The sequence below is a fragment of the Scomber scombrus genome, chromosome 2 (assembly GCF_963691925.1).
Source record: "Scomber scombrus chromosome 2, fScoSco1.1, whole genome shotgun sequence".
Classification (NCBI taxonomy): Eukaryota; Metazoa; Chordata; class Actinopteri; order Scombriformes; family Scombridae; genus Scomber; species Scomber scombrus.
Window position 1 is genome coordinate 27,716,248 of NC_084971.1, and position 122,363 is coordinate 27,838,610.

Genomic DNA, 122,363 nt, shown 5'->3' on the forward strand with positions numbered 1-122,363 from the left:
TGACTTTCAAGTATTCCCTTTCGCTTTCGCTTCACTTAAATGACAGAACAGTCCAACTGGTTGTGCACCATATTTCTTATGTCACACTAAATCACTGTTGATCCTCTGACATTTAATCTGATACAATATGCAAGACTGTTTGTCCACCTGAGTGATTGTGCAATGTAGATCATATTTATATTTTCCTCTAATCCACCTGTAGGTTTTATTGCCTCCTGATACAAGAAAAAAAAAGAGAAAACAATTTTTAGTAGTTGCACACACTTGAAGCACATGTTTGTTTCCATGACTATCATCTCTGAGATATTATTGAAAACTCTCAATCTTAAGTAAAAAGTAAACTTTACCCATTCACCTTTTTAAAGGCTGTTAATAGCATAGTTATTACTGTTGCACTGCCCCTACTAACTGGGCGGAAGTAGACACCATCCAATAGAGTAGAACAAGCGACATCAGCCCTGAGGTACAAAGATATCGTGGTGCAAGTCCAGCAGGGAAGACGAGGTTTTGGACTGATGGCACATAAACCAACTTTGCGAAAGGCCATAAATTCAGAGCACGATGATCGAAAAGGTGCGGAGACAGGAGGAGGTCCCAAGAAGTGCAAAGGCTATCTCTCTTACTAAGCAGAGGCAATGGATGCAGTGGGAAGGTTTGGAGAGAAGAAAGATCAGCTGGAGGTTGCTATGGGAAATGGAAGCAAACAGGATCCGGTTTATCATCAGAGCAACATACAACATGCTTCCACTATTAAATAATCTCCATCAGTGGTACGGTGAAGCTCCAAACCTGTGCCCTCTGCCCAAAAACTCACGACAATCACGACAGACTGCAAAACCAGCCTTGTGCAAGGAAGATACACCAGGCGGCACTTAGACATGGCCCGCGACTGGAGAATGCTAGTGGACATCTCATTCTTTCTGTCACTACCCAAAGCTCGTGACCGTGGGTGAGGGTTGGAATGAAGACTGACTGAAAAATTGAGAGCTTTGCCTTCAGGCTCAGTTCTTTCTTCATCAGAATGGTCCAGTGCAACACCCACATCACTGCTGATGCTGCACTGATCCGCCTGTCCATCTCATGCTCCATCTTACTCTCACTCGTGAATAAGACCCTGAGATACTTAACTCCTTTGCTTGGGTCAGCAACTCCCTCCCAACCCTGAGGGGGCAAACCACTTTTTTCCAGCAGAGCACTGGCCTCACACTAGGAGCTGGACACTCTCCTCCCCCTGGCTGAATCTTGAGATTCTGTCCATGAATATCAGAAACAGAATCGTGGTGGAGCCCAACACTAACTGAGAACAGGTCCAATTTACTGCTGAGAATGCGAACACAGCTCTCACAGTCGTTGTATAGGGACTGCCCAATACTACTGCAACACTGCCCACAAGGCCCCCTGATGGACATGGTGGTAAGCCTTCTCTAAGTCCACAAAGCACATGTAAACTCCTATGACCCGCAAGGTTGAGTAGTGGGATCCCCTGATAGTTGGACACCCTCTGCTCCCCTTTTTAAAAAAAAATGGGGACCACCATCCTGCCAGTCCACGATCACTATCCCTGACCTCCATGCAAAATTGAAGAGGCACGTCAGCAATGACAACCCAACAATGTCCAGAGCCTTCAGCATCTCAGGGTGAATCTTATCCACACCTGTCACCTTGCCACTGAAGCGCTGTCTGACTAACTCAGAGACCTCTGCCTGGGATATGGGTGAAGATTTCCCAAATCATCCAGCTCCTCCATAAAGAACATGTTGGTCAGATTTAGGAGTTCCTCAAAGTGTTCTTCCACGGTCTTACAATATTCCCTGTTGAGGTCAGCAGTTCTCCACCTCTGCTGAGAACAGCCTGGGCTAAGCTCTGCTTCCCTTTCCTGAGTCACCTGATGGTTTGCCAGAACTTCCTTGAGTCTGACCAAAAGTCCCTGGCCTCCCAAAACTCCTTCCACACCTGGGTTTTTGGTTTAGTGACTGCCCAAGCCACTGCCTTTTTGGCCTGCTGGTAACCATCTGTTGCTTCAGGAGACCCCTGAGCCAGTCAGACCCCGTAGGCCTCCTTCTTCAGCTTGACGGCCTCTCTCGGATTCCATGTCCTCAACGTCCCTAATGATGCAAGAAAAATTCCTCTGGAGGTGAGATTTGAAAATCGCGTGGATGATTGCCTCCCCTAGACTTTCCCAGTTCACCATCACTACTCTCTTAGGTTTCCCAGGTCTGCCCAGCAGCTTGTCCCGCCACCTGATCCACCAGGTGGTGATCAGTTGACAGCTCTGCTCCTCTCCTCGCCTGAGTGTCCAAGACATACGGCCGCAGGTCTGATGACACGACTACAAAGACGATCATCGACCTTTGACCTAAGGTGTTCTGGTACCCAGTACACTTATGAACATCCTTATGCTCAAACATGGTGTTTGTTATTGACAATTCATGGCTAGCACAGATGTCCAATAACAATACACTACTCAGGTTCAGATCGGGCAGGCCATTACTCCCAATCACCTGACTCCAGGTATCCCCATCATTGCCCTCGTGGGTGATGAAGTCCCTCAGCAGAACTATGGACTCACTGGGCCGCACCGCAGAGAGTCCAAGAAGGCCGGGTACTCTGAGCTGCTGTTCGGTGCATGTGCACAGAAAATAATCAGTCTTCCTCCCAGCAACACAAAGTTTCAAGGAAGCAACCCTCTCGTTCTGCAGGGAGAACTCCAACACTGCCCCAGTCCCCCTCTTCCAGGCAAGGTTCTAATCTCCCTTACTTGTGGCTTCATTGGGATTGCTTGCGTTTGTTTGTTTATTAGTTTATTATTATTAGTCTGGTCCCTCACTTGGGACCAATTTGCCATGGGAGACCCTACCAGCAGTTGGTTGGTGGGATTTCCAGATCTAGACTGAATTAAACTTGTAATAACTGATTTTATGGCCCCAAGCAGAGAGAAGAAACAAGATGTAAACATATTATTATTATTAAAAAGAACATACATTATGCAAAATCTTATCTTTCAAAACAGGCAAAATCATAACATCCTCAGTGCAAATATATACATGTAATGAATGAAACCCCACCCCCAGCAATGTTGCTCAACAACCATGTTAAAACAGACTAGCAGCTGTAAACCTTCAGTGAAAACAAACCAGGCTCGCACTGAGGTGGCATGCACCCTGTGTGCTTTGTATTTATCTGTAATAAATACCACGTCTTTTTCAACTGGCTGTAGGTATTCACATTACAATTACAATGATGTATTTTTAATCGATAGCATATTTTATTGTTGGTGCAGTTTGACTGATGTTGTTTATATTCTGTATTATTTCCTCTTTTAATACCACACATGGATACTAGATCAGCTGCGCTCATTAAACAAAGAGTAATTGGCATGGCTCTGATCCAAAACGCCCTTTTCCATAACTGGTTGCCAGCAAATCTGGTGGCATATGATCTGATGTATAACATAATATTAACAACCATACATTACTGTATGGGAATTAACTAATCATATTAACTCGTACCAACTTGTTCATTAATTAATGGTGAGCAACTTGAATTCATGTCACACCCTGCTTTGTTTCATGCGTTAAGTCATTGTTGCCTGCAATACTGTAGGATGTGTTTTTTAACCCTCATTATGAAGCTTCTGCAGTGTTGATTAATGGAGTTTTAAAGAAACAATTTACATGGTTTGTAAGCCTTTATTAGCACAAGAAAGTCACACAAAAATGTACTGATTTTGTGGCCCCAAGAAGACAGAGGATACAAGATGTAAACACATTGTCAGTGCCAAAAAGAATTAATTAAATAGGACTTGGTGTTACAATCCCTGAATATTCAGCAGTATACATCCCAGCGTAGAGTTGATCTTGGATATGACCACCAGATGGAGCCACAATTCAGTGGCATATTTTGGAAAATCTAATCTTTCAAAACGGGCAAAATCACAAACTCCTTGGTGCCATTTTGACAGCTACTGTATATGACAAACGAAAAGTCTTATTTAAATGTGACACCAACACCAAAGTTGAAACTGGTAATACAAAGGAATACTATCCATCCCAAACTTATATGGTTTCATACATTCAATTTAAAAAACATACAATGCTGATTATCCATTTATTAATCAAACATTTTTACCTCTAATGTATAAAAGGAGACTGAATAGAGTGACAGTCATTTTACTTATCTGTGTATTATAGTACCACACACCTGTCTAATTTATTGAATTTAAATAAAGGAAATATCTGATATCACACTTGATTAAAGAAAAGCCAGCAATATTTGCATAGAATACCCAGAATGCATATCTCACTATGGAGTTGGTTTGTATTTGTCACACCTGTTCCCGGTCAGGTGACGGTCGCAGGTCAGAGTGTATACAATCTCAACGCCACCTCTCTTGGCTGGGCAGGTGAATCTGTGTGTCCCCTGGCTCAGGTACCTCACACATGATCCCAGACGGTCGTCCCTGCCCCAGTCTTCATCCCACACCTCGATCCTCAGACCAGGGTGAGTGTCCACCTTTATTAAAAAAGATAGTGGAAGTTAAACCAAATTAATATTCAAAAATGATCCATCACTCAGTCAGTTTAGTCAAATTTATATGCGTTTTTCAAAATGCTTGTTAATGGTTGCCTTTTTAAATGATGACAAAATGAGTGCTATGTGTCTGATGTTCAACAACTATTAGGGTTAGGGTTATTTCTTTAGTTACACTCGTCCACTTGGTTGGTTGGTGTTCACAGCTAATCATATAAAACCACAGCAGACAACTAAAGTATCATAAGCAGCAATATAAAAAGTAGTTTATGACAACATGTATGGCTTCCACAAAGAGAAGCACCTCCAATAACCATTAGAAAGGGTTTTTGATAGTTTTTGTTTTGCCTAAAGTTTTTTTTAATTTTTTTCCCCACATACAGTACCAGTCAAAAGTTTGGACACACCTTCCCATTCACATCAATGAGAAAGTGTGTCTAAACTTTTGACTGGTACTGTACATCACAAAGGTAATATTACTTATTACATACTTTAAGTAGTTTATTTCTGAAAATAACCCCAATGATAATGTAATTCAACACTTCAACAGGAGCACATAATTTATAGTTAGCATTCTTGTAAATCTCATTTTAACCTGTTTTGACTACATAATGACTCATAACAGTAGAAAAGGTATCAACGTTGACTGGTTAAAAAAATTGTTTTTCGTTTTGGAAAATGTCTTTTTTGCAGCGTTAGATTAAATATTTATACTGTTCTCATGTCTGTACAACGAATTATCCCTACCTGCACCTCTAAAACTCACTAAGGACAAAGTCAGGTGAGCTGTTTGTTGTACAGACATGAGAGTGGTATCAATATCCTCATCTAACTCTTGACAAGAGCACAAATTATCATATTTACCATTATGTCAAATTATTCCTTTAAAAATTCCTTCAGACCTCAGCTGTTTTTGGGATTGAAGTGATATGCTTTGCTCTCTGATGTAGACTCTTAAATTAATCTGTAAAGAGAAGATTAGTATCGACCTTGCCCAGATAGTAGCGAGCGTTCCAGCGAGGGTAGTTTGACCTGATCACACGGGTCTTGCGGTAGATAGAACCGTACCACATCTTGACATACCTACAAGTTGGGAAAAACACAGAAAAGCAAACAACTGTGTCAATGTTTGTGATTGATGCATCATGTTTATTGTGCCTTCTCTCTGGATCTTCTCTTGTTGTCTACGCACCCCTCAGTCTTGCCCCAAAAATCTCCTTTCAGACGCCAGGCTCGGACAATGGTCACCACCAGTGTTCCTCTCCAGGCCTGTTTAGGGCAGCATTGGTTATCCAGGTTGGGGATACTGTAGCCACAGTATGGTTGTCTGGTTGAGCTCCTGATGCTGTTGTCTTTTAAGTACTGCTCTGTGGCAGCCTTCAGTCCGATCCTTTTTGACCAGTATGGCACCAGCTCATACATTGGTCTTAGAGAATACCGGACAACATCAGGGTGGTCTTTGAGGGTTTTCAGCCAATTACGATAGCCCAGGGAGTCATCACGGAGGAGAGAAAACTCACCCACCCAGCCGGTGCCTCCTACCACCTCTGTATAATGTTGGTGGAGACCAGAGCTGTATAAGCTGGAGACACCCTGGTTCTGTAGGATCTTGGTGCAGAACTTTTTGCTAGCAGGCAGTTTGAATTTCCCCAGGCCTACATTTACACCCAGTGATAAGCAGTCATGTGCCTATATGACAGGAGGGGATATAAGATGTTATTTTTGGTACAGAGTGTATATTTGCTTACTGCCTTCAATAGATGTGTGCTGCAAATACCTGCTGTGAGGACAGACCATTCAACCTGGACAAACAGGTACGTGTAGCTGTGACTCGCCTGTATCGCCCCCCAAGATACACCTGAAATGACACACAAAATATGTCATTTTATACATCGTTGTAAAACGTTGTATAATTTATTCCTGTGAAATAAGTAAATAAAAGTGATGCATGTGTTTAAACCTGGCGGATATAATGTGTTCCGTAGGTCTCTATGATCCGTCTGTACTGGGCCCTTGTTGAATAGCTGTAGTAAGCAGGCAGTCTCTCCAAATCACTGCCGAACTCAGAGCTGAGGGGCGGTTTGGTTGACACACGGTAACTAAACACAAAAAAGACAGCAGAGTAAATGACCTGTGTATGCAAACTTACCTGTTCTATGGGGATGCAGGGGTCTTCATACTGTACATTACCTGTAATGGCTACATGTGGCTCTGTGTGTGCTGAAGGTGTAGCGGTCCTCTCTGCTTCTGGCTGTGGCAAAGTTATACGCAGTGGAACGTGTTCCCCCCACCTCCAGGCCGACATACTTCTTAAAATCTAGTCCAACCTGATAGTAAAGGGAATCATGAGCTGCTTGATGCCCCAATGTAATAACCAAAGAGTTTACAAAAAGGCTTATATTTCCAAATATAATCTCCTGGTCCTTTTTAAAAAACCAAACCAAAGTCTATGCAAAGAAAATTAAAACTCCATGGCTACAGATCATTCTCTTTGAGAGAAAAAAGTACTTTCAAGTGAATTTGTGTGAATTGGCCTTTGAAATACAACAGAAAACATTTATGGGACAGATAATTGAAAAGTAATAATCTTGCATTAATATACTTGTTTTCACATAAAATGTTGGAGGCATTATGCAAGTCCTGGATCCAGGCTAAGCATTAAGGAGTTTAATTCACCAGAAGTGCAAAAATATAAATATCACTATAAGTCAGGCTAAAAAATGTATGCATTCTCTATATAATTAATAATAGTACAGTGCATTTATCTCAACAGTAGCCATTTCTACCTTCCAGTCACTGCTGTCCTGGTAGGTGTATGTTCCAACCAGTGAGCTGTGGACAGATAAAATACCGAACATGAAAACTATTTAATTTCCAAAAAACATTTCACAATTTTTCCAACAGACAATATAAAAAGAAATTAGTGGAGAATTCACATCAATCAATTAAAGACAATTAAAGATAAGAAAGAGACTGACTGTGTAAATATGTGTTACAAGATACTACATTGAATTATCAATGCTTGTTTAAGGGGAATGTGTTTGTACATTTCAAACAATTATGATTATGATGAATACCTGATAGAGGTGTGTCTGCTGCTGTGCAAATGAACATTGCAGCGGCTGAATGGGCGCCAGTCCACTGCTGAGACTGGAAGCTGAAAATGAGAGTGAGGAAAATCTCTGGTAACATACTATTAATACACGGTCGCCCATAAAGTTGGAATAATTTCGTTTTCAGACACATTTCTCTTTTTATTTTCTATTTATACACATCAGTAATCACCTTTGACCAGGTATAATGAGATTGATCAATACAATTTTGAGAATATATACACTTTATCTATCAAGAATACATCACATTGTCACAATCATTTCATGGAAAGAGGTAAAAAATATTTTATTCCAACTTTATTGGCGACCGTGTATGTTTGTGCAGACCTGTTAAAGTTGCTGCAGAATGTGTAATGCTATATTTGTGCCTTTCTGATTTAAATTACTTTTTGCAGCTTGTTGCCTTGAAGGGGGTTGGAGCAGAGAGTACAGGTTCCCTTTGGAGTGAGGTAGGTCCGAACATCAACCATGTAGGCTCCTTTTCTCCGTGAGGTGACCACATCAAAGCCCTCTCCCACCAGGTTGTAGCCTGGTACAAAAGGAGCAGACTGACACTGGCTGCTGGTGCCAATCTGACAGGAGAGGACAAGGGAGTGGTACGAGAGGAAGAGGAGGAGGCTCAGCCAAACATGTGGTAGGGTTGAAAATGAGGGCATGGCTGGAGGCAAAGAGACACTGACAGATAGAGAGAGAAAAAGAAAATCAGTGTGTGTAATTTCAATTTATGTAACTGTGAATGAAGTTCTTGTCCTGTCTCTGGATTTTAAGTTTCCTTTTGGCATTGTAGCACCTCCTAGTGGTGATTTCAGTTTAACAGGAAGTAGTTTTACATGTGGTCTGAAAGCAGACATCAAGCAGACCAAGGAGCAGACGCATGTCTCATCTGCCACCATCCTATCGTTTGAGCTTGTGAAAGCATCATCTTTTCACTCTGGTTTCATAAATGCAACTACAACGGCATCTTATTAAAAGGCACAACTAAGATGATTCCTGACTTTTGTACATTTATTGGACGGAGTTTGGCTCGCTGTTAAATTGTGTTGCCACACAATGAGAACAGTACAGTTCTTGTTCAGTTAAAAACTGCAAACAGGCTTCGTGATTATATCCATGTGAACTTTCACCATCCTGTATGGGAATGAAACTGCCAGTTCCCCGTTTAATTGAATCTGTTGTGTATTTAGTTTGCTTGGATATCTTACAAGATTTCTCAGTCAAACCCAAAATACAAATGATAAGCTGAAGTGTTTGATAGCTAAAAAGGGTCATAGAAGCAACGTTTAATTACTAATTTTCCTCACCTTTTCCATTCACTGTTATACTCTGGAAGTCTTTAAATTGTCTATCCCTCTCTATTTAACTGCATATTTTTTTAAAAGGCTGTTTTTTCTTCGATTCATCATCAGTATTTATCATCATGGTCTGTTCAGCAAATGTAAAAAGTAAATAATTGAATAATGTGACTGTAAGGCAGCAAAAATGTCACAAGGATATCTCAAAACATTGATAAATAAACCTTTTTTCCTGTTTATTCAGTTCATATGTATATCTCTCCTTCGTTCTTGCTTTCTTTGTTTTCTCTTACTGTAAGAATGCTAGAAGTATGAATATTATAAGCAAATGTACATCTACTTTGTGCATTCTTGTAATAAAATCTAAAACAAAACACAGCAATAAAACAAGAACAAACAAACAAACAAACAAACAACCCCTCTCCCAAAAAAACAAAATCATACAACACCTTTTTATCATTCATTAAATAAGATAACCTGTTCAGGCCTCTGCAGGGTTTCTCAGTGAATCCTTCAAGTAGTTTGGAGATGAGGAGTGTCTCCGTTAAGGCTGCAGAGACACTGTCAAGTCTGCAGGTTGTTCTTTTTCAAAAGTGTTTTAAAGCACCAACCCATCAACAGAACAGCCTTCAAAAATACACATATCCTAAACATCTTACGTATTAACCAGCTTTGTTTCTGCTTGTGTTGACAGATGGCTCAGGTTTGACTTTCAGGAATTCTATTTCACTTTCGCTTTACTTGAAAGGACAGAAGAATAAAACATGTTGTGCACCAACAGTGTCATTTCAACTGTTAAGTAACTGTGAATGAAGTTCTTGTTCAGTTAAAAACTGCAAGCAGGCTTTGTGATTATTTCCATTTGAACTTTCACCATCCTGTATGGGAATGAAACTGCCAGTTCCCCGTTTAATTGAATCTGTTGTGTATTTAGTTTGCTTGGATAGCTTACAAGATTTCTCAGTCAAACCAAAAATACAAATGATAAGCTGAAGTGTTTGGTATCTAAAAAGTGTCATAGTAGCAGCATTTAACAATTACTAACTCTCCTCGTCTTTTCCATTCACTGTTATACTCTGGAAGTCTGTAAATTGTCTATCCCTCTCTATTTATCTGCTTCTTTTTTTAAGGATGTTTTTCTGGATGTTTTTCAGTTAATCTGGCGTATTAATCTATAATATGGTCTGATATGGTATGATATTTCGGCTGAAATTGAGGGTTAAAATGCTTGAGGTTAAGTCAAAACAAGAAGTGCACATTTAGCGGTGTTAAGGAATGATGATGATGGAGCCACAGCTATTCATCATCAATATTTATCATTGTTGTCTCTTCACCTGATTTAAAAAGTAAATAATTGAATAATGTAACTGTAAGGCAGTAAAATGTCACAAGGATGTTTCCAAACCACGATAAATAAAAAAATGTTGTTTTGTTGTTCCTGTTTATGCACTTTATACGTGTGTATCTCTCCTACAATTATTTGTCTCTTTCTTTGTTTTCTTTTACTGTAAGAATGCTAAAAGTATGAATATTCTAAACAAATGTACATTTACTTTGTGCATTATTGCAATAAAGTCTAAAACAAGTAAAAACAAATAACAAAAAAAAGCATACAAACCCAAAAACAAAAAAAACGTAAAACACCTTTTTTGTATAATACAGGTGAAAAGGTCCATTAAATTTTAATTATCTATATTATTCATTAATAATTCATTACCTGTTCAGGCCTCAGCAGGGTTTCTCACTGAATCCTTCAAGTAGGATGGAGATGTTTGTGTCAGCTGAGGATGCAGAGACACTATCAAGTCTGCAGGTAACTGTGTTTTTATACAATTCATGTTAAATAGGAAGTAGTTCTTGAGATGGCATGAGTACAGAAAAAGTTATTAGACAACAGGACAAACCACATATTACAGTTCAGGGAAATTGGCTGCAAAAATCCTTCCTTCCGATTAACCTCTGAAAGTGTGTGTGGGTGTGTGTGTGTCCCGGCGGTTGTTTCTTTAATACTATAATGTATCCTCTGACCAACATTGACATGCATTTGGCTTGTGCTACAGCTTCTTGGAGCTTTAAGCAGCAGCCTCATACTGTCATTATAAACCACTGTGAGTCTCTGCATGCTGCTTTTTCTAGTCTTCACAGTCACTGTTTGTCCACCTGAGTGAGTGTCCAATGTAGATAATATTTATATTTTCCTCTGATCCACCTGTAGGTTTTATTGCCTGGCGATGCAAGAAAAAAAAGAGAAAACATTTTTCAAGTACTTGCACCAACTTGAAGCACCATGACTATCATCTCTTAGATATTATTGAGAACTGGTTGCTACATTTCACAACTCTCAATTGTATGTAACAAGTAAACTTTATCCATTCATCTTTTTTTTTTTTTTTTTTCGAAGACTCCCTTGTCCTCTCATTCACTACGCTCCATATAACTGACACTCAATAGTTATTAAGTTACTCGTTAATATAGCCTAAATAATAGATGTAGCCACTGTGACGTGACCCATTGCTGTGAAGCCTCAAGTTTGGCATTTTGACGTCGCCATCTTTGATTTTTTGAGCCAGTAGTAATGAGAAATGACCATAAATAGTTGAGAGGGAGGATAGCTGGTGTCTTGGGTAACGTGATTAGCATTTTGCATTAACAGTCTATGGTTAACTGTGATCATGCTAATGCTAATGGGCTAATGGGGTTCATTACCTGTCAATCACAATGTAGCCTAATCCTAAAACATACCATTATCATCTATAATTTACAAAATGAACATCATGCTGTTTTGAAGAAGGCTTAAAACAAGCAACGGAGGCAATAAACTCTTTAGGAAAGTGTTTATTGAGCTAATACATCAGGTGAGAAGGAAGTTAATTTTCTCATAGACACATCACATTTACCTTTCAGGGAAATGGGTTGCGAAAATCCTTCCTTCGCGTAAACCTTTGAATGTGAGTTGACAAGCTTGAGGAGTGACATTTTTCATCACTGCAATTAATGCAGCTTGACTAGCTCTATGTGCTTTGCTCAAAAGCATGTGCTGGTCAACAAAATGATCTCAATGATGAAACATCCCTCATAATTGCCAGATCTCTGTTGACAGCTTGTTTTGTTTAACCTTCAAAGCTTACGTGCACATTACTTATTTCCTTGCTGTGAAACACCAGGGCAGATAATAAAGATGTTCATGTACGTCCTGGATATAATGTTCTCTACCATTTCACATATAGTTTATGCCTACCTGATTTGAAGTCCAACATAATTATTTTTTATTTGCTGCTTATATTGTCAAGTATTGCAACAATAAATGTTCTTGGTTAATTTTTGCTTCGGTGCGTTCCACTTACCAACAGTGTATCTTAGAAATTGTGTTTATATACCACTTAATTGTTTTCGCAATTAGTTGCCAGGATTACATTGACATAGGACTCCAGCACCAGAGACCAGGGTTCACATCCTGAGTCCTGTGCAGTTATGTTTAGATAACAACACACTTTGGTAAATGTTTATTAAAGATTGTGGTTTTGGATAAATGTTGATAAACTGCTGAACTTTTTTAGTATCAGTAGTATTGACATTTTTGCAACTTGTTGAAAATATTTTCTAATTGTGTAATTCTGCCAGAATTACATTTCCTTCCTTATTTGTTGTTGCAAATTAGCAGTACATGTAGTGAACATAATTTCTAGGAGACAAAGTTTCTACATACAGACATCTGCAGGTGAGTGCAGAACACTTATATCTAGATGAATCGTGTTTCCTGTAATTTTAAGAGTTTATTGGTAAAATGGAAAAAAAGGGATTTGACACTGAAAGTCACCAGCTGTACAATCTGCAATCCAAACATAAACCAACCAACACTAACTCAGTACCATATAGGATCACACAAATGCAGTGTTGACTGACAGCACTGACTATTAATGTTTTTGTTTTTTTTAGTGTTTACAATAATATTTTACCTATAGGAGTAAAACAGATCTACATTATATTTTCAGTAATAATGACCTTAACACAAAACATTTTAAAGTAAAGATAAGTCAGTATCTGAATTTATCCGTAATTTATATGGATTGATTGAACTCTAAAAAGACATAAAAAGAAAAAACATCATATTGCCTTTAAATGGTAGGGAAATAAATTTATAGTCCCTCAGTCATCAATTACGTGTTGAATAATCAATTTATAAAATATCGCACTTGATTAAAGTAAAGCGAGTGGCAAGTTGTAGCATGGCCCCAAAATGCATTTCTCACTGTGGAGATGGTTTGTAACGATTACACTTGTCTCCAGTCAGGTGAGAGTCGCAGGTCAGTGTGTACTGGACCTCGAAGCCAGCATTCTTGGCACCACCTCCCGGGGCAGGACAGGTGAAGCTGTGTGACCCCTGGCTCAGGTATCTCACACATGATCCTAGACGGTCGTCTGCCTGCGGCGGAGGGCCGTCCGCATCCCAGACCTCAACCTTCAAACCCAAGTGGGTATCCACCTTTAAGAAATAAATTAAAAAATAAAATGAAATTACAAATGCTGAGTTGAAGATCATTTTGAGTAATGAGAACAATCAGATTAATTCACAATGTTTGTACACATAGATGTGATAGGACCACTCCCCAGCAACCCCTGGGTCTAAAAAATGAAGCCAACACTTGAATGACCACTTTAGGTTGGCTCCAAAAACGAGTCAATCCCTAGAGACCCCCATGTTAAAATGTCCAACTTTATAGCAGAAATAAAAATGTTTACCACTTGGTTCAAAAAACAGTTTTGGCCTTTCATGACAACTGAATTTTGGTATAATTCACTTGTTTAAATTTTATTAAGGCTTAACGTTATACGTAATTAAGAGTGTAGACGCCTTGAGTGACAGATGGGTCCTGTCACAGGCAAGTTGCTACCACAAGGAGAACGTTGGTTAAGTAATGTAGCCATTGTGTAACAAATCCACTGAATATAGGCATAGTATAGGCATTGTGGGATCCCACAAGGTTCAGTGCTGGGCCCAAAGCTGTTCATACTGTATATTAATGATATCTACAATGTGTCCAGGTTACTAAAATGTGTCTTGTTTGCAGATGACTGCAGATGAATTTATTCTGTTCTGGTAAGGATCTTGGGCAGCTTCTGGATACAATGTAGACAGAATTAATAACTTTAAAATGATGGTTTGATATAAACAGGTTGTCTTTAAATATTGACAAAAAACAAATTTATCATATTTGGAAATTGAAAAATCAATTATCAAGTACAACTCAAGATAAATAATATTGAAATAGAAAGGATTTATGAAAACAAATGTTTGGGAGTTGTCATAGACCATCCACTCAGCTGGAAACCTGAGTAAATTATGTAAAGACTAAAATATCAAAGACCATAGCAATACTTCATAAAACAAAAGATTAATGTACATACATTGTATCATTCATTAATAGTTCCATACATCACTTACTGTGTGGAGGTTTAGGGAAATGTATATAAAACAACTACAAATACAATTTTTTCACTACAAAAAAGATCAATAAGAATTGTTAACAGAGCTGATTATTATGAACCATCCAACATTTTATTTCTAAATTCACATGCTCTCAAATTCAGAGATCTGGTGGACTTCAAAATTGCACAGTTAATGTATAAGGTGAAAAATAAGTTGCTTCCAGACTGTATCCAGAGGCTGTTCCTAATCCAAATGAATCATTATGAATTAAGAGGAATCAGCATGTTTACAAAACCAAAGATTAGAAAAAATTCAAAGCAAAGACGTTTATCAGTGGAGGGAGTTAATTTGTGGAACATGCTTGAAAATGAAGTGCAACACACTTTATAGATTTAAAAAAAATATTTTAACAAATATAAAATTGAAGCATAAATGTTATTGTACATGAACTTTGAGATGGATTGCTTTGTTTGGGGTAGGCCGGGTGCTTTTGGGGATATGTAGCCATGCAAATGTGTGTGTGTGTTGTGTGATTGTGTATTTTCACTGTATTGTTGTGTATAAATAAAGGAAAAAAAGAAAAAAATAGCCATAGCTGACATTGACTTAAGTGACATAATGAGGCAATTTATCAGACTGTGTAGCTTTTTTACACATGATGCTGTAGTACTCCCCAACACCTGTTGACAGAGGTAAGGAGAAGATTTACTGACCTTGCCCAGATTGTAACGAGCGTTCCACCTAGGGGAGTTTGACCTGATCCAATTAGTCCTATGGTAGATGGAACCGTACCACATCCTGGCATACCTGAGAATTAGAGAAAAGGAAAAATAAATAATTAAATGAGACTTCATCTCAGACAAAAAGTCACAGTGTTAATGGGCCCAAACGCACCCCTCAGTCTTGCCAACTGGATCTCCTTTCAGATTCCAGGCTCGGACGAGGGTCACCACCAGTGTTCCTCTCGAGGCCTGTCGAGGACAGCAGTTGGGTGCCAGGTTGGGAGTGTGACCCCAACAATATGGTTCTCTTTGTAACTTGCTCACAGCGTTGTCTGCTAAGTATTGCTCAATGGCCGCCTTCATCCCAGCCTTCTTTGACTCATTTGGCACCAGCTCGTACATTGGTCTGAGGGAGTACCCAACAACATCTGGGTGGTCCTTGAGGGATTTCAGCCAGTTCACGTAGCCCAGGGAGTCATTACGAGTGAGTGAAAACTCCCCTGACCAAAAACTGCCTCCTACCACCTCTGTGTAATGTTGATGGAGACCAGAGCTGAACGAGGTGGAGGTGTCCCTGTTCTGTAGGACATTGGTGCAAGACCTTTGGCTACTGGATAAGCTTACCTTCCCCAGGCCTACAGAGAGACCAAGTGATAAGCAGGAGTGCACCTGTAGGATAGGAGGAGAAATAATGTTACTTATGGCTAATGGTCAACAGTGCCTGTGTTTTATCATCAAAACACCAAATGAAGGAATATCTTTTGGAAGAACCGTGCTCATCCCCCAGCAGAGTGACACTCACTTGGAGATATCAGGGGTTCAATATATTGTATGTTACATATTATAACTGATTTATATCATTGTTTCTTCGAATGTGCTCAACTCAAAAATATTTTCTTTCTTTTAAGACATTGCACAAAAATGTGTTACACTGTCATATCTAAAACCGCTCGTAGTTCCCTGTTACCTCACTACAACACTGCACTGCCACTATGCAGGTTTAACAGTGTTTCCTAAAATCTCAAAAAGTAGATTAGGAAAAAGAGCCTCAGGCAGTATCATGGTCTTGGACAGCCTGGTTATGGAGTGTGAGCTTCTGTGGGACATGGTTGTGGACCCTGTGCCTGTGATGCCAATGCCTTCTATTATTATTAATATTATTGTTATCATTATTATTATTATTATTATTTTATATAAGATAATTTCAAGGCACTTTTACTTTACTTTAATATAATTTAAAGAGAAAAACTCCCCTTTAACGGGAAGAAACCTCAGGCAGAACCGGGCTCTGGGTGGGAAGTAGCTAGTTATTGTAATGAGTGTTATTGCTATGCTTGTCTGTGCTGCTGTAACCAAGTGCCTGCTCATGAGGAAATGTTGGGTCCCTGTAAATGTAAAAGTACGGTCTGGACCTGCTCTATGTGAGATAACTTCTGTTGTAATTTGGTGCTATACAAAATAAAATGAATGTTACAAACATTGGATGTTAGTGCATGTGGAGTGTGTACAAACATGCAGTTTGGTTACTTTGTACTAACCGCACTTGAGGAGAGCCCGTTCAGTGTGGACAAACAGGTACGTACAGCTGTGACTCGCCTGAGTCTGCCCCCAAGATTAACCTGAAACAAAGTACGATGTTGTTGAGACAAAAAATTAATGATTAATGTTATTTATTTGTGAAATAAGGAAATAAATATGGTGGGTGTGTCTTTTAACCTGACGGATGTAGTGTGTGCCGTAGGTATTTATGACTTCACTGTACTGAGCCCTGGTGGAGGAGTTGTAGACAATTGGCAGTCTCCCCAAATCTTTCCTGAACTCAGAGCTGAGAGGTGGTGTGCTTGACACACGGTAACTACAGAAGATTCAAAGAGACACACTAGTAAATTATCTGCGTTTACAAACTCAACTGAAAAATCAATAATGCTGTGGTGATGCAGGTTTTTTTTTACACCTTACCTGTAATGACTACAGGTGACCCAGTGTGTGCTGAAGGAGTAGCGATCCTCTTGTCTCCTTTCTGTAGCAAACTTATACGCAGACGAACGAGTTCCACCAACATCCAGGTTGGCTGAAATAAACTTATCTAAATCCAGCCCAAACTGGAAAATAACATAATCAATTTGATGTATCAACAATAATCACCATGATATACTATATTAAATATAATCATTTACTTGTAAAAACATTATTTATTTTCAAAATACTTTAAATTTAATAAAGTGTTCCGTAAGCATTAAACTTGGGCAGCAAATTGAAAAAAACATTACGTGAACTTTATTTAGCAACATGGTAAATCTAATATCAGCTCTTTTGAGAGAAACTGTAGTCTACTAAGATATTTTTTTACTGCACAGTGGCTGCTTCTTCAAATTAGGTTCAGGAAAAACACTCTAGTGGTGATTGTATGTCAACAACAGTAAACTTAATAAAATAGTTCCTACCTTCCAGTCATTACTGTCCTGGGAGGTATAAGTGTCAATCAGTGAGCTGTGGACAAAAATTAGAGACTCGTCATTAAAACTCCTTCATTACATAAGTTGTTTTCTTTAAAATGTATATTCCCAAATTGAAATAAAATTGAAATTGAATTGTTATCTGATACATGTCAAAAATGTAGGACAGGTATACAGTGGCTGCATGAGTCTGTGTAGTTAGACATTAAACACAAATGCTTATTAAAGGGGAATGACTTCCTGACACAACTTCATATTTATTGACCTGCTTGAAGGCACTGGAATGACATAATTAAAAATTTGAAAATAATAAAATTATAAACCTGTCTGTGATTATGATGCTGTGTAATACAATACCTAACAGAGGTGTGTGCACTACTGTAGAGGTCAGCATTGCAGCGGGTGAATGCACGCCAATCTACAGCAGAGACTGGCAGCTGAAAATTATGTTAAGAACAGCATGGTTAGTGTCTACATATGAAGTATGTGCAACTCTTTAAGCTGCTGCAGAATATATAAGTCTGTGTTTGTGCCTTTTGATTTAAATTACTTTCTGCAGCATGTTGTCTTGAAGGGGGTTGGAGCAGAGAGTACAGGTGCCGCTTTGAGTGAGGTAGGTCTTAATGTCAACCATGTAGGCTCCTTTTCGACGCAGGGTGACCACATCAAAGCCCTCTCCCACCAGGTTGTGGCCTGGTACAAAAGGGACAGACTCACACTGGCTGCTGTTCCCAATCTGACAGCAGAGAACAAGGGAGTGGTACGAGAGGAAGAGGAGGATGCTCAGGTAGAGAGGGGGTGAAGATGAAATTGAGAACATGGTTGGATGTTAAGAGACCCTGAAATATTTTAGAGAAAGACAAAGAGCAGAAAAAAGGAAATCAGTAAATGTGATTTCAGCTACACATAATTATTAATGAAGAGAACAAGAACTACAAATGTGTGTCTCCTAATCAGCATGTTGCAGGATAAAAATGTGATTTTTCCTCTTTATATTTAAATTTGCTATGATATCTTCTACCAACTGACAACATTTTCGGTCGTGAACATGATTTAGGCACAGCAGCCTTCAAATGACATTAACATTAAGATATATGTAGAATAAACAGTATTATAAAAGACTGCAGTTTTGTACGGTAAGCAGTCATTAGTTGCTAGTATTATCTGCATGTTGAAGCAGTGGCCTAGAAAATTTCTTATCAATGTTTTACATTCTTTCATCTTGCCGTGAGATAAGACTGTTTTTAGGCTATGTAGTGTTCCTAGATGATTTTATGACCAGTTTTTGATTTTATGACCAGTTTGTTTTGTATAGATTGTGCAAGCAGTGAGGGTTTATTATCACTAGTGACGTTTTCCTTTGTTGTGTTTTAATTGCTAAGGAAATAACCTTGGAGTAAATTACTGCAGTTATAAAACAATAGAAAAAAAAACAGGCTTGAATCATTATTCTCATCTTCCAGTTTACTGAACTATTTTTCCTATTTCTTCTCCAAATTCCACAGAAAACTGAAACCTCAGAGAAATGTCACTCTTGACTCTTCAGATGTCATATTTGATGTGTAAAGCACAAGTGAAAATCCATCCACCTCCACCTGATCGGGTGCAGGGTAGGGAAGACACATACAAATGCATTATTGTTGTCTTTTGTAGGGATGTATTAACATGAAAAAATGTATGGAATAAGTATAAGTATCCTAAAAGACCTCAGTTTAGTACAGTATTTATCATCATTATTAGTTGCTAATATTGTCTGCATGAGGAAGTAGTTGCTTACAAAATTTCTTGTCAGTGTTTTACATTCTTTAATTCATGATACAAGACTTTTTTCAATATGTTGTCCTCCTAGACCAGTTTCTTTTGTATAGATTGTGCAAGCAGTGATGGTTTATTACCACTGGTGCACTTTTCCTCTGTTGTGTTTTGATTGTGATTCCTGCACACTTTTCTAATTTATAACAATGGAAATTATTGCCGAAAGAAAAATCTACTCCTTCACACATAATTAGATAGCTACGTCTCAACCAATCAACCTTCATCAGCCTGCATAGAAATACATACAAACATGCATTAACAGTAAAATTAGCCAGCTCCTTTGTAACTACATAACGCAAAATTATGTGTAGATTGGTATCATATAGTCACTGTCTCAAACCACGACTGACTTTGATTCAGTAGTTCAGATCCAGGCGGCTTCAGAACAAAATAATAATTTACAGTCACACATTTTTCCCCTGATGTGAGTTTGAGATTAGTCAATCTAATGTAAGACATAATCGTTCTTTGTAAACATATGATTATCGGCATGGTTATCTAGACTCTATCTAGACTGTTTCTCTCCAGTCGACCTTATAGAACTAACCTCAATGATCACTTCCTCCAAACCATCAACCTGTCTCTTAGACCCGATTCCAACTAGGCTGCTTAAGGAAGTCTTTCCCTCTGTTAGCACTTCCTTATTAGATATGATCAATCTGTCTTTAGTGACAGGATATGTACCACAGTCTTTTAAAGTAGCTGTCATTAAACCACTTCTTAAGAAGCCAACTCTTGATTCAGAGGTTTTAGCCAACTATAGGCCCATATCTAACCTCCCCTTTCTCTCTAAGATCCTCGAGAAAGCAGTTGCTAATCAGCTGTGTAACTTTCTAAATAATAACAGCTTATTTGAGGATTTTCAGTCTGGATTTAGAGCTCATCATAGTACAGAAACTGCACTGGTAAAAGTTACAAATGACCTCTTAACTTCATCAGATAATGGACTTCTCTCTGTCCTCGTCCTGTTAGATCTTAGTGCTGCCTTTGACACTATTGATCATCAAATCCTGTTAAAGAGACTTGAACATTTAATTGGTATTAAAGGAACAGCATTAAATTGGTTTAAATCCTATCTGTCAGATAGATTTCAGTTTGTAAATGTCAATGATAAATCCTCCATGCAAACAAAAGTTAAACACGGTATTCCTCAGGGTTCAGTGCTTGGACCAATACTATTCTCCTTATATATGCTTCCTTTAGGAAACATTTATTCGGAAACACTCAATAAATTTTCATTGTTATGCAGATGACACTCAATTATATCTATCAATAAAGCCTAATGAAATCAACCAGTTAACTAAACTACAAACATGTATCAAGGACATAAAGGCCTGGATGACCTGTAACTTCCTGCTGTTAAACTCAGAAAAAAACTGAAGTTATTGTGCTTGGCCCTAAACACCTCAGAAACACATTATCCAATGATATAACTACTCTGGATGGCATTACTTTGGCCTCCAGTACTACTGTAAGGAACCTAGGAGTTATATTTGACCAGGATCTGTCCTTCAATTCCCACATAAAACAAATTTCAAGGTCTGCCTATTTTCATCTGCGTAACATTTCAAAAATCAGACATATTCTGTCTCAAAATGATGCTGAAAAACTAATCCATGCATTTGTTACTTCAAGGCTGGATTATTGTAATTCATTATTATCAGGCTGTCCTAATAACTCTCTAAAGACTCTCCAGCTGGTCCAGAATGCAGCTGCACGAGTTCTGACAAAAACTAGAAAGAGAGATCACATTACTCCTATTTTAGCTTCACTGCATTGGCTTCCTGTAAAATCAAGAATAGAATTTAAAATCCTTCTCCTCACTTTTAAAGCTCTTAATGGTCAGGCTCCATCATACCTTAAAGAGCTTATAGTACCTTATGTACCTACCAGAACACTGCGCTCCCAGAACGCAGGCCTATTTGTGGTACCTAGTATCTCTAAAAGTAGAATGGGAGGCAGAGCCTTCAGTTATCAGGCTCCTCTCCTGTGGAACCATCTCCCAGATTCGGTCCGGAGGGCAGACACCCTCTCTACTTTTAAGAGTAGGCTTAAAACTTTCCTTTTTGATAGAGCTTATAGTTAGCCAGCTCCTAGTTTATGCTGCTATAGGCTTAGACTGCCGGGGGACTCCTACCTCCATGATGCACTGAGCTCCTCTCTCCTCCTCTCTCTCTCTATCCATCCATCTATATCCAATAACATTCATGTACTATTAATGCATTCAGTAACCTACACTTCTTCCCCGGAGTTGTCTGTGCTTTCTCATCTCACAGGCAATCTGGGCCTGTAGACGTCCGGATGACAGATTCCTGTCCCGGACCTTCTAGCTTCAATGTTGATTTTCAATGTGCTTCTCTCTCTCTCCTATTCTTGCTCTCTCTCCTCTCTACCCCAACCGGTCGAGGCAGATGGCCGCCCACTTTGAGCCTGGTTCTGCCTGAGGTTTCTTCCTGTTAAAAGGGAGTTTTTTTCTTGCCATTGTCGCTAAGTGCTTGCTCATGTGGGAATGTTGGGTCTCTTTAAAATTAAAACCTGAAGAGTTCGGTTTAGAACCTGCTCTATGTGTAAAGTGCCTTGAGATAACTTTGTTGTGATTTGGCGCTATACAAATAAAGATTGATTGATTGATTGATTGATGGTTTTCCCCTTAAATACACAGTAAGGAGAGAGGCATACATTGTACAATTCACACGTCACATGCAAACTACGATTTCAGCTCCAAGCTCAACACCTCCACAGATTGACCTGCATCTGTGCATTGTGCTACTGGGAACAGAAGCAGGTCAAAATAAAGAGTTCTCGAAAGGTTTTTAAATACTTTTCTAAACTTCTGATTTCAGTAAATACACCAAATCCCATGAACTAAATTCACTTGATTTGTCTTATTTTATTGATAAAGTTTCCTGCATCCAAGCTTAAATCATGCTATCTTTTAACTATGGCATCTTCCTTCAAAAAGTTAAAAAGAGGTTTCTATACCTTTTCCAAATGCCCAAATTGTTGTTGACGTTGCTGCTCCACTTCCAGTCATCAAAAACAGAACCAGCAGGAGAAAGAGCTCTAGTTCTTTGACCAGAGACAATTGAGGACGTAAGGAAAAAAAGGTGTAGAGCAAATCAAAGGAGATAAGCACAAAGGGTGTATTTTGTGAGGAAATGACCTTGGAGTCAATTACTGCAGTTATAAATCAATATTAATAAAACATGCTTGAAGGAATGAGTCCAAAGAACAATGGAAATCATTGGATTAAAGGTGCTTTATGTAAGAATTGTGAATAATAATTTTTTGATTACCAATAGGTTGTAACTCAAAAAATTGAGACCTTCCTTGACTTTCTCGATTTCTTCTAACAGCCTGTGGACTGATTTCTATGTGAAGGACTACAGCCCTGATTTTCACAAAAATCTAAAGGATGTGATGTTTTTGTGTAGTCCCAACATCAACACGTCAACTGGTACCCATCACAACAAAAACTGTGCTGACTTACCTGATTAGAAACACCTATTAGTTGTCCAGCTCTGTTACCCACCAGTGTTAGCAGGTGGCTAACCACCTAACCATCACCTTTTCTGGCTACAGTACCTTTGTTTCTCAAGGGGTTGAGCCTTTGAGTGAAAATGCCTCCTTATCATTTTCATCTTCTGGCCAATAACAAAAAAAATGCTTAAAATCTGCTGCGTGGTGTGATACAGTACCAACAGAGTGAAGAACCTAGAACTACGTTTTTATAAACTATCAAACTGACAAACAAAGTGGATAGTTAATGAGATGTGAGACATTAGCAGGAAGAGTGGGGAAACTGTGAGATCCTGACTCTGAGTATGCCTACGTATGTAGCTGTAGTTGAGTTATAAGAATATGTAGGTTTTTAATGCTCTTGAGGAAAGAAAGAGAAGAGACTGATGATAGGAAAGCTGTGTAACAGTCCAAGATTTATTACAATATCCAGACTAGAATGTGAAATATAAACTGCTTTAACCCCATCTGCTGCAAGATGTTATTTATATTTTCCTCTGATTCACCTGCAGGTTTTATTGTCTAGTGATGCAAGAAAAAAGATTATATAGGAAAGGTGTGATTGTGATTTTGAGACACCACTCACACTCTCTTTTGAAAGACATCACAAAAAAATGGCAGTTTTGCCAAAGAATTTAATTGTAGCCAACAACCTTAATTGTCAATTGTTCCCAACAACCTTTACAGCACAATCTGTGATCCAAATGTAAAACCACACCAACAAAACATCTCAGCTGTTGTTTGCATAAACAAAACAGAAAGAAAGAAGATTTAGCTTCTTCTATCTTTTTCAGTTACATACTTTTTCACTTACATACTTACTGTCATTAATATGTTCAAAAAAGTGATATATTACAACTTCAACAGTTTATAATACCGAAATCTGAAGAGTGTAACAGTTGTTTGGATTACACAGCCCTATACTCTTTATGTGATTACATGTTTGATTGAACCCTAAACAGATTTAAAAGAGAAAACTGAATATTGTGTTTCAATGACAGGAAAATAGATGTATAAATGCACAGTCTTTATTACCTGTTAAATGATTGATTAATCAGATATTGCAATAAACATTCGATTAAAGTAAAGCCATTGGCATTTGAGAATTGTTTTGCCACAAAATTTCTCACTGTCGAGAGGGTTTGTAATAATTACACTTATGTCCAGTCAGGTAAGGGTCGCAGGTCAGCGTGAACTCGGCCTGGAATTTACTTAGTGACGACCAACAGGTGTATATCCATGACCCCGATTCCGGAGTGGTGTCACATGATAACAAAAGGTCGTCATCCTTTTTCCACGTTGAGTCATCATCCCAGACCTTAAACTCGAAAGTGTTCCTTGTATCCACCTTAAAAATGAAAAAATACAATGTTGAGTTTAAGATCATCATGCGAGCACTCCACTGATTTAACATATTAACTACTAAAGCATTGCCACACTCACGATGCACACTTTTTCCTCACTTTTATTAAATCAATAATTTACACTGACTTTTTATTGCAACAAAATGGTCAAAATCAGTGTGCTTTCATGAGCCAATTATAAACCAGAATAATAAAACATAAAATGAAATAAACCAGCAGTAACATATTATATTACATCAAGAAGGGACAAGGTATAGAAAAGAAAAAAGGACAATAAATGCATAAATGTATTCTGTGAGTGGTAGAGCAAAGGTCCATGACATCATGGGGGACAATAGTACCCATGTCCTTCACCCTCAGTTACAGATACTCCCTCTTAGGCGCTGCCTACGTACTACTGTAAGAGACACACTGGTTAAGCATGATTTGTCTCCATAGAAAACCAAACAAGAGTGTATTGGAATCTTAAAATACTATTTTGAGATTGCCAATGCATCGGTAACAACAAAAATCTCACTTCATCATAACAAAAAGAGGGACTTTGGCACTAAAATGACTGTAACATTGATAGATATCTCTTTGACGTTATTAAATACTTTTTATACTTGTTTTACCCCCATTAAGACAATGTGTCCACTTACAGACAAGGCACAGAAGCCCAACTTAATTTTCTCCATACACAGACAGATATCCAGGAATTCTCCTTCACTTCTTTCCTTGACCTCATGACGTTTTGCATCGAGGTCAAGGAAAAGTGGTTAGGAAAAAATGATAGGATGAACTATTCCACCTCAGTCCTATAGCTTGCCATTGTGTCTAGTCACCTGTTCCCCACTACCCTTATTAGTTCAGGTAGTTTAAGTCTCGGTTTGCAGTTCAGTCTTTGTTGGATCCTTTGTTCTTGTTCTGTGAATTCAGTCTTGTTCTGCATTCTGTTTTGTTCCAGTTCTTCAATAAAAATCACTTTAGTTTTGCTTGGTCTGCTGTCTTGCATTTGGGTCCATTTCCTGCTAATCTACATGACATTGCCTAAATCTTGCCCTCATTCAACTGCAGAGATTTGGGTGTTTTATGCTAGTAGCCGTCAATGTATTCTGGAGCTGTTAGCCTGAAGCAGAGATGAGGAAGCTAAAGAGGTCAGGACTCTCTAACTCTACATCTCCAAACTTATTGTTATCAGCTCTGAACAATGCTGACTCAAGTGACATTTGAGGCAGTTTATCAAACCAAGCAGCTCCCTCTAAAGCCACAACTGGCTTCATACAACGTTTATCTCATTACATATCTATATATTGTAGTATCCCCCAAAACCTGTAAATAGAGACACTGAGAGTATTTACTGACCGTGCCCAGATCATAATGAGCGTTCCATGTTGGGTAGTTTGACTCGATCATTTCAGTCCTGCGGTAGATGGAACCATACCTCATTGTAACATACCTGAGAATAAAAGAAAATGAGGAAAAATAAGTAATTAATTGTTTGTGTTTGATATATGGGTCAATGACGTGATGCTACTTTTTCTGTTTCCATGTAGTTAAGTCAAGTAGCATTCCTACAAATTTATGGCGACGCCTGAAAAATTCTTCATAAAAACTGATCAACTAGAAATCATATACATTCAATGAGCTAAGAGTATGAAAATAAAATGCATATTTCTGGCTAAAAATGTCATCAAAATGCATTTTAATGCTGAAACTATCTCAAACTATAGCATTTTAGACTCGGTAGCCATTTTATTTGTTTTCACAGAAAATGTTGTGTATTTTTTAATGTTGACAGAATCGAGCGCACGTTTTATTAACTCGCTCGCACGATTTCATAAAACGTGAGCACATTTAATTAACTCGTGTGCACGTTTTATTAACTCGTGTGCACGTTTTATTAAATTGTGGCCACAATATAGCTATAACATGCGCACAAAATACTAATTTGTGGCCACGAAATAGGTATAACGTGCACACGAAATACAAATTAATAATATTAATATCATTCCTGGACAGCTGGGTAAGCAAATCGAGCGCCCCCATCTCTAGAACCTGCAATAGCCTACGTCCGGACCACATTCTGTTAACATGTTTCAGCTTGAAATGATCTTAAAAAGTGCCTTTCCCCCTGATCATCTCCTTTGAAAGTAGCATCATGTGTGTCAGACTCTCAGCTGAGGGAATACATAGGTTATATGAACCGCAGTGTTTAATGATGCCACCGGACCGGTATCACGATGCCAAGGGAACCTATAGCCTATCAGTGATCATAATCTAATTTGTATTGATTTGCAGGTTGTTGTTGCTCTGACTGAACTACTGAATGTGTCTTTAGTGTTCTCTGGACATTTGTCCTTCAATAAAATCACAGAAGATTAAAAGTTCACTATATTATTGATCAGTCGGACGAAATGTGCTATAATTCCTTTAAACCATTATGTTAACACTTTGATGATGTTTTATGATTGGTCCTGATTTGCTGCGCAATCCCTTATTACCACAGATAATATCAGATCAATATAAATCATTCCACTTTGATTTGCCAAAGACTAAAGTGATGTCATAGGAAAGTGTCAGAGCTTGAGCATAATGTTTAAATCAGCTGCATCAAGTTTAAAGTTTCAGAGCTCTACAATGTGCAGCTGTCACCAGAAATACGGGAGGCATTGAGAGTGCACCGAGCACCCAGGAATGATATTAATATTAATATTATTAATTAGTATTTTGTGAGCACGAAATAAGTAGGCTATAACGTGCGCACAAATTAGTATCTTGTGGCTACGAATTAGTACCTCGTGTGCACGTTATAGCTATATTGTGGCCACAATTACATTTTTTTCTTTTTTACCATGATCCTTTACGGGCTCCGTAGTTGTGGACCAACCTAGCTATAATACATTTTGATGTGAGACTGGGTTGGTAGATGTGGGTTAAAGTAGCAGTCACTATGTGAGAATTTTGTGCTAAATTTTGGAAACATTGTTACAGGTTGCATTTGGTCACCAACTTGGTCCAAATTGGCCAAATTTCTTATTTTTTCTTTTCTTTTATTTCTTTATTATTTCTTCTCTTTAATGGTCCTTTATCCTACGCACCCCTCTGTGAGGCCGAATAGATCTCCTTTCAGACGCCAGGCTCTGACGATGGTCACCTCCAGTGTTCCTTTCCAGGCCTCTTGAGGACAGCAGTTGGGTGCCAGGTTGGGAATGCCCCACCCACAATCTCGTTCTCGGTGTGAGTTTCTCACAGCATGTTTTGCCAAGTACGTCAAGGTGACAGACTTCATTATGGCCTTTTGTATTTCATTTGGCATCAGTTCATACATTGGTCTGAGGGAGTACCCAACAACATTTGGGTAGTCCTTGAGGGATTTTAACCAGTTTTCATAACCCCAGGAGTCCTTATGAGAGAGTGAAAACTCCCCAGACCAAATAGTGCCTCCTACCACCTCTGTCTGATGTAGGTGGAGACCAGAGCGAGACGAGGTGGAGAAGTCCTTGTTCTGTAGGACTCTGCTGCACCTTTGGTAACTGGATGATGCCAGGTTTCCCAGGCCTACTTTCAGACCAAGTGATAAGCAGGATTGCACCTAGAGGATAGGAGGAGAAATAACACATTGATAACATGCCAATGGTCCACAGCACTCTCCATCACCATCATCAGAGTACCAAATGAGGGACTATCTTTTGGAAGAATAGTGTTCATCCCCCCAGCACAGTGACACACTTGGAGATATCATTGGGATTTGTTGTAGTCACATATAATCAATTTACCTCAATGTTTGTTCAAATGTGCTCAACTTTCTTTAAAGATAGTGTAACAACCTGTGTGACAGTGTGCATAGTGTATGTGTACAAATATGCAGTTTGGTTACTGTACAGACATGTGTACTACTAACCTCATCTGTGGAGAGCCCATTGAGTGTTGACAAACAGGTACGTGCAGCTGTAAGCCGCCTGAGTCTGCCTCCAAGATAAACCTGAAACAAACGATGTTGTTGATACAAAAATGTAATGATTTGTGTTATTTATGTGTGAAATAAGGAAATACTGTAAATATGGTGTATGTGTTTTAACCTGGCGAATGTAGTGTGTGCCGTAGATACGTATGAGTCTGAGGTACTTAGCCTTGGTGTCGTGGAAATTGTATTGACTTGGCAGTGTCGCCAAATCTTTACTGAACTGAGAGCTGAGGGGTGGTGGGCTTGACACACGGTAACTACAGTAGATTCAAAGAGACACACTCGTAAATGATCTGGGTATACAGACACAATCAAAAAAATCAATAATTCTGTAGTGATTCAGGGGTCTTCACACCTTACCTGTAATGGCGACAGCTGATCGTGTGTAAGTTGAAGAAGTAGCGATCCTGTTTGTTCTTTTGTCTAGCAAACTTATATGCCTTCGAGAGTGTTCCCCCAACCTTAAAGCTCGCTGGAAAATATTGATCTAAATCCAGTCCAATCTGATAAAAACAAGAGGCTCATGAGATGTTTGATGTTCAACCATAATCACCATTATAGTGTAATAAATATAGTTATTGTTATTATTTCTGCTAACAGGTTTTATTAACTGCAATATGGTAGTTTCTTCAGACCCGTTTTTTGGAAAAACACAGTGATAAAAAATTCAAAAAAAGCAAAAGTACCACCTCATGTTTTGATTGATTGACAACAATAGCTGTAAAATGTTTCTTACCTTCCAGTCATAACTTTCTTGGGACATGTAAGTATCCATCATTGAGCTGTGAACACAATCATCATTAAAACTCTTACTCTTACTCATTATGGAGGTATTCTTTTTGAACTGTATTTTTACAATATGTAAACAATAAAAGGAATTGTTTATCATGTGATAAATGTGGGAAATTTAGGGCTAGCCAGTGACTTTTAGTTTAATAGTAATCTTGAACCCTAAAATGCTTATTAAACGGGAATACACCCATTTTTAGATTTTTGGATCTGTGATGCAAAATCAAAGGCTGCTCTGTAGATAATAAGTGTAGAGCTGAATTTGTGGAGCCATAAGATACTGAGCTAAGAAACAAGAAATAACAAAAGCTCAATTCTCTTGCTTTTAGTTTGAATAAAGACTGATACAAATTAACAAGTATTTGCTGGACATTAAGTGAAAAAAACAACAAAAAAGGATTTGGTCTGTCCGTTGCTGCCATTCAGGACTGTGCTTTCTGAAATGTTGTGTTTTCCAAAACACTGTTCTGTTGTGGAAATGTTGTCTGTGATTATGATGATGTATAATACGTGACCTACAATACCAGTACCTGACAGAGGAGTGTGAACTGCTGTAGACATCAAGATCGCAGTGGCTGAATGCACGCCAGTCCACTACAGAGACTGGTATCTGAAAATTAAGATGAGAACAGCATAGTTAGCATCTACATATCAAGTATGTGCAATTCTTAAGGTTGCTGCAGAATATACAATAATATGTGTTTGTGCCTTTTGATTTAAATTACTTTCTGCAGGATGTTGCCTTGAAGGGGGTTGGAATAGAGAGTACAGGTTCCATTTGGAAACAGGAAGGTCCTCACGTCAATCACGTAGGCTCCTTTTCGACGCGAGGTGACCACATCAAAGCCCTCTCCCGCCAGGTTGTATCCCGGTGCAAAAGGAGCAGACTTGCACTGTTTACGGGTCCCAATCTGACCACATAGAACAAGGGAGTGGTACGAGAGGAAGAGGAGGAGGCTCAGGCAGAGAGGGGGTGAGGATGAAATGGAGAGCATGGCTGGAGGCAAAGAGACACTGAAATATTTCAGCGAAAGACAGAGGGCAGAAGAGGAAATCAGTGAGTGTCATTTCAGTTACATATAATTATTAATGAAGGCAACAAGAACTACAGATATTTGTCTCCCCGTCAGCGTTTTGCAGGATGAAAATGTAATTTTCCCTCTTTATATTTCAGTTTGCTATTATATCTTCTATCAACTGAGCAAACTGTTGGGATTTTTTTTTTGCTTCTCCAATCTGTACATGCAGCATCTCTGTGTTGTTGTTTCCTCTACATTTGACAATATAGGTCTGTCAGTCAGTGCCCCTTCTCTTTAGTCAACACTGAAGTATCTCAGCCATAGGACAGATTTTTGTGTGGCTTGAAACATGATAATGGATGCAGCTGCATCTAGTTCTAAATAAACACAGCAGTTAAAATAACAAGTGTTTCAATCAGTTTTATCATATCATGAAATTAATTTAAAATGTTCTACTAAAGGAGAGTCTGAAGGAAGACAGTCAGAGGAATCAGCACATTGTGCAAACACAGGCAGATGATAAAGGAATAACTACTTCACTACTTATCCAGCCAACAGGTGACCACAGCCAAACTATCACTACACACCAACTTCACTGAAACAATCCAGATATCACACACAGGACCATTCCCAGTGCACCCAATGTCTGCCACCAGGAAACCCTCCAGAAAGACAGAAGGACCAGCGTTAATCTTTAATATATTAAAATCCTGCAATACGCGCGCGCGCACACACACACACACACACACACACACACACACACACACACACACACACACACACACACACACACACTTGACTCGATTTAAAAAGACAAAAACAATTTAAAATAGGAGCAAAATAATTCACATCCTCTTTGGCTTATACACCTTTGTCAATAAATAACAGAAATTTAAATGTTCTATATGAACTTAACACATCGCGCTTGAAAATCATAGCAGGTCTCTTACCCCAGGTCTCGGTATGTGACCCAAATATGAGGTGCATGAAAAACGGGACTACCACACCCTCAGACTTGACTTTTTCTGATCCAAGCACATCCCACTGACACGTCTGCTACCATTTCTGCACCTATCAACAAACCAGAACAACTGGAAAATCCCACTACTAAATTTGGTAAAGAATCAAATCAAATAATAAAAACACCCCAATTCCCGTATTTTATCGTTTCTTACTTCTCTATCCTCACCTCACCCCAAAATCGATACGCCCCCTCACTGGAAATCAGCTGTACATGATCAGACTGATGTGTAAAAACATCACTGCAGAGTGGAAAAATAACTAGTTCAACTCAGTCTCTCACATGTTTTATATTTTGTTTTCTGATTCACCATAGTTAAAATAGCGCATCTGTGTGTTTTTTTCTCCTGTCATCATCTGTTATTTCCCACATTCACTTTAATTATGGATGAAATCAAAGTGGGAGTAGAGTCTGTCAGACATTGTCATTTATTTGCATTTAGTCACATGTGAGGCTGTGAATCGCCAAGTGGCAATAAACTATAGTTAGATTTTCACAGTTTCCTTCACTCTCTCTTTTTTTTTTGATAGGCTATATTTGACCTAATAAATAAAATCCCATATTTATCAGACAAAACATAACCTAGATTATTAAATAACGAATTTACAATCAGAATATAAAGAAATGCAGATGTTTATTGTATTAGGGTGGTTATATGTGCTCCATTAAAGACTCAAACTCCATTAAAAGTCACTGACAGCTGATCCAGCTGTGACCATCTGTCAGCTCACGTGACGCTTTAGAGGAAAAATATATTTCTGTGTTTCCTCCCCTCCTCTCTCCTCGCATCTTTGTTGCGTCTCTCCCTGCATCTTCAGCGAGAGGGATTAAATTAAAATGAATTAACAGTCATTAATCAACAGGTTTACACTGTAAATCCTAATAATTTGGTGATTTTTCTTCTGATGCCACCCTCTCCAAAGTTTCAATGAAATGTTTCCAAAATTTTGGATGGTTTACGATAATACGACAATACTTTTTTGGTTTAATACACCTGTACATCTAATGTCCCATCAGCTTTAGTTGTGCTGTGTGTGCAAATGCTAAAATTAAAATAAGATGGTTAACAATGTACCTGCTGTGTTCAGTGCAGCCTTACAGAGCCGTTAGCATGGCTGTAAAAACACTCAGACTTTGATGAAGAGTCAGAAAAATATTAAAAATATATATATAATTTTGTGTAGCAGAACATATGATTTGATATTCAAATTGGGAACTAATGGAGCATGGCTTTAATTCCAGTAAAGCACTGCTTGTTTCATCTGATTTTGATCAAAAAGGAGGAACTAAGCAAAACAGGGAACTTACAAAAAAAGATTTTTATTGATGGAAATAGAGCCCCAGTGATACAACAGTATAACAATTCATCTGAACCGTGATGCTTTTAAAAGCAGTGATTGTTAAATCCTGGAAGTTTTCAACTGTGCCATCTTTGCATATCCTAGCGGCTAAATATACACTTTTACGTGGATTATTTAAAACCCATGATTCTTTGTGTCTGAATATTTGCAAGGGACACACCATTTAAATCAATAAATGTAGAGAGCTTGTTATTATTACTGGACCAAAAATGGTGAATAGCTCAGATTGTACATCCATGTCATGCAGCCCACTGAATATGTACAGTAGTGTTTCCCCTGCTGGCCCCACTCACAGATGGTGACGTCACAGATTTGTAAATCGCTTTCCTCAGCTGGAGTAAAGTTTTACAAATAGAAAACCTCCATGGAACAAACATTCACAAAAAAAAAGGTTATTACTGACCTTAAAAGTTCTTGGTCTAAATTAATGGTGCCCTGCTCAAATGCTCTGACAGCCACTTGTACATCTTCTGCAGGTTCTCATTCCTACCCAGAGGGTGAACACTAGACCATATGTGTGTTTTCATCCAGTCGTAAAGAATTTCTTTCTAAGCACAAATATGATTTTTTTTGTTAACAGGGAAACTGTGATTCATAATCAACAGTTTGTTCATGTAAGGACAAAAGTTAATTCATACCACCATTATATAAAGAAAATAGCCCTTGGCTGCACTACAAATGTCGCCATTAATCAGAAAGGCTCTTAACCAGTTTACATGGAAATCAGTTGCATGCAATAGATTTTCACCCCAATCTCCTCAACATTCAACAGGTTTGTTCCTCTACTGCCATCTAGTGGACACTTAGGTAAACACACTTGAATATGTCAACTATGATATTAAACCATATACTGTATATAAAACATACGCTAAATTCTCTCAATACAAATCCAGCTTCTCTTTTTAGGCCAAAATAATAATTTGTCCATCACTTTACAGTCTTAAAGAGCTTCTAGCATGACTGTACTGACTCTCAGTCTTTTTGATGACGAGTCAGAAAAGACATAAACATTATTTTGTGAAACAGAAATTATAATTTGAGGCTCAAATGGGGAACTAATGGAGCAAAGCTTTAATTTAGGCAGAACACTTAAATCCTGCTTGTTTCAGCTGTTCTCAATATGTTCACAATCACTAAGTCTTTGACAGCTGTGTGACAAGTAACATCCAATCACATTCATGCAAGTGACTGGAAATTTTAACCTGTCACAGCTCACTCTGATGATTCACAGGTAGCCTTTTGTGTTGTGTCACCTGACTTGCCAAGAAAACAGTGCATGTTGATGTGCTCAAAATGACCACATTAATAGTTGATGTTAAGCAGTTATTATTTACCACACTCACATTTTAAACATCACCTCACTTGACCAAACATATACTTTGACATGATGACCGCAGATTTGGAGTCATTCTAAAAAGAAAAGCTTCTTAAATGGGAGTATTTTCTGGTTTCTTTTTTTTTTCTATGACAGCAAACTGAATATCTTTGGGTTGTGGACTGTTGGTGGGGATGGAAGACATTTGAGTCATCTTGTGATGTAGGAAACAGTGATTGACATTTTTTACACCTAACTAATTGATTAATCAATAATGAAAATAATCCTAATCTTAGCCAAACTAATGAATCTACTGGTGGCACTGGAGGAAAAGAATCACGTCTCATAATATCCTCAGCAAACAGTGAATGTCTGCACAAAATTTCATGCCAAACCATTAAATATGGACCAAAGTGATGTACCAATCAACCCATATCACTAAGAAATGTCCTAATATTGAACCAACCAGATTACTTCATCTTTGTATTGTAACTATGAGTTTCTTGCAGGTCATTTTGCTTTGTGATGCAGGGATAAGTCTATTTAATTCAGTCAATGCATAAGATGCTGTTTCTCCGCATAATGCATAAACAACCTCCAGCTGCCGGTAAGTTTCCATGGCAATCACCTCTCTGGCACAACAAACATGCCCATTACTTTATTTCCTCCTGATCAAAAAAAGAGGAACTACGCAACACAAGGAACTTACAAAAAAAGAGATTTTTATTGATGGAAGAAGAGCCCCAATGATACAACAGTATAACAGTTCATCTGGACCTTGATGCTTTTAAAAGCTGCGCAGTGATTGTTACATCCTGGAAGTTTTCAATTGTGCCATATTTGCATATCCTAAGGGGTAAACATGCACTTTTTTTAAAGGTGGATTATTAAAAACAAATTACTCTTTGTTTCTGAATATCTGCAAGGGACAAACTATTTGAATCAATATTAAATGCGGAAAACTCAGAATAACAGTGCTTTCTCCAACTGCTGAGGTCTGCAACGGCTAGAAGGTATCTTAAACATCTAATGAATTTATGTCCCAAAACAATAATACAGACACAGGAACTGCTTTGGCACACATACAGCAGAGATGGAAAAAGGAAAACATACAGTAAATGGTCCATTTGCAGACATGCATACATACAAAAACACAAGCTTTTACAGACGCATTCTTGTACTTCACTCATCATGTGAAACTGTTTCCTCTGGGGCAATCACTTCAACAGAGTCACAGGCACTCATGCTGTTATATAATGGCATTGCCATGGTTAATAAAAGCTTGAGCTTCTAACAGGAATAATCTGCAATAATTGTTTATGTTCAGTGTCATTAAGTTAGTCATACATGTTTGATGGTGCACGGAGCAAAATTATCCCTCTTTAAATAATGTGCTTCAGCCCGTAAGCTTTGTTTATTGAGTGGCGTGTATCATTAAAATAAATCACAGGTCTGGTTGGGTTGGACTGTGTGTGTGTGTGTATTTGTGAAGACATGTCAAAAAAGAAAAAGTACAGGATATTGCCTCTTCCTTTCAACCAGTACGTAGGATGATGTGGACACCAGAGTCAGTAAAAACAGGACCACTCATGTCTCCAACTTTGAGAGCAAAGGAGGCGTCTTCAAAAGGTTTCTGCATTTGACCTAAAACATAAAACATAGATACGACATGTTAAAGTAACAAAATTATTAACACATATAAAAGGTGCTGTACATTAGGGCTGTTGGAGTGAAATGCGAAAGTTGAATATAAATCAAATATTAAAAATATTAACTGAAGGCTGAAATTATTATTTGAATGTGTACTTTTTTCTATTTTCATCATGCCTCTGGACAATGGGACACCCTTAGTTTCGAGCACTGTTAAGTATACAGACTATTACATATATATATATATATATATATTTAAATTTCTTAGTTACAGGTTGCATTTTAAGTTTAAGTTTAATATAAACATATGTTGCGGTTTTTTTGTTTGTTCTGCATGTTTGTTTGTTTTTTAATTCATAGCTAATTATAATTATTAAATTCCCATATAAGTTTACTGTTTTAGTGCACTGATGTCATTTTATACAATAAGATTGTTAAACTGTAAAATACCTTCATTACATTCAAAGGATCATTGTAAAAAAAAAGTGTGTTCATCTATATATTCTGTACATATATTATTGGCCAATATATAGATATTGGAATATTTTTACTCCCCAATATCGCTATTGGCCCCACAAATTCAGTATTGGTCGGGCTTTAATTAGGACTGCACTTGGTTGTGTGAATACTGGTGTGTGTTGGTCTCTGTGTGTGTATGTGTGATCGTTGAGTGTGTAAGTGTGCACCTCTGCCGAACAGTCCCAGGTCTCCACCATTCTTAGCCGAGCTGCAGTCGCTGAACTGAGAGGCCAGAGACTCAAACTTCTCCTGTCCAGACTTGATCTGTTCTATGTACTCTACACAGAACACACACAAAAAGGAACACATTAAATATGTTGATCAGACCTCTTCCATCAATTCAGCCCCTCCTCTCCCTCCATCATGCCTTACTCTGAATGAGATCCAGGGCCTCGTCTTTAGATCGTGTGATATTTTGTTCCCGCCAGGAGGATGGACGACGTGACTGATTATGCTTCACCAGGAGATGAGAGCAGCGTACCTGAGTGAGTCAAAAAACAAAACAAATCTGTGTCAATCAAAACACTCCACAAACTATAATTAAGATTGGAAACTGGTCTATTGAGTTAAACTAATTAACAGTATTACTAACACAGCATCACTTTCTTATGATAATTTACTAAAAAAAAAAACATTAAGTTAATGGGACCAATGGATTTCTACATTTTTAATGTTCATTTATTCCCATCGTCCCGAAGAATAACATTTTATTATTTATATTATTATAATGAAAATAGTACATTCCCAACACCCCAGAATATCAAATGACATATCACTGGAAAGCCCACAATCTCTTCTTTACAAGACATCAGAGTTTGTACAACTGGATCATATTTCTGAAACAAATGCTAGCTTTGTAAATGATAAACAGCGATACACTTTTTCTTTGATTAATTATGCATTGTTTTGCATAAGAGCAGATGGTCAAATTTGACTGAATCCCTCACGCACGTTCAATCTCTCGCGCGTACCTTCAACTTCTCACGCGCACGTTCAATCTCGCGCGTACTTTTAATCTCTCTCGCGCATACATACATTCCCTTGCATTTTTCGCCCGGCTTTTCAATTTGTCCAATTCGGCGCCTCATAACAAACACATAAACAATGGAGGACATGGAGGCGATGGTGTACTTGCTGCTGTATGTGGCCTTTTGTCACACATAAAGCAAGACAGGTGGGGTACAGTCGTCTTACAGGCTTTAACACATTACGCTGCTACTTTCGTACAGTCGTCTTACAGGCTTTAACACATTACGCTGCTACTTTCGTACAAAATGTCAGTAAACTCATCAATATACATTAATATAAATTGTTCAACATGTAAAGAATGTGTAACACTTACGGCCATTGCTTTCTGAGGGATAGACACAAAGGATTACTTTGAACCAGCCAAGAGATGCTACACAGTGTCTTCTCACTGTTTAAACTGTTACTTCCTACTTCCTGTTTCTAGGTGGATTTCAAAATAAAAGCTCCACACTATCTGTGCAACAATACAAACGTTTCAACAGTCAACTTAAGTGTCTTTTTAACATATAAAACATATTCAGGGCAGAACAACAATAATGAAATTAACTGGGTCAGTTGTTAATGAAATGGACATTTTTATTTTCTAGAAATACAGATGATTAAAAAGTCAACCTGAAAGAATAATCACACATGGCCAGTTAAATGTTCTTATGAATGTGTTTTTTTAATAGTTGGTTAAATTAATCATTTATAAAGCCTCTGGTTACAATTATATATAGAGTATATCTCGTTACAAAGTGGTGCTGCCTCGTCTAATGTGAGGCAGGCAGTTTTCATATAAATCTGATTAAAAACTGAACCAAGAGTCGTGCACACCCAACCCTCTGCGTTCTTTCCTGACTCATCTTCTAGGAAAGCAGATGACGCTTGTTGCCATGGATACCATTATATGTTATGTCTTTACTTTAGCTATATGATGAAAATCCCTAGTGTCCCCCTACACGCTGCTGTTAAACTCTAGCAAGACATATGTTCCTTTTATTGGCCCTTAACATATTTCTTAGTAGCTCCCACCGATATTTATCTTGTACCTTTAAACCCAAAGTAAAAATCTGTTTGTTGTGTGTGATCTCAGCTTAATCTGAAATTCGGCATTGGTGAGTATTACAGAGACACTGAAGCTCTGGTTTGTTGTCTCAAATGTTGGTTTTTCTACAGTTTTGCTACCAAACTATGAGCTATGTGATGCTTTAATATCCTGTCTTGATGCATTTTATGTTTAATGTAAAGCACTTTAAATTGCCTTGTTGTTGAAATGTCCAATACAAATAAATGTGCCTCTCCTTTTGTTGTAAAGCACTTTGTAGTGTTTTGCAAAGTGCTCGATTCATTATCATTATGAGATATTTTTATTACAAATTACACATAATAACCTTATCTGGCTCTCCACGTCCATCCCCCACCGGACGCTCCCACTGGCTGGCATTGGTGATGTGGTTGAAGTAATACACCTTGCCTGGAGGGGCAAACAGAGAGAGTTATTGAGGCTGCATTCATTGATGTTTGGAGGAAACGGAGCAAGCTGAAAAAACAACAGACATCAGCTTGTTTCAGCTGTTATGGAAACCGTGTCTGAGGATGCACTAATCCAATACCCTGGATCAGTATCTGCTAGGGGGGTATAATGGTGCGTGCATTTGTCCCAAACTGTCACAGTATAGACGGTACAGTTTGGTGCATGCAGTTGTGTTTTGTGTGAGATTCATATTCAGAAACTTTATTTGTCTGTCGTGACAGAAAACCATCTTAGACGTGGTTCACCATTCAAAACTCAGAAATACATTCTCCTAAAATCAGAATAAAAATACAGACAATAAATAACTTAGACCAGTGGTCATCAACCCTCCTGGAGATCTACTGCCCTGCATGATTAGGTATCGCTCCCACTCTAACACACCTGATTCTAATTATTAACTCGTTATCAAGCAGCCGAAGCTCATCAACGGGCTTGATAACGAGTTCATTATTAGAATCAGGTGTGTTATAGAGGGGAGCTACCTAAAACATGCAGGGCAGTAGATCTCCAGCAGGGTTGGTGACCACTGACTGGCAGAGTATTCTATCATACTACAACACTACTTCTGGTAAGAATGTCACAATTGTCTTCTGAGAGTGTTGTTTTTTCTATGTGTGTTATATAAGCTACTGGATGCCTTAATTTCCTTTGAGATGAATAAAGTATCTACCTACCTACCTATCTATCTAATACAGTTCCACACAGAACGTTTTGGCACTGCACAACTGATCTATAGCAAGCTCATGGGTGTATGCTAGCCAGCTTAGCCAAGGTAGCATGGTTACCTTGGTTACCCTGTAGTGTTGCTACCGTCATAATGACACACAAGAGACCCATTACACTGCCTGAGTGCAAAATTATTATTAAAATATGCCGTGTTATCTCCATAGTGAAACAACACGTCTCCCCGCTTCCCTTCCTTCTCTGTGACAGTCGGCTTTGAGTGAAGCCGCTCAGAACAACAATAAAATCCATTTGATTTTTGGGGGACATGTTGTAAGAACCAGCTCTGAGAGAGAAACATTTAGTTAAAATATTACAGTAAAAGTACTTATTTCATCCCTCTGACTGATTTATTATAATATGACATCATTCAATTATTAATACTGAAGCATCAGTGTTAGAGCAGCATTTTACTGTTGTAGCTGCTGGAGGTGGAGCTAGTTTACAGTACTTTATACAGTTAGATCATAAATCTGCATAAAACAGCTGTCAGCAACTGTCCTGAATCCATGCATGAACCAGAGAGGTTATTTTCCTTTTCCACTGCAGCATAACTAAACCGTGAATTTTGGTAATTTCAGTTACCCAATGATCCACTGTGGTAATCAGATAGTCACTAACATGTGACCATGTCTTGTCAAAACTAAACGTGTTGAAGCAGCGTTCAGTTTTTATTTACCACATATCTGGTGCAAACTGCAGGTCTGCTGCAACTATTCTTTTAGACATTTCTGTTTGCTGTTGTCTTTTATTAATTCAAATAATTAGTCATTTTTTACACAACGCTGTTACTTTTATTCTTGTATTGTATGTCTTATTCTTCTTTGCACTGTTCCTTGACGCTTTTAATGTTTTATGTAAAGCACCTTGAATTGCCTTGTTGTTGCAATGTGCTGTATAAATAGATTTGCCTTTCTTATTTATTTACTTTTGTGTATAGTCTGACCGTTATGCATCACAACACCAAGGCAATCTCATTTCTTATTCTGATAGTCATTTGATTCACAGTTCATTTAAAATAAATGTTGATTAGTGTAGCTTTCGGGTAGTGAAAAAGCCTCTTTAGACAGAGACGTCACAATGTGATGGAAGAAAAAAAATCAATCAGTAAATGGTTTGAATGTAAATTGAGTTAGACTGTCCAAAGCTTGACTTCCCCATGTGAGGCTCGGACACAGTTTATATCCACCACAATCTGCTTCACTGCAACAAAAAAGTAAATCAATTACATTTCTTTATAACAAATATTTGATAACCACAATTGAGAAAGATATGTAATGAAGGCATGACATTTTAGTTTGACAATAAACTTTATTGTATAAAATGACAAGTGCACTGAAACAGTAAATTAATAAAATATACATAAAATGCTGCCTATATAACTTAACCGTTACATACTGTTCGGGGTCAAATCGGACCCATTTTGACATTTGAAAGAAATACAAACACCCCGAATATCTTTAAGCCTGAATTTTCCTAAAGTAAAAAAAACTGGACTTTAGGAAATTGGAATTTTCCTAAGGTCATGTTGTGGACATAAACTATCTGAACATGTTAAAGTTTATCATGATGAAGCGTATCATTCAAATGTTAACAGAAATAATTATGTCTATCATCATAGTATAGTGTGATTGAGAATGTACTTTTTACACCATAAATGAATAGTGTCAACCAAAAGAAAACATGAATGCAAAATACATTAATTACACTAATTATACTTAAGCCAGGTGAGAATATAAACAGTATGTTAGGGTTAAAAGAAATATCTGTACATATTGGACAACATAAATGCTGATGCCTATATATCTGTGATAGGCCAATGTTGGCCAATCGATGGGGCTCTACATATAACATTATCTGCTGTTTTGCTCCCTAATATCAGTACGGTGTAGACCTGCTGTATATGAAAAGTGCCTTGAGATTACTTTTGTTGTGATTTAGTGCTATATAAATGAAGATTGATTACAATTCTAAAATAATTGTAAGTAAATCATTATAAACTCTGAAAGGAGCTTCAGTGTTTCCACCTGCTGTGTGAATGTGAATGTACGTGTGTGTGAATGTACTTGTATATATGTGTGTGTGAATGTACTTGTTTATATGTACGTGTGTGTTTTGAATCTTGAATCTCGTGGGTGTGTAAACCCCTGCAGAGGCTCTCAGTCTGCAGGTGAGGCACACACGAGCACCATGACGTCATGCAGGGCCCAGGTTGAATGGAGGCAACAGAGCGAGCACGAAAAGCCAAAACAACAGCTAAACACCTAATTTACAACACAGCTGCGCGTCTGAGTGTCCCGTCACTAGTCTGAGCTTCTCCCGGTTTTATTAAAGTTTAATATGCCTCGTGCCTGCAGTAAACACGATGCTCGCGCTGCTAGCCAGTGAGCTAAGTTAAACATCATGTTGTCATTCAGCTGATTTAACTAGTTTTTATCCTCTGATGATTCCCCGCGTCCTCACCTGAACTGCGGCTCATTCTTTTCTCCCATCCCGACGGTAGATTCTCCTCGTCAGCCATTTATTTTATTCTTGCAGATCTGTTTTTATTTTCCCCCAAAATTTAATTTTACTAAAATGTAGTTGCTGTCGCGCTACAGGCTGAGCTGCAGCTGAGATAAATCACGACAATCCCCGGCGTGTTTACGGCACAAGTTGTTTTCAAGAATTATGGTGCGTTCAATTTCATTCTCGAAAGTCGGCATTTCAGAGTTCCCAGTCGGACATTTCAACTGGAATGCCTCTTGAAGTCGGATTTCTGACTTGGAAAGTGGACGAACCCCACAAGCCCTCGACCTTAAAATACAAGATGGTAGACAAATTAGCAGTTTTGGCTTATTTGTGTCCTATTAAATTAGTCGTATACACAGCACTGTCCGAGGTAAATGGAACGCAGCATTAAGACCCGCCCATTTTTTGTCCGTGTGTTTCTGTCCTGTCATAGGCTCATATTAACTGTCAATCACCGCCGCGTCGATTTGATTGGTCGAGAGGCTTCCATCGAAACTAATCAGTTTTTACAGCGAGCAGGACGAAGAGCGTTCCAGAAAAATATCCGCACAAAAAAGGATTATTTTATATTCTGCTGTTAATTTCCAGGTATGAATGTCACTTTTAAGATATGCTATGTATAGAACTTACACAAGGTACGTTTTGAACACAAAGTTTGCTCACGTCTGTGCTTTCTGACATTTCTGTAACGTTGTCGTGCGCGCTAAGCTAATGTTAGCTCACAATAAACAAAAACAGATTTAAACTCATTTTTAACTTCTCTGTTTTAATTAATGTGACAAGCTGTGACTCAGAAACATAATGTGTAACTATCTATGCTTCATATTACTGTCCTAAATCTAACTAAATCAGTTGTTTTAATCCATTAACTGTCATTTGTGCTACAACACATGTCACATTTTCTTTTCTTTTTTTGGCTGCAGCAGCAAACAGAAGATGATCGAGGTGGTTTGCAACGATCGTTTGGGCAAAAAAGTCCGGATCAAGTGCAAGTATCCTTCACTGAAACTGTCTGAATAGTGTGTCTTGTCAAATTTGTGCTTTTAAAGGGGGAGATGACAATTTTCAAGTCTCACATGGACACTGAAGGAGTTTCTTCACACTGTTATCATTCCTGCTGTTCACACTGGATCATCTTCAACTGTGCTCTCAACGTAACTTATTGGGATTCACACAGTCACCTTGTCCAAAATGCATTTAAAAGTTACTTTGAAGCTTATAGGAGTCTTCACAGTGAGTTAGCCATATCTGCCACATTTACAGTCCTTTAAGCATCAAATTCCCTCTTTGTTTCCCTGCTGAGCCACAATGGAAGTATAGTAACAAAAAGAGGGACCTTGGCACTAAAGACTGTTTTGATGAGTCAAATTTCAAATTTGGATCAGTGCCCCCTCCTTTTTTGAGTACTGTTTCCGGCCACCTGACAAAAGTCCAAAAATGACTCTCCTTTTAGCTTTTGGTGTAGTCTTTACCAGATAGTCACTAACATTGTCTGTTCATTTCCTGCTGGCTGGGTAATGTACATTGTTTTTTATTAGTGCTCTTATAGACCTAAATAATGATCCAAAACAGGGTAACACACTTTGTAGAGCAGTGGTAGCCAAATAGCAGCCCATGGGCCAAAATCTGACCCACAAACATACAAAACCTTGCTCTCTAACAAAAGTTAATGTTCCTACTTTTTATAGATTATATCCAATATTTTTCATTATTCATCATCTATAAAAGATAACAATATAAACACTAGAGATGCAACGGTATTCAACATTTTATTGAACCATTCAATACACCATGTTCGATTCAATACACAAAGGTGACCCGCAATAGTTCGGTACACCTGTCATAAAACTTTAATTTTCAAAACTTGGTCCTCGTCAAGACTGTAAGAAACTTGGGGTGAGAATGAGACAAGGTGCACCGAAAACATTTGTTGTTTTTTTGGTTTGTTTTTGAAGATTTATTTTGGGGGCATTTTTAGCCTTTATTTGTAAGCACAGTAGTGGCATAGAGGCCGACAGGAAGCAGAGAGAGAGTGAGAGGGGAATGACCTGCAGGCTGTAGCACAGATCCCTTGCCAGATTCGGACCAGGGACGCTGCCATTATGTGGCACAAGCTTTAACCACTAGACTACTTAGCGTACTGCCTGTGTGACAAACACTTAATTATTTACTGCTGGATTGCATAGATAATAGGTTAATCAAGACTGATTACTGCACTGTTTTATAGACACAGTGCTACGCCAGCCAATTACAAGTGTGCTCTATGTTCATGTTTGCTTCTATATAAAAGTAAAATAATTCATCACAACTTCATCAACACATAAGTGTTCAACAGCATTCAAAGAACCAAGCTGAGCTGGATTAGAAATAACAAGATCATTATAATAGGTTGACATTATGTTAGTCTGAATTAGTAAAACCAAAACAGATGTGTTGGAGGATTTTGTTTCCCATGCCATCACCCTGCTCCTTCCTTAACCCGAGTGTTTCAGCTCTGAGGATACAATTGGAGATCTGAAGAAGCTCATTGCTGCACAGACAGGAACGCGACATGACAAGATTGTATTAAAGAAATGGTAAGCTGCTGTGTCTCTCTTTCATTTGCACTGACAGACCTTAACAAATGTTTGTGTGGGTGTGTTGAGTGACCATCTAAATGTTTCCTCTGTCTCCCCCACAGGTATACCATATTCAAGGACCATGTGTCTCTCGGTGACTGTATCCTTTACACAATCTTTTAAACCGCAGTCTCACTGTCTGTAGCTTTGTATTCATTACTTTGTGTCAGTTTTTCTATTTCCACCTTTTACATACTCAAAAGCAACTCCATAAGAATCAGACATTTTAAGCAACAGAAACTTACATTAGCACTTACATCATGAAATATGTATATATATATGAGGACGCTGTATTACAAGCAGTCATTGATTCATGGAGGAGGGGTGGGATTTAATAAGTGTTTACTTCTGCCTACTACTTTTCGGATGTGGTTGACAATCTTGCATTGCAACCAATGTGTAAGTCTATTCTTTTCAATATGACCATTTTGCTTTCTTTTTCATGTTTTCAAATCAAGGGGGATGGGTTGGTTGAGGGTTGTGGATGATTTGACTGTCATTTTCTGGCTAGTTGATAAACGTTTGAATCCTCCAGATATGCAGCACTGTTCAAAAGTTGCAGAAAATGTTATAAAAAGATTCTTTCATTAATATTAATAGGTTGGTTTTTTTTTTTGATTGGTTAACTTCAGACAAGGTTTAGTAAACAGAAGAAACCTAAATCAAATCAATATTAAGTGTCATCATGCCTTTGAAACAGCACCATCTCTCGGTACTCCTGCACACAGTTATTTAAGGTACTTGGCAGGTTGGTTGTTCCAGCATCTTGGAGAACTCGCCACAGTTCTGTGGATTTAGGCGTCTCAGTTGCTTCTGTCTCTTTATAAAACACCGTCCACACGGTTTATATGGACTTATAATCATATCCAGATCCAACCTCTCTGCATTTTAATTCTGTATAGGACACACCGATGAAAAAAAATTGCATAGTACTGCACATAAAAAAGGCAAGTATGTGAGCAAAACTTATAAAGCACAAGCCAAATATGAAATACCATTTATCTTGATTGTGTTGGGACAGAAGTCAAAGTCTTAACAGATATTCTTGAAACCTGTTCAGATAGATACTGCCAGGGCGAAGAGAGAAAATGTTTCATGTGACTTATAGCCAACATAAATGACTCTACTAGTTGTTTTTTTTGGAGCTATCTGGTGTGACATTGTGGTTGTTAGTGATTATTTTAAAATGGTCTTTGTATACTTAAGACTGCTTTAAGTTGTTTTTTTCTTTAAACATGTTAGTAGTAATTGACATGAACCAAGCAGATTCAAGATCAAGGAAGAACAATCGTATATTCATTTGTTGTACCTTAACCATGACCTCTGCAGATGAAATTCATGATGGGATGAACCTGGAGCTGTACTATCAGTAAACCAGAGGAAGACCACACATCAATGCTACTTGATAACCTTCGTCCTCGTTACACACAAACATACAGATACAGAAATTGCATCGATGGAATCTGTCGCAGGAAACCACCTTAATCAGACAACACGGCTGAAAGAGAAGAGTGGGGTCTACCACCCAGTCATTACATAGATCTCAGTTTTAGCTGTTAATTTTTTGCCCAGAATTGATTAAGTGAAATACATGTTGTTGTTCTATACTGTTTTTTTTTTGATATTTTGGAATTAAAGCTGATATTTACCTACCTATAACTGAGTGCTGGTCTTTGTTTTCACACTGGAGGAGAGACTAATCTAACTTTAATATGTGGAACGTTTCTCCAAATTAATAATAATAAACGTTACCTTCATTTGAAAAGTGAACTCCACAATTTGAGCATGCAACTCACAAGTTACTAAAATGTATACATTGTGCAGTTGTAATGCACAGTCTTGCTAATGCAGTATGTATTGAATCTCTGAGGCTACAAGACTGCCAGTGTGTAAAAACATTATTTTAAGTATCTTAAACCACAAAACACCTGGATATGCATTATGTGGGGAAAAAATATATATGTGGACAACCCTGTCAACATATGATAGTGAACTTTAGGTCTATGTGGAAAATAATTAAGTACATTTACTCTTCACATGAATTCGCAACAATATGAAGTAAATTCATCAGAAAGGCAAATTTTACTCTGCAGTCCCTGGGCAGGTTGATGTTGTATATCAAAAGAAACAAAATATCAAGATAATTTGTGCTGCTTTGTATTTCTAATCCACTAGAAGAGTGAAGTTAACTTTGTACTCACTAAATACATTTGATAAAATAGTTCCTTGTTACTTTAATGTGTTAAAGGAGAAGTTGAACGTTTTCAAATGTCCTACAACAATACTCCGGTATCGATCGGTAACACTGACATGTTGTTCTTGTAGTCATCATTCCTCCTGTTCATAGTGACCATTAAGAAGTCCCTTCATAATGCACTTGATAGGGGACAGTTCTCCTTTTATGCAAAATGTGTGTAAAAGTGTATGTGAAGCTAATAGTTTTGAGCCATCCAAATGAGTTGAGTCACAAAGAGGGATTTTGTCTTCAGATAAGCTTTTAAATACATTTTTTGCTCAAAAAGAGGGTTGTAGATTTGGTCCCCCATCATTTGCATACATTGAAAGTGTATTTGAAAGGGATCATCTAATGGCCAGGATGAACAGAAGGAATTATTACAGTGAGCAAAACCTGCTTCAGTGTTCATTTGGGCTCATGACTGTTGTTTAAGACACACTTGAACGATTGTGAACCTATCCTTTAATGTTTCAGCACACAATGATGTTTCGGGCAATAGTTGGGGCAATCGTTTGAGGAAGTCTCTTTCCGGTTTCAACATGACAAAGCCTGAAGAGCTTGACTGGTTACAGGTGACAGCCCCGACCTCAACCTCATCCAACACATTTTGGATGGATTTTGAACTGGAACACCAACTTAAATGACATGTTCCTAAAAAATCACATATGGTTGTGATGTTAAGCTGTCCACATACTTTTGGTCACGTCGTATTTGTTTTGTAAGTTATTTGTACAGAAACGAGACATTCGTACAGTCAGCTGAACATAAGTTTTATTCACATCACTAGACAGTCCACTAGAAAGATCACAGTTAGCTTCTCTTCCACACGCACACAACCACACTCGTGCACATGAGTTAATGCAAAAGATGGAAACCAGGTATCTCAACGATACCTGCACACATTCAATGATAGCCTACACGTCTCCCCTGCAGCCAGGTTAACAGTAGTCAGAGTAATCCTCCTCCACATAGTTGGCTGGAAAGAGCCCCACCTGGAAACACACGAGCAGTGAATGTGAGTTTTTGTCTTTCTTTCTTGTTTTCTTTTCTTTTTTTTGAGTTATGAATGTTTACAGATTACTCACCCGGCCATACACCTCTCCTCTCCACCAGCCGCTGTGACCTTTTTTGGAGAGGATCTTGATGGTGTCTCCTTCCCGCAGCGACAGCTCAGAGCGGTCCCTGGCTGAGAAGTCATATCTGGCCCTCGCTACACCGAAACTCCTCAGGCTGCCCCCTGTCAGACAACACCATGTAAGAACATGGATGATCCTAAACGGATGTTTGATTGACTTATTGATTGTGTTTTTGTTTTATTCTGTACAGTTTTAATGTTTTTAATTGTAAAGCGTCTGTGTATTGTCAATAGCGCTCTATAAATAATAAATAATGTATTATTCTTATTAAAATAATAGTTTGACATTTTAGTAAGTACACTTAAGTCAAGTCAGTTGTATTTGTACTGCTCAATATCACACATCACACATTTGCCTTCATTTCAGATAAGGAAAAACTTTCTCCAAAACAATCTTTATCAGGGCAAAAAAGGAAGAAACCTCAGGAAGAACAACAGAGAAGATATCCACGGACTGGCACACATGCAGCAGATGTGTGTACAGAAATACAGCATGGAAAAATTCACTTTCGTGCTGAGTGTTAATGAGAAAATCATTACCACTCTCAAATATGAATAATGATACTGATCTTCTCGTTTTACTCTTGACAAGAAAGTGAATAAGTGTATATACAAAAATGTCAAACTTTTCATTAAACATTGAAGTGTGTGTGAAGTGACCAGGACTGTAGCCACAAATGAGTCCGAGCCTCACTAAGGGGGTTCAGGGCAATGCCCCCCTTACAATATTTGAAGCATTCATTTTAATGCATTTGGACAGTAACAATAATCATTTATGAAATAATGTCAGTGCCAACACACAGATGAAAAGTGGACTAAATCCAACACAAGTCACACATATGGCCAATTCTGAAATGACTCTTTTTCAGTTCAGTTTCTTATTGCATTTAAATCTCTTTCACTGTCAAACCGGACAGAGGAGCAAAACCGCAGTTCAGATTTTGCCCTTAATTGTCAAATAATGTTTTAACATGCAATACTCAAGTTCATTCAAACAACAAGCCATCATCTAAAAGTTCCACATGGCATCACAGTGAATAATTAGTTAAATATAGCAAAGCTACTTCTCACTTTGATCATGAAGGGGACACTACTCTACAGACTATATAGGCAACAATTTGGGAAATAATTGAGTATTTATAGTTAATAGTTTAGAGGATATTAGAGATCCAAGATGAAAGTAGCTGCTGCATCAGCACAATGGATAGCACCATGGGTTTATCAATACACAGCACAGTCAGGATACTGATATTTCAGAGCCATAGATTCTAACTCGTAGATACCTCAGTCAGATTAAAGATCAATGAGTTAGGCAGACTAATTTCACATATTCAACTAGACCACCCTTCTGCTCCTGCACTCTCTGTGCTACTAGGGGATGGAGAGCATCGCCCTCATCCAACCTTAAATCGCCTACTGCCTATTTCCCACTGAATATTTTTGCCACTGAAAATGTCTGAAACTTCAAATTTATTCTATCTAAAGTTTGGACATGTCACATTTTAGAAACGTTACTAGTCTGTGAGCTCAGATCTTGAAAGTAGTTGTTGCTTCTGTGTCTGTGGTGTAACTTGTGTTGATAAGATGATGCCAACCTTTGTTCACAGCGCACCATACAACTAGGTAGTTGTAGCCATTCATCACTTGAATTTTAACTTAAAGAAATGAGAAAAGTAAAAAAAGACCCAGAAAAAATACAGAGGATGTGTCAATGGTAGCTACAGGCTTCAAAGTATCAGAGATCTACTAGACCTGGTGTCGTATTCGGCGTGTTGTTAGATGAGTTGCTTTGCTCTGGTTGTTTGAACGGCGTACAGAGCGTGGTGTCCACATCCTTAAAGTACTCCTTCAAAGAGTTCTGCTGGTAAAACTGAATCATTTCCTGACAAAGGAAGAAGACAGAGAGACAGTTACACGAGGAGAACGTGAAAAACGTGAGACAGATTTTGGATGTGGTGTGGGATGAAAACATGAGGTTGAAATCAAGAGTGTAAGGGATGGTTATAGAGTATTTTTTGGTCAGGTTTCACAGTGTATATGGTTGTGTGAGAGTACAAGACTTACAATTAAACCCTTGAATGCTTTTTTATCATTGATGCGGTACAGGCCTTCAGTGGAGGTGATCTTTATGTGTCTGATGTCCATGTTGAACCTGGGAGACCAGAACGAGGGACATGGATAAACAAGAGATCTTAATACTGAGATCATTAACATTAAAGACTTATAACAATGTTGATATAAAACATTTACTAAATCCTTTACTGGAAAGGGCATATTTCCCTGGTTTCATAGGAAGTGATAACTGAGCTCAAAGACTTCCAATAATCTATTTAAGCTGGGCTAATGTCATCATTCAACATAGGCGAGCAAACATCACTTTTGTCATTTGCAGGCAGAAAGACATCTCTGTGTTAAGGTTAAAGTCAGGCTACATTGAGCTGGAGTTGATTGAGACTGCAACGTACAATTATTTTCATCGTTTATCGATTAACCCTTTGAGCCCAATAAAAAGTCACAGAGCCTAAGGGGATATCTTGAAATTGCTGGTTTTATTTGACCCAAAGCACACAAACAAAAAAAGCATTAAATTCACTACAATTTAGAACAAAGAAAAGCAGCAGATTTTCATAGTTGAGAAGCTGGAACCAAAGAACTTGAGACATTTTTACTTGAAAAATTATTTAAACAATTGATAATCAAAATTGCTGCTAATTCAATTTATGTCAATTGTTATAGTTACAATCAACCGTTGTTTTGAGTGACTATATTTCACTATGTATAACTAAAAGATCTGTTAAAACAAAAAAATCCACCAAAAAAATCACAAAATTCAGCCCAGTTGTGTCCCCTCCACCTAATGCCCCAAATCACCAAATTAGAGTTTACTGGGAGTCCATCTTCAAACGGTTGACAGAAACTTGAAAAAAAGAAAAGTCTTGTCCCACTACACAGATAAACGCTGTCAGTAAAACAAACTGCTTTGACTGATGAATGGTGTAGAGGCTTACTTGATGCTGATTGCAAACTCTCCTCCATCTTTCTGCCGTACCAGGAAGGTTCCATCAGAGCGTGGCATGAGGAGGTTTTTCGCAGCTGTTCTGTCCATGTTCCCCGCAAACCTTGAAGCACAGTAAAAAAAAATTTAAAAATCTTATTCTTAATTTAAAGTCACCACCCCAACTCAAAAGTGCGTTTTTCTTCTTGTTCCTGCAGTTGGATGTTTGAGCTTAACTGTGCAGAGTTTGACACTCGAAGGCTGTTTTCACATTCATCTGCTGAATGGGGAAGTTTCTTGGTGCTCACCTTAAATCTGAGTTTAAGGCACAAATATATGAGCATGATTTATAACATCACTATTAATTTGGAGCCAGTATGCAACCTCCACTGCACATACATTGAGATTGGACTTTTCAGTGAAGTAGGATATTTGTGCCCAGCAGGTAAACGTTTGAGAAGAAAGTGTTTTATGAGAGAGAAGATGCAGAGTTTGTGTTTAGTAGTTTACTGAGTCAGATAAATTATCATTCAAATCACTGTATCATATTAAAATATATATATATATATAAAGATATTAGTTTCTGTTTGTAAAAAAACTGAAACTGTTTCCCATCACTGTGTCATTGTAGATATTTCCACTAGGTGGCACAAACATAAAAGATTTGCAAACATTCATGACACATAATGACTTTATACACAATAAACTAGTTTTTTTACAAGCTGCTCTTTTTTTGCTCCCTTTAATTTGCAGCACTGTGAGTCATCTGCTAGTCACTGTTAGTACATCATGGTTTTTTATCATGAGCTCGGCTGCAAAGAACAACGATGATACAACAGGCTACAAGCGAATTATTAAAGGTTATTTTATTCCTTTTTTTATTTTATTCAAATCAATGGTGAAAGGTGCTAAATCCTGTTGATGTCATGATGATACATAATGACACAAGTGCTGCTTTAAAACACTCTTGAGTGTCTTGTTCCATTTTTGCAGCTATTAGTGTGACTTTCTGTACACTGTACACTATCTGTTGTGTGTCTCTGTCCCTACGGTGATGCACTGCAATACAGGAAGAAATTTAGCTCTGAGGTAACTAATAGTTGGGTGAGCAAGTCATTTAAGCCATTTTCTGGTTGATACTCACCAGGTGTAACTGGACAGATCGGGGGTCGGCCTCTGGGAAAGGGTGAGATCACACAAGAGGTTAGATGTCTGTGGTTATGGCGGTAACAGTTCTTCACTTCCTAATGCTGCTAATCTTGGTTTCAGTACACCAAAGTGGCCGACGTGCAAGTTGACATATATAATAGATATGATAGACTGATATAAACAACATCATTTATCTGTTTCTTATGCTAAGGACCTAAATAAAAAAGTTGCATTACAGTAGGCCCAAATGTCAAACTGCAGTAAGTGGTTATAACTGGTTGATCTGTAAGTGTTTCTGGCGTCTTCACTTCTGTTGCGGATGAGCTGAAGTAAACTCAGTTCAGCGATTGTGTTTGCTGTTATCGAGTTCATGCTGACAGGTCGTACTCACAGAGATGTAGGGCTGGACTCTGTTGCAGGGGAACCATCCCATTTGACCAACAGTCAGGTTTCTTCCCTGAGTGAAACACACAACCACATATCACATGACTAGTAAAAGCAGCCATTAAAACACACAGTATGAATCATCAGCATGAATAGGTTACTTATAAACAACATTTCTAATGTGAAGTCATATTGATGGCAGGCAATAAATTCTTTACTCAAATGATTTATATTCACAGTGAACAATAAAGAAAATAAAACTACTTTTTGTTGTTACTGTCGTCTTGTATTTGAAGGCAGTGACTGTGAGGGAGGCTTCAACATCCAAGACTGGAAAGATTACTCAATAGAAACTCTGAATGAATAAATCCACTTTTTCTCTTTCCTTCTTTTTCTTTCTCTTCGCACTCCTGTATCCTCACACTTTGTGAACCAGGTCTGCTGCTAACAATCATTTTTATTTTCAGTTAATCAGCTGAATAATTGCTTGATTAATTAGTAAATTGTTCAGTCTGTGAATGGTCAGAAAATAGTGGAAAATGTCATTATTATTTCCCACAACTATCTTGTGTTGTGTAACCAAAAGGTCAAAACCCAAAGATAGTAGGTTTACTGTCTCATATGACGATGAAACGCAGTAAACCTTCACAGTCGAGTAGCTGGAACCACATCATTTTACCATCATTTTGAGGTATTTTTGCTTGAAAAATGACTAATTGATTATTAAAGTAGTTGTAATTCAACTGATTGATTAATTGAGTAATTTTGCAGATGCATTTTGAACATGATTTCTTTTTTATATTCATGTTTTACAATATTTGATTTCTTTTATTTGTCATTGTTTTTTAATCTTTTTATCTCGTTGTTTTTTTAAAATATGTATAATATATAATTGTAAATCTATTTTACAGGTTTTACTGTATTAAGTTTGTGGTGGACGTACACATCCAGAAAAAGGCAGAAAGCTGGTGCTGGACCGCATAACAGGTGACATCCTAAATAAATCTACCTGCATTGAGAGCTGCAGTGTGCAGACGTTTTTCTTGCTTACACTATATTTTACTTATAATTTGTATTTGTATCAGCTTGTCAGTCGTCTGCACAAGCCTGTACAAGAAAAGTTTATGTGATTGATTAGTTTGATTAATCTCAAATATTGAACTGTGAGGATCTCCACATGCACTCTAATGGACAGATAAATACACCGACAAATAAAAGCCCATTTTTAAATAATAGGTCAAATATATTTTTTAAATCAGTTAAAATATATAAACTGGCACTTCTCCAGATCTTAGTTTTCACAGAGGATTGTTTGTACTCAGAAATATTAGTTAACTGTTAAGGTGGCAAAAACACAGCATGCATTATATTTTAGATGAAATATGTTTCTAAATCATAATCCTCCAGTAGACTGCAGATTTTAGAGACTGAAGTGCAGGTCGGGCATGAGAGAGGAAGTGGGAGATAGAAGAGACGCAGAGAGGAAAATGACAAAACAGAGAGAAAAAGACAAAAGCATTTCACGCCTACACATTACCAACAGGAAACAAGACTTGAAAACATAACAAAATTATATGTGACCCCCCCCCCCAGCTTTTAGAGAGTAGCGCTGTATTTGGTGTTTAGCTTTACCTCCCACCACGGCAAGTCAGCCTCGGCGCGGGTGAGCTCAATGATGTCGCCTTTGGAGAGGTGAAGCGGTTGGCCGAAGCCCACAGGAGGCGGCGGCAAGCCATAATACTCCTGGGACACCTCCATCTTAGGAAATCCTGAGTAAGAGAGTGACAAGGTGAAAGTGGAGATGTTGAGATATGAGAAAGTAGATCTGAAACACAATGAAATGTGAAATTTAAATCCATCAAATATTTACTTTTTAATATTTAGGGAGGTTGATTGGTAGGATTAACATAAATAATAACAAATAAATGTTCTGTATTTAATTGCAAAAAAGATAGTTGAAATATTTTATCGTGCCTTTCTTACCAACGCTGGATTGCCCAGGGGACCTGTGTGGCTTACTCTAGAGGCACAAGAGACAGACGAAATGCAGCTATCATACCTTGAACTACAGTATAACACACAATACGTCATCCAAAAACATAGAACAAAACCCACATAAACATAAGAAAACACCACAGAAAACGTATATAATACAGTGCATTCACAAAGCATGGCAGTTTAAGTTTGAGTCTTATTTAAAGATACATGAAGTCTCACCTTCCTCACAGTGCTCGAGTGGTCTGAAATTGGAAGAGAACCATCAATGTTAGAGGTGATAATCACAGTAATCCATGATAATTACACTAATTAGAGGTGATATTTGTACACATATACAGACCTGAGTTGCGTCCGCAGGCAGGAACTCTACCTAAACACTCTTTATGTGCAGCCATTTTACATCGAGTGCAACGGTAGCCCTGGAAAAATATCCCTCTGTGGATGATAAACAGATTTGACCTCAGTTGACAAGAGTGTCCTTTTTAGATTGAAGCTCAAGGAGTAGAGAGAGACAGCAAGTGAGATAAAAGTACCTTAAGAGCATCGAGCAGGCCTTGCAGCAGGTGGTTTCCTCAAAGCAGTGCATCTGGAAGTCGTGGTTGTTAGCTGTGGAGTTCTCCGGACACATGTTCGACCTGCAAACACGAAATGCAACAGGTTTAACCATGCTGGGGTACCAAGCATTTACAGAGATTACTTTCTTTTTTTTTTTTTTAACTTTCACACTCGCAGTTTGACTAGTTGCTACTGTCTTGAGTCAAGAGAGATTCAACATGCTTTTAGTATTATGTGACAGGACTCTTATTCAGATATGATACTAACAGATCTGAAAGGAACTTGTGCTGATATTCCTGAAAAGAATGGCAGCAAGCAACACAATGAACTCAGAAAGGCAACATCATCAACAGATTTTGCAATATCTCTTCATTTCCTGTAAAGCTGTAAAAAAACAACAACCAAGTGTCACGTTCACGTCCAGAGTCTGTCAACTGCCACTTTTATTCAGTTCCTTGTTTCCCAACAGAGGTGGTTTTGATCCACTTATATAAGATTGTCCTTGCAACTATCAAGAAGTAAATTCAGTTTTAAGGTCTTGGTTTTACATAGAAAAATTTAAACATGAATAATTTAAAATAATATAATATTAGATTTTTAAAAATATGGTAAGACTCCCAAGACTAGAAAATTCTTAAAGGAATTTTCTATATTTATCTTATTGTCAACAAATCTGCAGAGCTGAACCAACATTGAACTCCTCCTATTAACAAGTATTGTGAGTGTATCCAGTCTGATATATTGTGTTCCTCTGTGCCGTAGACCTCCATTGTACAAGGATCCTCTCTATTGAGAGATATGATCTTATAGCTCTTTGGAGCCGTTTCTAAATAGCCTGCAGTAATAACTCTCTTCGGAGGTGAAGAAACATGTCACTCGGTGTGACACATTGATGTGTTTTTAATCGTTTTTTGGCAACAACGGAGGTCTACAACATGGAGAAATACAATATATCAGGCTTTTGGTACACACACAACACTGTTAAGAGTTCACTGTTAGTTTTGCGCTGCACGTGAGATTTGCTGACAGTAAGAAAACAGAAAATCAGCAGCCTTATCCTTTCAAATGTAATGATAATGTTTGTTTGTTATTCCCGTTATTGTTTTTTCCTTGTTTGTGCACCTTTGTTTTTGTGCATTGCTGTATATACAGGTATAAAGGTACAGGTACGTACATATAGGCATATTGTGTTTATGTATATGCGGTAACTCACATAGCCATCTCAAACTGTTCCAGCCACTTCTTCTTCAGTTCTCTGGTTTTGAAGAATAAATCGTACCCACATCTCCCATAGCAGTCGAGAAGAAGGAACAAATAGGACCACTGTTCACACACACACACACACACACACACACACACACACACACACACACACACACACACACACACACACACACACACACACACACACACACACACACACACACACACACACACACACACACACACACACACATACACACACACAAACAAAACACACACAGTTAGCCTTATAGTCATCTCATATAAAGGTGGTGGTACAAAGGGAAGGATGTAGAAAAGAGGTGAGGGGAAAAGATGAAAATGTGGAGAGGAGGAGAGGAGAGGAGAGGAGAGGGAAGGGAAGGGAAGGGAAGGGAAGGGAAGGGAAGGGAAGGGAAGGGAAGGAAAGGAAAGGAAAGGAAAGGAAAGGAAAGGAAAGGAAAGGAAAGGAAAGGAAAGGAAAGGAAAGGAAAGGAGAGGATGGAAGAAAAGGACCTTCTTATTATCCTTCTCTCCTGCCGTCTCATCTCGTATCTGGTAGTGCTGTAGTTCAATGATCTCCTTTAGCTCAAAAGTCTCTCCACTCTTCTTCTTACAGATAAACATGGCTTTATCGAAGAGGAATGCATACCTGCCAAAAACACACAACAAAATACATCAACAAAAGGTCAGAAACCCAAAATAAAACAGTGAGATAAACGAAACACACCTGTCTTGTTTAGACTTTTTCTCCGAACTGCAGATCTTCAGCTCTCCGTCGATCTTGGGGCGACCGTATAGTGCTAGAGACTGAGTCTAAAGCGCAGAGGAGAGGAGAATAACAGTCAACAAAATGACATGTCTATGAGAAACAGATTCAAAGCCAAAACTGTGATCGCACCATGTTTTCTATAGACAACTGGAAGGTGGTGATCTGTCGGATGATCTCATTGTCTCGCTTCACCTCGTTTACAGACTGTGCCAGGTCCTGCAAACACACACACAAATGACTAAATGTTTAAATATTACAGATTTAACGTCAATTATGTATTTTTGTGTCCATGTGGTTTAGTCAAATTTTTAAAAATGCATGGGTACCTTGGGCACACATTTTGAAAGAATAAATTAGAGGATTATGGCAAAAATGTTCAAGTGGTATAACCATGAAAACTTTGTACCAAATAATTAAACTAGCTTAAAAATTAATATAATAATACATTTGTGCCTGTTTTTAAGACAGTTTTTTAAGTTTATGAATTGCTCATCTTGCCAACCCTTATTTGTCACTGACCCATATACTGTACTGTTCAGGTCAATTCCTATCCACTTATACATCTTCCTAAAGTGATCCATAGTACAAAAAATATTCAACCTTTTCTTTTTCTTTTTTAAATTTTGTGCAGCTGATAACAGATTTTTTTTTTTTACATGGAACAATAAATTAATTCTTTACATTCAATAATGTTCATTCAAATCATGAATCCATAAGATAGTGTGATTGTGACTGTTAAAGCATAAAGAATATGCTCTCTCAGCTCTCAGCTTAAAGCTTCATTAAGGATTAATCACCCACTTATAAATGGCTGATGAGGCATTTATGAATAAAAAAAATAGATTTTGTGGTTCAGAGGTTTGGTATGGAGAGTAATTATGAGGGGATGCTGTGAAGGGGATGGATATGAACAGTATGTTAGGATTAAACTAGTAACTGAAAAACACACACACACATGGAAATACTCACTCTCATGGCGTCAAGAGCTGTGCGGAGGTTCTCCTTGTCTGCAGGGTCAGTGGTGTGTTTAACCAGCTCCTGCAGACACAAATAAACCACCTCAAATTATAGCTACTGGATAAAACTAACTGACACACAACAAACACACACATCTGTACAAACATACCTGTAACAGCAGGTGGTACTTGAGGACTCTCTGCATAGGGACCATGAGTAAATCTCTGAGAGAAAAACGCCCACTATTGGCTCTCTTTGAACACTCCTGAGAGAGAAAAAAGGAAGTGAACATCTGCAGTGAACATCTGCAGTAAGAAGATATTGTAGCACTAAAACACAAAAAAATTCCCCTTTAGCCCAGACAGCATTTCCCATGGAGACTGCAGTTATTAAAGCTATGTCTGTAAAACTGTTGACTGGACACCTCAAGTGGTACACAAGATCAGTTATTACTCTTTTATTCCTTTTAAAACCATGATTCAATATTTGTCAAATCTACTCAAAGCATCAAGACTCTTTGCATGATGTTATCTCAATGTACAGTCAAAAATAAAAGCTCAGCACACATGGTGGGGTTAAAGACACTAACGTGAATGAAAACAACATTAACACAAGGAAGGCAAGTTCCACTGGTATACATTAAGGTTTAACGACAGAGGGTGTCGTCTGCTACACAGGTGGTGAAGTGTGATTTTGGGCTCTATGCTGTCAATAAAATTGACTTGAATTGAATGAACAATCATTTTGTCAAACCATATCCGACATTCCTTAAACATTAAAACAAAGTGGCTCAATTCCTTGATTCCTGTTCTCTTTCAAAACAAGTAGAGCGGAAATGAAGCTTCTGGGGGAAGTAAAACTTGTCACTAGGACAGTGAACTTCATTGCAACACCTTTTGTTGACCCCAACCATTTGAATCTGAAAGGGGGGAGGAGTTCAGAGAATATAAGAATAGCAAAGGTCAAAATATCTTGCCTTTTAGTCCGTAGTATGAGTCATGGGCCAAAAACACTGCAACATTGAATTTTTCAGTCTCCACATCACCTCAGTTTATAAAACAGGCGTTGTGTTATAACTTGACATATTAAACTGAATCCGAGATAACGGAGTTATTTCTCAAACTTAAACCTTCATTAACTGATGTTTTGACCACTTGGGGGCAGCGGAAAGAAGTTATGAACACAACACTGACATGTCAGCAGCTCTTAAGCTTATTAGCTAGCACTTTTTAGCAAATAGTAGCTAATTTACACATCCAGCAGTTACGGAGCAACATTTTCATTCATTAGGAGGTATAAGGTAAGGTAAGGTATGTCTCTGTCCATCTGTTGAATTTAAGTCCAGTATCCGCTCTCTTTTACCTTTGTTTTGGTCTCTCTCTTTAGACCTCAATTCAATTCAATTCAATACAATTCAATTCGGTGCCTTTATTGTCATTGCACAGCAGTAGTACAACAACATTGTTTGTCGTCTGCGGTTACTACACATAACAACAGCAACAGACAATAAACATAAACCAACTCTTATTATATTTGTCACTTTAGCACACACATAAACACATATCTGCTCATGATCTGCTTGTTCTGGCTTGTTCAGCTATGAAAAAAATGACTTTTTAATGCAAAGTCACACATCCCCTCGTGCTTCTGCTTTTGAGAGTGTGTGTCTTCCTCACCTCCAGTTTCATCCTGATGTCCTCCCTCGAATTCGAAAGCTTGTCTAGGTGTTTTGTTGATGTTTCCACCTGACTGCAGTAACGTCCATAGAGTAAGAGTCTGAGGGGATGTAAGAATATAAAAACACATTATAAATCTGTATAATGTAGATCTGTGGTGCTACTGTATAACAGAAAACATGAGTATGTGCATAGGTGTGTGTTGTGTACCTCTCCTTGTAGCTCAGAAACACCTGATGGATGTTCTTGGCTCCATAATTTAAGATGGAACTCCGAACCTCCTTCAACAAATTACGATGTGTCGTGGCCAACTCCTACACACACACACACACACACATATACATATACACGAAACATGTAAAAAACGCTGTTATATAGAGAAAAAGCTGTCAACATGATGGATGTGTTAATAATCTCCTCCTGTACCTCTATGTTGATGAAGATACTCTCAATATCATGAGGCTGGAGAAACTTTTCAAGAGGCTTCATAAAGTGCTGCACAAAAGAGAGAGCATGGTTAATATTCTCTCTTTAAATGTGTGTCTGAGTGTCTGTTTGCATGCTTGTATTTGTTCGTGTGTGTGTGTGTGTGTGTGTGTGTGTGTGTGTGTGTGTGTGTGTGTGTGTGTGTGTGTGTGTGTGTGTGTGTGTGTGTGTGTGTGTGTGAATTTGTTAATGTAATGAGTGCAGATGAATGAATCTCCAGACGGAGGACGTGTGCACACCTGTAATATAGATTCCAGTGTATCGGAGTATTTCTCTTCTGTCTGTCTGATCTCCTGCAGGCAACACTCTCGTTTGTCTACCCCAGTCTTCTGCTGCTGCATGCGCAAAAACACAACAACCCACAAACCCACAGACACACACGCACACGCACACACACACACACACACACACACACACACACACACACACACACACACACACACACACACAGAGTGGTAAATTGACATATGAAGAGTCCAGACCAGAGGATATTTTTTAAAGCTCTAAATATGTGTATGTATTTAATATGATGTGTGAAATGCTGTATCTTGGCCACTAAGGGCACATTTTGTAGCACTAAAATATGTTTTAATTTCTATCTCGCAGCTGGCAAACCTTCTCTCTTTCACCCCTCCTCTGTTGTGTTCTTTCCCCTTTCACCCTATCAGTTGTTAATAGGGCTACAGCTATTGATTATTTTCATTATCAATTAATCTACTGATTATTGCCTCGATTAACTGATTAATTGTTTGTTCTATAAAATGTCATAAAATAGCAAAAATACACATACAAATTTCTAAAGATCAAATTGATTGACCATCAGTCAAATATGTTCCAAATTATAGTCATATAAAAAGACAAAAAAGCTATAAATTCTCACATTTGACGCTAAAACAAGATGTTTTGTATCTTTGCTTGAAAAGTGATTAAAAACTATTATTCACTTATTAAGATAAATGCAGATTAATTTATGTTTTGGTAATCAATTGACTGACTGATTTTTGTCTAGTTGTTAAGTTATTTTCCTGATGCCACAGTTTGTTGGCATTCTCTTTTATTCAGTGTCAATCTCGCGGACATATGTCTATGTGTAATGGAATAACAGTGAGACCAAATGCAGGACATGACAATAAAGTATTGTTAGTTAGTATAGTTCTATTTTCTATTTTCTATTTTCTATTTTCTATTTTCTATTTTCTATTTTCTATTTTCTATTTTCTATTGGTTATGTGATAGGTGATGATAGGTGATCATTTCTGCTTCTTCAGGCTGTATTTGTGTTTGTTTGTGGATGTAACTGCTTCCATTTAACTCACATAGGACGCAGCAAAAACAGTTTTGCCATTAATACATAATTATTTGGGTCAACAGTATGAATTGATTTGGTTGAAGTGGTCAAAACCAGTAGAAATATGCTACCAGTGATGAGGGCTTGCAAGTAGAAATTACTTCATTTTAAGGCTTCACAAGCTGTAACAGTTACATTACATTTCTGACCTGCGCTTCTCCTTTTGGTTTGAGGTATAATGTTGAGTGTTGATCACTCACAGTTTCAGGTTGTTCTGTCCTCATCAAGTCTTCATAGATCTCATCCCCTTCATTCTCCTCATCCTCCACAAAGTCATACAAGTCGTCATCTTCGTCCACTGTGTCACTGAAACACACGATACACACAACACTGTTACACAACAGTATATTTGTTTTAATTAATGTCCACATAGGGAAGGTTCATGCTAGTTTGGATAGACCTGTACTGAACTCTTACAAGATTTGTACACTTACTTTACCCTTTACCTAATCCTAAACACACTTGTGAGAGTTCATCCCTCCAGCCTATTTACCTACAGGGAGTGTCACTCACACCCTCTCCCTCCACAGAGAGGTCAATGGTCAGCTACAGCTGTTTGGTGCTGAGCAGGTTGTGTACAGTGGAGTATTTTCTCTGAAAACAACTGTCTGCTACTGCTGAAAAAATGATCCTATGAGACCTGAGGTTGAACCAAAACAGTGAAGTTGAGGTCAGGACAGCTAAACAATGAACTCTCTCTTCTCTGTAAATTCATCACTACAAGCAAGCAGCTGACGTTACACATGATCATTTGATAGCTTTTAATTATAAAGAATCGATTATAACCACTTTATTATTATTTTTTATTTATTATTTTTAAATTGTGGACCAAAATAGACAACCAAGGAAAACATAAGCGAACAATGTAAAAAGTAACCACAGTATATACATGATATTAATGTAAATGTACAATATAGAATATCTCATATATTTCATATATGTGATCAACCCATCGATAATTTTGTCATCCTGATTTTCCATATTGTCATTTTGTTATTCTGTCCGTCCTTTTGGGAGTTTTACTAAGAGTCTAAGGGTAGAGGGTGTCATATAAAGGTTTTAAAGCCCCTTGAGGCAAATTTGTTATTTCTGATATTGGGCTATGTTGCAATTTTAAAAATTTGACTTGATCTATTTTTAACCAGTTTGTCCAAGTAACATCACTTTTGCACTTCCCACTTTGCATTTAACTGACAGGCAACTTCACAAAGAAGATACACAATATGCACATCCAACCCCAGATGAATACAGATGCTGACCAAAAACCCAAGAAGGAAAAAGAAAAGGTACACTGAATGAAAGCTCCAAAAAATGTGTTTAATGAAGCAACATTTTAGCCTTTGAGGTCCACAGTAGGACAGTTACTGGTGAATAGTCATGTTTCATGTACAGAAAGGGTTTCACACTGTGTATTCTTAGTCCAGAGCTATCCTCAGCCTTGAATGGCACGTGACTTCTTTACTTGAGCTCTATTCTCTCACTGGTACCTTTTAGTTTTTTGTTTAGTCAATTTTTTCGGGGCTTAGTGGGCTCAGGAACAGGACCATCAAGCTGTAGGCTAAAGTCTGGGTCAGCCCACTTTGCAGTGTGCCAGGACTGTGCCAATATGAAAGCTTTCTTAGCCTGGAAGGTTTAAAGGATGCTTCTAACCTGCAGTGTGAAAAACCCTGTAGTGGATTGTTTATAGATTATGGTTGTTTCTGTGTCATGTGATTATTGTGACTAATTATAGGTAAATTAGAGTTGTCATTTTTCTGGCCTGACTAATAGGATGACCTCTCCTCTCCCTCTTGCTTATCATTGTAACATTATAAAGAAACAAACTTACTCTATCTGATCAGACAGACCGCTGTAGATCTCATCATCTTGAGTGCATCCTTCTAAAGGAAAAGGCCTAGAGGACAGGAAAGTGTGTATGAGAGTGTGTTTCGATAACATGAACATGAACAATCAACATTAACAAATGATTAATGATCTAAAATGATTTCCAAAGAAAAACAAAACTTGAACATTAACACTTAAATATATTAACCAGAGGAAGGAAAGTACTTACTGAAGGCCTCTTTGTAATGAGACGGATGAATGTGATAGGATGGACAAAGTGTCCATCACCTTGCACACGCACACACGCACACACACACACACACACACACACACACACACACACACACACACACACACACACACACACACACACACACACAAAGCAAAGAGTTAGTAAATCCTGCAGAGGGAGACTGGTACAGGAAGGGTAAAAGGTGTTTCACACTTTAAGTGAAATGAATATGTCTCCTGGAAAATGGTTTCACTCTTGCTTTAGCTCAGTTGAACTGAAAACTGCTGCATCATCATGATAGATCACAGATATCCAATTTCATGAAGAGATGTCATCAGAGACACAGTCAAAGATGTCACATGGCGGCTCAAATGAAACTTCCTGATAAAGCCACAAGATGTGTCAGTGAGCTTAGTGTCATGTTTCGTAAGGTTTTAAAAATATGATTATGGCACAAAATTCTTCTCCTTTTCTTTTTCTAGTGTTGCTGTCAGAAACAGCTGCTTCCGGGAGGGAATACAAGGGTTTGACGATGGTTACTTGTTCTCCATGATCGCCCAAGCTTACTTTGTATTTTTTCAAAACAATATCAAAAAAATAAAACAGCTACTCCCCTGAGTACCAAACTAAGTTTTTCTTGTATACATTTTAAAAAAGTCGGTCTCTCATGACACTTCTGCGGATGTAAAATAAAAGCACAGAGCTTATTTCTTGGTCACATACAGTATAGCTGACATCTTTCTTTTCTCTTTTTAGTCGGATTTCTGTTTTCTTTTAAGAGAGAGAAGTAAGGAAAGACATATAAAGAAGTGAAAGTCTTTAGGAGAAGCTGAGAGAGAAAAAAAAGAAAACGGATCTACAGTTCTACTGCCATCTCATAAACAACCTCAACTAGACTTTTATGGCATTCAACATTAAACCACTCAGAACTTGAGATTACGATTTTTTTATCATCTCAGAACAGAAAGAAAGATTGTTCCAAGTTCATCTGAAAATATTATTTTTTATTCTGAAGCAAGTACTGAAAAATAAAACTTTAACATCATTATTAAATCATCAATAATGAAACTTAATTAGGTACATTTATTACAATTTTAGGTAATTTGTAATTACTTTGTGTATTCCCATTTAGTACTATACCTTATACTTTTATTTCACTACATTTGAGAGGGCATGTTGCACGTTTCACTTCATTAAGTTTCATATTCAACAGCTATAGTTTAGGGTTACTTTTCAGATTAACAACTGACATTAAAAATAATACGATGAGCTGATAAAATACAGATTTAACTGTCAAAGATTAAACCAGTGGTGGTTAGTTAGTTAGTTGTGCCTCCTTCTCACGTGTAAGGAGTTGTTGGCATGTTTCACCAAAGACTCATTTCCCCTCTAAACTTCACACATGGTTTCATTTCATTCATTTCAAAATTATTTTTAAAAACAATTCCAAAAAAGCAAAATTTGAGTAAAGTCAAAAGGAAAGAATGAGATAAAACAAATTTGTGCAGCAGAACTTTTTCTGTCTGAACTACCCGACTGTATATAATGAAGGTAAAAGTAGCTCCATCTTGACCCTAAAAACAAAAATGTACATCATGTGTATAAATATAACAGTCACTATTCTTTTACTTTTGATACTTGGGAGTAAATTTGGCCGATGATATATCTGTATTTTATTTGTGTTTGGTTTTGAGTGCAGGGCTTCTACTTGTGATGTATTGTCACAGTGTGGTTTTATCACATTTACTAAAGTCTCTCTCTCTATGACGGTAAAATAAATATTAAACTAGTGTAAAAACACCCCACAGTCAGAAGAGGATCGAGGGTCCACCTACTGTTGACTCATTTTGTTTCTTATAGAAACTGCCTCCTCTAACAAATCAAATAAATGCACATTTCTAAGTCACATCTTGTTCACATTAAAGTGCTGTGGGTGCACCACACCGAAAGTGAAAGAGAACTGCGAAGTTCTGAATTCATTGGTTCACTCAGCGTCTTCAATGACAAAGTCACCAAGCTACTTCCTGTTGAGGCTGTGTGGGTGTCTGCAAGCTGCAGTGAGGCGTCAGGACTCCAAAATGACTGGGGCGTATGTGTTTCCCTCATGTAGGGGCTCTCATTACTGTATGCATTAGACAGATAGACAGATAGATAGATAGATGTGGTTTAGTGATACCTTAGCGAAGTCTCGTACATCAAACAGGTCAAAGGCCTCAAACAGTTCACTCTTTTTGAGTTGAAACCTGTCTTGGCAAACTCCCAGAAATGTCCGGATATTCTTCAGGCACAGAAACTAAACACAAGCAAACATAAACACAAATATTAGATTAGTTGATTAACAAACAAAAAAGATTAACTATAATCTTGATAAATTATTAATATTTTAAGGCCATTTTAAGGCCATGGTGACATCTTCGTCTTGTTTTGCCCGACCAGCAGTAAAGAACCCAAAGATATTTAGTTTACCGTGATATAAACCACAGAAAGAAGCAGTTCATTCTCATATTGGAGAAAACAGCAAACAAATAATGTTGGCATTTTTGCTTGATTGATTATCAAAAGGTCGCCAATCAAATCAGTCGATTAATTGAATAAATGTTTCAGCTATAAAAAATAATTTCTAGGTTCAGCTCAATTTGACTTTTGCTAAATAACAGAAACAATATACATTATTGACAACATTATTATCTATAAATGCAGCGGGTTAATGTTAAAAGTTGATCCAACAGCCACATCAAAGCAAGACATCAACAACAGCCTAATGACACAGATTAGGAAGTCAGCATTATCAGATTAAACATTCAAATGACAACAAATGTAGCAGTAAAAGTAGTGTTGTGACAGGTAGTCAGTATGATAGTCGAAAAAATGTGTCGAAAAAAACGCATCAAAAACAATTTTGACGTGTAATTATTTGTCACTTTTCAAGCAAAAATACTAAACGTTCACTTGTTCCAGCTTCTAAAAAGTGAGGGTTTACTGTTTTTCTTTGATTTATGTGACTGTATACGTAATACTTTTGGGGTTTGGACTGTTGCTTAGACAAACAAGTAATTTGAAGACATTGCCTCAGGCTCTCGATCCTGAAAATAATTATTAGCTGCAGCTCTACTCCATTTATTTATCAGGGACATGATGTGATATATGTCCCCTTTGAATAGCTTAATGTTAAAAGTTAAAGACAAACAACAACAGAAAAGACTTTAAATAGAGCGCATATAGTAAGATACAGCATATGAAACATACTTCTACTTAACATCTTGAAGCAAAGATATGACAGTTGGACATTAACGAAGGGTCGACCATTAAAAAGGACATAAATAACAGGGAGGACAACGAACCTCCGACCAAATACGAGAACATAATGGGCAGTAAATGAGGCGTGTATGAAGCACATACGGAAACCAGCGTTACACATCAGCTCGCAAATTTCATACTTGCTCGATAAACTTTTTTGAACTAAAAGAACCACATGAACACAAACGGGTGCACTTAAAAACTAAATCAAAGTGCTAATCAGCCACACGGACCACATGGACATGAGCACTGACGCATCGAGACAAAGAAGAGAATGCAAGAGGCTTTACAAAAAGGCGAGAGCTTTAAAATAAAACTAGAAAAGTAACCACAATGCAGACTACAACTGACATGGTGGTCAGACATTTGCAGTTACACATAACTTCCTGAACCAGCTGCTCTGTCTCTCTCTGTCTCTCTCTGTCTCTCTCTCTCTCTCTGTCTCTCTCTCTCTCTCTCTCTCTCTCTCTCTCTCTCTCTCTCTCTCTCTCTCTCTCTCTCTCTCTCTCTCTCTCTCTCTCTCTCTCTCTCTCTCTCTTTCTCTCTGTGTCTGTTCAGCAGTAGAAAATGAGGAACTCTAATTTCAGAAAAGAGGAAATGTTAAGTTCTGTCTGATACTGCTGCACACATCACATCTCTCTGTCATATTAGTGCATAACGCTAATAACCTGCAAACACACACACATAATTAGGTGTCCATAAATCTCTATAGCTGTCACTCATTGCGTAGTCGACGAGAGTACTGGGAATATCCTCTACTTGTGGAATATCATCCGGTCAGTGTATGTATGTATGTGTGTATGTATGTGTGTTTGTGTGTGTGTGTGTGTGTGTGTGTGTGTGTGTGTGTGTGTGTGTGTGTGTGTGTGTGTGTGTGTGTGTGTGTGTGTGTGTGTGTGTGTGTGTGTGTGTGTGTGTGTGTGAACACGTCAGAGTGGACTCCTGTCTTCTGTTAATCACCGGATGTGTTTTAACCACTCTTGACCACATAGGATTTCCCAGAGTTGCACATGCACGTGTCGAAGCACATAACCACGCACTTGGGACATCTTGGTGAATCCTATCAGATATGAAAATAGGGCGTCCTTTGAGGGTTCAGGCCAACCACGTGACTGTCTGTTGTCTCTCTTGATCATCGTACTATCTCTTTCTCATGTCCTCATTTTGCATTTTTTTCACACTCTCCTTTTCTAATTCTCTGTCTCCTCGGATTTGAGCCATCTTAGGGTTTTTTGTTTTTTTAATGTCTTTTAGAAGAAATTTAATGAAAAGATAAGTCACTATCCCAAATAGTTGATTCCTCAACAACCCCAATCATCACCTCTGTGCTCAGCGGATGTATAACACTGGCCAGTATTCACTTTGTAACAGTGTTTAATTATATACTTATAAAACTGTTGCCATCTGTCAGTTTTGTATGCTTTTTATTTGTTTGTTTGTGCTAATATTGTGTTGTAATGTGCCTGTATTGTGTATGAATTTGTTATATATGTTGTTATATTGAGACTCTTTCTTGGTTGGAACGAGTAACTTCTTCAACTATTCCCCTTTTCCCTCCAACTGTTGGACTTAGTTGGACTGATGTGTAATTGTTGTGAGCATGTAGATCCAGATGTAGATGTTTTTTGTTTAGATGTCAGACAGGAGACTTTTAAAATCTACATCCTATCAAACATGTTTTTGTGTATTGTTGTAAATGTGCAACACTGATCTGTCCTGTGAGATCAATTAATGCGAATTTAATTTATTCTGCCTTATTCGTACCTCTCATAAGATAGTGTCACTGACTCCTGCAAAATTCTTAAAACTGGAAACAGATTTAGTAGAAAACTTTTTTCTGTAGCATCCGCCCTCTCTGAGCGCTTTCTATTTCTTTCTTTTTCGTCTTTTCTTTTCGTCTTCATCATCCTCTCCACTCTGTACACACACTCCCGGATGTGGACAGATATAGATCACAGTATTTTCCTATCGGACAGCCTTGGGGCTTCACTGCTACCTGCTGGTCGCTATGGAAATGGCCTATGGAAATGGAGCAGGAAAAGCTTTGTGTGTTAGTGTGTGTGTGGTACCTGGGACATCTGTGGGCGCAGGTTGATCTCTCTCAGGTTGACGGCCTGAGGCAGCAGGTTGTTAAGCAACTGGCACAGCAGCACGCCATCTCTCAGAGCCTGGGCCAGGTCACACACCTGGGACAGCACACACAGACACACACAATTAGATTAAGGAACTAGGACAGGATGTGTGTCCATGCGCAGGTGTGTGTGTAAGTGAGAACTGATTTACCTGTGCGCCTTCCCATGTGACCCGATGATTCTCAGGGAGAACGCGGCAGTCAATCAACCATATTGCACACTGCCGCCACAACTCCATCTTTGTTTTCTGAATAACAGATAGATACATAGCTAAATGTGAGGCAGGATTTTGTTGATATATATTCCCACAAGCACAATATTCAAATCCAGCAATCACTGTTGCTCTGTACACTATGCAGCAGTCAATCAGTTGGTCAGATTGTAAGATAACGCTCTCCTGAGATAGATTTATGACAAGCCAAGAGCAAAGTTTTTGAAAGCACCTGTTGAGTTTTGTTTGCTGCCTAAATGCACGCACACATACCAAAATCAATGAAAGATAAATGTCACAACTTTTGCTTTGAATCTCCCTTTTGTTACAGTTTCTTCTTCTCTTTTCGTCTGTAGCCACCAGCTGAACTTGGACATGTTTTTGTTATTACTAAAGATAACTAAAGATTTGAGACTAAATGAGCAGCAAATCAGCCGTCCTTCAGAGGACACTGAACATTCGCTCTCACTCTAGATCTTGAGACAGCGTTCTTGAAATCCATTTAAAAAGAAAGGAAGAAAAGAAGCCACTGTCAGTAAACTTTGTAATTTTGAACTGCATGTTAAGGTGGGATGACTATTACAATCATCTCTTACCTTCAGGTGCTGCTATGTCTCTTTTTCTTGATGTTCAACTCCCCGGCTTCCTTTCAGAATCTCATTGTCAGACTCAAGCACTGTCGTTCTGCCTGCATTTCTTCCGTGGTGGGTGTTCTGCAGAACTGCAGTGTGTCGAAGCTTTTAACTTCATCCCGCAACTTCCTTTTTCCTCTGACGCACCCTCACACAGTCGCATTCACACTCACAAATGCACACACACACACACACACACACACACACCGCACTCACACATGCATTTACAGAGCTGCTGCTGCTGCTGCTGCTGTGGCTCTTTCTGCTGCTGCTACTATGAGGGGTACAAAGTTGATAACAAAAGAGTGTGATCTGTGTATGAAATGGGGTGTAGCATAGGTGTAGAAAATATCTGATAGAATAGCTGTGAGTGTGAGTGTGTGTAGCTCTCTCTGTGTGTGGTACCTAACACTTGTCTATTAAAAAAAAGTGTTAAAACCTCTAACACAGCATTATTTAGACAGCCAATGAGATGTAGTAAAATTATCTTATTTTACAGATGTATGTGAATACTTTTAGTAAATACTATTTAAAGGCCCCTACTACTGAGACATGTAATTTTAATTCTTGTTTAGTAGTACCAGTAGTTGGATGTTTGAGCTTCACTGTGCCTAATTATGTATGTGACTTTTTTCACATTCATCTCCTGAAAGTGGAACGTTTCTCTGTGCTCACCTCAAATCTGAATTTAAGGCGTGTAACTACGAGCAGGATTTGTGACATCGCAGCTACTTTGGAGCCCAAGGTTGCCTCCAGTGCATATACACTAAAAAAGGTCTTTTCAGTGAAGTAGAAGGCATCGTGCAAAGAGACAGACTGCTGTTGTGATGTAACTTTTAGAAAAATCTTGGGGCTGCTCCATGAATAATGGAGCTGCTGCTCGGACACTCTGACAGCACCCCTGGTGATTTTTTTGGCGCAGTCTATCATTCACAGCTGGAAAGCCCAACAATTACAACTAATTGGGATACAACATTTCAAACAGATTCTCTGAGTTACTGGACCAACAAAAAGTGTAACTACAACCTGAAAATGAGATGAGATAGCATAATATATTATGAAATGTTAATCAAATGTATCTGACGCACATAATCACCAGCTATAGCCTTCTATACTTCACTGTTACTCAACAAAACAACATCAAAAAGCCACCTTCCACTCACGGTGGTACAGTGGTGGTACAGAGTGGTTTGTTCTTACACGCATAAACAAACTTTGGTTGAACCATTCACTTTTCAATCTCTGGGGCTTTATCATCTTACACAATGACTGGATTGGCATGATAGGTGCCACTAGTGTGGAGGCTTGAAACCAGGTTCTTTAGAGCAGTGCTTTCTGACTGTTTTGGCTTGTGTCCCCTTTAAATAAAGCAAAGTGTATGCCTGAAACCGTCACACATTGCTATGCCTACCAGTTAAACGAAAGAGGGCTTTTCCAAAAATTTGAATAACTTTCAGAGGCAGAGGGATTGTTTTGGCTCAGGAGGCTATAAAATTGACAATTTACAAATGTGTGAGCTCCCTCTAGAGACGTGTCTAAGTAGTAAATCACAACAGTCACATCCTGTATCCTAGTGGTAGGCGCAGATGTACTAATGCTGTACTGTTCTTGTTCCTCTGGTTATTGCAGTAACCTAGTAGTAGGGGTAGTAGTTGTAGAGTAGCATAGTAGTAGAATCAGCCTATTAATATTAGTAGTAATGGTGTACTACTACCACTACCACTAATACTACTACTACAAATAATAATAATAATAATAATAATAATAATAATAATAATAATAATAATAATAATAATAATAATAATAATAATAATAATAATAATAATAATGGGATAATAATAATAATAATTGGGAACAACTGCTTTAGGGTACTGTGTCTTTAAAGGACTAGTGTGTGGAATTTAGTGGCTTCTAGTGATGAGGTTAGGGTTAGGGTTAGGGTTAGGGTTAGGGTCTGAACACCTCTCCCCTTCCAGACTTGTAGGAGAACCTTCTGTGGTTGCAAAATTCGCAAGAGGCCCTCTCCAGAGCCAGTGTTTGGTTTGTCTGTTCTGGGTTAGGGTTAGGGCTTTTATAGGAACAGGGAGATGCAACATGGTGGGATCCGTGGAAGAGGACCCGCTACCTATTAAGGGCTCATTCTAAGGTGACAAAAACACAATTGTTATTTTTAGCAGATTATACTATACTAATTAACACATTCTTATGAATATCTTAATCTGTTTCTTCAAGGTCTGTTCCACTAGATGCCACTAAATACTACACACTGCACCTTAAAGCCACTTCACCCACTCTGATACAGAAGTCCTGCATCACTTTTTATTTCAACACTAGGTGTCAGTCTTACACATAGCCCTGTTTTTCTTGTAGATATTTTTTAAATCTCATAACATACTACCTGGACAGACAAACAGAGACAGGCACATCACTATGCATGAATGCCTATCTCTCTGACTTGACATGTTGACTGCTGTATAATAGTCTAACATTTTCACTCCCCCCCCCCCTTCCTTGTTTTTCTGAGGTCTATCCATCTTTCATGACATGCTGGGATCTGCCTCAACCTGCGCCCTCCGCCTCCTGAGGGTTCATGCTAATTTCTGTGCTGTGATTTGCTAACTTGTGAAGGGTACTGTGTGCCCACTGCACAATCTGATTGGCTTTTTGAGTGAACCTGCAGGTTTGAGGGGGAGCCGGCTTCAACTTAACTATTACCACAAAGAGCAGACAGACAGACTTTAATGAGAGTTTAGATGAGAACAGCTTCAAATGAGAGGAGAAAACTGAGGGGAAGTGAGATACTATGGGATAGAAACATCACACAGAAGACAGAGAGAAGTAAAGTTAAAAAGAGTGCCTCGGTGGATCCTGTAAACAAGTAGGTGCCACATACTGAAGGTGCTGCAAGGCAAACAGCTGCAGCTCTTTGCCTGTGTGTCTTTTGACTGATTTCTAAAAGTTAGCTGATGCCATACAACTCATTGCATTTGTAACTCTTTTGTATAGAAACATGTACAAGCATGTATGTGTGTGTGTGTTTGTGTCTGTGCACATGTTTGTTGGCATGTAATCTGTATCTTTTCTGCTTTTGGTTTTCAGACATGAATAATCGCTCCATTGCCTGGTGGCTGAAACAGATCGGCTTGCCCCAGTACACCAAGACACTAGAGAGTGAATATTATGGTCTGGAGGTATGTGAATGAGCAGCATGTATCTGTGTGTGTTTGTTTACATGTCTTCTTTGCTTTGTTCTGTGCTTTAATCTTATTATCACCGGTACTCCATAATCCTCCATTTCTCTTCACTCTATTCTGGCTCTCCCTGTTGTTGTTTCTCTCCAGGGTTTGTTGTATGTAACAGATGGAGAGCTGAAGGAAACAGGGGTAGAGGATCCCACACACAGAGAAACCATCCTCAGTCAGCTTTCAAGGCACCGAGAGAGACTGGACCCACACTCTGGTGACACACACTAGCCACACACAAGCAGACATGACCATTAGGCCTCAGTGATTAATCAATATTGACTTTGTTGCTCAAATAATTTAAGAAAAAAAAAAGTAAATTCAACCTTTATTGACTGGAAATGTATCATGTTATAATGCATCCAAGGCTGTTTTAAAGCAAACAACTGCACTTCAGTTCTCCAGGGACCCTATGCGTGAGAATATGCAGCATTTAAACATAATATCAGTAGATAAGGGCTTCATGCATTGATATCTAATCTTCAGGGGGCTGTCTTGAAGATACTTGTTTTAATCCTCACAATATTTCAGTTTTGGGTTTATATGTTGCTGGGTTTAATCAATCTATCACACAGCAAATCTAGGGCAAGGTAATCTACAAGGGGGCCAATGGTGGCCCCGCACCTTAAATTTATCCTGGGAAGTTAATCCAGCTATAATAAGTATTGTATTGTATCGTTCTACAAATTTCAGTTGTTCAAATATTAGAATTCAGAGAAAGTTATAATTAAAAACTAAAGTAATGGCATTGAAGCTTTTGTTTTAAGATATTTCATTTGTCAGTTTGACTATTTTTGTATGCAGTTGTGCATGTGATTGCAATTGCAATATTGCGATAACAATTTATATCTGTGCCTGGGAGACTCTTATCTTCTAGGCATCCTCTTCAGCTTGCAGAGAGCAGTATCTGTTGAAATCATTCATGCTTAGCGTGACAATTTCTGTAGAGGCCAATTTATCTAGTCAAACCCTTCTCTATAATTTATGTCAGTGATTACTGACTTGCGTCTGCTTAGTGTACTTCCAGTAAGTTGAAGATGTTGAATGTGAAAAACTAGAAAGTCCTGAATGAATGATGATGTCACAAGTTTAACAGTTAAACTTCCACTCCAGACTTGTTTTATGACATATACAAATACTCTGCTTTGAATAATAATTTGTTTGTTATGTTTTTCCCCACAAGTCAAATTCTTAGTTAATCTTAAATCTTTAAAAATACATCTCCTCTTTCACCCCTCAAAAATGATAATATAGCTGATTTTAAAGTTTAACTGCTGGTAAAAGATTTCCTCTGCTGTACTGAAAATCCTCAGTGTATGTGTGCTGAAAGCTTCAAGTTTCAACTTCACACTTGTGTTAGTTGCATACTGGACCACGATTGACTCCAAACTAGTCGTGATGTAACAAATCTTACTTGTAGGTACACGCTTTAAACTCACATTTAAGACAAGCACAGAGAAACTTTCCTCCTTTAACAGATTGATGTGAAAACAGCTGTCTAGTGTCAAACTCTGCATATATACATCACTCTGCACAGTGAAGCTCAAACATCCAACTGAACAAAACAACGTTTTGACTGGAGGGTGACTTTAAAAAATAGTTTGCACTATATGTGTCTATGCAAATAGATCAAAGGAAACATTCAACTTTTTGGGAAATGCACTCATTTGCTTTGTAAATGGCAACAGGAAAACAGTGGCTCTGTTGAAAGGCAACAAAATCTGCCTACCATCACCTCTAAAGCTCCATAATTAACACGTCATATCTCATTTGTTGCAGCTTCTTATTTGGAGGATACACATGAGAGTGGTATTGATCTCTCCTTTTTGTTCTCCTTTTTAAATCTGAAAAAAAGTTAATTTGTGTAAATTTTAAACTATTCATTTAAAATGTTGTTTTATCCTCACAGGTGTGCCAGTGGAGCGCAGGGCGAGCCGAAAGTACTCTCTGGGATCGTCTATGGATCTGGTAAGACCACAAAGTTGGCACTCAGTAGCATCACAAAACAATCAGCAATCGGATTGGATCTAATCTTGAAAATGTGCTGTTCAAAAGAAAAAAAATGGATTCTGAAATCAGATTAGATCACATAATTTAGTCTGGGTTATGATCTGGACAAAAAAAACTTTTTAGTAGGTTTGGGATACCTTTGATTAAAAAAAAAGGATTATCCTGATCCAAGCAGAAGAGTGAATTCAGGTGCAAATAATATATTTGTATCATGTAGTATATATACATTTATTTATAATTGCACTTGATGTATTTAACTGCTGCAGTGATAATGTATATAAAGTAGACACCAGGCTACCTTTTAAGACTTTTAGTACAGTAAAGTAGTCTCAAAGTAGTTTCTAACAGTTGCATCCCTTATTGCACGTTCACTCAGTTCTTCATTCTGAGAGAGTGTCGTTGGTTGGTCTGGGTCTTCAACAGGCTCAGGTGCGTCATAAACCTCATCACAGAGAGATACTGGCTCTGATAGCGATGTTGAACAGGATAATACAGGCAGGTATTATGTTGCACTCTCCTTGTGGCTCCACTCGCAAGTAGTTAAGGCAGGCAAAGTGTCTCTTCAGAACTCCATTTAAATGCTCAATTGCACATCTTGTTTTGTGATGAGCAGTGTTGAAGCATGACTGCTCAGTTGTGTGCATGCTGCAAGAAAAGGAGTCATCAGCCATGATAGGAGTGGATAGGTACTGTCTCCTAATATTACATCATCCGGTCTGTTGGTTTGGAGGTCTGTGTAATGCACCCTCCCTCAGGATATGGACAGACCCAGACCACTTCACAATTTGTCATGATGTATGTCATGATGAGGCCTTTCGGTTGGCGTACTCCCTCTCCCTCTCATGAGGGGCTTGCATATGCACAGGAATACAGTCGATAACCCAAACAGTACTGGGAATGTTCCCCTCGTGCTTAGTCTGGGCAACCTGGGCATCCTTTGGAAATGAAACACACTGATTGACCAGGCTGGCCAATACAGTTGACACAGCTTTTCACCACTTCACTCAGTGTTGATTTATCCACTCCTGTACTGTCCCCAACAGCCACATAGAAAATCACAGATGCATAGAAGTGCAGAGCAATGAGGCACCAACAGACTCCCAGACTTCCATTTCTGCATTAAAGTTTGACGCCCCACATGAGAAGCCCATGTGGGCTGACTGTATGAGCTCCATAAGGGATGTAAGTGGGCTAAGCGGGCATGCATGGGCATAAACAGGGCAAATTGTATGGGTCCCATATTGTTTCAGAAATATGGGCCCTACATGTAAAGGCCATGTGGGCTGGTTAACCCCAACACTAACCCCATATGGGCAAACATATGGGGTCTACATGGGTGTCACCCAGTTGGACCCCACCTGGAACCCAGTCAGAACCCATTTGAAGCCCTTATGGACAAACACAGGTGGAGCTACCACGGAAACTGCGGACAAACCCAGTTGGGACCCACATTTGCAGCCCAAATAGAACTCTATGGGACCCACTTGGTCATGTTAGCTCGATAAATACAAGTGTAAATGATCAGCAAGACGTATTGTGATCTGATCACTCAAACCACTTGGTGGTCTGGGACACATTTGACCACATATCTTTTGAAGTGTAAACAGTAATGCATCCTGATGCAACCCCCGCAAGGATGTAACAGGAAAATATGTCATGACTGAGGAAAGCGAGTCAGTTCCTCCTAATGCAGAAAAAACATTTATTCTGGATCTCAGTCTTTTTATTGAGGAAGAAGGTGGGTCCTCACTGGTGACACCAGTAATTATTGCCACAGCCACAGATGAACAGGTTCAGCTGGCAGGGGGGCTCTACCAAACTACAACAAACCAAAGCCAGCCTTGAGCTCTGCTACGTAAAAGCAGGGCTTAAAAAAACTGGTCTCTCCACAACGAAGAACTCTAAACGTTCTTCATTTTGTGAACTATTATATTGGATATTTTGCCTTTCCATGCTCAAAACATCCACAGTGTATTTCTGAATGATGTTTATCTGTTTTTATTTATTTGTCAGGGTTAGATAAGGGGTCTGGCTGTTGAAAAGAAACTGAACAAGGAAGGGGATGTTTTCTGTCTCTTCACACTTAAAGTGACCCCACACCGGCTATTCTATCTTGTTCTTTACATAGCTAGTAGCCTACAGTGTGACATAGTCCCATTTAGAGCACTGGTAATCCAGATTGGGGGTGAGCACCAAAGTAAAATGGATTGCCTGATCCTGGATAGCAAAATATAACTAGGCCTGGGAGCCACACTTTACAGGTTTCTATCATTTCCTGCAGGTGAAGACGAGAAAGGATTTATTTCGTCAGAGTGTTCTGCCTCGCCTCCAGCGCGCTGACAAAAAACAACGCCTTTCTGTGTCCTGCTCCCAACTCCGCCCTCTGAATGAAGACCACACCACCGGTGAGACAGACCGCTGTCAGGATAGCAAGCGCAGGTAGGCCGACCCCTAATGGCTGTAGTATCTGTGTCTGTTAAAGTGACTAATAGTGATTAGTGTGTGTGTGTGTGTGTGTGTGTGTATGTCTGTATGCATGTGACAGAGAGATATCCACTTTCTCCAGGTCGGTTACTCATGTTTTGCTAATAATTAACCAGAGCCTCATAAAATCTACAGAGCTACAAGTGAAGTAGGCATACTTGGAAATCAGTCATCTATGAACTGACAACATGAAAGACAAGCCTTTTTGGATATGAGATAAGACAATGGTCTCTACTAGGAGGATAGCAGGGTTTTATAATAAGAAAATGTGTGTGTGCGTGTGTGTGTGTGTGTGTGTGTGTGTGTGTGTGTGTGTGTGTGTGTGTGTGTGTGTGTGTGTGTGTGTGTGTGTGTGTGTGTGTGTGTGTGTGTGTGTGTGTGTGTGTAAGTCGTTAATCTTGAAGTCAAGGCCTTTATGCAGAAGTACTTCTAATGCCAGCTCAGGTGTGTCACTCAAATCATAAATAGACATATGGTATTTTTCATTTTAGCCCTATTAAGCCAGGTAGTTTTGAGATATATGTCTCCACGTTTCTACTGCTATTTTAATACAATATGAGTAAATGAAATTTGTTTTTTTGATACATCAATTTTGAGGAGTTGAGGATTTCTGCTTAAGTGAAGAAAAGTTTAACAAAGCCTTTGTGGCTCAACATTAGCCACAACTTGCATATAGAATAAACACATTTCTACTGTGATTGTTGGCGTTTGAATTGCATTGTGGGTGATGTGGGCGCCTGGAAGTTTTTGAGTTTTCAAGGAAGAAAAACACATGAAAATGCATTCAAAGACAACTGATCCTTTGACAAATACTCAATATAAAGCTCACATCAGATTCAGTAGAAAAAAACTTGATAAGGACGTCCCTATTTTTGACTGATCCCTTTGAACACTAGTCAACATCAACATCTGTCAGCAATATGAATGGACTACCGAACAGACTCTGTTTTAGTGGCCACGTGACCCCCTTGGGCCCCAGACATGGGTCTGCTAAGCCTGTTTTGTAGTCCTTTCATGCTGCTGACAGATGTTGCTGTTTAGGTTTTTACATGCTATTTTTCACTGCACATAAACCCAAATAATCTAAATGGCAATATACAATACAATGTATGGAAAACATAGGTCTGCTATGTATGGGGTTTTTTGTAATTCAGGTGAATCTTTTAATCCCCTTCTAGCTGGAAAAACTGCACCCTTTTCTTCAAATGTAAGAACTGACAGGTAATGTCAGCGTTTAAACTGAGGCTGTCAAGTTCAGACATATCTCTGCTCACCATTCATCAAGTGCTGAGTGCCAAAAACAGTCGGCGGTCGTAAAAAATAAACATGTGAGTCTCAATGAAGTAGAAAGTAAAATACCCAAAACATACACATATTAATGTGCTGTCCCAGAAAACAGACATTAATTTCTTAAAGTAGTTTAGTGCTCAAGGGAGAAAAGCACATAAAAACTGTACATACCAGGCTATTGATTTTTTAAAGATTGGTTAACAAGCATGTGTGTGTGTGTGTGTGTGTGTGTGTGTGTGTGTGTGTGTGTGTGTGTGTGTGTGTGTGTGTGTGTGTGTGTGTGTGTATTTTCCTTTTATGGCATGTGGGCTGGCTGGTTTTCTCTTTTGACTTGAGAGTTGCTTGTGTTGGGCAATCACCCAGTTTGTTTAATGAAACGTTATTCAGATTGACAGCCTTAAAAAGACAAATTCATCTAAGAAAAAAAAGGGGGGGGATTGGCCGTTTTACATACCACTCTGTGCTACCTGACTGCAGCCAGGTGATGTGTCAGCCCGGCTGGTGTCGGTATCCGAGGAATGTCAGGCAGATAGCGGCGTTTCAGCACCGGGGGGCCGAGGCGGGGAGCAGGGAGGAGAGCAGGGGGGGAGAACCTGTGGGAACTCGTCCGAAACAGCGCTGGAGACGAGGGGCGGAGGGAGGGATGAGGGAGGAGAGGAGAGAAGAGAGAAAGGGGGCTGGCAGCGACTGGAGTGAAGGATTTTTTACTTCCCAGCTGTTTTTTTTTTTGGTGGTGTTTTCGCTTTGGACCACAAACTTCAAAACATGTCTGGAAGCAGTGAACACTGAAGAGGAGTGACAGGTAGGACCATTAGCTGCTGATTTCTTTTTCTTTTCTTTAATTACTTCATTAATTACCGCGAGATGTTACCGACGTTTGCAAAGTTTTTGACACCGAGTTTACTCTAAAAACGCCGGGCTTTCTGATAATTTATCGCTAATAATAATAGATATATGTTCCGACATGTCACTCAGTCCAAACCTCGCCTTTGTCTTGTGTTAAAAAAGTCGATAAAAAAGCGAGTTTGTTGACGTACTTACCTGTAGCATTGCCAGCGAAAATACCTGTTGCACAATTTAGTAGCAGCAGCAAGTTTTGACTCAAAACAAGCATAACTTACCAATTTAAAGTCTTTATACTATAGTGTCTATTAGCTTTTTAAGTCTGTGTTGATTACAATATACAGATGTTGGCTGGTGAAGCTTAATAAAACAGATTTAAAGCCTAGTATGTGTTGTCATGTTGAGTTTTTCCACAATGGTACGTTGCACAGGTGTTTCTGGTGTGCTGCCCGGACCAACGCCCCTAAAACAGGATGTGGCTCCCTCTTACTTCATATTATCTGGATGTTAGTGTGCATGTATATGGGACTGTCTGTCAGTGTGATAGTGTTGTAAATCTACAGCTGCAACAGTTGCCACTTCATTAATTATACATTGCTAAGCCTAATAAAACAGCCCTGCAGTAAATCCTCAAAACTTTTGGCTTTAGGATGCTATTTTTCCACTATTGTTTGACATTTAATAGACAACATGATTAATTGATTGAGATCTAATGCAACAGCCCTAAATCTTACCTTCCCAGCATCTTTTTTAAACATGTTTTAGAGGAGTTAGGCTTATGCTAAATATTGAAAATACCTCTTAGTGTAATGTGTATTATTTTCACTATTTTTGATTAATTGATTAATTAAAACCTAATACGACATCCCTCCAGTAAATCATACCTTCATGGTTATAATGTTAACTTTTTGTTGTGTTGCATTATGCTGAGAGCTGTTGTTCATCGTTTTTATGTCAAAAAGAGTAGACAAAATATTAGAAATACCTCAAAGTATAATGCAATGTCCTTATCTATAATAGTTATAATAATACATTCAATTTAAAGAAGGCCTTTCTAGATAGCCAATGATGCTTTGCATGACAAGATCATAAAAAAATATCCAGAAAACTTTAAACATCACAGTACAACTGTATTGATGGGAAGAGCTCAGAGGATTAGTGGATTAAGTAATGAGTTAAATTAATCACCAAATATTTTGATAATCGATACATTAATTGTAATCTGTAATTCGTTAAATTCACAATTTCCAAATTCTCTGACTCTCAAATGTGAACCTTTTTCAGTTTTTTGTTTGTTTGTTTGTTTAGTTTTTTAATCTTCTCTAGGACAATAAACTGAATATTTTCTGAGTTGTGAATGTTTGGTCGGGACAAAACAAGACATTAAAGGATGTTATTCTTGGCTTTGAGAAATGGTGATTGGTCATTTTCACCATTGTCTGATATTTTATAGACCATACAACTAATCGATTAATCAAGTTAATTATCAGCAGAGTAATTAATATGAAAGTAGTTGTTTGTTACAGCCTGAAATGATTAGTCGCTTAATCAATTAGTCCATCAACTTAGAATAAATCGTCTTACCTTTCTTTTCTTTTTTTTTACATAACTGATTAATTCATTCAAGTTATTTTTTTAGGAAAGAAATGCAAAACTAACTTTTCAAATATAAACTCTTCAATTATGAGCATTTGCTCTTGTTTGTTTTTTTGTTTAGTTTTTTTGTTTTATGTGGTCTTAAACTGAATATTTTTAAGTTTTGGGCTGCTAGTCAGACAAAACAAGCAATATAAAGACATAACATTAGGGTTTCCACAATTTACTTGTAATTTTCTCATCACAATGATTGAAAACATAATTAGAAGATGAATTAATAATGAAACTATTAGCGGTTGCAGCCTTGTACATAAAATTAAACATTTAAAAGCTGTTTTTGAGACTTTTTAAACATAGTAATTAAGAGCTTTCACAAATGTTTTTGAGGAGGAGCTCCAGAAGGAGGCAGTAGCTGTTCAGAAGACCGGGTCACCCCTGACTGTGTTTGGTCCTGGAGTTTCCTCTTTCTATTGATGACACTGAGGTCAAGTCTCAGTTTTTTCTGGTAGTTTTGTTTTTTTTTAACAGCTTTGAAAGACTTAAACTTCCATAGTTACAGTTGTTTTTTAGACTTAAGATTATAAATAAATGACTGTATTTCTCCTTTAGAACTTTATTACTGTCCGGCAGCATAGAAAGGGCTTGAAAACAGCTTTTTGACAGTTACATTATGTTGGAAAATAAAACACTTAAGATCTATTTTAGGCTGTAATTTCCCTGAAAAGTTCTGACAGTGATTTTAGTTTGAGTTTATTTAGTTGTTGTTTACTTTATAGGCAGCTATTGATTTCCGGAGGAGTTTCCTTGATGAACTGTTCCAGATCTTGCAGATTAAAGTCAGTAATGAAAATGTGAAAAATGCATATAATGAAACAACAATTGAGACTTATTTGTATGTCTGGGGTTGCTGTAGTTTTACAATTGGATAGACAGGGTTTATTTTAATACTACCCACCACAAACCTTCAAAAAGACAGTAAAATTGAATACCTGAATCAACCACTCATTTTCAACAAAGAAAACAAACATTATAACCTCGGGATTTGTTGCAAGGCTCTTGTATTTTACCAAATTACTGTGTGTACCTATTGACTTGACTGTGGAGTGTACAGAGAAGTATCAAAGTACCTCATGTTCGAGGGGGTCATGGCAGGGTGAGCAAGCAGCCCTCCAGCCATCCCTGAACACACTATTTGTTCCACATTGTTTATGCGAGTTCACACAAAGAGAGGCAGGCCTACATTTCGATTTGGGTGGTAATGGTTCATGTGATGGCTTGGAGTTATTCAGTTCAGCCTTGTTGTGCGTTCCCTGAGCTGTTCATCAGTGAGCAGCGTGTTTACAGCGGCAGGAAGGAGGAAGGAAGGAGGAAAAAGAGCCAGGCTATTAAAAGTCCGTCACTTTGTCCGCTGTTAATGACAGACCCAGACCTTGGCAGTGGCCTTCCATCCTTGTCCTGTTCGTGCTCAGAGGAAAAACACAGCGCCATCATCTGTAGCTCCCTGGGGTTCAGTTTAGTAGCTCCAAATCACCTGTGCTCTCTTGTTTTTCAGCAAAAGGAGGAGTGTCAGCGCATACTTCAGCCAACTGAAGGTAAGAGGTCAAGCAAAACGCCTCTCTGTCTCGCTTTGGCGGCCTCTCTTTTTTTCCACATATTTTGATTCACGCCCCTGTTTATATAAGATATAGAATACATTCAGATTAACACTGTGGCTGCTGATGTGTGTGCTGTAGGTGTTTGGTGGTCGGAGAGAGATGGACTCACTGAAGAAGGAGCTGGAGGAGGAGTTGAAGCTCAGTACTGATGACCTGAGGAGCCACGCGTGGTACCATGGACCCATTAGCCGAGAGGTGCTCAATGGACCATATTTGCTTGCTTTCATTATTATTATTATTATTTACACTTGATAAAACAGTTTGTACTCACTGTAAATACAGTATGATCTCCCCACACACGTGCAAACCTCCCACGACCAGTTGACCAAGTTAACCTGCTCTGACTTGTCTCCAGGAAGCAGAGACTCTGTTTGAGAGGGATGGAGACTTCTTGGTCAGAGACTCGAGCTCTGCCCCCGGTGACTACGTTTTGAGCTGCTTTTGGAAGAACGAGCCCATGCACTTTAAGATCATACGAGTGGTCCTGCGTCCCAAAAAGGTGCGCCTGTGTTTTGTGTGGCTTTTAAAAAATTTTAATAAAACAAAAATACCAAATTTCTCTGCTCGAAATATTATGTGTCTGCCTACATCTGTGTGACAGGGCTACTCCCGGGAGCTGTTCCAATTTGAGGACGATCGCTTTGACAATGTTCCCGCTCTGATCCGTTTCCACGTGGGCGGACGACAGCCCATTTCCCAAGCCTCAGGTGCTGTGATTTTTCACCCAATCACACGGACCATTCCTCTGCGTCTCATCAGTGAGCGACATGCGGAGTGCAAAGGCAGCAGTGGAGGCGCAGAGGGGAAATCGCACGCTGAGCGCAGCAAAAGGCTCAGCTTCAGCTCTGCACACTCCGACACACTGCAGGCCATCAGTCCACTACTAAGGTGGGAGGATGTATGTTGAAGTGTAGTGTAGTGCACATAGACGTGTGTTGTGCACTTTGCATGTGGTAAAACTAATAAAAATAAATATGCTCATGAACTTTATTTTATGTGTGACAGGAGTGGAAGTCAGCCTGCTAACTTGGAGAATGTGGGTCGTAGGCCTTCACTTCAGTCTGCACAGTCTGACAGCAACCTACGAACTGGTACATTAACATAAACATACACAACCCATTAATGCTTATGTCACTTTTGACTCTCAATGTCAAATGGATGCTGCTGTGTCGCTTTGTGGCTCTGTTGTGGCTGCCAGAAACGATTTGCTGTTATCCAGCCAGTGTGTTAGAGTCCACCAATACAACATGGAGATAAGATAGCGTGCTGTGAGCAGTCATCAAAACAAGTAAATGAGTAAAGGATCAGTTGCCACTTGGATGAGCTGCAAATTTGTTTTTAGCTACACTAACAGCATGGCTCTTGGATGGCAATACCAGTCTGTCTGTCGGTCCACCACTTTGGTCCAGACTCAAATATCTGACTAGATTAAAATTTTGTACAGACTTTAATTGTCCCCAGACCTCCTGTCTTTTTTTATGCAGTGTCATCATCAAACTTTGAATTTCTCCAATAGTTTAGTTTCTGATCAAATACTTGCTGAATTGTTTAGTGCTAATTATAAAATGTTTACATGTTACACACTAAATTAAGATAGTTAATGCGTTCAAATGTATCTTATTATAATGTTAAATTTCCAACACTCAGTAACAGACCCTTTAAAGATGCTCCACGTCTGAAATGATTCCTGTGGACATTTTAATTTAAGATGTAATGGATGTAATTGTTGGACTACAAATCTGGTATCAGCGTCGTCTGCTGTTTGGTCAGACAATATTGTAATTCCATACGTTATTTAAGAAGACGTGAGAGAATAGAGAAATCATCATTCGAACACTGTACAATAATTGAGAAATGCATAAAATCCATGTGTTATTTATGTTTCTAATTTCGTGATGTGACTCTTCCTCATCCAGGTGTCCCACAGAACACTCAGTCAGAGGACACTGGCCCCGCCCCCATCTCCCCTGTGTTTCGCACAGGTAGTGAACCCCTGCTGAGCCCACGACCACGACACACACGCCCCTCCTATCCAGGTAACACGTACACATCTTTAAAGCTTTTTTATGTTACTTTTTTTTTTTTTAAACTGAACATAAATATTGAACAATACAAATATCTGTCTGGGTGTAAATAATTAATTCATTATTTTAGCGTTTTTCAGAAACTATATCCTGTATCCTATTAATCATGTCTTTGACAGCACAACAGTGTATATAGTGGAACTATAGTAGATAACAACATTGTGTATCTCTTGCAGTGAGTTTATGGGTACAGTTGCCTGTTGCAGTCCCTCGCATGATAGAAGATAAACGCAGCAATCACATCTTATTTTCAGTTATATAATGTTGTCTTCAGTCTGAGCTAAAGTCAGCGTGTGACAGATTCATTTTATGGTCACTGACATCATTTCCAGTTTATGTGAAAGCTGTGGTTGCAAGGAGCAGATATATATTGATCTTGAGAGTTACTACTTCTGTCCACTTATAACAACCTGTACAGCAGCATCACTTTTATTATGATTGTTACCATTTTTCTGTGGTTATTCTTCTTGAATTGTGACAGAAACGGGTACCTAGCTTTGTAGGAAGATGACATTATTCCAAATCCCGCCTACTAAACTGTAATTAGTCAGCAGTTTCTTTAACTTGGGGAAACAGCTGCCATTGATCACAATAGCAGATCTATTTAAATCACTGAACAAATCACAGTGATTCACTGGTCTGGAATCAGGTAGTGGATTTTGACTATGTCACTTGAAACCCTCTTGGACTTAGCTTAAACTCATTTTGTCAGTATATGAGCTGGCAACTTAAGCGGGCACAAGTTGCAGCAGTGACTAATCAAAATGTTAAGGCAATAAAACACACACAAACCCTCCTCTGATGTACAATACACCCATAACATTCCTTTCCATTCATGTAGGTGGTGGTGTGACTTTGCGAGGTTCAGATGGGCAGCTGCACCCAAGAGCTCCTCCTAAACCTCTCCGGGTCTCTACTGTCTTTTCCAACGCTATACCTCCCCCTCCAACAGGCCGGGACGTTGATCCTTCCTCTTTCTACGATGAGCTGGTCATCCATGTAAAAAAACTCATCACAGCTTTTCCATTGTCATATCTCTTATCTACTGTAAATCCTCCATAGACGGTTTTTATCCACTTGTTGTTACGTTCAGGTGCCAGAGTCACGGCGGAAAGGTCACGTGGACCGACTGCGTGCAGAGGAGAAGTGGCAAAGCCGTGCCCGCCTCACAGAGACTTCCTTTGGCTTCCTGGAGGCAGAGAATAACGAGGCTTCATCAAATTTGCCGACAAATGGAGCGGAGGAAGTGGAGGACTGGCATTTTGAACGTCCACATGTTCGTATTAGTCATATTTAATTTACCGTTTATAGTTGGCACGTTTGCTTATGTGCGCTTATGTGGAGGTGATGTAACGATTTTATAGACTAAGCCAATGTATTAGCTCTGTAATTACAGTAGAAACCAGTACATTTTTACTGTTAAAAATTAATTTTCAAATGCATTATGAACAGTTTTAGCTTTTCAAATGTTATTTTCCCACCATTAATGGTTTCCATTGATTTCCTTAATAATATAAATCAGACTCTTGAGATTTGCTGCAGTTAAAAAATTCATCACAGAAGAACATGCCTGAAAGTTGCATCTTGTAGCAGGGTACGGCTATTGAACTGCATCAACACGTAGAGCTGAACAGAGATGACAGAAAATCATTCCACAATTCAATATTTTGTAACAAGAAATGTGGTTGCAGCCTCTAAAGTATGACTTTCACTGGTTTTCTTAGTCCTTTTAGAATACTAAACTGAATATCTTTGGGTTCTGGCTGGAAATAGAAGGACCTAAGGAGTTACCTGGGGCTCTGGGGAATTGTGAAGGACATTTTTCTCTATTGTTTTGACTATTTTATAATCTGAATTAATTCATTAGAAACTTTATTTCGGAGGCATCTGCAGGTCCATATCAAGGATACATCCGAAGCACCATATCAATAATAACTGAAATGATTAATTGAACAAGAAATGAATTGGAAGTTTACTCAATTTTACATGCTGTATTACCATGAATTTATATTGTAGCATTGACAAATACAGTTGCAGACTTGATGTTCACTGATGGATGACACAAGGCATCTTTATTTATAAAATTGTTATTAATAAAAAATGATCAGAATAGCAATTTTGGAAATATGTGTAGTGAACCACCAGAGCTAAAGTTTCACCATGTTCCTGAGGTCCAGTGTATATGGAGCCTGACTTTTGTTTAAGATCTATTTATCTGTCCTCGTGTTGTTTATGACCTGTGATGGCTGAATGACTGACTCTCTTTAGCCACCAGGTGTCAGAGTGATACTGTAGGTGTAACTGTTTATCACTTAGAAATAACAGCCTCAGAATAAACTCAGTGGCTCAGTAATTAACAGCTTTGTAAATAAGTAAAGTGTTGCACTCCTGCACCTACATAGCAGAGGGACCGTTGTGTACTAATGTTATAATATTTTTCTTCTTCTTACACCATCACAGATGGAGTCAGGGTCATGTTTCCAGTTGGATCAGTTTGAGTCACTGCTCTTGCCGGAGAACAACCGACCCCTGGAGCCCAGCGTTCTGCTGTCGCTAAAAGAGATCTTTAACCGCTCAGACTCCAACACCACCGCTCTGCACATGCTCAGTGTTGACTGCCAGGTATCCGTACAACTGCCTAACACAATAAAATCAATTCCTGATTAAGACTAAGCTGTTGTAGTAGTAATCACTCTACAAACTGAACCTAAAGCCTGACTGGCCATTGATTAGTCATTATTGTGGTACTGCAGGTCGCACGCATCGTCGGGGTGACTGATGAGCAGAAGAGGATTATGGGAGTCGAATCAGGGCTGCAGCTTGTCACTCTTCCGCACGGGCACCAGTTACGACAAGACCTGTTAGAGAGGTACACAGAGCTGCCGTAGGATGGATTAATATATTAAAGAGTTGGTTCACTCAAATGATAAAAAAAACGCATTAATTACTTGTGGCACCTAAACATGCCGATGCCTTTAGTTCAGATTTTAAGATGTCCATCTCTGATCTCAGACATCAGCACAATACAATGGAGGTGAATCTAATTTTGTTTGTGTTGCTGACAGCATTAGAAAATTAAATTGACAGTGACGTCTTTTCTCAGAATCAGTGTCCCTGTTACTGTCATAATACACAGAAAATGCTGTTTACAGTTTTTATGGATAATTTATGGTAAATAATAGTTCTGTGGATTATCCTGAGTAACTAGGACACTGACTCTGGACAGAAATATTGCTGCTTCAAAGTAATTAAAAGCTATTTTTCAATGCTGGAGTGGTTACAGACATGTAAATGATGCATATCACAAAAGCTAGGCAAACAAAATCAAAACTGTGTGGCTCGATACTACTAGAGGGAAGTGAGAAATCTCTGCCTTACCAACTTTCTTATTCAGTTCTGCCCACTGACACACACCCATGACCATGTAATGTTTCATTTTTTAGACATCATCTAATATCACTGGGAGTCGCAGTGGACATCTTGGGCTGCACAGGGACTGTGAGCCAGAGGGCAACTGTTTTACATAAATTAATTTTATTGGCTCAAGCTCTGAAAGACCACGCCCACAACCTTTACTCATTCTCAGCTGTGATGAAGGCTCTGGAGATGCCTCAGGTAGTGTAATAATCACAAAAATATGGTGCAATATCCAACATTTTGTAATATGGAAACTAGTTGAAGTTTTCCCACACTCAACATGTTTTTACGTGCATGTGTGCAGATAATGCGACTGGAGATGACGTGGCGAGGACTGAGGAGGAACCACACAGAAAGTGCCGTTTTATTTGAGAAGAAACTGAAACCATTCATGAATTCGCTGAACGACGGAGACGGTGGGTGTTGGAGCTAGAGAAGTGAAATAAAGAGTGATGGAAGATTAAGTCAGTTTGTCTCAAATGTAAAACAGATAGACAGAGAGAATAGACACATGAAAAGGATTTCAGAAAGTTTTAAAAATGAAAAGTTTGTGTTTAAATATACAGAAGAGTATAGAAGACAAGGTTCATTTTATTATGTTTTAACACAATTAAAAGAGAATTAGGCTTTCTGCTGAATTAGATTTGCAATTTACACACAGTTTATATTTTGACATATTTATATAGTATGTAAGCTTAGACTATTCCTTTATATGTACATGAAGGTGTAGGTGAAAACAGCAATGTCAATTTCCCACAGATTGATTAAATTGTTTTGTTTGACCAACAATCCAAAACTCAAAGAGCTTCAATTTACTATCAGAGATCTTAGAAAAACAACAAATATTCATCTTTGAGTAAAGTTGAAGTGACTTAAATGATTAATCAGAATGCTACTTTATTAATTGTGTCAACTTCTAGGGTTTGGAATAACACAGGTTATTCCAAACAGGTTAAAGTAAGTAGTTCTGTATAAATAACACTGCCCCATTTTAAAATGGTGAATACATTGCATTATGTCTGACGTGTACTCTGTTTATATGTGTGTAGATTCTGTAGTTCAGGGTCCCATAGCTTTGCCTCACCTGGTTCCTCTGCTGATGGTGATGGAGGGTGAGGACCCCGTCGAGGACAGCGAGCGAGGATGTCAGCTCCTCTATGACGTCCTTCAATCAGCTCGCAGTGCTGCACTGCATGCCCAAAATTATCAGGAGCATGCACACACTCTGCTATCAGGTACACACATGCAAACACAGGAACGTCCTCGCTTTTCATACACACGGCTACAGACATTTTAAGGTGGAGTAAACACCTGCATTGCATATAACGATAGGCCATCATTAATTTGTAGTATCTGATCAAATGTTTATCTCACTGCTCCAACAGGAGGCTGGGAGCCAGTCCCTGAGCTGCTGGAGGCTTTCCGGACAGAGTTCGCCCTGCGACTGTTGTGGGGTCAGTCAGGGGCAGAGGCGGACAAAGAGGAGCGCTACGAAAAGTTTGACAAGATTCTTTGTGTCCTCTCAGATAAACTAGAGCCTGTTGAAATGACCCCACAACCACTTGACCCTCTGACCTGAGCCTCAGGGCCTGTTTCACTAAGTTAAAAGTGAAATCAGCACTTTCATCACTAGAAAGATGAAAGATGCTTTTAGTTGAGCTTTGGCGTGTTGCGGTAGCCAAGGCAAAGATCTCACCCCTGAGATCATACCGTCATAGGGAAGTTATTTTCTCCTTTACTGGCTGAGATGTGACTGACTGTTTGTTGAGGTTGTCAAGTAACAACTTGTAAAAATTGGTAATATGCCTGGAATGTGTTACTGTGAAAAGGGCGGTGTTGAATTAATTTTCCTTTTTCAGGAAATCAGAAATTGTTTACTTAGAAACTAGCATCTGTTTACTTCCCCAAAAAGTGCATTTCTGATGCTCAGACACTGTTTTATTGATCAACACCATTTTCTTTGACACTTGAAGGCTCCAAAGGAGCTGCATCAACATTATTGACTTCTTGTATATAAACTGTTGCTTGGAAGGGGCCACACTGGAAATTATGCTCTTCATTTTCGTTTCTAATGCAATAAATTCATGTGTTTATTTTCTGGTTTTGTGTGTTATGATTTTCATAAATAATACTGCAAGAAACAAAGAAAAATGTTTTTTTTTTTACCTTTTCACTTTATAACTCAAATGATACATGTAAATACATACATTTGCTTTTTAAAAATGGATCATACAATAATACCCATTAAATGTTGAGAAAACGTCTAGTAGTGCAGGGCAGAGAAAGAGATGTGTAAACTGTATATGTCTTTATTCAGAGTGAATTTTTTAAAAAAGTGTTTTTACTTTCCTTAGTTCTTGACACACTGCAACAAGGAACTAAATATCAAAACTCCCCCCTGACACATATCCTGGCGGCAGGACGTCTTGACATTTTGATGAACAGCTCATTTTCATTTGAAAGCAGACTACTGATAAAGGCTTCTGGCCATTATTTCAGAGGATTTAAGATTCAGAAGTCTGAACACACAGGTGACATCACAATCTAAAAACCTTAACTTGGAAAAAGATAAAAACAACCAGAAGGACCAGTTGAACCATGCATGCTTTTGTTAAAAGTTGGAATTCAAAACTGAAAATTAGGACTTAAGAATAGCCTGTTATCCACTTTTGAGTTAGATATTTCATTACTATGAAATGCTATGCTATAATGATGTCTGAAGCTGCAAAAAAGGCTGCAAACCTCAAAAAACGGCAGTTCACCCAAAGTATTTGTGTAATATTTGTGCCACAAATTATAAAATGTTCAGTTCTATTGGTATTTAACTTATTATGAACTTTGATCAGTATTTCCATTGTGCCTTTCTTTTGGTTTTTACCCATCATGCCTAAAATTCACAAAAAATGTTGCTGTAGCAGAGAAGTTATGACAATATGACATGGACTTAAAAGATACGTTCACAATTATTCAAGTCTTCCTTTAAACAATAGTCAGGTGCCCAAATGAAGAGTGAAGCAGGGTTTTCTTGTTGTAATTATTCCTTTTGTTCATACTGACCATTAGAGGATCCTCTCCAAATTTTTCAATATTTTAAAAAAGTATTTTAAATATGAGTGATGGAGGACAAAACCCACAGCCCTCTTTTTGAGCAAAACATGTATTTAAAATGTATCTAAAGATAGCGAAAGTTTCTACATTTAAAGTCTTTTTGTGTGTTTTGACAGTGTTTTCCTGTTAAGCTGGAGTGGAAGGATAGTATCAAGAAAGAGAGAATTGGGCACTAAATGATTTTGACTAATTTGGACAGCCGAAGCCTGAAGCCATATTAGCTTGAAATAATCTTTTAATCACATATTTGCACAGAGGGAAGGATTTTGTGCCCCATCACTTACACTGAAAATGCATTATGGAGGGATGAACAGGAGGAATTAATACAGCAAGGAAAACCTGTTTCAGAGTTCATCTGGGCACCTGATTGTTCTTTTAAGACAGACTTGAAAAACTGTGAACCTATCTTTTCACATGACTGTCCATCGAGGGATATTATAACTTGTGCACTCCCTTGAGTAGTGGTTTTCATCCAGTTATAAGTCATAAAACATCAAATAACTATGATAAAAATAAAAAATAAACTCACATTATCTTATCAGGAAAAGGGGCTTGAGCAGAGGGATGGTGTTAACAAAAAGAAAAAGTTCAGCAGGTTGTTAGAAATGGCAGTGGGAAAAAGTCAAGTGAATGGATATATTTGCGCAAAAGAATGTAGCGTTAAGCTACTACGATGCTGAATATGTTACGAGTCATCACTTAACATTGTGACAAAAAGTTCAGGCATACATTCAAAAGTTTGTTTTCTTAAAGAACTGGAATCTATAAAGATGAGGCAGAACTGACAGTCTCCGTTTAAAGACGGCCTCTCCTGCCACAAGCAGAGACAGGGAGTGTAGGATATTGCAATGAGCCTTGATAACAAGCTTTATAATCACTCACTTTAATCTCGCCATACACGTCACTGGCTGAGATAAAAGTATAGAACAGCTCCAATTATCTGGGATGACTTTGTATTCACCTTTGGCTCGTAACTTGCTTTCCATCACAAACTCTGAGGAAGTGTGTGTGTGTGTGTGTGTGTGTGAGAGAGAGAGAGAGAGAGAGAGTGTTACGGGGTGACTTTAACATAGGCTGAAGGTATATAGCCCTCTTCTCCACTGGCTCTAAGGACTCTCATCCATCCATCTCCTTTATCGTCCTCCATTATACTCAACTGCTCTCCCTCCGTAATGGAAATGGTGCCCTCGCTGTTGCCTGCACACAAACACACAAGTAAAGAGACAAATTTTTTTTAAAAGGCTAAAAAAGGAGATGTATTCATGAACAAGTTGAGCAGACGTAACAAACGTACCTTCAAAGGTGTACAGAGCCGTGCACTGGCCAAGAGGAGTTTCTACATCGTCAAACTCGTCATCAAACTCTGTGTAGATGTTGTGAGACTGGTCAGCTGTAACAACCCTGCAGACACAAATGTACAATGAAAATATTCAAACATACAGTTTCCTCTCTTGTTGTGGTGTTTCGTGCTCCACACATTCACATTTAAAGAAAGAGTTTGACGTTGTGATCTATACTGTACATTTTTTTTGCTTTCTTGCTATGACTAGAAATGAGATACAACATGTTTCATTCTTCTATACCACTACCTGTTTTTTCGTGTGCAAAAAAACCCAACATGAAATCAAAAGACCAAAATAAAATACAAGAAATGAAAATGTCTGTAGCTCCTGAACCAAAGTGACTTCATGCATAAATAAGGTCTAACCAGACAGGACACCTTTCATGTCAGGTTTCGTGTTGAAAGTGTCAGAAACTGGAGGTGATGCAGAAACAGAGAAGGTCTTTGAAGTCAGTAAAAACTGAAAAATATGGTCTGGTTAAAATAAAAACTTGTTTTAAAAAGTCTAAATAGGTTGAGGGTAGTATGGGGCTGTAAATTCAATACCAGGGAACGTGAATACTTGCCTCACATTTAAAGATGATAGCACACAGTATGACGATTCTACAGTGTTTTATTTATGATATGATATAATATGGTCCAGGCACATTTCCAATTGCAAAAAGTAGCATTTTATTACAATTGGATAAAGCCAGGCTAGCTGTTTCCCCTTGTTTGCAGTCTTTATGCTAAGCTAAGCTAACCTGCTGCTGGCTTCATGTTTGCCGTACACGAGAGTGGTATCAATCCTCATCTAATTCTCTAAAAATCTAAGAAGAGAATAAGACTAATTCCAAAAAAAAGTCAAACTATTCATTTAAATACAAGTCTTACCTGTGCGGAGTATTATTGTTGATAGTGTTGGAAGATTCTTCTCCTCCCACTGCTTCTGACAGCCACGTCTGTGATGAACAACCAAAGAGTTTTAGAGAAATGCAATTTGATCTGGCATACACACATTATGTTTGTGTGTGTGTGTGTGTGTGTGTGTGTGTGTGTGTGTGTGTGTGTGTGTGTGTGTGTGTGTGTGTGTGTGTGTGTGTGTGTGTGTGTGTGCGTGTGTGTTTTAACCTCATATTTGGTGAGCTCTCCCTTCAGACGCCCAATGGTTTGGGCAGTCTCTGTGATCTGAGGCTCCAGGCTAGAGGGGTCTCCCATCTGTGGATTCTGCTCATACACACCCTTCATCTTCTCCAGAGCGTCACTGACATCAGACAGAAAGAGAAAAAGTGTTATTGTTTTGGAATCAGTATTGTTTTGGAAATGTAAGCACTCACTAAGGATGTTTCTCTTCTGTGCAGCTCAGCTGATTAGGACAGGAGGGGCGGGTTGAAGATTTTACAAGTTGGGAAGATTTACAGAAGGGACACGTTGAACTACACTATACTATATGTATGACATTAAAGATGTGGTTGAGCTCAAGGCTCTGTGCATGTCAGCAAAGTTCTTTCACACAAAACTTTTAAAGCTGACTTTGTGCATCAGGGCATTGTCATGTTTAAACAGGAAGAGCCCTTCCCCACAGCCAGGAAAAAAACAACCCCAAACCAGAAGCACAAAAATGTATGCACCTTCGGCCATGTAGAGTATGCAGCTAACCTTGTGACATTAAAGTCTGAGAAAGCCAGAGAACAACTTCTAACAGACCTTACTGATTGGATTTATTTGATCATTTAAAAATGCATTTGCATCTGAGACTTGTCTGACAGATAATTTAAAATATATATCAAGGCTAACACAATACAGCTGTAGAAAAAAAAGCTCATTTCCATTGTAAAAATGTACCATTAAAGGCCCTGAAAATACATTTTCTCTATCAGCTTCTTACATTAAGTTATGAGACTCTACATGAACACACAATTTAGTTAGAAGTTAAAACAGTTTTGAGTATATCACGAGTAACTTCTGTATTTGTATTTTCATCTTTCCTCTTCTCACTGCTTGGAAGTTGAAGATGATGTTACATATTTCGATTTTAGCAAGAGGTTGTTCAAGACCATGGTCAATAAAATCTGATCAAACCGCACCCACATAGTCCTGATGAAGCAGAGTAGCTCAGTTTTTGACTTTTAAACTTTTAATAATATTATCTTTGATTATTGTTCATTTGGTCATGGATACCAAATGTTATAGAGAAATCATTTTCTTTCCCGTGCTGTGCCGTATACAGTTCACAAGATTTTAGAGTAATTCAGCCTGAACTAATCAGGTGCCTAACAATTTAAGAATTAAAATGCTTCCCAAAAGACCAAAACATTATATCAAGAATGAAAGTATGTTTGGACGAATTAGGGCTAATCAGGTCAAAAGAGGGGGATTTATGAAGTCTCAGACAACAGTGTGTGTGTGTGTGTGCGCGTGTGTGTGTGTGTGTGTGTGTGTGTGTGTGTGTCAAATGTAATTTTTCAGGAACAACTGCGATGCTATTGTCACCTCTGGTCCTGCGCCTTCTGCAGATCTTTGGAGATATCATCAATCTTCCCTTGCAGCCTCTTCTTCCTCTGCTCCGGAGGAAGGTGAGAGAAATCTTCTGCAGCAGGCGGCTACACACACACACACACACACACACACACACACACACACACACACAAACAAACATATCATGTAACATCATGTATACTACAACCTTATCATTTCTCAGCACCAGATGTCACTCCTCACTGCCTCTACAATCTCTCTCTCTTTCCCAGTGCTAATAATACCTCCGTACTCAACCTGTCAGGTTAATAATACTGCAAATGGAACTTGTTAGACGTTAAAGAAACGTAACAGTAGAGAGCCACATAATTACTCTGTGTCAAAGAAACCAACCTATTCAAGGTATGAAAGCAATGAAGGGAACACAGAAGGAGCACACACAGGTACAGACAAACAGAGTGAACTTTATGACACCTCGTGACACACCTGAATTATCAAAAGGAGAATACCACTGAATCTTATCTGCAAAATGTTGGATTGGTGCATAAAAAATGAATAACTCATTAACAGAAATAACAAGGAAGGCTCTTTCCCTTTGATGTCATACCAATAGTTAAGTAAGTGTTACAATTAAGTGATTTTTTTCAGCACTTCTATAAGCACTTCTTTTGTTTTTCAAAAAGACAAATAATGTATACACACACACAAGAAGAAAATATTAATTATTATTATCATCATTATGATTATAGGGAAATAATGATGTATGATACAAAAGTGATTTAGTAAGATTTTTCTTAAATTGACTCAGTATTACAAAAGATATTGAGAAAGTTCCTGAATCCTCTAAAATATCTGCATCATATTCTGGTTAAAAGCTTTGCTGCTGAGTTCAGTTTGATTATTTTTAGCAAAGCTAGTGAGACTCACAGGTGATGTGACAAAAGCATGAATGACTCTCCATATCTTAAGGTTGAATAGGTGTCGTCTCCATAGAGCGACTCAGAGTTATTTCATAGTATGAGACTATACACTCGCCAAGCACTTTATTAGGAACTCCCCTAATAATCCCATTAAAATACATGAGTTAGGTAAAATGTTAGGAACACTTTTCACTCCACCACCCACTACGATCACAATGATAAACATAAAGTGCAGTTATTACTTTCTGACAATGCTCCCAAAAACTGGAAATGTATAAGCTTTGTAAAAGTAGAATTAATGGCAGACACATTGGGTTGGATTGCATTTGATTGCATATGTGTTGCTAATAAAGTGCTCAGTGAGTGTAGATTTAAGACTGTATCACCAGAATAGCAGCGCTACGCATTGGGAATTGGGTCTAAGAGACAAATTTAGACTCTGTTCAGTGTGTTTGTGTGGAGTATCTAGGACACTGATGCTGGAGTGTCAAACTTGCTGTTGATATATATTTTTGCCACATGTTTTATTCTTCGTTTACCTGTGTGAGCCACCTGATGTAAAAGACACTTTGCAGTAGATATATTATAGAGGGGTGGAAACAGATAAAGATATCACACAATCAAAATGATCTGTATGGGTAGATCCACTTGGATTTAAGTAAGAATTAGTATTTTTGTAATTTAAGTGAACTGACTGTTCAAATATAGGCAACTATATGAGGTTCCTCAGTTAGGTAAGTGTTCTGCTGAAATATAGGCTATGATGAGACATTGTGTGCACTTTCAAAATCTCACAGAAAACTTAGACTACTAGTATGACATCACAGAATAAAGGTTTGGATCTCTGGTTTTTAATTTAGGTAGAAAGCTAAGAATGATTCCTGAAGAGAAAATGGATTGCCCTTTGAGAAAATTGATTTAAACATGAAAGAGTAACTACACCCTGAGAAAATTTGTTTTGCTTGCACTGCCAACTGGGGTCTCAGATACAACAGACCACACCTGGTTACACCCACCTCTGATTACAGGTGTGTGTGGTCAAAGGTTTAACAGATTTTAAGACCCAGTCACACACAGAATTTAAAAACAAAAATCAGAATCATCAAATTAAATACTCTCGTTTTTATTTTCATTATTAATTAATCTGTTGATTATTTTCTCACTTAATAGATTAGTTGTTCAACGATCCCAAAGTCAAAGATGATGTCCTCAAATGTCTTCGTTTGTCACAAGTAACATCCCTGAAGAAAATATTGACAATTGAGAAGATGGAACGAGAGAATTTGGATTTTTTTTTCCTTAAACAATGACTCCAAATCGATGATCAAAATAATTGGTTAATTTGATGGTTGGCAACAAATTGATGAATCATTACAGCTCAACTTTCAACCCACAGAGGTCAATGCAGCACAATCCAGAGTGCAGTTACTCTTTAAGTAGGATTTCCCCATTGTGAACAATCAAGCACCAGAGTACTATACCTAACCACCTTCTTAATTTACTCTCTGTAAAACAGTTGTAAGTGTTACCATGTGCTTTTCACCATGTGACATCTAGACAGAGGGAAGAGAAGACTCAGCATGAGACAGGTACACAACAAACAAAACACCAGGAATACTTTTACAATAACCAGCATGTTTTGGGTTTTTTTTTTACGAAAGCACAAAGACAACATAAGAATGTCTAATATAACAGCTGATTTCCATGAATAGCATCAGTGAGACAAACATATGAGGAAGGAGAGGTTTACAGAACAAGGATATGAAGACGACAGCGAGGAAGGGGGGTGGGGGTGGGGCGGGGCTCGGACCTGAGCTGATGCCAGCCGAGACAGGAGCGTCACTCACCGAGCGAGGTTTGTGAAACGCCTTTAAGGTGGAAATCCTGCTGACAGAGCGATTAAACTCCCTCAGACAGAGAGAGAGGGGGGAGCACTGCAGCTTGGAGAGGGGGAGAGACAGTGGGAGAGGGAGAGTGTGGCTGCCGGGCGGGAAAGGGGACGGGGGAGAGAGGGAAGGAGTTGCAAACTGCAGAGGGGAGAAAAAGAAAAAAGGTGGAGGAACAGGGAGTAGAGGAAGAGGAGCAGAGGAGGGAGAAAATAGCACTGGTGACAAGAGGAAAGAAGAGAAGAAGAGAGTGTCACAGAGATGCAGACATTTTTGTGGTAAAGTGGACAAAGACAGAAAAAAGATAGAGCCACAGGAGTTTCTGGGCAAGTCTGTGCAGCAGACTGGAATTAGAGTTGGCCCCTGAGGGCAACAGGGCGGTGGGGTAAGACATGAGAGGAATGTTGAGTGTCGTGTGTGTTTGTGTGTGTGTGTGTGTGTGTGTGTGTGTGTGTGTGTGTGTGTGTGTGTGTGATTGTTTGTTTTAATGCATCGTTATGAGCGTCATTTTGCATTTCTAAAGGAGCAAGATAATGGGAGAGCCAAGCCCGCATAACTTAATTTTGTTTATAGTTTACAAGTCAAAAGCTAGCTTTTGGGGCTGTTGTCATGGTAACGCAGCCATAAGCTCAAACCTACAAAAATATAGGTATAGGTTAGCTGTTAGTGAAAGGGGAGCTCCATCACTTTTATACATCAAAAGTCTGTTTATAGGTGTTGGGGAGTACAATATGTGACAAAAAACATAAAATATTTTCTGGCTCCAGAGAGAGCTGCATGAAGTCTGATAAAATGCCTCAAGAGATGTCACATTTTTAAATTATTTATAATGTATACAACACACAAAACACCTAGATATCACTTACATACTACCTGTCAATAGGACACGATTAAGACGTAATGTCAAAACATCACAGTCATAATAGGAAATAAGTAATGAATCAAACATTTTAATTTATACATTTTTGGGTGCATTTATTTTGTGAATGGGCATTTTTTAAATTAAATGTATAATTTTAACTGTAATTTATCAAGTGTACTTGCATCATGCAATCAATTTTATGTTGCATTTGGTTTATAATTTAAGTTATATTATTTTAATCAGACTAATTACTGAACTGTCTTAGCTGCAATTTATTCATGGGGTTTGAAATGAATTTAATCTGTATCAAGAGATGTTTTTGCAGGATTTCATTTCATAATTAGAAAATATTTAAAACTTTAAATGAACTACTCTGCTGCACTCTACAATCAGCATTCAGCTCAGTTATTCATGATTACATCCTACACTAACAAATCAATCCTTTCACTGTATTTGAAGAATACAGTGATGATGGTTAGAATGATAAGATAACAATATGTATGTAATATGGATTGTGTTAATTAGACTGATTGTAAAGAACTGGCCCCAAAAAGGACAGAAAGGGATTTTCAAGTTGTCAAAAGCAGAAGCAGGATGAGACAAGAGGGGAGAGGAAGTAGATACCCTTAGGAAGCTACACTTCTGCACTGCTCATGTAAACTGAGGGCCAGGCACATATAATGCGGACATTAGGGTTTAAGTTCACCTTGTTCTTCTTGCCGAAAGGCCACAGCTTGGCGCGCACTTTGGGTGGGTGGAGGCTGGAGTCAGAGGTTGCTGCTTTGATTCCCTGGGTATAGTCTTCAAAATCCACATCTGCAGGTCGCTCGAAACCAGACTTGTGCTGCTCTATGAACAGTATCGAGTCCTGCAAGCAGACCCAGACACTTATTCACAAAGAAACTGATTTTAAGGAAGTGTTAGCTTTATGTGCGTGTCTGTATTTAGGAGGTATCAAACAGAGACTAACTGACACTGGATTTTTGAGGTTGATAATGTATCACTGCCTGTTGTGGGAACTGCAAACTCTCAGACCGCAAGTCCCTAAAGAGGCTAATGGAAACTGCAGAAAGGATCATAGCTGCCTCCCTCTCCCTGCCACAGCTGACATCTGCAAAGCCTGGTGTGTCCGAAAAGTCTCCAACATAGTACTAACCCCTCATACCACTCCCACCATCTACTTGCACTATTGACATCTGGAAAGAGGTTCCAGACCATCCGTGCCAGGTCTGCCAGAATATATAACAGCTCTGAAACTGACGTCCCTCCCCCCCTCCCCCCACCACACACACAGACACACACATATATGTTGTTGGCATGCGAGATATGCATGTTGTTACTTCTGTTGCAAACCAAATTGCCCTTTAGGGACATTAAAGATTTTCAAATCAAAAATCAAATATACATTGAAATGCACCAACCACTTTCTTTCTTTGAAACTGATTTTGCACTATTTTTGGACCATAGTTTGTATCCTGTAATTATATATTTCCTTATTTATTATATTTATTATTAATCCTACATGGCACACAGCGCCAAATCCCATATTGTAAACAGACCTTATTTATTGGGAATACCACAATAATGTACAGTACAATATGCAGGAAAGTACTATTATTGCACCTAAACATATTCAGCAGTACCAACACAAGACAGGACTATGGCTGACCAGTTTATACCTGTTTTTAGTGATTGTAGATCTATTTATTTATTTATTTTAATCTTTAGTGACTTTTACTGGTGTCTCGTCTGTCATTTATGTTGTAGAAGTACCAATAAAGGACTTGATAACAATACATTGGCCCATATTCATTTTTTAACATAACCACATAATTACTGAATTATTGAACAGTAAGTTTTAAATAGTGAACTTCACTGTATTTAAACCTAATTTACAAAGAAAAGACAAAAACAACAAAGAAAAGCAACCCCGACCCAGACGAACCAGTCACAGCATGTATCCGTCAGACCAATGGCACAGATTAAATCTCTTCAAGTATTTGTTGGCATACTGTTTATTTAGATTTTAGTGCATCATTACATATAAAATGACGCTGTTTAAAAAAGATATTTCTCTTTTTTCCCCTCTTCAATCTATTTAAATACAGTAAGTGGTTACCAGCAATGATTTGTTTTTCCAATGGAACATGAACGTCAACCACCAGAAGTTGTCATCATTATGTGGTATTATTGTGTGTCATTTAATCCTATGCGGGCTGGATCATTTTAATGGTATGACATGAAATCAAAACTTGAATCCCTTCACTCATATTGTGTCACAAACATCTTGCACTTGCCTGTTTCTCATCAATTTTCCCGCCTGCTGAAGAGATTCCCTCTAGACATTTGGAGATAATGGGCAGCACATTCTTCTCCATGTCTGAAAACTGGCAGTAGCCCTCCGCCAGCCGCCGGATCCTCCGCTCATCCATGTCCTGCATATTCTGTTCGGCACGCAAAGATACACACACAAGTTAAAGCCTCCTTAAATTTCGTACTATATTCACACTGTGTGTTTGTAAAGTGAACATTTCAGTGCATATGAACACACTGGAGAAAGGTAATATTTGAAAGGTAAAACAAGGGTGTGTAGGGTTTGTATTACACCATGTGACGTGTGAGCTCTGCCTAGTTGAACTGCATTGTGTATGTGTGCGTTTATGTGTCTCATTGTCTCACATTGAAGATCTGCGGTATCTCTGTGTAGTAAAAGATGTTCTGTTCCTTGTTGTATTTCTGGAGCTGTGCTGCATAGTCGTTCCTGCACTCCTCCGCCGTGTGTGTGCGGGCATGGGCATGCTGCTTGGCCTTTAGAGCGAAGGATAAATGGAACAACGGAAGACAGAGGGAGCAGAAGATGAGAGGATACAGGTAAGGAAAAAGAGCAAGAGATGCAAAACAAAATGCCAAGAGGGAGAAATGCAGGAATAGATGGAAGGGAGGGAGACACAAGGAGGGAGGAGTGGCCACAGAAGCAGAGAGAGAGACAAGAAAACAGGGGTAAAAAAAAAGTTCAAGGATTTTCTTTTACTGAAAATATCTTTAAAAAATGGGAGAAAAAAAAAAACTGTGTTCAGCTGTAGATGATAATGTGTGTGTGAGTGTTTACTTTCTCGACATCCAGCCTGGTGGCATTGAGGTCGTTTTCTGTTTTCTCTGCTTGTTGTGTGGCTTTTTCCGCCTCCGCCCACTCCTTGGCAAACCGCTTTTTGGTCTGCAGGCATGAACACACACATACATACAAACACACACACATTTATACCAGACTGACTAGAGTATCAGAAGTAATAATGGTGCAAAGGTCAGAGAATTGCATCTAAAAATACAAGGGGATCAAACACATTATCTTGTGTTCACTCAAATTACAAACAAAGTATACATATATATATAAATATAGCATTTCTTCAACTTTAGTGGTATCTAATCACGCAGATAGTTTTGGTTTTATTTGGCTGGGCTTTGAGATGTCTGTCTCAAAGATTTCTGCTGCCACCATGAGAAAAATGGAAGTGAATGGCATTTAGTTTGGAGTTAAAAATATGTTTAAAAATATTCTGTAGCAAATTGTTGTTCTAGGTAACAAGTGTCGACATTACTTTAGATAATCCACATACCTTGCTATGATCATTCTACACTGAAACTGAGTAATACAGTACCAGTCAAAGGTTTGGACACACCTTCATATTCACTTGAATTAAAAAATATGCCCAAACTGAAGTTTGAAAGAAAGCAGCTCACAGTGAGGTCAGGGGATTAACAAGAATAAACAGGGTTATTGTTTCTGGAAAAGATATTCATGAACACAAAATGCCATTCACCACAACCATTCATCTATTAAAACAGGAAGGAGAAGCAGAAATCTCAGAAACAAGGAAATAAAACATGAATGGTAACACTTTATTTTGCAGGTATGCAAATTTCTAATAATTACCAAACATTTCCCTATGAGGATTCTCTGAGAGAGTCATGTAAAGCAGCTCCACCAAAAATGCAAAAATGTGGTACTTATTTGTCTACAGGCAAGCACACAATTCAACACATGAATGATGAAGTTTCAAACAATACAATAGTAGTATTAAATAGTATTTAGTTGGGTTGAAATGGAGTTCAAGGAAGTTTCTCGAGTCAACCAACTGCTTTTAGAGTCAACACAACTAGCTTAAGTAACTCAATACATGTCACTGATCTTTGGCTCTATTTTCCCTTTTAAAAAATGTGCCAAATGAAATGGTTATATCAAGGAAACCATAAAAAAGATGTTAGGAAATGTAAAAAAAAATAACAGACCCCTCAACTGAACATTTGAATTCAAGCCCATTTTTTCTTCATCTATTAATTTATTCAATGTTCTCACTCATTTATTACTGTACACTCCCACTGGCCTAACTATACTGTAACTAAGTGTATGAATCCCTCTTTCAACATCTTTCAGTGATTGTAAAAAAAACTATCTGCTTGATTACATACCACAAGAGAAAAAGTGAGAATTTATTTCAATAATTTGGGTGAAATAACCCTTCAAATAACAATAACTTGATTCAAAGTAGAAATCTGCAAGCAGCAACAACATGTGACTCACACTTTCTAGGTGTTTGAAGCTGCTCTCTAAATTCTGCTGGGCTTTCTTGGCATCTGTCAGGTGCTGGGGAAAGAAGAGGTTAGAGTAAAAATGATGCAGTTTAAACTTGAAGTGCATATAAATGAACGTCTGTTACCTTCAGGCCCTTGTCTAATGGGCTCACGCAATGCTAAATAAGCCTATCACTGCAAGATAAATCTGTATTTCACATTATACAAGAGCTTAATCTGGTGTCAGCTTTGATATTCCCCTGTTGGCCAAATGAATGCTTACTGCACATGCTCTATGGGCAGAGCATGCTAGAGACTTCTGCTTTCCAAGCTGGTTAACTTCTGCTTACTTAAACAGGATAAAATCATTTTTTAATGCAGCTCTTTAAGATTTTCCAAATGTTATTGAACCAAATGGAACACATTCTGATAGTGAAACAAGTCATTTTGCAGGTGTCAAAGCAATTTATTCACTGTTTTACAGCCACAACAGTAGTGACGGACTAGGCTACAGTAGAGCCTGTGACGTCAGCATGTGTCAACAGTGTTTTTGTAATTACTCTCACTGCCAGAAAGGCTAAACAAAAATCCCACACTCCAGCTTTAAGATGTTGAGAAAGCGTACCAGAGCAATTTGCAACATGCCACACTTCTCTGTTCCTTCTTTCTTCCCTTCTCTCTCTCTCTCTCTACACCCCTCCACCTCCCTCCAGCCCAGTGTTTTTCCTCCCTTTCCTCACTGTTTTGCGTTCTTGTTTGAGGTCCTGAAGGTACTTTGTGAGTTCGACACAGATGCCGGTCATCATGTTTTCAGCGATGAGCTCCCGTTGGCCGGCGTAATCGTTCAGCTCGTTTAGGATCTCCTGTAATGATTCGTGATTGCTGAATCTGAAGCAGAAAAGAGGGATAAATTTAAACAAATTATCACGGCAGGAGAGACCAATATTTCATTGTTTTATATATATATATAAAATGTAAAAAATAAGAGAGGTGAAGAAGAAACAATGGACATTTCATCGTTCTCTCACTTGCAATCTAGCTCTTCTTTGCTCCCTCGTTTTGCATATTTCTTCGTCAGACTCCTGTTTTTGGAAGCAGTGTGAAATTATGTTAATATAAATGTCATTACATTTCTGTCAATAACATTCAGACAGAAAACAAGCTCACACACACACACACACACACACACACACACACACAGGGCACACCTGAGTTGCTTGGCGTAGTTTTGTTCAATCTCTGTCCGTTCCTTTACAAACTTTATGTAACGTTCCACCAGGTCGAGGCCCGATTGCGTATGCTTGTCGATGACGTCATACTGGTCCTAAAAGAGGAACAACATGAAGCCACATGTATTACACATAATATGCCCTCAAACACATCTGATGAGAAACAGCAAACCACATCTGACACAGTGCACTCATAAAGGTGTTCCTACTGTAACTGTGTTTCCTTGAAATGAAACGATGATTATGGTGTTGAAGTACACGGTCGCCCATAAAGTTGGAATAGTTTAGTTGTCAGACACATTCCTCTTTTTATTTTCTATTTATACACATCAGTAATCACCTTTGACCAGGTGAAATAAGATTGATTAATACAATTTTGAAAATATATACACTTTATCTATAAAGAATAAATCACATTTTCACAATCATTTCATGGAAAGAGGTAAAATATTTTATTCCAACATAATGGGCGACCGTGTATGTTTTCCTGATGTTGGGGGTGGAAGACTTGTAGCCCTTATTAGACCTGTAACTAACTCATATAGCTTGTTTTATTTGACCAATAGTCTAAAGATGTTACAAATGAAAGAAAAAAAAGGTATATGATAGAGAGTAGCTGCGCCAAAGATGAGCTCCTGAATACATCTCAAACTGACTGCCAGACCTAAAGAAATTGGGACACTTTGTAAAATAACCTTCAAATACTCTTCAGAAAGGACTCTGGAGGGGAGGTGGCAGCGACGAACAGCAAGAACAGAAGGAGAAACTGCACTGAAGCAGCAAAGGGGGTTTTCTGTGGGTACAAGAGGAGGTACTAAAGGATCCCTGTTGGCAGCATTCCCTCTCTCCCTCTCTGTCTCTCTCTCTCTCTTTGTCTCTTTAAGCTGGTGTGATGGATGCATGACCAACACTTGGGGCATCCTCTGACTACGCAGTATTGGTTTTGTCCATGCCTACGTCAACATCTGTGTCATCGTGTGAAGCGCAGGGGAAATATATGTCTATGATCGTCAGTTTCTTTCGAATAATTGTAACAAAGACTTCTGCTTAATGAGCTGAGCGAGTTTTGTCTGCTACGCCCAGTGGGCCCAGAGGAGACCACGGCCCTGCCTGGAGCTGCGCCTGAGAGGAAACATCGAAAGCGCTGCGACAGCAGGGCAAGCACACCAGCTTTCAACATCAAACTGAAACATGCACTTTAATGCATTGTGCTGCTTTGATGGGAATATACATGTATCCCTTCTGTTGTTGCTGAGCTGCTGTGGATTGGGAGGAACAGCATTTCTTTTTTATATATACCAGTTTGAAGAAAATGACAAAAAAAACTCAATATTGAATCTTGAAAGAAAAGCATCAAATCCTCACATTTGAGCAGCTGGAACCAGAGAATGTTACTAAAATGATTAATAGATTATCAAAGTAGTTGCCAATACATTTTCTGACAATCATATAATTAATCAATCAACCCTGTGTTTTTGTACAAAGTCCAATTTGAAGACGGGACTATGGCCCCTAAACATACAGACCATGACACCAGAGAAGTGTTCTTAAACAGTTCCTCCAGGATTACACAGAGGTCTTTGTGATTATTGCTTGAAAACTACTACCGATGAAGTCAATCACCTCATTGATAAAAAGCATACTGCACATCACAGAAACAAATATATTGAAGTCAAGAATTTTGTATTTATTTTCTGGCCCACAGGCTCAAAGTTATTAAAAAAAAATACTGTACTTGAGTTGCATTTATAAGCGTTTATTAAATATACTGTCACCTCATCATTACCATTAAATAAAATTGGTCAATAACACCATTAATATATAATCCATTAACATAAAGATAGTGTTCATTGATATGTTAGAGGTAGATTATGTCCTTCTGCTATCTGAATAACACATCTACTTGTTCTGAACTGAATGCAAACATCATTTGGGAACTGCTGTGCTCAGTCTGTGGTATCATTTTTGTTGGCAGGTGAGATTTGTCCATCTTCCACCTGAATGCACGCTAAATGCTGCTGTAACAGAAGTTAACACAACACAAAATGTGACACTTGGTCCAAATCACAAGCGGTCCTTTAATTTGGCTATTTCATGTGGAAAAGTTTGGAAAATTGCAAACTCTCGCAAATATAGCTGAGATTTTTTGAATTTGTGTTAATTACTGCAATCACAAAATCACAATTTGTCATGTGTTTCACCTGCTGAGAGCAAACTGAAGGCACAAAAACCCTTAAACGAGTGAAGATGACAATAAAGTCTTAGCAGAGCACCAGCAGAAAAGATATCAGGTGTTCGTGTTAAAGGGTCGTAGACTGCAAAGAACTTGACACTGAATTTTATCTTAATATTAATTTGTCCCCTACAACTGAGGGACTGTTCCTACATAGTTCATCAGATGGATGTCAACACCAAATTAAAGTCATTAATTGTCATTATTTAATGTTTAAAAAAAAGTCAGTTACATTTGGTTTCAGTTGAATAATCACGACTGGCACAGTTTTACGACAGTTACGGTTCACTGACGTTGCTACGTTCACCATTTTATCTGATCTGTGTTCAGATAAATATTGACAGGAATCTATTTTCCACTCCACATATTTCCTTGTTAGAACATTATCTGCATGTACTCTTTCGTTTCAGACTCTTTTGATTTGTGAGTTTTTGCTAATACAAGTTTCTGAGTAGCTGTTAACTGTTAAATTAAGCTACTACAGGCCTCGACCTCAATGATAAACATATAGTTGCTGTATTAGATTGCACAGGTGTTCCTAATAAGATGCTCTGTAGATGTAGATACTTTTATAACATCAACCTTTGGCACTGTGATACTGTAGGCCTGCAAGCTGCAAGTGACAGAGAGAGAGAGAAAGATACAACAAAGGTCCCTGGTCAGACTGGAACTGATTATTTTCTTGATTACTCGAATTATTTGGTCTATAAAATGTCAGAAAATCGCTTTAACGATCACCGTCACCGTTTTCTAAACCCAATGTGATGCCATCAAATTGCTTCTTTTGTTCAGCCAACCGTCCAAAACAACAAAAACAAAGATATTCAGTTTACAATGGCATTAAAAAAAGAGCAAATTCACACAACCGAGAAAGTGGGTTTAGAGAATGTTTGAAAAAGCGACTTAAATTAATAATTTATCATTAAAGTGGTCCAAACTAAATCTATGGCCCCACCGGCTACATGCAGGCTCTGACCACAGAAGCATCTGACATACAGACACTAATAATCACCCTTTATTGCAATTAATTAGTATTTTCATAATCTATTAAGTTTAGGTCATTGCCTCACTTAAGTGTCTTAATTGTTTGGACCAGTCAGCAAATAGCAAAATAATTCAAATCACAAGGTTGTAGAGCTCAAAGACATGTCATGAAGTTTCTTTTTTTTGTCCAACCAACAAATAAAAAGCCAAATATTGAGAATCTACTCTGCGACTGTGAATATTTGCTTTTAAATTGCTTTACCGATCAGTCAATTTGGGGCTGCAGCTAATAATTAGCTGTATTTACATTATCAATTAACCTGGTGATTATTTTCTCGATTTATTATTAGTACAATTAGTTGTTTGGTCTATAAAATGGTGAAAAATGTTAATCACTGTTCCCCTAAAGCTCAACTTGACATCCTGATGTCCTGAATTGTCTTGACCAACAGTCCACAACTCAACGACATTTAGTTTAATGTCAACATATTCACATTTAAGAAGCTGGAATTAGAGAATTCACTTTTTTTTTCTTAAACAATTGACCGATTATAAAAATAGTTGGCAATTCATGTAACAGTTGGCAACTAATCAATTAATCAACTAATTGCTGCAGCTCTAAAAATCTATTTCTATAATAGCAGCAGAATAATTTAGCAGATTAATAATCACCTCAGCGCTGACTGGATTGCTGCCAGTTGTACAACATTTAAACCTCAGTATGAAATGTATCAGGCTATAGATCTACCACAGGTGGAAACGAAGAATAACCCTCTACATAAACAAACACACACAAACAAATACACACACACAAACAAATACACACACACAAACACACACACAGAGAGAGAGAGAGAGACACGCCCCGCAGTATCCTACTCTATGCAATTCATTCTGTCACACATATAGAAAATGTACAAAGGCGTACTTGAGAATAAAAGCGAACACCTGCATTAGTCTCCATTCAACATTCCTCTCTCACTATACACAGTTACACACGCACACACACTCAAACCTGTTAAACAGGTAACATTTGTCCTCTCGGTCCACACTGGCTTTTATCTACAGAGTCTAATGACATCCAGTAAAGACCAATGTTTATGTTTAACAGTAGAGAACATTAGATGCACAAAGTAACAGGGCGGTTCAACCTTTTAATTGTTCATGTGTGTGTGTGTGTGTGTGACTCTGTCTGTATGTATACGTGTGTGTGCAATGAAGCTGCAAGGCCTTTTGGAGCCAGAGATATAGATATTGAGTCCTCAGAGGAGGGGAAGCTAAATAGAGATCCTGCAGTAACACAGTTTGCCATGTCCTGAATACCAGAGAGCTGGGAGGAGGCAGGGAAGGAACCTGATTAGAAAACACACCAAGACAATGGGTGAAATAGCTGTTGTTGTATTGTGTTTTTGTCATTGTTGTTGTTGTTGTTATTGAAGGAGATGTTAAAAGGTCTTATGAAGAGTCTTTGAGATATATTCCTACATGTGTGTCTCACTCCTGTGGCTACACCCCATTAATTTGTAGTACATGTTTGTGTGAAAGGAGGAAATACTGATAGTGACACGGAGAGGGTTCAGGAATGAGATAATCATTAGCTCAGTGTGAACCTCCGCCCTGTGACTGACGGTCCCAGGGGCCTCTCCAAACTCGGGAACCAGTCGGACTCGTCCCTCCCCTCACTGTGACGCAACACTGGCAGCGGCAGCAGCAGCGTTTCCTGATCCAGGCTGATCTGAGGTCAGACTCTGGCACACCTCAATCACACTGTAAGCTACGGTGAAACTACCCAGTGTGTGAAAGGATTGTCTTTGTGTTGATACAGGACGTCTGTTTAATCAGCTGACACCTTTGTCCTGTTCTCTACATTGTTGTTGTAATTAAGGAGACCCTGCTTTGGGTCAGCGCAGGTAAAAGTCACATTAGGGCTGTAACTATTACTATTTTCATGACTGATAAACATGCAGATTACTAGTATCTCCTCCATTAACTCATTAATAGTTTAATACAAAACTGTAGAAAACCTCAAAGTGACACCTTGAACATGGCTTTCTTTTTGGTGTGTCAAACTAACTAACTAACCCCAGAACTCAAAGGTATACAGTTTACCATCGTTTACGAAAAAGAAAAGCAGAACATTTAAACTGGAACTAGATCCTGTTAAATATTTACACAAAAAAAGGTTTAGAGATTTACTGATTATCAAAACAGTTGCTCATACAGCTTCAATGATTAAAGGTTCACTGACTCTCACTTGTAAGATGTGAGGATGTGCTGCTTTTTATTTCTCTTATGTGATTGTAAGCTGAATATTTTGGGGGTTTTGGGCTATTTTGATACGTTAGCTTGAACTTGAAAAAGTGTGATGAGCATTATTCACTAATTTCTGACATCAACAGACCAGACAATTAGTAAAATCGTGAAATAATCAGGAGATTCCATCGATAATAAAATATAATCATTAGTTGTGGCCCTAGGTTGCAATTAACCTACTAATCATTTCAGCTCCAGCTCAGACATGTTGCTTTTTTTCTCAGAGTACAATCTGATGAAACCACCATCTATCAGATCCTCTCAATCACAACATGAGCTGCAGCTGAATCACTTTCAACTTCATCTCTTTAGGAACAAACTCAGCATTAAACAGCCTCACCCAGTGTGTGTTGAAATGTGGGATAATCTCACAGGCATGTACTCAGACTCTGACCACAATCACAGCAGGATTTGGGCAAATTAGTCGTGTTTGCTCTTCATCGCCGGCTACTAAACCAACTGGAATGAACAATCTAAGTCAGGACATTTTGTCTGAGCCAAAAGACACACAAGCCTACAAGAAGTCATCAGTCAGTCAATAAAATGTATCAACTACTTTAATCATGGATTAACTGTTTGTCATTTTAGAGCTACAACAATAAGTCAGTTGATAGAAACTCAATCAGCAAATATCTAAATAATCAAATAATCATTTGTCACCTTTTAAGCAAAAAGGCCAAAATAATGTCTGATTTCAGGCTCTCAAATGTGAGAATTTGCAGCTTTTCTTTGTCATATCTGACATTAAATTCATAATCTTTAGTTTTTTAAGATGGTCAGTCACTAAAAACAAACAAATCAAAGACGTCACTGTGGCCTCTTGTGAATGCCATTAGAAGTTTTTTCACATTTAATAAACAAAACGTTTCACCCAGAAAATAATCTGCTGATGAATCAATGATATAAATAATTGCAGCTGGTTTATGAAGAAATTCTCTGGTTTCAGCTTCTCAAATGTGAAGACTTCCTGTTTTTCTGGCTATAAGTAGAATATGTTTTGGTTTGGACTGCTGGTCAGACATTTTGTACAAATAACAGAAAATAATAATAATAAAAGTAATAAAAGTGATCATTAGTTGTGGAAATTGATCACTGGCCTCCCCAGTTTCAGTCCATGAGTGATGAGGAGGCTGGCTGACCTGAAGACTGTCAATGTGACTCACAGCTGAGCCTCTGACCAGATGCAGAGACGCATGAGCTTTCACCACAGGAAAGCCAGGCAAGAAAAACTTCCTGAGAACATGTTGCCACAAAAAGGAAAAGCTCAGGTTTAAGCATGCACGAAAAGGAGGACACAGAAAGGGCAGAGATGGTGGACTAGGCTGCACCTTAAGCATACAGTATGTAAGATAAGTGCAAAGCCTCTCTGTGGCCAGTAAAAGCAATAAACCAGCTCCCCCCCCCCCCCTCCTCTGCTTATGATAAGGTATGCAGCAGGAGTTGCGAAATCCTCTGGCTGCAAGCTTTTACAGATAGACTCCTGCTGTTGTCTTGTATCCTACTCTGGATTACTTAACCACGGCCTACAGTGGAAAAACAAGAGACCCGTATGTGTAGGCTTCACTGTGTCTAGGCAAACAATAGCAGGACAGATTTCTCTCTTAAGGGATGTTGAAGGCATTTTTAGTGAAATGATCCCTGAGGGCTCCACTTCTACTTCTTCTTCTCCTTCTGTGTCAGCTGTCAACTTACCCAAAGATCAGTTCCCCAGTCCATATTGACAGGAGTTCAGATTCCTCGCTGTTGTTTTGTGACAAAAAAGGAGGCGGAAAGCAACGACCAGGTGGTGGTGAAAAGGAAAAGAAAAACTCCTCTCGTCTCCAAAGATTCCACAAAACTTTAAGAGTCGCGAAAGCGGAGATGGCGGAGGAAATGTTTGGAGGAAGTCTACGCCTTCTCCTTGGCACGGACGGCTGTCCTGTTTCTTCTAGCCAGCGAGAGGAGAGAAAAAATATGTTCAGCCGCTTTTTCCTGAAACAAGTTTGGGTCCCAGAGAGAGAGAGAGAGAGAGAGCGAGCGAGAGAGATAGAGAGAGAGTGAGTGAGAGAGAGAGAGAGAGAGAGAGAGAGAGAGAGAGAGAGAGAGAGAGAGAAAGAGAGAGAGAGAGAGAGGTGGGAAAACCAAGCAGCGCCGTTTGGGTTAGTTTTATCTTAAAGAAGCAGCTGGCAGATGCTCCTGAAAGCGGAAACTTTGCGTAAACGCGCACAGTTTATTATGTATACATATTTTCTCTGTCAGTAAAACACGATCAGACTGGGAACTGGGCTGGACATTATTTGGACAGGAACACATTTTATGACTATCATTGCACCTGAGAGAATAAACTGGAATAAATCACTGGCTGAGGGACAAGTCTTTGGTCGGTTTGGTGCTCCACTTTGGTCCAGACTGAAATATTTCAACAACTGTTGAATGCCTTTAAATGTTGTACATTCATGATCCCCAAAGGATAAATCCTACTGACTTTGCTGGGTGCTACTTTAGTGTATTCATAGTCCTCCAGCGCCACCAGCAGGTTGACATTTTCAATTTGCCTGTATAATTATTGATCTATTGATTTAGAAAGTTTATTTCTTCATGGAGATAAATTAATGTTACCCAACATTTACAAATAGTTTGCAATCCTCAGTCCAAGATGGGCCTTAAACAGTAAAGTAAGTACATACAAAACCGTCCAAACTATTTACAAATAATGGTTCAATACAAGTATCATGAATATTATTAAATTGTTATAAATATCTCTACATCTGTAATACAGTTGGCTCTTTTTTTAAACAAATGTTAATGTTTCCTACAAGATGATATTTAACTTTAGCAGTGATGAAGAACTGAGACCTTTCACTTAAAGACCCTACAGACATGTTTTAATGCTCAGCTTTGAATAATAATTTGTTTCTTTTTTCTTCTTCTTTTTTTTACAAATTAAAAGTTATTACCTTTTTAGAATTCTTAAAATGACATCTAATCTTCCCACATATATGACTATTATCTAATGACTATTATAAATATCAAACGTTTAATTGATCACACAAGATGTCTCTTACTTCACTGTAAAGTCTTTTCTCAGTGTTTGTGCTCTTTAGCCTTCGCATTTACACATCACATTTGTGTAAGTTGCACACTGGACCACGACTGGCTCCAAACGAGTTGTGAAGTCACAAATTATAGTCGTAAGTTCACGCCTTAAACTTATATTTAAGAAACTTTCCTCCTTCAGCAGATAAATGTGAAAACAGCCTTCATGTGTCAAACTCTGCACATACATCACTCTGCACAGTGAGGCTCAAATATTAAACTGAGGAAACAAGATGTAAAACATATTTTGACTGTTGGGGCACTTTAAGTAAAAAGCTTTGTCACAATGTTTAAAAAATACTCATTTACAAGTAGACCTCTTGCATTTAAAATCCTACTTAAGTAAATGCACATAAGTATTAGTTCGTAAATCTACATGGCCTCACTCAGCGTTATGTTGGTTACATATAAACAGATATACAGTAAAAACTATTCAACCCTCTTAGAATTGACATTTTAAATGCATCATTAAGTTTTTGTTATAGCACAAATCCTTAATGCCTTAAAATATGATGCATTGTTGCAGATTAAACTAAACAATAAAACAGTTTTTAAATCAGTTTAACTTTTTATTCTGTGTTAAGATGTTTTTATACTACAGTCACATGGTACTGGATGCAAATACATATTGGTAATACTATAATACTCTCTTCATTCCCAGCAGTAGGCCTTTATGTCCTCTATATTCCCTTCATCCAGCACCACCACCACCCCATGTTTGGACCCACCTGTTGAGACCACACCTCCCCAGTCCACAAAACCAAATGAGGTGGCACAAGGGTGACACCGTGTGTCCAGTGAACACGCACACAGTCTTTTATGAACTCACACACCTGAGGCAAAATGGTGTTTCTTGATACTTTCATTTGTGCCTCTCTCCCTCTCCTCGTTCTTCCTCCCTTCTCCCTTTCCCGCTCTCTCTCCCTCAACTCCAACAGGTCAAAGCAGATGGTCACCCAGCTAGAGCCCGGTTCTGCCTGAGGTTTCTTCCCGTTAAAGGGGAGTTCTTCCTCACGGCTGCTGCCAAGTGCTTCGCTCATGTGGGGAATGTTGGTTCTCTTTAAATTAAAATAGAGAGTGCTGTCTGGATCTGCTCTATGTGAAAAGAGCCTTGAGATAATTATTGTGGTGATTTGGCACAATATAAATAAAGATTGATTGATTAATTGGTTGATTTCACTCTGTATTCAACGTGTGTTTGATGGTTTCTGGAGCACATGGAGCAAGTGAAAGAGGTAAAGGGGGAAACATGTAGTCTTGTTTGTCTGGATACTTTTACTTTGTTTTTTTAGCTGCGACTTCTCTGAGTACACGTCAATATTACTACTAGTTTCAGATTTCAAGACACTGCTTTAGATCAAACATCAAATATAAAACACCTTCCCACACGTCATTGTTTTTAACACATAATTTCAGGTACTATGTGTTTCTAAAAAATAATTTAATATTTCTCTTAGATTCCTGGATTTGTCCCCCAAACATACTGTAAAGGATTTTTTGTGTGTAATGTGTGTGCCTTAATGAGTATAAATGCCTAAGCCTCAGGCGTTTTGTTAAATCAGACAAGACACCTGGTAGTAAAACTGACCGTTTCTGATCTAGTAGAGAGTCAGCAAAGGTTATCAGTATTCCTTGGTTGGTTTCTTTACTTAATTACTTTATGACTTTGTTACTGTGTTACTTCATTACATTATTGCCCTCTCTTATTAAAATTTCCACTAGGCGTTACAGTATAAAAGCTGAAACTGTTTGTTTCTAGGCAGAACGACTGTGTGTCCTTCTCCGTGCTGGCATGTAATGAGTAAAGGGAAAGATTCATTACTCCGTCCTCTGTGATTCTTCAGAGAAACTTCTAGTAACAAATGTCTATGACACATACAAACATACAGTGATACAGTAATAATGTTACAATATTTATTAAAAACAACAATGTTCTTCACAAAATGCAGCATAAAAAAGAGAGAAGGAGTTAACAGTAGAAATTCACATCAGGTAACAATATATATTCTGATTCATTAAATCTTTGAAACATTAAATGACTAAAACAAAAAGGAAAATGAACAGTAGGAACATCACAGTATTCCTATAATCTACCTAATCACAGCTAATCAGGTCAATGTTTGCACGTACACGTAGCGACTGATCTGATCTTCATGGCGATAGTCTTGAGGGAATAGTTCCAGCCCTTCCACGCATGCCAAATGATGTGGGAATTTTCAAACCCGATGGAATTGTGAGGTGCGTACATGCCATTGGGGTTTGTGTTGTGGCAGTTAGTGTACCAGAATCCACCCAGATAGTGTTGAGCGCAGTTGTTACCCCACCCGTCCTGGTCTTTGTCATAGGTGGTGAACTTCATGTTGTTGTGAATTGTCAAACTGTCCCCTAAAAAACAATGACAGACAAAAACAGTGTTACTGGAGATGAAATGTGGTTCATCTTTACTCCCATAAGGCTTCTCATCATTTCGCCCGTAGAGGTTTTAAGTTACTTTAATGTTTTGATAAATATCTGAACATAAATTATCTACAGTATGTTGTATGTAAAAGAAGATCCAGTAAAGAAGTTCTATAAAAAGACAAAAAGTCCTTGGCTGTGCTGACTGAATACTCTGTCTACCGTCATAGACTGGATCCTTGAGTCAAAAAATCTTGGAGATAAATAGTTTCTTTCTCCCGATAAATAGGCTACACAGGCATACTGTTTTAGAAATGAACTCATTCATCTGGAATAATACAATTCTTTCCTCTAAAAGTGCATTCATATTTTTCATTTATCTGACAACACATGAGAGCCAGATTTTGCTTTTTAAGGACCCAAGAAAAACTTCACTCAGCAAAAATAAAAAAAAGATTTAAGGACCCAGTCTACCTTGACCCACCCATGATTCAGAAATGGGAAGTTTTTCATATGAAAAAAATCCTGTGTTGCTTGCAGAGGACACTCCCATATGCCCTGAAATTCAACTTTCCAAATTAAGACACACACAGTGATTCTCACCTGCGGCTCCTCCATCAAAGCTGCCCAGGTGAAGCTGATAGCCGTCATCCTCTGAATCAATGGAGAAGGAGGAGTACTGGGCAGAAGCCTTCCCTCCCTCCAAGTCCTCCATGTCTAAACGTAGCTCATTCTTCTTCCTCACTGTCAGCAGGAAGATGTTTTCCAGGCCTAAAAGGACACAAGAGGTTAAATTTAACTTCCTGCACCAAGGCCCTTTATATTTCTTAACCTCTTTTCCCCCAGATTAACTCTCAACAAATCACAGGCCTCATTGTTTTTGTTTCACTTCAGCAGATAAAGATGTAAATGCACAAACACAGGAACCATGTCTTAAATGTATGTTTTCCTCAAGAACTCACCTAGCCAATATTCTCCAGCCACATTCCCAAATCCAGTCTTGTAGTGAGCCCACGGTCTGAAGAAGCTCTGACTCCCATCCATTCTCCTCTGAAAGACCTGAGAGAAACAAAGACAGGTTGAAAGTAAATGCAATGGAGCATCCTGGTAGCTGAATGGTTACTGTGCATGCCACACATCTGCAATGTTCATGGTCTACTTGCAGCAAGGCCTTGTTTCCTGTCAGCCTCTTAATCAGTAACTTTAACAATAGCTTTAAAATCAAAATGGCTTTAAGTCAGACCTGTTTTTTAATCTTTTGGGCCAAATCCAAATCTTAAGTCTTCATAAGCAAATTGCTTATAAATTCCAACTCTTTCCAACTCTTTCATTTCTTTCAAAGTTTTATTAGAAGGACAACGTCTTTTCAGATGTTTAAAAAACTTTTCAGCCAAATCCTCATAGCAACTACATTTTAGATCTTAGATTTCCTTTGTTTTTGTTCTCTGAGGTCACCTGCGTGAGGTCACCTCAGAGTACACATCAAAATTACCACTAGTTTCGGATTTCAAGACACTATATATCAATCATCAAATATAAAACACCTTCCCACACATAAACAAAACCAAAAGAAAAAAACCTCCAACACATCATTGTTTTTACCACATAATTTCAGGAACTATGTGTTTCTATGCAAAATTTAAAATACATCAAAATAAATGTATTTTGCGTGAGGTCACCTCAGAGGTTCACTGACTAAAATGAGGCTCCCATATTTCATCATGTGTTTCTTCACACAGTTTGTTTTATGTTCATGTTTGTGATCAAATCTGATGAAATATTAAGTGTACTGACTGTCCATCTCCCTCCATCAGTGTCCATGTCACAGTAGACATGCAGGGGTGTGGTGGGACCCCCCGGGTAGATAGTGTACACCCCACTGGAGCTGGTGTTGTCATGGCGATGGATGTCATCACAGTCGACGGGCAGGGAAAACTGGGAGTCGGAGTGGACTGAGGTCGCAAGAACCAGAGCTACGAATAATGTTCCCTGGATGAAAAACGAAAGAGATGAATCACAGTGAGTAACATGGTTGATTAAAGGGATGCTCCAGATATTTAGAGACCTTCATCAAGGTGGATAAATTAATAATAGTATGTAATAATTGTCACACAGTATGAATAAATAAAGACAAAAAGCTATTATAAAACTATAAAATTGAGAATAAATGTTTAGAGGATATGTTGCTTTATTGTAGGTGCATATTTTACAACACTGCATACTTCCTGTCTTTTTTCTGTTATCATAGGTTATACAGTATATATATATATATATATATATATATATATATATATATATATATATATATATATATATATATATATATATATATATATATATATATATAACAACAGTTACATAGTGCCAGGTATTGGCCTAGAGTAGGATCAGCTGTCACAGAACAACGCAGAGGCTTTTCAGTCTGGTTTGGTTCAATTCAAACACATTTTAAAACAGTCACAAAACATTATAATATGAAAAATGTAACTGTAATATTTTACTCAAATTCACACATTGTTTGTTCACAGCAGGACTGAAGTCTGTAATCAGATAACACTGTTAATATTTAACCAACAACAATCCTCAATGACACCAATATAAATGAATTATAATGAAAGAGTATTTTTCATTTATCTATTAAGGTAAATTCATTTGACATTTTCATTGATTAATTTATTCTACAATATCAAGATGAAATGGTTTAGCTCTGCTGTTAAGAAAGACTTTACAGACTTTTATCTATAAATAAGACAAACAGCCTTTAACTCTGTGCTTAGGCTTTGGTCTATAAATAATACAAACTTTTGACATTCCTGTCATTTTTAACATGGAATCATGAGATATGCTCTCATTTTGCTACAGTTCTATTGCAGATTATGTTCACTGTAGTTCTGGTTATTAAAGTTTTACTCCTACAGACTACACTGTTTCTAGTACTACAACTATACTGTTAACAGCACCACTAACACTAATAATGACTAATAACATAATGTATTCTTGAGCATCATCAGCACATTATAAAACCTTTCTATTAAGCTTCTCACAGCCAAAATAGTATTTATTATTATTGGATGAAGTTATAAGAGGATATAATCTTGACATTATCAAGCAAATACAGCATCTGTGTTTCAAACCTACCTGCATCATTATCATGGAGAGGAGGGTTCACCGCTCAGTTGGACTCTGACAGGTCAGTCTGTTGAAATAAATCTTGGTGGGAAATGAGCCGTTTTAAACAGTCTGTTCAGGGCGCGTCTGTGTGAGCTTGTGACTCACGGTAGGCGGGCAAATGCTGACAATCACTCACAGTGTCATAATGTTTGCTATTATTATTAACATTGTTATTAGAGATTTTAAAAAATAATAATAATAATCTGTTACAAGAATACATACAAATGACTTGTGGTCTGGTTCTGAAATCTTTAGAGTCAGTAAAGTTTAAATTTAAAAGTATAATATAGAAAGAAAAGTAAAGCGAAAAGAGAAATACACTTAAAATGTATTTATGATCATAATTTTGGTGATTTAGACAATCATGGGGGAGATACACTGTCCAGAAAACATAATTAAACTATTAAATAATGTGGATATGATCGAATCATTGAAAACACTTTTTTGGTGACTTCAGTCAAAAGATTTCTTGGGGGTGCACTTACGGACATGACCTCAGTGTTTGTTATTCATTAAAAGTAAAACAAACAATATGTACAATAAGAAATTCAGTATATAGTCTCTGCAGACTTTGAACTTTCACCATGTGGAAATCCCCAAAATGACATCACAACCTGACAAACAAAGTTGTAAAATCTGTAGTAATACTGGAAAACTTGCTTGATTTCCAGCAGGGGCTCAGCTACAGGGAGGCTTTTGGGGCTGAAGCCTGATTGTTTTCTCAAGAGGCCTAAATCTTGATCTAAAACAACCATCTTCAACCAGCTGCTAACTGAATCTGAGTGAATTTCTATCAGTTGTGACTAAGAGTGAAACTTCTGAAGACATTTCAGTTGAGGCAGTGTTACTGAGTGAAATGTAATTAAATATTAAGGTAATGCTTTCTTGTTTTCCTTTCTGATTTAAAGCTTTATTGTTCATTTATTTCTATGAAAATTATTAATACGGACTGACATAAATCACTACTACCACTACTAATGTTTGCAGTTATCATATAAATGCAGTAAAATGAAATTCTGCACATGTTAACCTTTGGGTGCCTTGGCTCTGGGTGCTCTGGGCTTAACCCCAGATTTGGTAACTTCAGTTTTTCCGTCATCCTAAATACAATTCTCTGGTCCCATCTAAATGGCTGATATTTATATATTTTTTAATCAAGGCAAAGCAGGTTTATTTGAATAGCACCTTTCAATAACATGACAATTCAAACTCCTTGACATAACACATAAAAGACAAGATAATAAAATCCCCCTTTCATTCAAAAAACGTGTTTTGCTTTGTGCTCCTTCACTTTACAACTTATACAAGTGTGATGTGGTAGCTCGAGGGGTGTCCTGCTCCCTCCCTTTCCTCTCATCTGATCTCACTACCAGAGCAGCAGAGTCAGTAGCTGCTTGACATTAACAGCACCATTATTGATGGCTCATCTGGAACGCAGAGAGGAAATCAAACCCAGAGACTCACCGAGGGCTTTCTGAAAGACGAAGCAAGAAAAGGTCAAAGAAAAAGTTGATTCTGTCTTCCGCTCTCATATATCCACTCTGCCTTTTTCTCTCTCTCTCTCTCTGAGTCTTTCTTTCCTTTTATCTCAGTCTTTCTGTCAGGCTTCTGGAGGTGTATTAGTTCCATGGGAGAAAGCGAAGAGGAGAAAAAGAGAGAGAGAGAGAGAGAGAAGCGTAACAGCTAATTTTCTGCTAGGTTTTGTTCCTGTCGACATATAATCCATGTTAATAAATGGCTCTTGAGGTCATCACAATGTTGCTGCAGGCTAAATAGGAGAGATAGAGAGGCAGGGAGAAAATGGCTTTCTGTGTGAGGGAGAGAGACAGAGAGAGAGAGCTCTGAGCAGTGTGTCACTATGTGGCCAAAAATATGTGGACACCTGAACATTTAACCCATATATGATCACTGAATATCTCATTCCGTAATCATGAACATTAATCGGCTGCTGTAAAAGTCTCCACTCCTCTGAGAAGGTTTTCTAAAAGATTTGGAGCTTGTCTTCAGGGCTTTGTTCCCATTTAGCCACATGAGCGTTTAAAAGATCCCAAAGGTGTTGGATAGGGTTGAACTGTGCAGGTCAGTCAAGTTCCTTCACACCTAACTGAAATAAATGTCTTTATGGCCCTAACTTTTGTGCATGGGGGTATCGTCATATTGAAACAAGAAAGGATTTTTTTCCCCAAATCGTTGCAACAAAGTTGAAAACCTACCTTTAAACCTCCCAAATATAGTTATATGCTGTTGAATTAACATTTCCCTTCCACTGCAGGAACTAAAAAACCCATCACCTGGACTTATTATCATTTTTTCAAATCTATCTTAAAGCAATCCGACTGTTGAAAGAGATTTTTCTGAAAATTCCTTTTGTCCTTATCCTTATCATTGGCCGTCATTCCTACTGCAATTTCAAAGTAAGCTAAGGGGGACAAATAGATTCTTGCATGGTGTGACCAAAATCAGAGGGGGCAGGAAATTGCATGGGATGGATTGTATCAACAACACTCCCCAAAGTTGTAAATCATACAGCTTCTTATTAACCATCTTACTGCCAGTAACCTCTGTCACGGTCTTTGCACTGAGATCAATCAGCATCTCATCTTCTCTGCTTCTTGTATCATTGTGCCGTGCAGTCATAAAACAAGAATTTAAACAAATAATATTTCCAGAATGAGAGGTCAGTTCCTCCCCGTCTCTCAGACTCCTAACCCTGAACATCGGAGAAAAAGAGGCATGTCAATTCACGACCAAAAGCGAACGTGTCTTGCCCTTTTCACATAGACATGAAGGAGAAGTGAAACCCTGACTGCACCACGAGGCTGAGCAGGTTCAGTTTTGTCTTTGCTACATTTATATTTTGTTAATAAATGTCACCTTGTTGACACAGTGCCAAACAACATATTCTGTCCTTTATGGCCTTTGTTGACTCATTAGGAAAAGCTCCAGCAACACTTGTAGTATAGGGGAACTTAATTAATAGACCAATATGCTTCAGCTTATTCAGCCTTCATTTGGGTAATCATATAACACATTACAAGCAGCATTTAAATAGGGTATTTAAAGGTAAAGGTAAAAAAAATATTCCCCCAGCCAATCAGAATATCACCTGAAAGAATGATGCAAGTTTCCTTACATCCCATCTTAAACTGGAGTAATAATGGCTGCAGCTGTAAACGTAAGACAGAGTGGTCTATGAAGGAGAGTCTGATTATAGATGGGAAGGCACAGATGAGATTTCAACAGGATGTTTCAGAACGGTAAGATCCTGCCTACATCTAGGTTTCTCATAAAATAATTTTTTCAAACATAGCACTCACTAGCTTAGCTTTGGCAAAGATATATTATTTTCCCTTACCTGAGTAACAGACAGAAACAATGTTTACGTGTGCTTGTTTTAAAACTCCATCCAGGAAGAAAATGAAAAAGTTCAAATTCTGCAGAGAGTCTGGTGAATCAGCGAGGACAACCACAACCACTTGCCGATAATAGAGAGAAGATTGTCTCCAGAAATGAATTTCAGCCTCTCCTGACGTAATGATGACATGGTTGTTGTACAGTGTTGCTGCTTTGGTTGATTCATAGACATGGTTGTTATTCATTGTGTTATTTATTGCTTTTTTAAAATTATTATTTGACCTTCTCTACAATAAATGTTGCTGAGTATCTTTCTTGGCAGACCTGTTTGTTATCTATTTTTTAT

At 38.3% G+C, this 122,363-nt stretch overlaps 8 protein-coding genes across 10 annotated transcripts; 2 read left to right on the forward strand and 6 right to left on the reverse strand.

Moving 5' to 3' along the window:
• Nucleotides 1–4,255: 4,255 nt before the first annotated feature.
• On the reverse strand, nt 4,256–8,301 carry LOC133997389 (perforin-1-like). The gene is made up of 9 exons (XM_062436967.1): nt 8,030–8,301; nt 7,608–7,687; nt 7,317–7,362; nt 6,721–6,857; nt 6,491–6,629; nt 6,308–6,388; nt 5,723–6,219; nt 5,520–5,613; nt 4,256–4,512 (listed from the first exon to the last, which is right to left on the reverse strand). Exons 1-9 carry the CDS (start codon nt 8,297–8,299, stop codon nt 4,303–4,305), a joined length of 1,554 nt encoding a protein of 517 aa, XP_062292951.1. The 5' UTR covers nt 8,300–8,301; the 3' UTR covers nt 4,256–4,302.
• A 4,880-nt stretch (nt 8,302–13,181) lies between these two features.
• On the reverse strand, nt 13,182–29,969 carry LOC133986453 (uncharacterized). The gene is made up of 18 exons (XM_062426278.1): nt 29,700–29,969; nt 29,505–29,584; nt 28,922–28,967; nt 28,546–28,688; nt 28,301–28,442; nt 28,123–28,203; nt 27,320–27,813; nt 25,584–25,677; nt 24,006–24,223; nt 18,092–18,371; nt 17,899–17,978; nt 17,530–17,575; nt 17,045–17,187; nt 16,802–16,940; nt 16,624–16,704; nt 15,258–15,754; nt 15,077–15,170; nt 13,182–13,418 (listed from the first exon to the last, which is right to left on the reverse strand). The coding sequence occupies exons 1-18, from the start codon at nt 29,967–29,969 to the stop codon at nt 13,182–13,184; spliced, it is 3,165 nt and encodes a 1,054-aa protein (XP_062282262.1).
• Nucleotides 29,970–34,395: 4,426 nt separating this feature from the next.
• pin1 (peptidylprolyl cis/trans isomerase, NIMA-interacting 1) lies at nt 34,396–41,738 on the reverse strand. The gene is made up of 5 exons (XM_062440650.1): nt 41,591–41,738; nt 38,262–38,344; nt 36,232–36,340; nt 36,027–36,137; nt 34,396–35,334 (listed from the first exon to the last, which is right to left on the reverse strand). The coding sequence occupies exons 1-5, from the start codon at nt 41,646–41,648 to the stop codon at nt 35,225–35,227; spliced, it is 471 nt and encodes a 156-aa protein (XP_062296634.1). The 5' UTR covers nt 41,649–41,738; the 3' UTR covers nt 34,396–35,224.
• Nucleotides 41,739–42,121: 383 nt separating this feature from the next.
• On the forward strand, nt 42,122–45,931 carry ubl5 (ubiquitin like 5). Of its 2 annotated transcripts, none has more exons than XM_062431050.1 (5): nt 42,122–42,226; nt 42,562–42,630; nt 44,131–44,214; nt 44,319–44,356; nt 45,586–45,931. In XM_062431050.1, the coding sequence occupies exons 2-5, from the start codon at nt 42,575–42,577 to the stop codon at nt 45,627–45,629; spliced, it is 222 nt and encodes a 73-aa protein (XP_062287034.1). In that variant the 5' UTR covers nt 42,122–42,226; nt 42,562–42,574; the 3' UTR covers nt 45,630–45,931. The 2 variants fall into 2 exon arrangements, with proteins under 2 accessions (XP_062287034.1, XP_062287041.1); XM_062431057.1 differs by having other exon boundaries at nt 42,143–42,226; nt 42,565–42,630.
• A 1,316-nt stretch (nt 45,932–47,247) lies between these two features.
• LOC133995239 (proto-oncogene vav-like) lies at nt 47,248–69,558 on the reverse strand. 2 transcript variants are annotated; one of them, XM_062434583.1, is made up of 29 exons: nt 69,461–69,558; nt 68,805–68,900; nt 68,591–68,707; nt 65,401–65,517; nt 63,222–63,280; nt 62,997–63,062; nt 61,369–61,474; nt 60,060–60,155; nt 59,761–59,829; nt 59,545–59,648; nt 59,335–59,434; nt 57,828–57,923; nt 57,671–57,739; nt 56,831–56,917; nt 56,660–56,745; nt 56,446–56,581; nt 55,922–56,031; nt 54,687–54,788; nt 54,494–54,588; nt 54,373–54,395; nt 54,139–54,175; nt 53,788–53,924; nt 52,163–52,228; nt 51,767–51,798; nt 50,636–50,746; nt 49,692–49,779; nt 49,380–49,509; nt 47,578–47,729; nt 47,248–47,484 (listed from the first exon to the last, which is right to left on the reverse strand). In XM_062434583.1, the coding sequence occupies exons 2-29, from the start codon at nt 68,889–68,891 to the stop codon at nt 47,431–47,433; spliced, it is 2,532 nt and encodes an 843-aa protein (XP_062290567.1). In that variant the 5' UTR covers nt 68,892–68,900; nt 69,461–69,558; the 3' UTR covers nt 47,248–47,430. The 2 variants fall into 2 exon arrangements, with proteins under 2 accessions (XP_062290567.1, XP_062290559.1); XM_062434575.1 differs by having other exon boundaries at nt 54,130–54,175.
• A 3,039-nt stretch (nt 69,559–72,597) lies between these two features.
• Nucleotides 72,598–89,805, forward strand: sh2d3a (SH2 domain containing 3A). Its single transcript, XM_062434629.1, has 18 exons — nt 72,598–72,687; nt 72,838–72,955; nt 74,648–74,706; nt 77,030–77,187; nt 82,514–82,553; nt 82,695–82,811; nt 82,972–83,115; nt 83,218–83,504; nt 83,622–83,707; nt 84,533–84,652; nt 85,542–85,699; nt 85,794–85,976; nt 87,161–87,322; nt 87,454–87,569; nt 88,144–88,315; nt 88,422–88,533; nt 89,167–89,352; nt 89,503–89,805. The coding sequence occupies exons 1-18, from the start codon at nt 72,598–72,600 to the stop codon at nt 89,694–89,696; spliced, it is 2,502 nt and encodes an 833-aa protein (XP_062290613.1). The 3' UTR covers nt 89,697–89,805.
• A 638-nt stretch (nt 89,806–90,443) lies between these two features.
• trip10b (thyroid hormone receptor interactor 10b) lies at nt 90,444–112,005 on the reverse strand. The gene is made up of 14 exons (XM_062434640.1): nt 111,713–112,005; nt 104,470–104,585; nt 104,290–104,343; nt 104,002–104,149; nt 103,272–103,334; nt 101,802–101,906; nt 101,372–101,500; nt 100,990–101,136; nt 99,399–99,560; nt 95,040–95,149; nt 93,678–93,810; nt 93,441–93,508; nt 92,520–92,626; nt 90,444–92,422 (listed from the first exon to the last, which is right to left on the reverse strand). The coding sequence occupies exons 1-14, from the start codon at nt 111,734–111,736 to the stop codon at nt 92,277–92,279; spliced, it is 1,512 nt and encodes a 503-aa protein (XP_062290624.1). The 5' UTR covers nt 111,737–112,005; the 3' UTR covers nt 90,444–92,276.
• Nucleotides 112,006–114,686: 2,681 nt separating this feature from the next.
• Nucleotides 114,687–118,703, reverse strand: LOC133995347 (microfibril-associated glycoprotein 4-like). The gene is made up of 5 exons (XM_062434707.1): nt 118,631–118,703; nt 117,287–117,481; nt 116,455–116,551; nt 116,096–116,263; nt 114,687–115,480 (listed from the first exon to the last, which is right to left on the reverse strand). The coding sequence occupies exons 1-5, from the start codon at nt 118,643–118,645 to the stop codon at nt 115,209–115,211; spliced, it is 747 nt and encodes a 248-aa protein (XP_062290691.1). The 5' UTR covers nt 118,646–118,703; the 3' UTR covers nt 114,687–115,208.
• Nucleotides 118,704–122,363: the final 3,660 nt, after the last annotated feature.

What these genes read in the sequence shown, in the direction of transcription:
- LOC133995239 (XM_062434575.1), bottom strand. Translation starts at nt 68,891, where the DNA reads ATGGAGTTGTGGCGGCAGTGTGCAATATGGTTGATTGACTGCCGCGTT. An exon ending in TTTCTGAGCTACAAGGAGAG is followed by an intron (nt 59,435 to 59,544) that starts GTACACAACACA and finishes ACATCCCCTCAG; the next exon opens with ACTCTTACTCTATGGACGTT. An exon ending in TGCCTGCGGACGCAACTCAG is followed by an intron (nt 54,396 to 54,493) that starts GTCTGTATATGT and finishes TTCCAATTTCAG; the next exon opens with ACCACTCGAGCACTGTGAGG.
- trip10b (XM_062434640.1), bottom strand. Translation starts at nt 111,736, where the DNA reads ATGGACTGGGGAACTGATCTTTGG. An exon ending in AGATACCGCAGATCTTCAAT is followed by an intron (nt 101,137 to 101,371) that starts GTGAGACAATGA and finishes CGTGCCGAACAG; the next exon opens with AATATGCAGGACATGGATGA. An exon ending in GGCTCTGTACACCTTTGAAG is followed by an intron (nt 92,423 to 92,519) that starts GTACGTTTGTTA and finishes GTTTGTGTGCAG; the next exon opens with GCAACAGCGAGGGCACCATT.
- LOC133997389 (XM_062436967.1), bottom strand. Translation starts at nt 8,299, where the DNA reads ATGCCCTCATTTTCAACCCTACCACATGTTTGGCTGAGCCTCCTCCTC. An exon ending in TTTTGGGGCAAGACTGAGGG is followed by an intron (nt 5,614 to 5,722) that starts GTGCGTAGACAA and finishes CCCAACTTGTAG; the next exon opens with GTATGTCAAGATGTGGTACG. An exon ending in CTCGCTACTATCTGGGCAAG is followed by an intron (nt 4,513 to 5,519) that starts GTCGATACTAAT and finishes TTTTTAATAAAG; the next exon opens with GTGGACACTCACCCTGGTCT.
- LOC133995347 (XM_062434707.1), bottom strand. An exon ending in CTGATGGAGGGAGATGGACA is followed by an intron (nt 116,552 to 117,286) that starts GTCAGTACACTT and finishes TGTTTCTCTCAG; the next exon opens with GTCTTTCAGAGGAGAATGGA. An exon ending in GGCTGGAGAATATTGGCTAG is followed by an intron (nt 116,264 to 116,454) that starts GTGAGTTCTTGA and finishes GTGTCCTTTTAG; the next exon opens with GCCTGGAAAACATCTTCCTG.
- ubl5 (XM_062431050.1), top strand. Translation starts at nt 42,575, where the DNA reads ATGATCGAGGTGGTTTGCAACGATCGTTTGGGCAAAAAAGTCCGGATC. An exon ending in AAAGTCCGGATCAAGTGCAA is followed by an intron (nt 42,631 to 44,130) that starts GTATCCTTCACT and finishes CGAGTGTTTCAG; the next exon opens with CTCTGAGGATACAATTGGAG. An exon ending in AAGATTGTATTAAAGAAATG is followed by an intron (nt 44,215 to 44,318) that starts GTAAGCTGCTGT and finishes TCTCCCCCACAG; the next exon opens with GTATACCATATTCAAGGACC.
- LOC133986453 (XM_062426278.1), bottom strand. Translation starts at nt 29,969, where the DNA reads ATGCTCTCCATTTCATCCTCACCCCCTCTCTGCCTGAGCCTCCTCCTC. An exon ending in AAGGCAACATCCTGCAGAAA is followed by an intron (nt 29,585 to 29,699) that starts GTAATTTAAATC and finishes CTTAATTTTCAG; the next exon opens with ATACCAGTCTCTGTAGTGGA. An exon ending in CTATTCGGCCTCACAGAGGG is followed by an intron (nt 25,678 to 27,319) that starts GTGCGTAGGATA and finishes TTTTATTCTCAG; the next exon opens with GTATGTTACAATGAGGTATG.
- pin1 (XM_062440650.1), bottom strand. Translation starts at nt 41,648, where the DNA reads ATGGCTGACGAGGAGAATCTACCGTCGGGATGGGAGAAAAGAATGAGC. An exon ending in GACGTGGAGAGCCAGATAAG is followed by an intron (nt 36,341 to 38,261) that starts GTTATTATGTGT and finishes TGACTCACTCAG; the next exon opens with GTACGCTGCTCTCATCTCCT. An exon ending in GGCCCTGGATCTCATTCAGA is followed by an intron (nt 36,138 to 36,231) that starts GTAAGGCATGAT and finishes TGTTCTGTGTAG; the next exon opens with AGTACATAGAACAGATCAAG.
- sh2d3a (XM_062434629.1), top strand. Translation starts at nt 72,598, where the DNA reads ATGAATAATCGCTCCATTGCCTGGTGGCTGAAACAGATCGGCTTGCCC. An exon ending in ACGATGAGCTGGTCATCCAT is followed by an intron (nt 85,700 to 85,793) that starts GTAAAAAAACTC and finishes TGTTACGTTCAG; the next exon opens with GTGCCAGAGTCACGGCGGAA. An exon ending in TGCACACACTCTGCTATCAG is followed by an intron (nt 89,353 to 89,502) that starts GTACACACATGC and finishes CTGCTCCAACAG; the next exon opens with GAGGCTGGGAGCCAGTCCCT.